The sequence below is a fragment of the Schistocerca piceifrons genome, chromosome 9, assembly GCF_021461385.2.
Source record: "Schistocerca piceifrons isolate TAMUIC-IGC-003096 chromosome 9, iqSchPice1.1, whole genome shotgun sequence".
NCBI classification, from domain to species: domain Eukaryota; kingdom Metazoa; phylum Arthropoda; class Insecta; order Orthoptera; family Acrididae; genus Schistocerca; species Schistocerca piceifrons.
Genome location: NC_060146.1, coordinates 179,276,468 through 179,420,646, shown reverse-complemented (window position 1 = coordinate 179,420,646; position 144,179 = coordinate 179,276,468). Strand labels below are relative to the sequence as shown.

General features: G+C 43.6%; 2 protein-coding genes across 2 annotated transcripts; both read left to right on the top strand.

Annotated features, from left to right (window-relative positions):
* The first annotated feature begins 2,831 nt into the window (after window positions 1–2,831).
* On the top strand, window positions 2,832–30,071 carry LOC124717225. The gene is made up of 6 exons (XM_047244016.1): window positions 2,832–2,907; window positions 17,021–17,144; window positions 20,632–20,866; window positions 21,180–21,265; window positions 23,248–23,401; window positions 29,839–30,071. Exons 2-6 carry the CDS (start codon window positions 17,067–17,069, stop codon window positions 29,931–29,933), a joined length of 648 nt encoding a protein of 215 aa, XP_047099972.1. The 5' UTR covers window positions 2,832–2,907; window positions 17,021–17,066; the 3' UTR covers window positions 29,934–30,071.
* Window positions 30,072–62,334: 32,263 nt separating this feature from the next.
* LOC124716931 lies at window positions 62,335–122,327 on the top strand. The gene is made up of 6 exons (XM_047243509.1): window positions 62,335–62,499; window positions 94,103–94,199; window positions 99,530–99,671; window positions 108,694–108,779; window positions 111,329–111,482; window positions 118,558–122,327. Exons 2-6 carry the CDS (start codon window positions 94,122–94,124, stop codon window positions 118,764–118,766), a joined length of 669 nt encoding a protein of 222 aa, XP_047099465.1. The 5' UTR covers window positions 62,335–62,499; window positions 94,103–94,121; the 3' UTR covers window positions 118,767–122,327.
* The last annotated feature ends 21,852 nt before the right edge of the window (window positions 122,328–144,179 follow it).

Here is a 144,179-nt window from a genome sequence, read left to right as displayed (position 1 = left end):
TCGCTTGTTTGAGTTGGAGAAAGAGGTTTGGTGGACGGACAACACCTTCTGGGGTGGATAGCACCGAAACAGTGATCGCGTACATGGCTGCAATATGATGAATCAGTCAAATGAACGTAGAGTCAGCAGCAGTTTCATGACTATGACAGATGAGTTTAAATGTAGAGCTCATGAATCACTTTTGGACTGTAGTTTGGAAATCATCCACAACTCCGCAAAACGCTCCCAGTTTGCTTATGTTTTACATCTACATCTACATGATTACTCTGCAATTCACATTTAAGTACTTGGCAGAGGGTTCATTGAACCACAATCATACTACCCCTCTACCATTCCACTCGCGAACAGCGCGCGGGAAAAACGAACACCTAAACCTCTCTGTTCGAGCTCTGATTTCTCTTATTTTATTTTGATGATCATTCCTACCTATGTAGGCTGAGCTCAACAAAATATGTTCGCATTCGGAAGAGAAAGTTGGTGACTGAAATTTCGTAAATAGATCTCGCCGCAACGAAAAACGTCTTTGCTTTAATGACTTCCATCCCAACTCGCGTATCGTATCTGCCACACTCTCTCCCCTATTACGTGATAACACAAAACGAGCTGCCCCTTTTTGCACCCTTTCGATGTCCTCCGTCAATCCCACCTGGTAAGGATCCCACACCGCGCAGCAATATTCTAGCAGAGGACGAACGAGTGTAGTGTAAGCTGTCTCTTTAGTGGACTTGTTGCATCTTCTAAGTGTCCTGCCAATGAAATGCAACCTTTGGCTCGCCTTCCCCACAATATTATCTATGTGGTCTTTCCCACTGAAGTTGTTCGTAATTTTAACACCCAGGTACTTAGTTGAATTGACAGCCTTGAGAATTGTACTATTTATCGAGTAATCGAATTCCAACGGATTTCTTTTGGAATTCATGTGGATCACCTCACACTTTTCGTTATTTAGCGTCAACTGCCACCTGCCACACCATGCAGCAATCTTTTCTAAATCGCTTTGCAACTGATACTGGTCTTCGGATGACCTTACTAGACGGTAAATTACAGCATCATCTGCGAACAACCTAAGAGAACTGCTCAGATTGTCACCCAGGTCATTTATATAGATCAGGAACAGCAGAGGTCCCAGGACGCTTCCCTGGGGAACACCTGATATCACTTCAGTTTTTCTCGATGATTTGCCGTCTATTACTACGAACTGCGACCTTCCTGACAGGAAATCACGAATCCAGTCGCACAACTGAGACGATACTCCATAGGCCCGCAGCTCTCTTTTATTTAAATTCATCCAGTGTTTGTGAGATGTCATGGTGGCCACAGTAACAATATGATTTACATTGTGCGATGACTACTTTTCTGCGAGAGGCCGTGGATCAGAGCATCTTAATGTCAATTTAGGACCTGACACAGACCTCAAAGTCATGGCAGGAAAACAAAATGTATGGCTGTGTACAAAGCATGTTAGAAAACAATGCTTCAAACAACGACACAGGGTCACAGGGAGCATCTCTTGCGACTTGCAGTATAGTCTGTGGGATATGGTCATCCTCCTACAGTACGGGTGATGAAACCTTAAACTGCCCTCTGCAATGGATCAAAAGCTGTATATTTAATAGGACTGTTCCGCATCGGCAGCGGTAGCAGTTTGACAGGTAAATTCGATGACAGATGGTGTGTCCCATTATGAATGCTATTCTGGGACCCTTCGCAACAACTCTCCGTGCCAGACCCACATCATAGCTATGCATCAATGCGCCAGCAACGGCACCTATATCGGATGAAGTTAGTGGAGCTTTCACAGTTCGTAATTTTTCTCTGTTGGATGGTGCAGAATAACGATGATAGCATGCTGGGGAGATAGATGTGAATGGGCGTGGATCTGCTTCGGATTGCAGTACATGTATCTAGTTTGGAGAAGCACTACAATGCGTGTATTTTCACCGAATGGCCAAAACACAGTACTTCCGCAGAAGGTGCTGGATATGGCTTTCTCTGACTTCTGCAGTTACTTCTGTAAAATATCTCGGAGCATGCATGCCGAACGATTTGAAGTGGAATGATCATATAAAATTAATTGTTGGTATGGCGGATGCTAGGTTCAGATTCATAGGGAGAGCCCTTAGAAAATGTAGTCCATCGACAAAGGAGGTGGCTTTCAAAACACTCGTTCGACCTATACTTGAGTATTGCTCATCAGTGTGGGATCCGTACCAGGTCGGGTTGTCAGGATAGATAGAGAAGATCCAAAGAAGAGCGGCGCGTTTCGTCACAGGGTTATCTGGTAAGCGTGATAGCGTTACGGAGATGTTTAGCAAACTCAAGTGGCAGTCTCTGCAAGACAGGCGCTCTGCATCGCGGTGTAGCTTGCTGTCCAGGTCTCGAGAGGGTGCGTTCCTGGATGAGGTATCGAATATATTGCTTCCCCCTACTTATACCTCCCGAGGAGATCACTAATGTAAAATTAGAGAGATTAGAGCGCGCACGGAGGCTTTCCAGCAGTCGTTCTTCCCGCGAACCATACGCGACTGGAACAGAAAAGGGAAGTAATGACAGTGGCACGTAAAGTGCCCTCCGCCACACACTGTTGGGTGGCTTGCGGAGTATAAATGTAGATGTAGAAAGAGAGCGAGGGTAGTAGCTGCGGCGGTACAGGCACAGTAGCAGAGAGACAGGCGGTCTGACGTGCTCTGTCAGCTGATCACACGGCTCGTCCGCCACGTGCGGGTTATCATCTCTTCCCCCTCCACCCCCTCAATTTAGCTCTCCCCTCCCCCTAACCAGCGCCCCCCACCTCACGGTGCAGGAGACAGTGCTAGGAGCGGGACCAGACAGTCGCCTTCTGACCTCTGGGGCAGCGCTAGGGCCTCGACAAGCACCACATAGAACGCTATCTCCTCCCCTCACCTGGTAAGTGCCAGTCTACATTTTCTACTTCTCTTTCTAGATCATCAGTCTTTCAACTGGTGCTATACGGTTGTCCACCTATTCCTCGCCCGCCGGAGTGGCCGAGCGGTTCTACGCCCTTCAGTCTGGAACCGCGCGGCCGCTACGGTCGCAGTTTCGAATCCAGTCTCGGGCAAGTTATTTAGGTTTAAGTAGTTCTAATTTCTAGGGGACTGATGACCTCAGATGTTAAGTCCCATAGTGCTCAGAGCCATTTGAACCATTTTTGAACCAATTCCTCTCCTGTGCTTACCTCTTCATCTCAGAAAAACACTTGCAGCCAACGACTTCAGTTATTTGTTTGGATGCAGTGCGCTCTCTACCGTCTCCTACAGCTTCTAGCTTCAGTAGAATGGAAATTAATGCCTGATGTCTTAGCACACGGCCCATCATCCTCTCGCTTCTTATTTACTAAGCAAAATCGCCGAACAGCCGTATGTTTTGAAAAGTTATTTAGTTTAGACAACCAGTTCCGGCACCTCATTAATGCCATCTTCAGGCCCCAATGCACTCCGTATATAGACAATCAGATATATCGATACTTACATAACTGGTGGCATCAGTATGTGGATTCCGTGAATTCGTGTTTGGAGTATTTAGTTCGACCTTGCCGCAGTGGCTACACCAGTTGCCATGAGATCACCGAAGTTAAGCGCTATCGGGTGTGGTCGGCACTTGGATGTGTGACCATGCCGTCATGCGCTGTTGCCATTTTTCGGGGTGCACTCAGCCTCGTGATGCCAATTGAGAAGCTACTCGACCGAATAGTAGCGGCTTGGGTCAAGAAAACCATCATAACGACCGGGAGAGCGGTGTGCTGACCACACGCCCCTCCAATCCGCATCCTCCACTGAAGATGACACGGCGGTCGAATGATCCCGATGGGCCACTTATGGCCTGTAGACGGAGTGGTGAGTATTTAGTCCGAAGATTCGACAGTATTTTTTGCGAGTTCTTGTCAAGTTTTCCAGGTAAACGCCCCAATAACGAATTCACGGAATCCTGATATTGATGGCTCCAGTTATGCGACTACAGACATATCTGATCATCTGTACATGGAGTCCCTAGGTGTTTGAAGATGTCAGTAATGAGATGCCGAAACTGGTTGTCTAAATGAAACAATTCCTCAAAACATACGGCTGTTTGGTAATTTCCTTGGTGAAGATTTGACTGGCTGCTGTCCCGGTGCCTACATCCACAATGGATCAACAGGGATGTCCCTTCTTTTTGCCAGTGGTTTCCATCTCTTGTCCTGTTCGTCGATTCTTTTAGGAACCTCCCCAGTTCCTACACTCCTGGAAATGGAAAAAAGAACACATTGACACCGGTGTGTCAGATCCACCATACTTGCTCCGGACACTGCGAGAGGGCTGTACAAGCAATGATCACACGCACGGCACAGCGGACACACCAGGAACCACGGTGTTGGCCGTCGAATGGCGCTAGCTGCGCAGCATTTGTGCACCGCCGCCGTCAGTGTCAGCCAGTTTGCCGTGGCATACGGAGCTCCATCGCAGTCTTTAACACTGGTAGCATGCCGCGACAGCGTGGACGTGAACCGTATGTGCAGTTGACGGACTTTGAGCGAGGGCGTATAGTGGGCATGCGGGAGGCCGGGTGGACGTACCGCCGAATTGCTCAACACGTGGGGCGTGAGGTCTCCACAGTACATCGATGTTGTCGCCAGTGGTCGGCGGAAGGTGCACGTGCCCGTCGACCTGGGACCGGACCGCAGCGATGCACGGATGCACGCCAAGACCGTAGGATCCTACGCAGTGCCGTAGGGGACCGCACCGCCACTTCCCAGCAAATTAGGGACACTGTTGCTCCTGGGGTATCGGCGAGGACCATTCGCAACCGTCTCCATGAAGCTGGGCTACGGTCCCGCACACCGTTAGGCCGTCTTCCGCTCACGCCCCAACATCGTGCAGCCCGCCTCCAGTGGTGTCGCGACAGGCGTGAATGGAGGGACGAATGGAGACGTGTCGTCTTCAGCGATGAGAGTCGCTTCTGCCTTGGTGCCAATGATGGTCGTATGCGTGTTTGGCGCCGTGCAGGTGAGCGCCACAATCAGGACCGCATACGACCGAGGCACACAGGGCCAACACCCGGCATCATGGTGTGGGGAGCGATCTCCTACACTGGCCGTACACCACTGGTGATCGTCGAGGGGACACTGAATAGTGCACGGTACATCCAAACCGTCATCGAACCCATCGTTCTACCATTCCTAGACCGGCAAGGGAACTTGCTGTTCCAATAGGACAATGCACGTCTGCATGTATCCCGTGCCACCCAACGTGCTCTAGAAGGTGTAAGTCAACTACCCTGGCCAGCAAGATCTCCGGATCTGTCCCCCATTGAGCATGTTTGGGACTGGATGAAGCGTCGTCTCACGCGGTCTGCACGTCCAGCACGAACGCTGGTCCAACTGAGGCGCCAGGTGGAAATGGCATGGCAAGCCATTCCACAGGACTACATCCAGCATCTCTACGATCGTCTCCATGGGAGAATAGCAGCCTGCATTGCTGCAAAAGGTGGATATACACTGTACTAGTGCCGACATTGTGCATGCTCTGTTGCCTGTGTCTATGTGCCTGTGGTTCTGTCAGTGTGATCATGTGATGTATCTGACCCCAGGAATGTGTCAATAAAGTTTCCCCTTCCTGGGACAATGAATTCACGGTGTTCTTATTTCAATTTCCAGGAGTGTATTTCACCTACGTAACCAGAATACCGCGATTGTTGACTAATCTCGCACCACTGTGCAAGTGCTTGAGGTGGAGGCAGCTCGTGATATATTCCCTGAATATTTAATCGTAATTACATGTACAGTTGATTTCGAACCCACTGATGCAAGGCCGACCATACCAAGGGCGGCCGCCCTCGTCACGCTCTTATCCCTCAGGGAAAGAAAAAAGTATACTGCAGTTAGGCGTTCTGGTTTCAAAAAATTAATTTAAAAACTGGTACTGTGCAGGTTTTCAACGAGTCGGAATTGTAACTTTTTTCTGGCTACTCCCAAAATATTTAAAATGCGCCATGCCCCCACATCCACCTAGCCTTTAAAACTACCGCGTGGACGCCCTTCCACTGATGATTATCATCCACGCATACTGCCAAACAAACGCAAATCTGTGCTTCATAATACTCAATTAAATCAAAGCTGGCTAATTGGAAGGGAAATTATGTTTGAGTACGATCTATACAGGAAACATATTCTCTTCAAAGCTTGTCTCTAAGGATCCAAACCTCGAAATGACATTTGGTAATAATTTAACTTCTAGCAAATGATTTTCCCCTGGACATTCTTTGGGCTCTATAAAATACAACCAGATGAAGCCAAATTATAGCACGGAACGGTAAGTATAAATTGCCATTCGTATATTTGGACAACGCTTGTGACTGTTTCTATTGCATTCACCAAACACTCTTCGTGTCAAAGGCATAAATGTGGCAGGAAGAGAACCCCCTGCCACCGAAAGTAGCTGCTCTCACCGAGGCAGCTTGTTGCAGTAACTTCACAGCCTCGTCACAGGTACAACTCAGGCCTAGCCTTATCTCAGTTGCACATGACTGCTAGGTAGCTTCATGCTCTTCCAGGCGTGAGCGTGCTCCGTATCTTCTGGGGAACAGAGCACTTTCGATGAAATCTCTTATTAATATCTCATTGAAAAGCAGGCATTAATTCAAGCAATGTCTGAGACCACATCCGCCAGTGCCTCCACTAACACCCCATCAAGACAGCAAGGATTTCAGAACTGAAAGAGAAATCGGGCCAGAAGCTTTCATGCATCTGAGCTGGGAAAACCAAGACGGAACACACGTTAACAGAACACGCCAGAACCACATTTCACTTCCTAATGTCACTGCGATGTTTGCCCCTAGTGGAGGTAGACCTACATTTTTGCTGTTGTTATTGTAACCTTGAGCCTTCTGAATCTGCATACCATATTCGTCGTTTCGTCTCCCTCTACGATTTCCACCCCCCCCCCCCCCCCGCCCCCTACTTCCCTCCATCCCTCCAGTACTAAATTTGTAATCCCTTAATGTTTCAGAATGTGTCCTACCAACTGACCCCTTCTTCTAGTCACGTTGTGCCACAATTTCTTTTCTCACCACTTCTATTCAGTACTTCCTCATTAGTTAAGCGATCTATCCATTCAGCATTCTTCTGCAGCACGACATTTGAAAAGGTCCTATTCTGTTCTCGTCTAAACTGTTTATCTTCCAGGTTTCAATTCCATAAATGGCTACACTCCAGATAAATACCTTGAGAAATACTTCCTAAGACTTAAATCTAAATTCGATATTAACAAATTTCTGCTCTTCAGATAGGCTTTCGTTGCCCTTGGCAGTCTACATTTTATATCCCCTCTACTTTGACCATCATCAGTTATTTTGTTGCCCAGATCTAATTCCCTCAACATCGTCTGACTTAAGTAAACTACATGCCATTATCCTTGTTTTGCTTTTCTTTATATTTCTCTTATGTCGCCCTTTCAAGTCAATGTCGATTCAATTCAGATTCTCTCCCAAGTCCTTTCCTCTCTCTGACAGAATTCCGATGTTATCGTCAAACCTCAGTTTTTATTTATTCTCCATGAACGCTAATTGCTACTCCACATTTTTCCCTGGATTCTTTTACTGCTTGTTCAACATACGGATCGAATAACATCGGGGAGACACTAAAACCCTGTCTCATTCTATTCTCAACCACTGTTTTCCTTTCAAGCACGTCGCTTAATGTATTTGCAGTTTAGTTTCTGTACAAGTTGTAAATAGCTTTTCTTTCCCTGTATTTTACCCCTGCTGGCTTCAGAATTTCGAAGAGAGTATTCCAGTCAATATTGTCAAAAGCTTTCTCTAAGTCTATAAATGCTATAAACGTAGGTTTGCCTTTCCTTAACCTATCTTCTAAGAGAAATCGTGGAGTAAGTATTGCCTCGTGTGTTCAAATATTTCTCTGGAACCCAAAAACTGTTCTTTCCCGAAGTTGGCTTCTGCCAGTTTTTCCATTCTTCTGTAAAGAGTTCTTGTTGGTATTTTACCAAAAAAAAAAAAAACAATGGTTCAAATGGCTCTGAGTACTATGGGACTTAACATCTGAGGTCATCAGTCCCCTAGAACTTAGAACTACTTAAACCTAACTAACCTAAGGACATTACACACATCCATGCCGGGGCAGGATTCGAACCTGCGACCGTAGCGGTCGCGCGGTTCCAGACTGAAGCGCCTAGAACCTCTCGGCCACACTGGCCGGCGGTATTTTACAACAGTGACTTATAAAACTGGTAGTTCGGTAATATTCACAAGTGTCAGCACCTGCTTCCTTTGGAATTGGAGTTATTGCAATAACTTTAGAGAGTGTCTTTACAAATCTGATTGGAAATAAATTTTAATAAGCAGAAAAAGAAGAGAGAATAACAAATGTATGGAAATGGAAGCAGAAAAAATTATCACTATGTGTCTTTGAAAGAGTTGATGAGTTATTGTATCATATTTGTAACAAGTTAAGGCAACTAGTGGATTGGCAGCAAATTTAATAGAAGAGGGAAATTGGTCTGAAATGGCTGTAGCACATCATAGTGCAGGTCATTAAAATGGCAACACCATGAAGGTAACATTAAAAAGATTAAAAAAGTTTCAATTTGTTTCTTTGTTGTTACTTTATGACACAAAACAGCTGAGGCCATACGTGCCCGTGTCGTAACATAAAAGGTCACTTACCGAATGAATTTGAAGTCGATAATACTAGGAACCTTGTCCGACTGGAGTAGGGTGATAATTAAAATCCCTCACTTGCCTTTTGAGGAGTTTGTTCAAACGGTTGAAAATTAAATTTCCTTCACTGTATCACTACGACGAATAGAAAGTAAAACGCGATCTACAGTTCGTGCTCTAGCTGCTAAAATATGTGATAATTGAAAAATCAAACAGAGATTAAAACGTAAACGGTTATAAAATCGGCATTGGGTCAGAAAATGGTCCACTGTCAATGGTTGGTTGCAGTAAGAACAGAGTGGAGAAGGGTCTCCACTTATCAAATGTTGGTAGCTGAAGCGACAGTACTCAACACGCAGTCTAGCTAAAAGTACCACCTACTGGAGACGAGAGGGACGAGGGAAGCCGTCCGAGCCTTTGGGAGGTGGTTAATTCCCCAGAATTTGTTCCCATATGGAAAAAGCTAATAGCCATGGGAGACTGGAACGCCGTTGGAGGGGAAGGAGTAGAACAAAAGTTGACAGGAGGCTATGGACTTGGGACAAGGAACGAGAGAGGGAAAAGACTAATTGAGTTCTGTAATAAATTTCAGCTAATAATAGCGAATATTCTGTTCAAGAATCACAATACCAGGAGGTATACTTGGAAAAGGCATGGTGATACGGGGAGATTTAAGTTATATTACATCATCGTCAGAGATTCCGAAATCAGATACTGCACTGTAAGGCGTACCAAGGAGCAGATATAGACTTGGATCACAATGTAGTAGTGATGAAGATTAGGCAAAGAAGTGGAATACGGAAGTACCAAGGAATGACGAGATACGCTTAAAGTTCCCTACGGTTGTAGGTACAGCAGTAAAGAATAGCTCAATAGGCAGTACAGTTGAAGAGGAACGGACATCTATAAAAGGGGCAGTCAGAAAAGTTGGAAAGAAAAACGTAGGTACAAAGAAGGTAACTACGAAGAAACCATGGGTAACAAAAAATGGTTCAAATGGCTCTGAGCACTCTGGGACTTAACTTCTGAGGTCATCAGTCCCCTAGCACTTAGAAGTACTTAAACCTAACTAACCTAAGGACATCACACACATCCATGCCTGAGGCAGGATTCGCACCTGCGACCGTAGCGGTCACGCGGTTCCTAACTGAAGCGCCTAGAACCACTCGGCCACACCGGCCGGCCATGGGTAAGAAAAGAAAAATTTCACCTGGTGGATGAAAGAAGGAAATACAAAAACATTGAGGGAAATTCAGGAATACAGAAACATAAGTCACTGAGGAATGAAATAAACAGGGAGTGCAGTGGAGCTAAGACGAAATGGCTACATGAAAAATGCGAAGAAATCGAAAAAAAAATTGTCGGAAAGACTAACTCAGCACATAAGGAAGTCAAAACAAGCTTCGGTGAATTTAAAAGCAAGGGTGGTAACATTAATTCCACTGTTAAATGCAGAAGAAAGAGTCGATCGGTGGAAAAGATCACTGAAGGCCTCTATGAGAGGAGGGATTTGTCTGATCTGATAGAAGAAGAAACAGGAGTTAACTGAAAAGAGAGAGAGGTCCAGTATTAGGACATAAGATTAAATAAGGCAGAAGGGATAGATAACATCCCATCAGAATTTCTAAAATCATTGGGGGGGGGGGGGGGGATGGCAACAAAACTACTATTCAAATTGGTGTGTAGAATGCATGAGTCTGGCGACATACAATCTCACTTTCGAAAAAATACTATCCACACAATTTCGAAGATGACAAGAGCTGACAAGTGCGAGAATTATCGCACAATCAGCTTAATGGCTCATGCAAGATAGTTACTTCCAAGAATAATATACAGAAGAATGGAAAAGAAAATTGAGGACGTGTTAGATAACGATCAGTTTGGCTTTAGGAAAGGTAAGGGCATGAGAGAGGCAATTCTGACGTTGTGGTTGATATTGGAAGCAAGACTAACGAAAACTCAAGACACGTTCATAGGCTTTGTAGATCTGGAAAAAAATGTTCGACAATGTAAAATGATGCAAGATATTCGAAACAATGAGAAAAGTGGGGTAAGCTATATGCAGAGACGTGTAATGTATAATATGTACTAGAAGTTGTGCATGTGTAGAAGTTGTGCACAGAATCGGAGAGGAAAGGAATATGTGGAAAACACTGACAAGGAAAAGGTACAGGATGATAGGACATCTGTTAAGACTTGAGGGAATGACCTACATGGTACTAGAGGGTGCTGTAGAGGGCAAGAATTGTAGAGGGAAACAGGGATTAGAATACATCTAGCAGATAATTGACGACATAGGTTGCAAGTGCTGCTCTGAGATGAAGAGGTTGGCACAGGAGAGGAATTCGTGGCGGGCCGCATCAAACCAGTCTTGAAGACTGATGACAAAGAAAAAGAGACCAGTGTTCATGCCAGAGGAACAGAGTGTTCCTGCGTGCGGCAACACAGAGATCATCTGCTGAGGGAAGAGAACAGCTAAAAGGTGTAGGTAGTCGGTCTGCAGCCTTGGCAGCAGCATCGTTAGCTTCATTCCCCGACACTTCGACCTGATCTGGCACCCACATGAACACCACGTTGGCTCAATCATTAGCCAACGAATGAACATCCTAAAAAATAGCACATCCTCACTCACCAGTCATTACAAAAGGGGGCTCTGATACTGAGCTGAAGTGGCATGCAATGACGTGCCCATGTCTGTGATCCAAACTCTGTTCGACTCGATGCTCAGCTGGCTTGGAACCGTAAGAGGTGGCATATCCTTGTACTAAATACTGTACCTGTGCAAGCACTAATCGCCTGCAAATTTAGTTACATATTCTTCCTATTACACTGAAGAGCCAAAGAAACTGGTACACTGGCCTAATATCGTGGAGGGACGCCGCGAGCACGCAGAAGTGCCGCAACACGACATGGCATGGATTCGACTAATGTCTGAAGTAGTACTGGAGGGAACTGACACCATGAATCCTGCGGGACTGTCCATAAATCCGTAAGAGGGCATGGGGATGGAGGTCTCTTCCGAATAGCACGTTGCAAGGCATGCTCAATAGCAGGCCGGAGTAGCCGAGCTGTTCTAGGCGCTACAGTCTGGAGCCGCGCGACCGCTATGGCCGCAGGTTCGAATCCTGCCTCGGGCATGGATGTGTGTGATGTCCTTAGGTTAGTTAGGTTTAAGTAGTTCTAAGTTCTAGGGGACTGATGACCTCAGCAGTTATGTCCCATAGTGCTCAGAGCCATTTAAACCATATGCTCAATAATGTCCATGTCTGGTGAGTCTGGTGGCCAGGGGAAGTGTTTAAACTCAAAACAGTGTTCCTGGAGCCACTCTGTAGCAATTCTGAACGTGTGGGGCGTCGCACTGTCCTGCTCAAACTGTTCAAGTCCGTCAGAATGCACGATGGACATGAATGAATGCACGTGATCAGACAGGATGATTATGTACGTGTCATCTGTCAGAGTCGTACCTAGACGTGTCAGAGGTCCCATATCACTCCAACTGGACACGCCCTACGCCACTACAGAGCCTCCACCAGCTTGAACTGTCCCCTGATGACATGACAGGGTCCATGGATTCATGCGGTTGTCTCCATACACGTACACGTCCATGCGCTCGATATCATTTGAAACGAGACTCGTCCGACCAGGCAACACGTTTGCAGTCATCGACATACCAATGTCGGTGTTGAAGGGTCCAGGCGAGGCGTAAAGCTTTGTGTCGTGCAGTCATCAAGCGTTCATTGGTGGACCTTTGGCTCCGAAAGCCCAAATCGTTGGTGTTACGTTGAATGGTTCGCACGCTGTTGATGGCCCAGCAGTGAAATCTGCAGCAATTTGCGGAAGGGTTGCACTTCAGTCGTCGTAGGTCTCGTTCTTGAAGAATCTTTTTTCGGCTGCAGCATGTCAGGGATCTGATGTTTTACCGGATACCTGATATTCACGGTACAGTCGTGAAATGGTCGTATGGGAAAATCCCCTCTTCACCGTCACCTCGGAGATGCTGTGTCCCATCGCTCGGGCGTGGAATATAACACCACATTCACACTCACTTAAATCTTGATAACCTGCCATTGTAACAGCAGTAACATATCTAACAACTGCACCAGGATCTTGTTATATAGGCGTTGCCGACCGCAGTTCCGTATTCTACCTGTTTACATACATCTATATTTGAATACACATGGGTATACCAGTTTCTTTGGCGCTTCAGTGTTCAGTTTTTCACGCAATAAGCAAATTTTTTCTATTTGCTATCCTACCTGTTGCTGCAACTGTAACTGTACAGATTGTGTAAGCCAGGGGTGCTCAACCCGTCGATCGCGATCGATCAGTAGATCGCCATGGCTTTATGAATCGATCTTTCGAAACCGGTGTCCGAAATACGTCTTTGGAAAACAGCTTTTTTTTTTTTTTTTTACATTGCGGTATTTGTGGCTGGTACAGCAAATCTGAGAACACTGTCCCAGCTGTTTTGTCTCCATGTGCGTTTCATCGCCTTTAACGCTCTTGCCAGTAACAGAGTAACAGCCTTTCCTCCGCCACGATGATGGTGTTACACACAACTGCAACTTGGCGACGGGTTATGACTGGGCGTTACGATGAGCGGGGTGAACAGGCTTCGCCTCCAATTGGCGACACAAACTCTGTTTCCGAGCTTCAACAAAGCAACAATTTGCATGACGCCAGTAATGACCAGTTAGATACTCAGAGTGCTGTTCGTATGGACAAGAGTGGAATATTCCTCACAACTGTATGATTTCAGGTGGTTGTTACAGCTGGCATTTGTCACTGATATGACACAAGCTAAATAAGGTAAACAAAAGAATTCACGAAAAAAGCAAACTATCGACCATCTATAAAATCTTTCGTGCAAAAACTTGAGCTTCGGCTAGCATAGTTACAGAAATTAAGTGTGAAACACTTCCCTAAAATACAGACAGACCTGTCGGATCGGCAAACATAATTGGACCTAGAAGCTGCAAAGAAGTATGTAGCCAATCTCACAGCGCTGAAGTCTGAGTCTGGAAGCCAATTCTCAGATTTCATGGGAATGTAATCTGTTCTGGCTTTCATGGCTCAACCTTTCCAAAAAGTGGATATGGAACACAATTGAGGTACACTTAGTACTCTCTTACCTTATCGTGGGCTTAAACTAGAAGAAGTAATTTGAAAGTAAAACGACATCTCCTTAAAGTCACAATTCAACGAAGATCAACATTTAGAAATTAGTGACTGTAAAAACCTACCCTAACATTATAAAAGTGGTATCACATTTTTCATCGTTTTTTGGATCTAATTATCCATGTGCGGCATTGTTTCCAACGATGAAAATAGCGAAACATAACTGTAGAAATAAACTAACTGAGCCTCATCTTGCAGACTAAGGTTGGCTAGTGACAAATGATGCTTAAACCTTTATGCACTTTTAAGTCAGTGGATCTCTAAAATGACAACTGTTCCTCAAGCTTAGAAAGGTTGAGCTCCCTGGTATAGACTGAATACACCAGACTGAATGCAGTGGATAGACTAAACAGTTTGAATGCATTGTAGAGACTGAAAAGACTTAATAGACTGAATAGATTAAATGGATGGAGTGGACCAACTCGATTGAATAGACTAAATAGATTGATAGACTAAATAGACTGAATAGACTAAATAGACTGAATAGATTATATACATGGAATATAATATATATATTGAATAGACTGGATAGATTGAATAGACTGGATACATTGAGTAGCTAAATAGACTGAATGGACTGCTGAATGGATTTAATAGATTGAAAAAGCGTAACAGAGTGAAAACATCTTGTAGTACACATGGTTCAACAGCAAATTCCCCACTGCTCTACAGTTGATACTGCTTGGCAAATTATAGGTGTAGAACATGGTTTATTTATTTTATTTTATTTACACGTCAAGTTCTGTAGGACCAAATTGAGGAGCAAATCTCCAAGGTCATGGAAGGAATCAGTACATGAAATTACAACATAAAAGTAATAACAGATAAAAATAAATGTTTATGAACCCGAAAAACGTCAGTCCATAAGTTTAAGTAAACGCAGTCAACAATACAACAAGAATCAGCTTGATTTTTCAAGGAACTCCTCGACAGAATAGAAGGAGTGACCCGCGAGGAAACCCTTCAGTTTCGATTTGAAAGCGCGTGGATTACTGCTAAGATTTTTTTTAAATTCGAGTGGAGCATTATAATGCACAGCTTTCTGCACAAGAGTTAAGAAAGTCCCATCGAAATGCAGGTTTGATTGCTGCCGAGTATTAACTGAGTGAAAGCTGCTTCTTTTAGAATCGGAAGAGTTACCCCAAAATATACACTCCTGGAAATGGAAAAAAGAACACATTGACACCGGTGTGTCAGATCCATCATACTTGCTCCGGACACTGCGAGAGGGCTGTACAAGCAATGATCACACGCACGGCACAGCGGACACACCAGGAACCGCGGTGTTGGCCGTCGAATGGCGCTAGCTGCGCAGCATTTGTGCACCGCCGCCGTCAGTGTCAGCCAGTTTGCCGTGGCATACGGAGCTCCATCGCACTCTTTTAACACTGGTAGCATGCCGCGACAGCGTGGACGTGAACCGTATGTGCAGTTGACGGACTTTGAGCGAGGGCGTATAGTGGGCATGCGGGAGGCCGGGTGGACGTACCGCCGAATTGCTCAACACGTGGGGCGTGAGGTCTCCACAGTACATCGATGTTGTCGCCAGTGGTCGGCGGAAGGTGCACGTGCCCGTCGACCTGGGACCGGACCGCAGCGACGCACGGATGCACGCCAAGACCGTAGGACCCTACGCAGTGCCGTAGGGGACCGCACCGCCACTTCCCAGCAAATTAGGGACACTGTTGCTCCTGGGGTATCGGCGAGGACCATTCGCAACCGTCTCCATGAAGCTGGGCTACGGTCCCGCACACCGTTAGGCCGTCTTCCGCTCACGCCCCAACATCGTGCAGCCCGCCTCCAGTGGTGTCGCGACAGGCGTGAGTGGAGGGACGAATGGAGACGTGTCGTCTTCAGCGATGAGAGTCGCTTCTGCCTTGGTGCCAATGATGGTCGTATGCGTGTTTGGCGCCGCGCAGGTGAGCGCCACAATCAGGACTGCATACGACCGAGGCACATAGGGCCAACACCCGGCGTCATGGTGTGGGGAGCGATCTCCTACACTGGCCGTACACCACTGGTGATCGTCGAGGGGACACTGAATAGTGCACGGTACATCCAAACCGTCATCGAACCCATCGTTCTACCATTCCTAGACCGGCAAGGGAACTTGCTGTTCCAACAGGACAATGCACGTCCGCATGTATCCCGTGCCACCCAACGTGCTCTAGAAGGTGTAAGTCAACTACCCTGGCCAGCAAGATCTCCGGATCTGTCCCCCATTGAGCATGTTTGGGACTGGATGAAGCGTCGTCTCACGCGGTCTGCACGTCCAGCACGAACGCTGGTCCAACTGAGGCGCCAGGTGGAAATGGCATGGCAAGCCGTTCCACAGGACTACATCCAGCATCTCTACGATCGTCTCCATGGGAGAATAGCAGCCTGCATTGCTGCGAAAGGTGGATATACACTGTACTAGTGCCGACATTGTGCATGCTCTGTTGCCTGTGTCTATGTGCCTGTGGTTCTGTCAGTGTGATCATGTGATGTATCTGACCCCAGGAATGTGTCAATAAAGTTTCCCCTTCCTGGGACAATGAATTCACGGTGTTCTAATTTCAATTTCCAGGAGTGTAATACCACACGACATAAGCGAATGAAAATAAGCAAAGTAGACTAATTTTCGTGTCGAATGATCACTTACTTGCGATACCGTTCGAATAGTAAAAATGGCAACATTAAGTCTCTCAAGAAGATCCTGAACGTGGGCTTTCCATGACAGTTTACTATCTATGTGACCTAGAAATTGGAACTGTTCAGCTTCATTAATCATATTCTGTGAAATTAAAACGTCAGGTTTTGTTGAATTGTGTGTTATAAACTGTAAAAACTGAGTCTTACTGTGATTTGGCGTTAGTTTATTTTCTACACGCCATGAACTGCGGTCATGTACTGCACTGTTTGAAACCGAGCCAATGTTGGACACAACATCCTTTACTTCCAAGCTAGTGTCATCGGCAAAACAGAAATAATTTAGAGTTATCTGTAATACTAGAGGGCATATCATTTATATAAATAAGAAACAGAAGTGGCCCCAACACGGATCCCTGGGGCACCCCCCATTTGACTATACTCCACTCTGATCCTAGTCATTCTCAACATTGTGAATAATGACCTTTTGCTGTCTGTAAATGTGATAGCCAGTTCATTGGTACAGAAGGGTATGCTTGAGCAGGTGCAGGTGCCGGTGCCGCGCTGGTAGTGGTGCAGTGGTAGCCACCATGGTGGTGATGCTCAAGCAATGCTGCTGCGGCTGCACACCTCGGACTGGCGCCCTCATCATCGCCGTGGTGTTCGCGGTGAGTACCGGCAGCTGATGTGGCTCATCACCAAAGAAGAGACCAAAATGGAGGTAGCGTTGTGGCTCTACAGTGCAGTTCACAGCATGATACATGTGACTCAGGGTCATATGGTATTTTATATTGTATCAATTTCTAGGAACGCTTTCAGCTCATCATTGGTCTCTCTTCTGATAGTCCAGCTGAGAATATTCCTGCTGTTAGTTTCAGAACACGAGTGTGTATCTATCCTCTGAGACACCACAGTAGGCAACTAAAGCTATACTGAGGAGATGAATGCTCTTATTGGTCACTTGCCAATATAAACTATCCGATCAAAAGTATTCAGACACCTATCAGTGAAAATTCATATGAGCTGTGTTCATCCTGCACCTTTGTGAGACTCAAACTAGGCTCAGGGCACTTCCAGTGATGTGTCCCTGAACGTCTGTGGAGTACTAGCAGCCCGTTCTTCCTTAAGAGCCGAAGCTGAGAAGATGGTCATGTTGGATGCTGGAATCTGGAACGAAGTCGAAGTCCTAGCTCATCCTAAAGGTGTCGCATTGGGCTCAGGTCGTGACTTCAGGCAGACCGGCCGACCAACCCATAACAACCATTGCTGCACAGCTGCTCTAGCGTTTTATTAAGCACTATAAGGTGATGACACTCTAACCACGAAAAACAACTCTATATCGTAACACCACCATCTTTGTGCTTCACTGTGGCTCTTCGCATAATGGGAGGTAACGTTCTCTAGGCATTCGTAAAGCCCCAACCCTCCATCGGATTGCGATGTCATCATTCAGTCTCCAAAACATTCGTTTCCAGTCATCCACTGTCCAGTGGGGTCACTCTTGGAACCACCTGAAGAGTCACTTAGCAATGACTAAAGAAACAGTGTGGCTTAGAGAAGCTGATCGATCACTGCACACCACTCTTGTTCACTCCTTATGCACAGTCATTGTGCTAGATGGACTGTTGGTAGTGCTTTGGAAGTCACGAACTCTTAGTTCTACTGATTTCATGCGATTTATTGCAAGAAACCTCCACAATGCTCAACATTTCCTGCCTATCAATGCATGAGGTCTGCTCAGTTTCTGTTTAGCTGTGGTTGCTCCTTCTCGTCCCCACCTCACAGTCGACATGGACAGTTTTAAAATGGGTTGAAATGTCGTTGATGGATTTGTTACTCAGGTGACATCTAATGACTAGTCTACCTTCGAGGTCAATGATCTCTTCTGACCGACACTTTCTGCTGTTACGTCTTCTCTGCTGACAACAATGTGCCCCTGGCTCGTTTTATAATTGTGGGTCTGCCTCTCGTGACATCTGATCATCACCTCCAAATTACGTAGGGCTGTCCAGATGCTGCTGACTCGATGGTGTAAATGTAGAGTCTTCTACTGCAAGGGAGAGGATGTTGTTAAGGGTGGCCGGAATCCTCTTTCTACGACACAAATGCATGAATGCATTAATAAGGGTCTTTATTTATATGAAAGATTACTCAACTGGAATAGAGTCCATGTTCTGTGGTACAAGCTCCTCAGTAATGGTCCTCTTGCAGACAATATCGGTAATGCTGCTATGACAAACTTTAGTCTCATTATAGTCACTAATCTGTTCCCTATGAACTGTCATAGCTTGTGATGTGAACTGAACCCGCTCTGTGAATGGACTGACTGATGCCAAACTTGAAGAGTGAGTCAGTGTGGCCCTCTAGTCAGCGGCGGCGGTCTAAATACCTCCTGCTGGGAGGGCGTTGGCGGCATGTTGCTTGTCGGTGTGTCTCTGACCTTTCTCATAGCCTGTGATGTGAACTGAGCCCGCTCTGTGAATGGACTGACAGATGCCAAACTTGAAGAGTGAGTCAGTGAGGCCCTCTGGTCAGCGGCGGCGGTCTAAATACCTTCTGATGAGAGGACGTTGGCGGCGTGTTGCTTGTCGGTGTGTCTCTGACCTCTCTCGTGATAGGTGCACTTGAACCAATGCTTACTCATCAATCTTCCCTTCATCTTTGCTGACCAGTGTGCTGGTGACGGCTTATGGCAGCACAGTAAGTACAAACCCAGCAGACATGCATGAATACTGTGTACACCATCTGCAGCTTCGGTGATGGCCTCAGTTTGGCGTGAAGGAGCAGCCACAAGTTCCTTCAAATATGTCATACCACGATGGAGCCTCTCATTGATTTTCAGCTCCTGTAGAGCTATTAATCTGCGACCATGTTTATTAATAGATTTCACCTGCTGAAACTAACAGTCCTAGACATTTTCTGAGGGGACAGGACTGAATGGTTAAATGGGCCAGTTGAGTGGAGATAGGGTGCTAGATTGTTCACCAAAGCAGGAACTATGTGTGCAGCCCTGTGTACATGGCTGTTGCCTTCTTGGAAGAGGGAAGTGTCTGTAGCACAGTCATTATGAAGTCACATCCAGGTTCAAGTTTATGGCCACTTGATTGAGTGGGTCGTGTCATGGTTCCAGAACCATCCTGGATCATAGAGCTATCCCTGGTGTGAACTGCACCCTCCACCCACTGATGGTTAAATGCATCATTGAGGTATCAGTGCACATGACAATTTGGATCGTTCTAGAACACACAAAATCGCGACTTATTGCGCACCTTCAGGTCACTATTGTCCGGCTTCAGTTTCTTTTGGCCTTCTTTGTATGCCACTATTAGTAGTGGGATTTTGCGAAGAATCCGATTCCAAATGTCCATTGCATGCAGTTCCCTTTGTAATATTCACTCGGAAATTAGTTGAAATGGACCTCAATTGACTGACAACAGCGATTCACATCGCACATGCATCACCGAAAGATGATGAAAAACTCCTGTCTGGTTTGAGTCCAATAGTCACTAAAGGTTATCAGTTAGGATCTCTTTATAGCCGTTGTTCTTACGCCATGTTACATGGCTGCGAATGTTACATTATTTCTTGTTAATGCATTGGACAGTCCGTTTCGATATACCATCAAATCTGTAAATTTCATCTGCAGTGCGTTCATGGTCACTTCTAAACATGATAGCTCCTCTCTGCCTTTCTGCAAAATCTCCACGTTGACCTCTGTTACTGCACTGATTCCATACAACCGACTGGCGCACACACACACACACACACACACACACACACACACACACACACACACAGAATTTCACTGACATAGCTTATATAGACGTGAGTGGTCATATGACCATCTGCACCTTCTATAAACCCTCAACATCGCTCCAAAGCGACCACTGTGCTCTTTTGTGTATGTGACTAATATAATGTTTGGTGAGCTTACTTCCGCAACACCATCAGGCATAGAAATACAGTATTAAGCACTTTCCTTCCAAAATGTCCATAGACACATTCTGTATCAGAGGTGAAATTATACCACCCAAACGGTTCAAAACACTTTTTATAAAATAAAAACTAAGTGGAGGTTAACACAAGCACATGTAGAACATTATTCGTGCCTGTGGACGAACCCCCTGTTGGAGCCGCATTGTCTTTTTGGTGCAGATCGTGTCCGCGCTGTTGGTGGTGATGTTCTCACTGGGTGCAGTGGTCAGCTCAGAGCAGCACTCCCAGCTGGTGCAGGAACAACGCGAGAGGGACAGGGAGGCTCTGGAGCACCAGGTCACCACCACCACCACCACCACCACCACCACCACTACTATACACCCTGCAGATGACGTCGACGACTACAGTGAGGCGCAGCAATTGTCACTGGCCTCCAGGATCACCGTCCTGATGTGTAAGTTCATTTTGGGGCACTAACATGTCTGTGCTACTATGGATTCTCTACAGTTCAGATATCAGCAACTACCAGCTTGTAATACGACTGTGTGTGACACACACACTCGTCTGTCATTTGGTCATGTTGTTGTTGTGGTCTTCAGCGCTACGATTGGTTTGATACGGGTCTTTACGCTAGTCTGTCTTGTTCAACTGCCTTGATATCTGCTTAACGTCTACAACCCACCTCGCTGCCTCGGGATCACGCGTCAGCTGGCTCGCTTGCGGCAGTGCACACACAGTAAGCGGAACCTCTGCTGGTCTTGTTCCAGTCTGGAAGTGCCTGACCGTGCTCATCACGCTGGCCGAGGCGCTGGATTTCCTGCTAAGCGTGCTGCTCATGTTCGCTGCAGACAAGGTAGGGCACCCGCACGTATCTGCCAGCACAGCTCATTCCGATTCGACGCGTAGCCTCACAGAGAGCCAGTTACTGACTACCCCTTATGGAGTTGCCATTTTATGGACAGTGTGATACAACATCGTAAGCAATTATCGAAGCGAAGTAGACCGTGACACATAGCAACAAACTTGAACCTAACAAAAAATTTCTATCATGTGAATTTTACTTTTTTCTCACACTTTGGACGTATTTGTGACAACATTACAGTATTATTCGGTGATTCCGTTGATACCATACAATACTTCGGAAATTTTGTTTTGCTGTTCCAGTAGAAACTCCATATTTCTAATGTTGAAACCTATTCGATTCATCATCCCATGTTTTGCAACCATGAATTGCGAGTCTATAGCAAATGAAGACCATAATAGGGTAGTAAGTTCCATATCGATCAACACATTTGAATAATTCCAAAATTGTGTCACATATGAACAAAGGAAGCTGTTTCGTGATTTTAAATTCAATTAAATCCCTATTTGGAAAGTAATGTTTCTTCCACAGACGCTGGAGGGAAAAAGTTCACGATTTACACAAACAACTGTAATATATTATTAATATTACTGAAATATAAGTATGAATATTAAATCATACATAATTTAGAAATATTACAGACTTGCAAATTCTGGGAGCAGTTTCAGATCAGCGCGAAAATTCCTTTACGATGAAACACAAATTATAAGTAATTTTAAATTTTGTAAAACTTTCACTTACTTTATATTGCTAAGATCAGAGGCTTTTGAGGCTATAACAGTGAACTCATCTATGGTTGCCCCCAAATTAATGTATATTTAAACTAATTTAACACAAATCAGAAAACCTCTTTTAAGTTAATACTAATATAATTGAAAACAGAACAAGCCTTCCGGAAGCTTATTTCAATTATTAAATACATTTTAATACATGTGTTTGCAATATTATATCCCTGAAACTGGTGGGAAGAGGGATTAATTTTAAAACATTTTCTGCAGACACCACGAGTAATTGAGAGTGAGCTCATCTCATTGGTCACATACACCTGCAGTACGACCAATTTTTTTTAAAGGTCAACCGAATGCAGGTTGGAAACAGTGCACAGACACATCAGATGTCCGTCATGAACGACTTCTGTGAGTTGTTCACAACATACATTCTGAGCTAAGAGGACATGTTTTGATTTATCACTGTTTATATTTCGACACGCAAGTCGCCGAAGTGGCGTCAACTCGAATGACTTGGACCAGACGAACTGTCTAACCGACACGAAAGTCGCCGAAGTAGCGTCAACTAGAATGATTTGCACCAGACGAACTGTCTAACCGACACGAAAGTCGCTGAAGTAGCGTCAACTCGAATGACTTGCACCAGACGAACTGTCTAACCGACACGAAAGTCGCTGAAGTAGCGTCAACTCGAATGACTTGCACCAGATGAACTGTCTAACCGACACGAAAGTCGCTGAAGTAGCGTCAACTCGAATGACTTGCACCAGACGAACTGTCTAACCGACACGAAAGTCGCTGAAGTAGCGTCAACTCGAATGACTTGCACCAGACGAACTGTCTAACCGAGACGAAAGTCGCTGAAGTAGCGTCAACTCGAATGACTTGCACCAGACGAACTGCTAACTGACGGGATGTCCTAACCACATGGCATTTCCATTTCCACTGTTTATATTGCACACAGCTGAAAAACCTGACTGCATGAGCGAGCTTTGGGACCAGAAACCTGGACTGCAGCCAACAGATTCATTGCATAACGTTGAAGAAATCCACAAGCAGGCTACGTGGAGTACAGTATTTGTGCTATACTAAGTGACGTCTCAATCTTTTCTTTATTGACCCTAGGCTTAGGTAATTATTGAATCCTTTTCTTTTAGCCCTGACACAATTTAATTCCCTCCCACTCCAGAGGTACTTATCGTCGTTTCAGAGTTTGTGTGTGTGTGTGTGTCGGCTTGTCCACAGAACTCCGCCCGCCACGTTCGCCTGTGGCTGCTGGGTTTCTGCGCAGTCTGCTGCTGCCGCACGCTGATGCTGCTCATCCTCAACGGAGTCATCTTCTACGCCAAACCCATATCGCTGGCCGTCTTCGTATTGGGCGTCGTCACAATTTTAACAGGTATTTTTTTCGGTCATCAGTCTTCTGACTGATCTTCTGTCACCCGCCACGACTTCCTCCCCTGTCCAAAACTCTTTATCTCAGAGTACCACTTACACCGAAGTCCTCAACTATTTGTTCAACATGCCATCTCCGTCTTCCCCTACAGCTTTTGCCCTCTACAGCTCCGTCTAGTACCACAGAACTTAGTGCCTTACATCTTAAGACACGACTATCCCATCCCCACTTCTTTTTAGTCATCTCTATATATTCCTTTCCTCCCCCATGTTATGGGAAACCTCTAATTACTTGCCAGTGATCTTATTTTTCATCCATCTTTAGCATCAAACCTCAAAAACTTCGATTGTCTTAATGAAATGCTCCACCTTCTTGTTTAGTTTCCAGCCCATAGCTCACTTTAATGCAATGTTGGTCTCCAAAGTGTACATTTTCAGAAATTTAAATCCCAACACTTTTGTTAAACTTTACTGTGACTATTAATAATATCGAATGAAGCAACAAGTATACTGTGGCACGACGTCTCAGGCCACAAGTGGCCCATCGGGACCATCCGACCGCCGTGTCACCCTCAGATGAGGATGTGGATAGGAGGGGCGTGTGGTCAGCACACCACTCTCCAAGTCGTTATGATCGTTTTCTGTGACCGTAGCCGCTACTATTTGATCGACGAGCTCTTTAATTGGCATCACGAGGCTGAGTGCACCCCGAAAAATGTCAACAGCGCATGGTGGTCCGGATGGTCACCCATCCAGCTGCCGGCCACGCCCGACAGCGCTTAACTTCGGTGATTTGATGGGAAACGGTGTATCCGCTGTCGCAAGGCCGCTGCCAACAAGTTTTCTGTAACCTGTCGTTATTTATTTATTTGCACAACGCGTTTCAGAGGTTTAAACTTCCACATCAAGCGGTATGTGTGGGTCAATAAGGCACTCCAATTATACAAACACCAAAGAAAACAAACCGAGTCCATTCTAAATGACAACATTTACAAAAATATCGTATCTCTCTCTCTCTCTAACACACACACACACACACACACACACACACACACACACACACACACACACACACACACAAATTGCTCTCATCCTCACGTTCGTACTTCCCAAGAATGGCATTCAGTTACTGGCAATGGATTCTAAATGAACAACCAACTGGCCTGACTCTCGAAACCCAACAGATCCACCCACACACCAACAGCTTTTACCCCCCGTCAGTTTGAAAGAATACATATCTGTTTATATTACCAATAATGTACCTATCTACATAAATTATTTCATATCATAATAAATCATTTTCTTTAACCTTTACTTGAACATAGCATGTAACAGAAGTGATCTTAACAACCCACAGCTGTGTCAGAACCAAATACTATGCTCTCCTTATGTAACTCCTTTCATCCTCACTTTCTGAATTCCTAAATTCAAATCCCTACCCCCCCCCCCCCCCCCAAACACACACACACTCGTACCCGCACATGCTACAAATGCAATACACTAGTGTAAGGGGCGATCAAAATGTTTATATTTGAGGGCGTTGCTGCAGTATATATCAAACGTAGCGCGACTCCAATGCGGGTATATAAGCACCGTCATGTAGGCAAGGCACTATCATAGAACTGTGTCCTTCCGACATGCGTGTGGTAAATGCAGAAACGTGAACTATGTCGACGTTTTACCAAATGGGTCCATACAAGACCAATGTGCTGCTTTTCCTTTCTTGGTTGCTGAAGGACAAACACTGGGAGACGTCCATCAGGGAGTGAAGAATGTGGATGGGACAGGATATGTTTCGAAAACCACTGTTTAGGAATCGTGCGACAGTGAGTGCTGGTGCTTCGTGATAGCGCACGTCACCATATTGCAAATGCCGTAATGCAGAAGTTACGCACAGCCAAGTGAGACTCCTGAGCACCCGCCCTATGATCCTGATATCTATTCATGTCCTGATGGTGGGCTCCATATGGTTACCAAGTTGTGCAGCGGCCGTAAACCATAAAATTACCAAATAAGCAGCAACCAGTCGCAAAAATCATGTTGTCTTTATTTACTTTTGCAAATCGATTTCAACTGATTAACAGCCATCATCGGTGCTTTCAACGTATATGTTCCCTGAGTATTCATGTGATTATCACCCTTTCAGTTTCTTAAAAAAGGCCTTTAAGGGTCGATGATTGCTGTTGGACGAGTATTTGCAGCAGGTACTTACAGATTACTTCACACAATAGGATACTCCGTTTTAAGAAAACGGGTATATTCAACTTGGCAATGGCCTTGCCGCAATGGATACGCCGGTTCCTGACAGATCACCGAAGTTAAGCGCTGTCGGGCGTGGTCGGCACTTGGATGGGTGACCACCCGGGTCGCCATGCGCTGTTGCCATTTGTCGGGGTGCACTCAGCCTCATGATGCCAACTGAGGAGATACTCGAGCGAATAGTAGCGGCTCCGGTCAGAGAAAACCATCATAATGACTGGGAGAGCGGTGTGTTGACCACATGCCCCTCCTATCCGCATCCTCAACTGAGGATGACATGGCGGTCGGATGGTCCCACTGGGCCACTTGTGGCCTGAAGACGGAGTGCTTTATATTCAACCTGCTGCATCGGTGGGATGACTGCCTCAATGATCACGGCGATTTTGCCTGATTCACGTACCAGTTTTGGACTCTACGGTCTTTGAATGGAAAGTAAAGCACTATTTGTGCATAATTTTTGCCACTTTTCTCAACATATTGATTATACTTTTTGTGTCTAATATGTGATCCAGATTACTTAAATGTGAACAACATATTAAGAATGTAAAGTTGTGAAAAAAGTATCTGTGTCACCAGGAGATATTTACACATACGCTTCTGTCCACCTACACAACCAAAAATCTCTTTTGAGATTTCCGCTGAAGCAGTGGTTTCTTTAGCTATACATTATTTGCACGTAATAGATTCAAGATGCCATGTTTGCTTCGTTCAGTGTTAATAAAATGTGGTGGTGCATGTGATGCAACACGACAGGGAAAGTAGCCTGTGATCACGCGAGGTACATTTATACACTACTGGCCATTAAAATTGCTACACCAAGAGGAAACTGTTCAAAGTGCCGTCAATGCGAACAACAAGAGACCGAGACGTGTAACATCATGATGCTGTAAATAGAACCTGGATTCACCCGAAAAAATGACGTTTTGCCGTTCGTGCACCCAGGTTCGTCGTTGAGTACACCATCGCAGGCGCTCCTGTCTGTGATGCAGCGTCAAGGGTAACTGCAGCCATGGTCTCCGAGCTGATAGTCCATGCTGCTGAAAACGTCGTCGAACTGTTCGTGCAGATGGTTGTTGTCTTGCAAACGTACCCATTTGTTGGCACAGGGATCGAGACGTGGCTGCACGATGCGTTACAACCATGCGGATAAGATGCCTGTCATCCCGACTGCTAGTGACACGCGGCCGTTGCGATCCAGCACGGCGTTCCGTATTACCCTCCTGAACCCACCGATTCCATATTCTGCTAACGGTCATGGGATCTTGACCAACGCGAGCAGCAATGTCGCGATACGATAAACCGCAATCGCGACAGGCTACAATCCGACCTTTATCAAAGTCGGAAACGTGATAGTACGCATTTCTCCTCCTTACACGAGGCATCACAACAACGTTTCACCACGCAAAGCCAGTCAACTGCTGTTTGCGTATGAGAAATCGGTTGGAAACTTTCCTCATGTCAACACGTTGTAGGTGTCGCGACCGGCGCCAACCTTGTGTGAATTCTCTGAAAAGCTAAACATTTGCATATCACAGCATCACTTTCCTGTCGGTTAAATTTCGCGTCTGTAGCACGTCATCTTCGTGGTGTGGCAAATTTTAATGGCCAGTAGTGTATTTACTTTTATTTTACTTTGACATTTGTATTTTCGTTCAGGATTGCACTCAGACCTCTCCATAAAACTATGAACCATGTGCTGACATGTTTTTTTCTCTACAAGACTCTGCGATAGGTTACTCCCAATTCGTGTCACAATACATACATATCACATTAATGCACCTGATAGTAAGGACCGAAAACTCCGAAATGCCCAGTGGAAATAAATCAATGGTTACTATTAACAGTTAGGTTTCATTTTGTTGTCAGAAGTTTATACCTCAGGCACATGTTCGATCCTAGTAGTCATCATCTACTACCGGGCCCACAATTCTGATGCTAAGTTTATTTCCAATTTCATTTCTATTCTTCACTACTACTTTCATGTTTCTTGGTGTAGTCTAACAAAGGGAGGCCGCCAATTGTGAAATTCATATTCGATTCATACTGCGCATAATAAAAGCTCATGGCCAGAGCTGTAATGTGGCAAAGCACCAAGATGCACTTCTCAGCCGTTGTCGAGAAAATCGACCGTTAAAAGAAACCGTTGCGTTGAAATACTCTCTACGATAAATAATTTTCTACAGCGTCGTGGCGCAGCGGTAAGCGCTCGGGTTCGTAATCCGAAAGTCGCTGGATCGAATCTCTCGCCATGCATTTTTTTATTATTAGCTTCTTGTAATTCAAATATATATAACTATTAATGAATTGCTTATGCATGTTGTTGAAGGCGGATCGCTCTCCAATTGTACCGCCTCCATTTTTCCGTTTTTTTAGCAGGGTGTACCAAAGCTCTCCCGTCCGCACAGATTTTCGACGATGTTATAAGTTGCGCTAGGGACCGCATCTACCTTCTTTCGAAGTAAGCAGGCAACTACGCTGTTATGCGGCGGCTCGTTTCGGCCCATTCAACATCTGTCCTTCAAGTGTAACGAGCGAGTAACGGAGTTTATATTTCACACCTGCCGCAGCAAATTTGTGTTCGTGGGGTCTCTATTCTAATTCGAACGTTTGACTTACGCTATACGTATTCGTTTCGGAATACCGTTTCTGCGTCTTCCGTTAACTATACATAGTTAACATTATGAAGACAATTAATAACATTTGTGAAATACAACTTTGTTTGCGGAAAACATAATGATGTTCGAGGTCGCCAGTTTTTCCACGACAAACGACTTTCAACAACTTATTATATGCATAATTGTTGCAACTGATTGCCGGGAATTATATGTATATATATATATATATATATATATATATATATATATATATATTTGAATTACAAAAAACAACTACTAAACAAAAAGGGTTGCATGGCGCGAGATTCGATCCGGCGACCTTCGGACTACGAACCCGAGCGCTTACCGCTGCGCCACGACGCTGAAGTAAATTATTAATCGTAGAGAGTATTTCACCGCAACGGTTTCTTTTAACTGTCGATTTTCTCGACAACGGCTGAGAAGTGCATCTTGGTGCTTTGCCACATTACACCTCTGGCCATGAGGTTTTATTATGCGCAGTATAAATCGAATCTGAATTTCACAATAGGCGGCCTCCCCTTGTAAGTTCATATCGTGTATTCACTAGACTGCCTTTCCCTCGTCGTTTTCCACCTGCCAATCACTTCTCTACACCTTCCACCTGCCTCATGCATCTCCTCCTAATCTCCTCTCCCTGTCCATCCCCCTCCTCCCACTTGATCTCTCCATCCATCTAAACCTGACCCCAGCCATGCTCATCGGCATGTGTAGACCCTGTAATACAGTTCAATAAGATAGGCCAATGCTAGTCCCACGACATACTTGTCATGCAGGGCAAGTGACACATGTGGGCTTGAAAAAGATTTATTTGTGCCAGTTGTATAGGTTGGCATGTGAAGCAGGTTGATTAAGTAGGCTGATACTACAGCAAAACACATCTGTCACTGCACAGCAGCCTGAATGTTGGGGCCTGGAAAACCTTATGTGCAGTCCATCCTGCAAAGCAGATCGGTTTGGCAAGCCAATACTGTTCCCACACAACGTGCATGTCATGCAGGGTAGCCTACACGCCAGAGGCTATAAAAGCCACATTTTTGCCCCCTGTCTTTGCTCATATTGGAGTTAGGAGGCTTTAAACCTATCGGTGTTCACACTTTTGATGCACTTTCTGTTGAAATTAGGTTGAAATTGATCCACAGATTTTGGAGGAGGTCCAGATATACACACATACACACTACTTTATACATATAACAGGTGAGGCACTAAGCTATGGTCTTGCAGTGAGGGACAGCAATTGCAAGTGTGGCACCTGATAGTCTCGGGGAAAATTTAATTATGTTGGCAATCATTGTTTAAAACAAATAAAAAGCTTTCTTTTAAGGCATTTTTACCTGACTACAGAGGGGTGGAAGAGGATCCCACCACATTTTACCAAATCTCACCAAGGGGAGAGGGGTACCCAAATTTAGAAAAAAAAACAAATCTCACATAATTAATGGACATTTGGACATCACCCAACTTATTTCGCATATACTATGTACTCTATCACTGTTCAGTTAAACATTTGTCGCCTAGAGTAACACAGTGTGTGTTGTGTGTGTTGCAGTGGGCAGCGCCTACAGCTTGCTGGTGGTGTTCAGCTACCACCGCCAGCTGGTGGGCACAGCTATAGCCAGAAGGATCTCCCAGCAGGAGGACTGACCAGCAGCTCCCGTGGACCCATCACACACTGGGCTCCACAGTTGTCAGGAGTCTCATGAGAAGACATTCATCTTTATGCAAGTGCAAACTCTGTATATATAAACTTTTAATAAAAGTACTGAAGATGATTCTAGTCAACAGGCGAGTGTTACATTTGATATTATTTCAATGATGCCTGATGACCCCTGTAATTCATTCTCGCCAAATCTAAAACACTATTTTGAAAGTGTCTGTGCAGGGAAATTAATAGTCAGTCACCTATAAACGAAAGGAATGTAACCTATATGTTTCTGCTGAAAGCACAATTTCACCCCTTTTCCCAAATTAGTTTCAGCTTACCTGTGCCATCATCATTGCTGGGATGTTCCTGTATCCAATTTTTTATTTGAAAGTCCAGACATCGTCAGACAAGGAGACACAATGCTTTGCGTCATTTATTACAAATTTTAATGCTTTTAATGGCAATGTAATTAACAACAATTACATTATAACATGTTTCGGTAGACTAGTAGTCCTCGTCTTATTTATGGAAACAAAACTGCCCTTGCATTTATGTAAAATCCCCTTAAAATTAAAAAAAAGACATAAATTTTTATAAAAAGTATTGAAACATTAAAAATAGTAGTACTCCTTCCCTGCTTACCCTATAATTATACGCCTGACTGCACAATGGTCAGGTGTTACTACTTTAAAATCTTAATTTATACGCCAAAAATGGTGGTCTGACCAGCCATATGATACTGACAATCAACGGTTAGTAAAACTGCTATAGTGGTTAACACAGTTTTTAGATACGAATTACAGTGTAGAAATGGTAGCTTTTTAGAATTTTTATTGTTTTAATACTTTTAAAATATTAGTTTTCAAATTGTTTGGAGGTTGTTACATGAACTCAGATTAGTTTTTCGTAGATCTGAGGACGAAAAATTTATAATTCATTATGTTTCATTTGGTTGTGGGAAACTGCTGTAGCCTTTGAAGGTTTCTGTCGGTGTTTCTCCCTTCCTACATGCAAATAGTGAACTTTTTTATCATTGGCACGTGACCCTGTTATACACTAGGTTCAAATCATGCAATGTTTACGTTCTTACTAAACACATGGTAGCAGTCTACGTGTGAAGAATCTCCCGTTTCAGCATAAAATTCTAAAGACAGTGAAATATACTGCGAATTCACACGAAATCTACCACTGGTACTCACCAACACGAAAAGACAGCGAAAACTCCAAAGTCAGAAGCGAACTTACCTGAAATACACAAAAATGCAGTTAATTTTTATGTTAAAACTTACGATGGAGTTTCAAATGCTACCAGGTAAAAGTAGGAATAATTTACAAACAGAAATGATAGTATAAGGTTCCTGTGGTACGCCCCCCCCCCCTCTCTCTCAATCTGTCTGTCTCTATGTTCCCACTATCCACCCTTTTTCTCCCCCTCCGCTCTCTTTATTAATAAATCATTAACTACACTCGATCATCGTTGTTTCTTGCACAACTGTATTCCTGCATGCAAGGAAAGATAGTATCGACTATGAAGGATTATTGTCACTGCCACCTTCCCATAGCACAAACTATAGATACCTCACCTTCTGTCCCACACGATACCATAAGACGACACGATTCTCTCTACGATCGGTTTGAGGCCGCGTGGGGCCGCAATCCACAACTATACTCATTTTTAACGTATTATTTTAATTCCATACAAAACAGAGTTTCAAGGTGAACATATGTACAGATAAACAAGGGAAACTGATTGTAGTCGAATTGAATCTGGTAATGAAGAAAACATCAGATGAGGAAACGAGGCAGTAAAAGTAGTTGACGAATTTTTCTGTTTGAGCAGTTAGAGTAGAAAAATAACTGATGATAGCAGAAGTAGGGAGGCTATAAACCACCGACTGCCAACAGCACGAAAAATTTATGAAAAACAGAAATATGTTACCATAAAATATGAATTAAGTATTAGGACGGCATTTCTGGAGGTATTTGTTTTGAGTGTTTTTCTACAGAAGTGAAAAGTGGTCTATAAGCGGTTCTGATGGTTCAAATGGCTCTGAGCACTATGGGACTCAACTGCTGAGGTCATTAGTCCCCTAGAACTTAGAACTAGTTAAACCTAATTAACCTAAGGACATCACAAACATCCATGCCCGAGGCAGGATTCGAACCTGCGACCGTAGCGGTCTTGCGGTTTCAGACTGCAGCGCCTTTAACCGCACGGCCACTTCGGCCGGCAGCGGTTCTGACAAGAAGAGAATAGACCCTTTTGAATTGTGGTGCTGCAGAATAATGGTGGATATTAGATAGGAAGATCTCGTAGCTAATGAGGAAAAAAAGAAATTCATTGTAAAACTTACATAAAGAATAGATACATTGAGAGCACACACCCTACGAAATCAAGAAAAAATCAATTTCTCAAAAGAGGAATACGTGCGGTCTTAAAATAGTGCAGGAATACGAAAGAATGAATACAATAAGTAGCTTCAAACGGATTTAGGTTGCAGTAATTATTTGAAGATAAACAGGATGATGATTTTTGGGGCGCTCAGCTACGCGGTTATCAGCGCCCGTACAAATTCCCAATCTTTGCTCAGTCCACTTTCATTAATGAGGCTGAAATAATGACAGCACAAACACCCAGTCACCTCGAGGCAGGTGAAAAAGATGAACAGAATAGACTAGTGTGCAGAACTGTACCAGAACAGTCTTCCGACTTCAGCAGCAACAGCAACAGCAGCAGCAGCAGCAACAACAACAAAAGTGAACGTCTAACAAAATTTTATCTCAATGATTAGGAAAAGGATAGATAGTTACGCACCATAGAGATGAAACACTGAGTTGCAGACAGACATGACTAAAAGTCTATTACATACTTGAGTTATCGGTGAAAGCCTTCTTCAGCAAGCAAAAAACACCCACACCCACACACACCTACACAAGAATGCATCCTCACACACATAACCACTACCTCCAGCTGCTCCAGAGTGGCCGGACGTAGTTCTAATGTGTGCATGGTGTTTGTGTTTGTGTGTGTGTGTGTGTGTGTGTGTGTGTCTTTTGCTTACTGAAGAAGACCTTGACCGAAAGCTCAAGTGTGTAATAGTCTTTTAGTCATGGCTGTCTGCAAATCAGTGTGTCATCTCTATGGTGGGTAACTATCTATCCTTTCCATACCTTTTGACATTTCAACTTGGACTGTCCAATGTTTAAAACTTTCTCCCACTTATTTAAGCCTCATAAATGCTACGCAACTTGGTTTTGAAACCATTTTCTGACAAAATATCAAAATTATCTCAAACTACCCTCCACACTTGACTTACCAGCTCCATTCACATATGAACGAAAAATCACAGTTAACGAATGAAAGGTTTCTCCATCGCAAACTTGAAACAAAAGTTTCTGAAGCAGTACCTACTGTGGCCCTGCATACATTGAAATTGTCGAAGTGACACTTGTTTTCATTCGGTGGTAAGAGTACTTTAAACAATATTTCACATTTTTATCAATGGTCGAGAAGAATTGGAACCTTCCTGTCGTTGCAGTCGTCAATTTGTGCAAGACTGTCTCGAAATTGATTTTTTTATTTTACTTCATGTTAAAACGTACAATGCATCGTATTACAAACTTAACAAGTGTAGGACTCTGGATTCGACATAAATTTCGCAACACGCTCCACATTTCTGTGTCACAGTAAATCAGCGCGACAAGCCGTTAGGTGCGATGACAATCAGCAAACTAGTTTTGGGAGAGCTTTGTTGACACTAGAAAACAATTAACATCTGTCGACATTACTGAGGCGTAAGTATGTAGCAACAGGCAGCTGACCATAGCACAAGAGAAAATTTAGATAAAACTCCGGCACCAATGCGTACTAAGAGTTGTTTAACAAAATACAAATATACGCTCAAAATATATGCAATTTTATGTCAATGACCATCACGTCCAGTGATTTAAAAATACTGTAGAATCAATCGCAGAAAAACTTAACAAGTGTTAATATACTTCAGATTGTCTGGATTAGTGCAAACCCAAAATTTTATGGATAGTCGTAAAACACGGGTAATTCAAAATACATTACTGGCCATTAAAATTGCTACACCGAGAAGAAATGCAGACAAATATAATAGAACTGACATGTGATTACATTTTCACGCAATTTGGGAGCATAGATCCTGAGAAATCAGTAGCCAGAACAACCACCTCTGGCCGTAATAACGGCCTTGATACGCCTGGGCATTGAGTCAAACAGAGCTTTGATGGCGTGTACAGGTACAGCCGCCCATGCAGCTTCAACACGATACCACAGTTCATCAAGAGTAGTGACGGGTTTGTTGTGACGAACCATTTGCTCGGCTACCATTGACCAGACGTTTTGAATTGGTGAGGGATCTGGAGAATGTGCTAGCCAGGGCAGCAGTAGAACATTTTCTGTATCCAGAAAGGCCCGTACAGGACCTGCAACATGCGGTCGAGCATTATCCTGCTGAAATGTAGGGTTTCGCAGGGAACGAGTGAAGGGTAGAGCCACGGGTAGTAACACATCTGAAATGTAACGTCCACAGTTCAAAGTGCCGTCAATGCGAACAAGAGGTGACCGAGACGTGTAACCAATGGCACCCCATACCATCACGCCGGGTGATACGCCAGTATGGCGATGACGAATACACGATTCCAATGTGCGTTCACCGCGATGTCGCCAAACACGGGTGCGACCATCATGATGCTGTAAACAGAACCTGGATTCATCCGAAAAAATGACGTTTTGCCATTCGTCGTTGAGTACATCAGCGCAGGAGCTCCTGTCTGTGATGCAGCGTCAAGGGTAACCACAGCCATGGTCTCCAAGCTGATAGTCCATGCTGCTGAAAACGTCGTCGAACTGTTTGTGCAGATGGTTGTTGTCTTGCAAACGTCCCCATCTGTTGACTCAGGGATCGAGACATGGTTGCACGATCCGTTACAGCCGTGTGGATAAGATGCCTGTCATCTCGACTGCTAGTGATACGAGGCCGTTGGGATCCAGCACGGCGTTCCGTATTACCCTCCTGAACCCACCGATTCCATATTCTGCTAACAGTCATGGAATCTCGACCAACGCGAGCAGCAATGTCGCGATACGATAAACCGCAATCGCGATAGGCTACAATCCGACCTTTATCAAAGTCGGAAACGCGATGGTACGCATTTCTTCTCCTTACACGAGGCATCAGAACAACGTTTCACCAGGCAACGCCGGTCAACTGCTGTTTGTGTATGAGAAATCGGTTGGAAACTTTCCTCGTGTCAGCACGTTGTAGGTGTCACCACCAGCGCCAATCTTGTGTGAATGCTCTGAAAAGCTAATTATTCGCATATCACAGCATCTTCTTCCTGTCGGTTAAATTTCGCATCTGTGGCATGTCATTTTCGTGGTGTAGCAATTTTAATGGCCAGTAGTGTACATATATTGCTAATATTTGCAACCGATTTTCCTTAGTTACTCCTTCAATTATGTTTGTCACTTGGATAAGTAAGATGACGTCTTTTAAAAAAGAATGTTTATCACGTGGATGAGTAAAATTTTGCTTTTACAACAGAATACTTATTTCCTTTTTAACTAAACATGTTATGTGTAGTATGATGTATAAATGTGATCCTACTACCAGTAGTAGTAGTAGTAGTAGTCATTCATCCATAGATCTCTTTTACAAGGATATTGGACTCGTCCTCGTATTGCAATTTAAGAACAGCAAAAATAAAGTAACTCATATATACAGGCATTTACATACTCACAGGTCTAGTTTAGCAAGGATGGGGGCAGCAAGTTGTCCGTGGCCTTGTAGCAGGATCCATCCCGGAATTTGAAAGAAGTAATTTACAGGAACTGTGTAAAACCTCAGTCAACATGGCTGGAGGAAGATTGGAGCCTCCCCAACACAAGTCTATTTAGTTTAAAACACTGCTGCCTCATTCGGTTTACCCCTAGTGTACAACACAGTTAGACAAACAAGCACCACCTGGTCCAGGTTTAACAGAGTAAATAGGAGACGCCAGAGAACTGCTGCGCGACCTAACGCCTGGCTGCGAAACAGGACTCCTCCTGGATACAAGAAGCCGATTAGTTAGTGCCTTATACTCACCAACGAGTGTTTGCTCAGCAGTCACCAGAATGGCACAAACAACAGTTAGCTGATACGCTACCTTGAACCAATCATCTAATAGAGCAATGGTTCCTAAACTTTCTTAGACCATTACCTCTGAATGCAATCAAACACTAGCTAACACACCCGCCCTATCCCCACACCCTACCTGCCATCTGTTCCTCCCGTCCTCCTCTTATATCATCACCAACTGCAGCGCCTAAATAAACTATAGAATGAAAGTCTTTTCTTGGACCACTTTTATTTTTTAAATGATGACAGATGAATGATGTTTAGTTTGCGCGCACTTATGTGTTGTGTGTGTTAGAATGAATGACGAAGGAATTCCTAACCCATCGCAAGTGCTACCTACAACTCTTTCTTAGAAAAGAATGTTAACTATCCGCAGACACAGGGTAGACACTTGTTACAAAAGATGCTTCCACTGGATTACTCCTCTCCATTGCGGCACTTGCTTAACCAGCACACTGAAGCCCCACATAAAATTAACCAAGTTCAGACGCGTACAATATACTTACTGTTCGTAAATTACTTCACTGCTACTCTCCTTACTTCGGAACTGGCAGAAATTGGACTTCAGGCTGTTACCGCCTTCCGTCTAACCAGTCTAATAATAATAATAATAATAATAATAATAATAATAATAATAAAACTGTGAACAGCACTATATTAGCACTTACGTAGTTATTGCTGTGTCGTGCTGTCAATTAATTGATATATCTGTTTCGAAGCGAGTAATGAAGCTATTTCTGGACTACTGCAGGTACTGTCTACAACTTGGAGAAGACATTTTCTTGAGATACGTAGCATTTGTTGCGTATAAGGCGCACTTTCATCATCAGCCATGTACGGGACAAAGCACAGCGTATGTATGTAGTGGGTGGACAATGTGAGGAACCTGTAACCTCCACCGCATTGATTATACAAGTTAAGAAGAAGTAATTATTGGTAACTTATATAATCTATATTAGAGTGTTACAAGACTGTGATAACAGTAATGATTCTTTGAATATAATTTAGTTTCGTGACAAACAGAATCGAATTGTTCAGTTTTTACAGCTCAAAAACTTTCTTTTTATCCTTAGCGTGTAATTACCCCCAGGTTGGAAACCACTGTAATAGAGTTACCATACCGTCAACCACCTCTCCATAACAACGTCTTCAAGATGTGCAGTGACACCTCAGATATGTGACGTAGGTAGCCATCAGATAACCTAAAATACAGTATGTAAAGGAAGACATTCACCAGTATACAGCAGTGAAACGCCCTGATGAGGATCGCAGCAAGTCGGTCGAAACGTCGGAAGTTTAACTGTTTTAGTGGCTTATAGTGACCCGGTTCGATACCCAGAAAATGATTTATCCAAAATGACAACGGCTATGGAAGCCTACGAACCTATACCAAAGATGTAGGATGTTAATAACATTCGTTTTACTTGAAAGGTTTTGAGAGTTTTCGCATAAAAAATCCAGAGGCGTTACTTGCCTTGTACAAGCGCATTGTGTAGTAAATTGAAACAAAATTGGTGCATGCAATTGTGTATGCAGTATGTTTTTGAAAGTCGCGTGTAGGGATGGTAGATTATGTCACAGGGAAGAAATTTCGTCAGAAACAAAATGTTCGCTGGCCCTCAGACGGCGCGATCTCACCGAACTAGCAGTGTCTACTATCCCAGTAAACTGATGGAGTAATTCCTACAAGAAAACCTTGAGAATGAGTGTCTCTTAGCGGATGAAGACATTTTAGAAGCGGATCAAGAATTTTAATTTCGCTGGGCCTAGCCATTTCATACGAAGCACTCACTCCGTCTTCAGGCCACGAGTGGCCTACCGGGACCATCCGACCGCCGTGTCATCCTCAGTAGCGGATAGGAGGAGCGTGGCGTCAGCACACCGCTCTCCCGGTCGTTACGATGGTATTCTTGACCGAGGCCGCTACTATTCGGTCGAGTAGCTCCTCAATTGGCATCACGAGGCTGAGTGCACCCCGAAAAATGGCAACAGCGCATGGCGGCCTGGATGGTCACCCATCCAAGTGCCGACCACGCCCGACAGCGCTTAACTTCGGTGATCTCACGGGAATCGGTGTATCCACTGCGGCAAGGCCGTTGTCCATTTCATACGAAGCAGATGACTGAATTGTAGGCATATGCACGCCGCAGTGTGCCTACGGCTGCAGCCTCTCGGGGGCATAACCAATACGAAATGACGTCTAGCGTCTCCAGGAAGCGTCAGCGAACTTTTTGTCCCTAATATATGTTCCCCAGACGTGATCTATCATCCCCAGACGTTTCATTCAAAGATTTTGAAACGCACCGCAATACAAAAATTACATACTCTTGAATTTTTGTGAGTCAGGCTCTCGCGATGCACCCAGTCTCTTCTGTAATGTCACCCATCGCGGTTTGGAGTGCATTTCCGTGACACCGACAGCGATTTCGTGACGCGATTACATTGGTATTCGCATTGACCTGCGACAGCTGGCGTATTCTGAGTGGCCATAGCGTGGCGCTGGCCTGCTGCCACAGACAGAACCCTTTCAGGCTGTGTGGCGCTCGCCAATTGAGCTCATCACGGCGGAGTGGCCAGTGAAGGCGGCTGGAGACAGACACAGTGACTCAAGTTCTCTCAACTTAAGCACACAACCTGTCCACTTCATCTCTGCGTGTAATACAACTGGAAGACTTCCACACAATGTGGGGCGGCGGGTTAAATAATCTCCTACGCCGTCGTTTACAAGAGTCTGAAAACTAATTTTGTGGCCAGTGTAACAACCACGAGATAAATTTTAGCTACAGTGTGGCGAGAGGAAATTATGTCTCTAACAGTTATAAACATTATCTATTCGACATATGAAAAAACACTGAAAACGATGATAATTATTAATTATTTATATAATATTTTATGATGTAATTGGACATATCGATGTGTATCATACAAAGACAATGATAATTGTAAGTTCCTTTTATGATCTGCGTTTGTCTTCCTTTTGTTTTTACCTTTTGTTGGTTGGCTTTTGTAGGTTGCGGACGCAAGACGCATACCAAACTGAGGTCTGTTATGAAATTGTAAATATTTGTTAATTATTACCCGAGAATAGAGTTCATTATTATTATAAATATGAGTGAATAATTATTTGTAACTTTAATTCCTCTCTCAGTAAGCATTATCTGTGTTAATTATTTCTTTCCGCTGCAAGGAGCGCAGCCATTGATGATAGCGATTTGTATCGCGTTTTTTGTCCGTGTTTTCCTTAGAAAGAAATCACATGTTTGCTTGATGAAGTCTAAATAGTGCACAATACGAAAGTAAAGTTTAATAAGCAATTCCAATACTTATCCTATTTTCTCTAACAATAGAAAGTCTTTGTCAATTGTCTGCCGACATCTTAACAATTAGCGGCAAATTCAAATTACGCAACTTTGCAGAAATAAATGCCGAAGGTAATAAAAATATGTAAAAATAAATGTGCACCGGTGGTCCCGAACTCATTTTAATGAAAATAATTCGAATGAGATTGGTTCTTTAAAAACAGTGCTCATAGCACGATCCATATAACAAACTTTTCTAGCTGATGTATGGAGCCGAATTTAATTACGCACGAGTTGCGTAGAATATTGTTTCAGGTAACATACGTCAGTGTTGTGCGCGGCTGATATTCGGTGGTTTTAATGATCATTTTGCTGAAGATAACTGTTTCCATCATAATCAATAGTTGTATAGAATCTGTTGTATGAACTGTGATTTAGTGACACTTACACAACTTACAGACAACACTTTAACACAAAGTTAACTTCGAGTTCTTTAGCAGCTTGACCAAATTTTTAGCCGGGAGAAAAATTATTTTGTGATTAGTCACTGTAATGAAATAACCTTACCACTTTCATTTACAAATTAGTTAAATACCAAACCACTGGATAACACAGCGAACGCCACACCAGCCAGAAAGCGGTGGAGAAGATACTGACCATAATTCCACTCTGCAAGTGCACATTATTCTTGTCCTCACTTGAACAAAATGTTCCTACAATCTATTTAATCAGCGGGATTAGGAATATGACTATAAATAAAAGTTATGAGTTCTAACTGCTTAATATATTCAGTAAAAGTTCACAAACACAAACATAATACACCGAAGTGCCAAAGAAACTGGTATAGTCATGCGTATTCAAATACCGAGATATGTAAAAATGTAGAATACTGCGCTGCGGTCGGCGACGCCTATATGAGACAAGTGTCTGGCGCAGTTGTTAGATCGGTTACTGCTGCTACAACGGAAGATTATCAAGATTTAACAGAGTCTTAAGGTGCGGTTATAGTCGGCGCTCGGGCGATGGGACACACCATCTCTGAAGTAGCCGTGAAGTAGAGGTTTTCCCGTACGACCATTTCATGAGTGTACTATGAATGTCAGGAATCTGGTAAAACATCAAATTTCCGACATCACTGTGGCCGGAAAAAGATCCTTCAAGAACGGGACCAACGACGAGTGAAGAGAATCGTTCAACGTGACAGAAGTGCAACCCTTTCGCAAATAACTGCAACTTTCAATGCTGGGCCATCAACAAGTTCAAAAACTATGATACTTAACATGTGAGGTCATCAGTCCCCTGGAACTTAGAACTACCTACACCTAACTAACCTAAGGACATCACACACATCCATGCCCGAGGCAGGATTCCAACCTGTGACCACAGCAGCAGCGCGGTTCCGGATGAAGCGCCTAGAACCGCTCGACCACAGCGGCCGGCAAACAAAGAGAAGTCGTAGGGTCCCAGATTCCCTCACACTTTCGTTTGTGCTTCTTCCCCTATCAATGCTATCAACATTACCCCTAATCCTATGATTAACTATTTCTTTTATGCAGTGCATCAAAACTTAGAAGCATAGTTTTCGTACAACGCAACTGTAGTCCACGCGAAAAATATTGCCCTGTCTAAGATACTGCAAGAATGCGGACGGAAGTAAACAGATCATAATCCTTGCTGGTCAGTGTCTTTTTGTACAAACAAAATTGCTGTTGTAGTTGAGTTGCAGACCTGGAATAATGTCGGTGAGGCACCGCTGGGTGGCGTGTATTAATGGTAAAGGAGATTATGTTGAAAATTAAAAGTTCTTTGTAAAAATTAGTCCCTATTCACAGTGCCAAGTTCCGAAGTTTTGAGAGCACCCCAGTGTGTATCCGCTGTACTGGTGAGCGACCAGGGCTCGCGCCTGCCGCTAGAAGCCACGTCGATGTGACGGGGTCAAGTGCCGGGAGGTGGTAATGACGGGTGTCTGACGGTGGCACGCCTCCTGTAATGAGGGCGGAAACGATCGACAGGCAGCGTGAGGCACCGTCCAGGTCCACGTCATTAGCGCTGACGACGGCTGCCGCGTTTAATGGCCGGCCTCCGTGACCCTCTATCTAGACGATCCAGTCAACAGCGACCACCAACCATGAAACTTCCTGCCAGATTAAAACTGTGTGCCGGAACGAGACTCGAACTCGAACTCGAAGGTAGGAGACGAGGTACTGGCAGAAGTAAAGCTGTGAAGACGGGGCGTGAGTCGTGCTTGGGTAGCTCAGATGTGGAGCACTTGCCCGCGAAATGCAAAGGTCCCGTGTTCGAGTCTCGGTCCGGTACGCAATTTTAATCTGCCAGGAAGTTTCATATCAGCGCACACTCCGCTGCAGAGTGGAAATCTCATTCTGACCACCAACCATGTTCGACATCAACGTGCAGTAACCACTCACAGGTGGCAGCGCTAGCAGTGAAGGGTATACAAAGTTTGTCGGGGAGGGAGGACGCGGAAAACAGTGCAGTCGTTGTCGTAATGCGGAAACGGAGCGATTTATCCGACGCGCAAAAGGATGTGATCATTGGTTTTCGGGCTATGGCTGGAAGCATTTCCGAAACGGCTTCTCTTATAAACTGAAGTGTACCGTGCATGGAAAATGGTGCTATCCGAAAACGGTGATGGGGATACTGAGATGTACAACGGGCTATAGATAATAGTGGAGAACGACGGCTGCGGGCTAGTAGACGCGTAAAATGGAAATGCCCTGTGGCTAGCATCTCCCGTCGGGTAGACCGTTCGCCTGGTGCAAGTGTTTCGAGTTGACGCCACTTTGGCGACTTGCGTGCCGATGGGGATGAAATTATGATGATAAGGACAACACAACACCCAGTCCCTGAGCGGAGAAAATCTCCGACCCAGCCGGGAATCCAACCCGGGCCGTTAGGTATGACATTCCGTCGCGCTGACCACTCAACTGCCAGGGGCGGGCAGTAGACGGGTAACTGTTGAACAATTGACCACCCAGGTGAACCAAGGGGCCACCAACAGTGTCTCCTCAACGACCATTCAGCGAACCTTGCTGCGTATGAGCTTCCGCAGCAAGCACTTTGCTCGTGCACCGATGTTAAAACACTTGGGCCAGACACAAAGTAACGCCTCCTGTTTTTTCTTTGCTTCATTAAGTTTATAATGTAGGGAAGTTATGAATTTTCTGCACTTCCTTAAAACTTCTACAGACAATTTTATTCCACAGCTACAGACGGGGACCCCCGTCGTTCTGTCTGTCCACGGGGCCCCAACTTAAGCTGAAACCGAAGTAGGCACTGATTATGTATATAGACATAATCATCCCCTCCCAATATCAATAGCAGACGTTACAAAATCTATCTATGGAGAGCTAGCAAACATTTCCCTGCTAAATACATGCACAAATCCCAAGGAACGTTCCAATAACTGTGTGTGGGAACGTACTTAAAATAGTATTTGTGGGCCTCAAAACCCTAGAAACTGGTGTCACGAAAGCAGCGTTGCGTTTCAGTGATCAATCAGCCAGTAGGATGAAGGTTTTCTGTGATGTGAGCATGGAACATGGGGTAAACAAGAAGAATGCGCTTCTGTTAACGGACCAGCTGAAGGTACAGCAGGCCGAGAAAAGTGCCGCACAAATGGCGAAAAAATAGGCCAGAATTCAAAAAAGGGCTTCCAGGCATAAACTGGAGGATAAAAAAACTCGCAACCATGATAGCTACGCCGGGAACGTTTTAACTTTGAATGTAGATTGAAAAGATTGTATCAAGAACGTTAAATGCACTTTTCTGTATGTCCATCTTGTTAGAGATGGTTGCTGGACTCGGCTGTTCGATACACAATGTCAAATTAAACACTTTCCAGCGGTCAAGTTACCAACCTTATTTTATTTCGCAACGAGTTCAGTCGGCAGGTTATGTTGAAGTGATCGCTAAAGCAAAAATCTACTTATACCAATATTGCTGGCCCCTTTTTTGATCACAACCCAGGTAGAATCTCCCTGCACATCGGTCAGGGGCCTGAAGATGGCATAGTAAAACGCTGAAACTGGTTGCCAAATAAAATAAAGTTGTAAACTAGACGGCTGGATGGTATTTCATTTGACATCCTTAAATGCATTTTTGCCTAAACTATGAAATTTTTAGCTTTGGGTGTAACTTCCTCTGAAACTAATACATTTACGTGAATGAAAGTTGGTACAGAAACTGATTTCTCCACTTTCATTAATATGTACTAGAATTATGGCAATCACATAAAAGATGTGGCAAACATGTATATATTACTCGTATTTTTTTGAAGTGCCACAGTTTTTTGCAAATTTGTACTTCACTTGACAACTTATCCGCAGAAGGTGCTTTGTCGATATGAAATCTCGAAAACAATTACGCTGTTATACCTACGGTAACTTAATCTCATGATCATAAATAATGGATCAAAACAACAAACATAAATCAATGATATAATAATGAAGTTTATTTATTCTTCATGTAACCCCAACAAAGCAATATCATTGAATATAGAAAGACCAACAAAAATCTATATAAAAGTAAAATGGTGTTATGATCTGAACAAATAGTTTTTGAGAAACGTGTACCAATGTAACTGCGGTCATCCGTAGGAAAAACGTTCACGACCAGGTACCCTTAAGGTCCACCTTCGTAAACCAGGTTTCCATCACATGCCTAAGTTGTGGAGGCGGCGCAAGACTGGAACGCTTACGGAGCCAAAAATCTCCTTGCGTGACTAGATGGAGACCTGGCGCATAGCGGCTGCGTGGCACCATGTGGACAAAATATATAGAAGGGCCAAAGAAACTGGTACACCTGCCTAATATCGAGTAGTGCCCTCAAGAGCATGCGGAAGTGCCGAAACACAACGTGGCATGGACTCGACTAATGTCTAAGTAGTTTTGAAGGAACTGACACCACGAATCCTACAGGACTGTCCATAAATATGTAAGAGTATGACGGGGTGGAGATCTCTGCTGAACAGCACGTTGGAAGGCATGTCTAGGGAGTTTGGTGGCAACCGAAAGTGTTTAAAATGAGAAGAGTGTTCCTGGAGCCACTCTGTAGCAATTATGGACGTGTAGGTTGTCGCATTGTTCTGCTGGAATTTCCCAAGTGCGTCGGAATGCACAATGGATATGAATGGATGCAGGTGATCACACAGGTTGCTTAAGTAGGTATCACCCTGTCAGAGTCGTATCTAGACATATCAGGGTTCCCATACCACTCCAACTGCAAACGCCCCACACCATTACAGGACCTCAACCAAGTTGAAAAATGGTTCAAATGGCTCTGAGCACTATGCGACTTAACTTCTGAGGTCATCAGTCGCCTAGAACTTAGAACTAATTAAACCTAACTAACCTAAGAACATCACACACATCCATGCCCGAGGCAGGATTCGAACCTGCGACCGCAGCGGTCACGCGGTTCCAGACTGAAGCGCCTTTAACCGCACGGCCACACCGGCCGGCCTCAACCAACTTGAACAATCCACTGCTGACATGCAGGATCCATGGATTCATGAGGTTGTCTCCATAACCATACAAGTCCAAACAATTTGAAACGAGACTCGTTCGACCAGGTAACATATTTCAGTCAGCTACAGTCCAATCTCGGTGCTGAGGGCCAGGGGTAAGGCTTTATGTCGTGCAGTCACCAAGGGTACACGACTGGCTTCGTATCCGAAAGCCCATATCGATAATGTTTCGTTGAATGGTTCGCACGCCGACTCTTGTTGATAGCCCCGCATTGAAATCTGCAGCAATCTGCGGAAGGGTTGCACTTGCGTCACGTTGAACGATTCACTTCAGTCGTCGTAGGCTCCGTTCTTTCCGGCCGCAGCGATGTCGGAGATTTGATGTTTTACCAGATTCCTGTTATTCACGGTACACTCTTGAAATGGTCATACGGGAAAATCCGTACTTTATCGCCACCTCGGAGATTCTGCGTCTCTTCGTTCGTGCGCCCACTATAACACCACATTCCAACTCACTTAAATATTGATAACCTGCCATTGTAGCAGTAGTAACTGATCTAACAACTGCGCCAGACACTTGTTGTCTTACATAGGCGTTGCCGACCGCAGTTCCGTATTCTGCTTGTTTACGTATCTCTGTATTTGAAGACGCATGCCTGAACCAGTTTCTTTGGCGCTTCGGTGTTTGTTCCTCACAGTTTTTATTTTCAGTAAAAAGTTGCTTTTTAACAGTTTACTTCACGTTATGACTCGCCGTCGTATAAGAAATTCCCTTCGATATTCCGAAATCAGTACGGGAAACAGACACGAGATGCTCAGATGAGGAAAGGTCACCAGATGATGTCGCCTATTGAGATCTGCTGCACCCATCCCCTCCAGACTGCCACTGGCGATAAATTTTTGCAGGCGGCTTGGTTCAAGGTCTACCGGCCACGAGGAGTGGGAGAATCGCAAGAAGAGACACCCAGTTAGAAAACAGTGTGACGTCAGCGGCTGCTCTGAGCTCACGCGGGAAGAGCACGAGGTCAGCAGGCACCGCCGCTAGTCTGCTATAACAGCTGTACGACTCCTCTTGGTGGGCCACACAAAACGGCCGTGGCGTGCCCACCCTAGTAAAACTGGCATGAAGTACATTGCTTAGCACCATTAAAGGATCACTTTTCGGAGCCCCCGTAATTGTGTCTCACTGCGACGAGTAAGTTTGAAATTTGGCTCAAAGTTGCCTACAAGTTCCGTCTGTAATGGTACAAAAGCGTGGGGCCATTCGATGTCACACTTTGGCTCGGGGATGCTTCAGATAGCAAGGTGTCGACATACACTATGTGATCAAAAGTATACGGACACCTGGCGACATACACTATGTGATCAAAAGTATACGGACACCTGGCTGAAAATGATTTACAATTTCGTGGCGCCTTCCTCAGTAATGCTGCAATTCAGTATGGTGTCGGCCCACTCTTATGGCAGTCCATTCTTGATGCTGGAAGGTTTCTTGGGGAATGGCAGCCCATTCTTCACGGAGTGCTGCACTGAGGAGAGGTATCGATGTCGGTCGGTGAGGCCTGGCACGAAGCTGCCGTTCCAAAACATCCCAAAGGCGTTCTATAAGATTCAGGTCAGGACTCTGTGCAGGCCAGTCCATTACAGGGATGTTATTGTCGTTTAACCACTCCGCCACAGGCCGTGCATTATGAACAGGTGCTCGATCGTGTTGAAAGATGAAGTCGCCATCCCCGAACTGCTCCTCAACAGTGGGAAGCAATAAGATACTTAAAACATCAATGTAGGCCTGTGCTGTGATAGTGCCACGCAAAACAACAAGGGGCGCAAGGCCCCTTCATGAAAAACAAGATCACACCAGAACACCACCGCCTCCAAATTTTACTGTTGGCATTACACACGCTGGCAGATGACGTTCACCGGGCATTCGCCATACCCACACCCTGCCATCGGATCGCCACATTGTGTACCTTGACTCGTGACTCCACACAACGTTTTTCCACAGTTGAATCGTCTGATGTTTACGCTCCTTACACCAAGCTAATCAGCATTTACCGGTGCGATACGTCGCTTATGAGCAGGCGTTCGACCACGAAATCCAAGTTTTCTCACCTTCCACCTAACTGTCACAGCAATTGCAGTGGATTCTGATGCAGTTTGGAATTCCTGTGTGATGGTCTGGGTAGATATCTGCCTGTTACACATTACTACCGTCTTCAATGTCGGCGGTCTCTGTCAGTCAACAGACGAGGTCGGCCTGTACGCTTTTATGCCGTACGTGTCCCTTCACGTTTCCACTTCACTATCACATCAGAAGGAGTGGACCTAGGGATATTTAGGAGTGTGGAAATCTCGCGTACAGATGTACGATACAGGTGACATCCAATCACCTGATCGCGTTCGTGACTTCCTCAGAGCGCCCTATTCTGCTCTCTCACGATGCATAATGACTACTGAGGTCGCTGGCATAGAGTATCGGGCAGTAGGTGGCAGCACAATGCACCTAATATGAAAAACATATGATTTATTGGTTTTCCGGATACTTTTGATCACATAGTGTATGTGGAAGAAAAGGCCACAGCTGAGAAGTTCATAGGAAGTCTTACGTGGGCTAATGATGTCACATTGGCACCAAATTTCACCACAGTTCTCCCCAATGGCACTGTCGACGTGTCACGTGATGAAAAGGTCGTCACAGCCCCTATTACCCACATTTTACCCCTTCTTTTGAAGCCTCTGAGATGCAGGTCACTACCATGACGACCGCGTTGAAATCAAATGGTTCAAATGGCTCTGAGCACTATGGGACTTAACATCTAAGGTCATCAGTCCCCTAGAACTTAGAACTACTTAAACATAACTAACCTAAGGACAGCACACACATCCATGCCCGAGGCAGACTGTAGCCCCTAGAACCACTCGGCCACACCGACCGGCCGTTGAAATCACTCGGATTTATTACGGATGGGAGAGGAAAACATTTCAAACAGGGGCATGTGTGTGTGTGTGTGTGTGTGTGTGTGTGTGTGTGTGTGTGTGTGTGTGTTGTCCTTAAATTAAGTAGTATGTAAGCTTAAGGACCGATGACCGCAGCAGTTTTGTCCCACAGGAACTTTACAAAAATTTTACAAATGTAGCCACACAAACTTGTTTTAGGAATACCAAAACTTGATTTTTCAATTTTAAAGTCTCATTATCATGGACATCTAAAAATTTCCAAAGTTTCCACCCCAATTTTAGGGCCATAAATATTAATACTGGATTTGATACTTTAACGTACGCTAGTTAGATTATCAGAACGCTTTAAGCTGAGTTTCAGTTCATTTTACGCAGTAGAACTAGCTTTATAACAACATTTTATTTAGCTACATTCAGCCTCTTTGGGCTGAATACGATGATTAGAGTAATTTTTGGACCAGTTTAACTATCTATTTCCTTATGCGTTAGTGCTCGGTAATAGCAGGTACTCAGTCGGCGGATACGTAGAAATAACGCCAATTAATTTCGTTAATAGAGGATTTGGAGGATATTTAATAACGCAGTATGATGCAAAGAATGACTAGATTTTCTACATACCGTTAAAAACCAAATTACAGCGATAAAAACCCATTGTACATAAGGACATTAATTTATAATGTATAGGAAATTGTTATGAATATGTGAATCCTTGTTACGGGGGTGATTTTCGCTTGATTGCCCCACTGAATTGCGTTATCAGTATCATTTCGTAAAATAACGAACAGAGCCGGCAATTAGTCGCGCTTCTGATCACTTCTGCTGTCTGCTAGAGCTGACACCATTTACTCATTTAGCAAAAACGGAAAGAGATATCAACTAAAACTGCATAAATTATATTCTGAAACATATCCGCTGCAAAAAGCGGAGAAATTTATGAAATCGTTAAAAACAAACTGAAATTTAGGAGCAAATAATAACTATTTTACTGTAAATGTAACTCTTGAGTGAATCAAAGAAAATAAATAATTAACATATCCGAGAAGACATCAGAGTATTATTGTACGCGCATATTAGAAAGAGAATAATTTTTTTTATTGTCTGTCCCGTTTGTTCTTGGTCTAATATTTTAGCAATGGATGAAAAAACACACAACATTGGTGTAAAATTGTTTCATTTTTGTTATTCTACCAACCCGTTTTCGAATATTGCGCCTTCATCAGTTACAAAAATAAGGTTCAGTGACTTTTGAATTTCTGTGGGATCAAAAATTTTAAACTGCAGTCTCTATAGAGTATTTCAGTTGGTTTCTGAAAATGACCACTTTTATACTTAAATGTAGGACTAAACTCAGGTTACAGAAATTTTCCGATACGAAAATTAAGCTGAACAGTGTGTAGGGAATTTCGGTGAAATGTTCTAAGCAGCTGACTGAACAAGACCTTAACAGGTCCAATACTGCTAACAGATAAAACGTTACAACTGATACTGAACAGATAAGTGAAACTACTCTAGCTATACGAAATAACGTTTTTTAACTGGGAAGTTGAACTACCGAAATAAAAAAAAATGGAAATTATTGAACATTTGTCTCGCTGCCCAAGCTTAATACTGAATGATCAGGTATGGCACCATTACATGCCACTTTTAACTGCAGATACTGCTAGTAACTACATCGAGACAACTTTGTAAATTATCCCTCCTACTCATAAGCCCAAATATTCAGTTCTTTCAGCTACTGTATTTTCACTAGCCCTCCTAAAAAAATTTACTTTATATAATTATACGTGTTTCCTTCCCTATTTAGTCTCACTTGTAATTTTTTTACCTGTTATTGATATTGGAGCTACTAAGGATTACCTTCCTCACTCAACTCCTTGGAATATCTAACCAAACTCCACTACATTGTATTCAACTTACTTTTCCTCGCAGAAAAATTGTTGTAATATGTTGTGTAGTTCATTATTTAGTGTGTTGAATATTGTACCTACGCTCAGTAATTTTACATCACATTTTACTGAAATAATTCCTCTCGCTTTAGTCCTGAATCCAACATTAACAACTGTCATTTTGGGAAACCAGCTGATATTTTCTGTACTTGCACTAATTTGAAATCTTTGCGCACACAAAAATTTAACATGCACACATATTTATCTGTGTACCTGTCAGTGGCATAGCAGTCGAAAACTAGTTTGTAAAATTGCAGATAGAGCAGAATATTACACCAGTGTCATGTGTTCTTCATTCATAAGAACAAATTCTCTTTCGACATCCAGTGATTGAATTTCTTTGTTTGTTTATTTACATTATTGGTTCCGAGTCATTCAATGTCATTATCAAATGTTACGTGGGATGACCTGGAACTAAACAAAGCGCACACGAAAGTGCATTTTCTGTATGTTCCAACCATTTATAAGAATCCATGTATTAAACTGAACTGCAGCGCTACAAACACTTTTGCACACTATTTAGAGCTAACTACAGGTTGGAGATAATACACCATGTTGGAGGTACGGCAGTAAAACGGCAGCCAATTAGCGAGAAGCAGACCAAAGTTCGTATATTTCATGCTCAGCTATTATCCGCTGCACTAAAGAGCGCAGTTACTGGTTAAATTAGTTCGATGCAGTTTGTTTCAGTCGAACAGTCAAAGATTGGAAAACTTTAAATCTCTATCTACAGCTGGTAACCTCAGACCCAATTTTCCTGCGATATTTACGGGTAAAGCTTGATTACTAGAATAAATTACGCAGTAAGTACCGTTCTACCATTAATTTGTTGATAATGTCAACTGCCCTACACAAACAGCACTGCACTGAGGTAGCGGATACGTGGTGATGCGTGTTTAATACAAAATTACGGACCACATGTTGTACTGGTTGCTGGTGTTCTGAGAGCACGAACGAACTTTTATTTCGTATGTTCTATTGGACGCATTGCATGTGATTCGTAGCTAAAAAAAATCAAAATATGTGGAACACCAAGAAGGGAATTGACTGCGCGAAATATGAGTGAGGATTAAAGCTATTGTCGTGTTAGTAGGACTGTAGCCCAGCGGTAACGATTATTTGGAAGGTATTGTGCGCGAAGCGTTAGTACATGGAAGCGAAATTTTGCTTCCGGAACTACAAACAAAATTTGGGATAATCGTGAATTATGTAAACGGTCATGCATTTATTTACTTCCATCAAAAGTTCCCCAGGACTAGTTTCGAAAAACTGAAAACCAGTGTGTTTATCGGTTCACAATGAGAGAAGTTTTTAAACAGTTGAAATTTGTGCCATGCGACAAGAAGCAAATGGGTTGGCAACTCCATAAGAAGTTTTCGAACTGTTTTCTGAGAGTTAATTGCAGTAAATATCAATTTAAAGCGATATTGACTGTTTATCGATGGTGAGCATTTCAAAAATACGAAAATGTTTTTCACAGACCGATACCAGTCACAAGTTTTCACTAATTTACTTTATTTATTTAATATTGAAACTTGTTCCGAGTTAAAAACCTAAACTTCGCACTAGAGTGTCAGTACAAGGCAAAATAAACAAAAGTTTTTATTTACAGTCTTGGCAAGTGCTGTGGCTATCTTTATTGGTATCAAATGGCTGTCTCAACTAACCGCAATACTTAAACCCACTGGTAGTGGAAAAATGGTGCGGAACTCCCGAAGGAAATACTTATGAGAGCTTATGGTAAAAACTATAACGTCTATAACAAAAACTGGATGTCCATACACACTAAAAGCAGGGACTGTAAGAGAGTTATCAAGCTTGAAGGCTTATATGCTAGCGAAACGCTTACGCTCCACAGAGAACGTGATCTGGGAGATATCGTAAAAGGACAACGCAAAATTCTAACAAAGATATTCGGTCACCAAGGAACAGAAGATGGATACGAACTACAATCCCGAAAAACAACCGAAAAATTATCGAAACTCGCCGCAGATATAAGATAAAGGAGGTCGAAATTTTATGGGCATATTCACAGAATTCTAATAACTAAACTGCGACACACACAGAACAACTCAGAACCGTGCCCGGGGACAGAGAGTTAAAACACGACTTAGAAAAGGCTCACACAAGTCATTTTTAACAGAAACTCATACAGACAAAACATCAGCAAATGGTAAGTACTACAACACAATGAAGTCAGCACTAGACCAGGGCCAAAGTGGACTGAAGAAACTAAAAGAATCTACGGAGAAAACATGTTAGCTCCTTGGAAACAAGAAAAGCAGCGTTGTAATGTGTGGCTCTACAGAAAGATGTGTGCACACTGGATAGCTATTGCAAAGGTGCAGAAATGAATCGGGGAAAATAGACAATTATTGCCCAGCTTGGTTAAATGAAGGTTGACAAGACACATGTTGAGGCATCAGGGACTACATAATTTCGTAATGGAGTAGATTGTGGGGGATAAAAGTTATAGAGAGGGACCAATGTTCAACTAAATACGCAGGTTCAGGTGGAGGTAGGTGACAGTAGACATGCAGAGATGAAGAGGCTACCACAGGAAGGAAGATGTATCAAACAATTTTCGTAAGAAAGACTAAAATAACAACAACAGCGCACGTCTTCAAAATTTGTGGTACGTATGAAAATCAACGTGGTGTTAACGCCCCTCGTTGTATGCTGCCCAACAGACTTTCCTGTGTTGCGGAGCTGCATAACGCACAGGCGTCCCATGTGCACCCGGTATTACACGTCTGTCCAGTGCATTTTTTCTACAATTTATTTTTAAATAAACACTTTATTTCAATATTTAGCAATTTATCTAATTTCGCCCCTTATGCGTTACCAATCTACACACAATAACAATTGTTATGCTTATGGTATGTTATATTCCACATATTGAGTGTTAGGATTCGCACATGTCATTCTCTACATTATCTGAAGCAAATCTGAAACAGACGCTATAATAACTTGAGAAACGTAAGAAAGTCGCTGTGGTATACGCACCCTTGTTACTACACTGATGAGCCAAAACATTATGAGTATTACCCATCGCGAGATTGAATGGCTCCTGGTGGTGTTGCGGGCAAGTGAAGCAGTAAGAAAAGAATGGAAGCGGAAGAGAAAAAATGGCTATGAGCACTATGGGACTCAACTGCTGTGGTCATCAGTCCCCTAGAACTTAGAACTACTGAAACCTAACTAACCTAAGGACATCACATCCATGCCCGAGGCAGGGTTCGAACCTGCGACCGTAGCGGCTCCGGACTCGAGCGCCTAGAACCGCACGGCCACCGCGGCCGGCTAGCGGAAGAGAAGCATGAGCAGTCATTATAGCGAAGAAACGGGCTGCAAATGCGGAAATCCACTGATATAAGCGGTTTTGGCAAAGGGTACTCTCTGAGACGGACATGCTGGTCGCCTGTTGGCGTACTACTGTCATGAGTACCTGCGGAAAGTGATTGATGGATGGTGAAATAATGAGTAGGCCGTATGGTGCTGGACGACCACGTCTCGTCACAAGACGAATTACCGGCTGTGTAATCCAGGATAGGGAGCGATCTGTGGCAGATTTGACGACAGAGCACAATGTTAAATAAAATGTAAATGTCGTGTGGCTAGGGCCTCCCGTCGGGTAGACTGTTCGCCGGATGCAAGTCTGTCGATTTGACGCCACTTCGGCGACTTGCGCGTCGATGGGGACGAAATGATGATGATGATTAGGACAACACAACACCCAGTCCCTGAGCGGAGAAAATCTCCCACCCAGGCGGGAATCGAACCCGGGCCCTTAGGACTGACATTCTTTTGGGTCATTGGTGCACGTGGCCCAACATACTTTACTGTGATGGGCTACGTAACACACTGGCGTCACTGTGCGCCAACGCCGCGATGTTAGAACATCGGATATGATTGGTATCCACTGGTGGATATGAAAGTATAACAGCACAAAGAAATTACATCAACGGAATGCATGGGGCAGAGCAAATTGCTGATAATTACACAACAAACGAATAAAATTTCAAACCGATAACGGCAAGTAATTTCAACATCAGTACCTGAAGAAGTCATGAAATACGAGCTTCTATAAGTCATAATATCTTTTCTAAGAAGAATCCGAAACTTTTATGGCCTATTTTCTCTAGAAGATGCTGGTTGTGAGCAGTGGGCTCATGCGGAAACTTGTAGGCAGGTAGCATCTCAGAAACTCACCGGGCATCACCACGAACTCAGACGCAGCCTCCAACAACAGCTGATTCGAATTTTGCGCTGCAGTCAGAGGATCTGGCTAGTGACAGAAGCACAGAGCTCTTACATTACTCTTGAATCTTCAACGTACTGTGAGTAACATCTTCATTGTTTATTGCAGGTGACACCTACATACTTTATTTTGCTCCACAGGGATATTATAGCACGATTGTCGGACATATCTCATCGCATCAATGAAATCATTATGATCATCGTCATCTTTAAGGTTCAGGACTGTGGGCTGTTCCTTTTTTAAGTCAATTTCTCCTCCCACCCGGTTAAGTGCATTCCCACATTCCGTCGACGTTTTGGCTTATATTATAGCAAGATCTGTGGTCTATTGGTAACTTCTTTGTCTTGGTTCCCACAACTATTGATTCATAATTCTAAATAATCCTAAAATAAAGTTAAAAAATTATGACTTCGAGCTTCTTACATTCGAAATAAAAAAATTAAAAAATGAATCAGCTGGCAATTTTTTTATTTAGTAACCTCGATTACAGAAGGGAGCGAAGGTTTCGTGCAACTTGTACGGAAACCAGACTGCAGACATTAAGGCCTAAGGACATGAAGGGGAGGCAGTGATTGTTCAAGCCTGTACATTGACCCACCAGTAATGGAAAAAAAAGGAAAAATCTGGAAAGGATATTAAAGACCGGAAGAAGAAATAAAAACTAGGGGATTTGCAGTGAAATTGCAATAAGAGAATAGGGGCGTTATAAATGTGGTGATACAGAAAATGCTGAAGATCAGACGGGTAGATGGAGTAATAAATGAGGAGGTAGTGTATCGAATTGAGGGAAAAAGAAATTTATGGGACCAATTGACTAAAAGAAGAGGTCGTTAGAAATGCGACTTCCTGAGGCATCTAGAAGTGGTAGAGGGAGTCCAAGGCGCGACTACATAAATTAGTTTCAAACAGGTGTGGCTTACAGTAGTAATTGGCAAATGAAGAGGCTGGGACAGGATAGAATAGCCCGGAAAAGTGCTTCAAACCAATCTTCGGACTGAAGACCAGAATAAATGTAAATTAAAAGTTGTTTTATAAGACATATTGAAAATGAAAGCTCTAAAATTAGCTGCAGTAACGTAATATATTTAATACTTTACACGAAAAGTAAGAAGAATGAGTTTCTGCTATTGGCTTATCTACGAGACAGCTTGCACTAGTTGGCATTAAGGTATTTTGTATTTTCTTGTTTGAACTGTTGTATTTCACATTTTGTAAACATTCTCTGCAGAATGGGAACAATAATCAAGTAAAAATGACGTTAGTCTTTTACTAAAAGATTATAATTATCAAATAATTTTTATCTTATGTGGAGAACTATTGTACATTTAATCGCACTTTTAGTAATGAAACTTTTATAAATACCTTGTTGACTGGACATGGTCCATTACTTTTTGCCTTATACCATGTTCATGGATATTGAAATTTATATCTATGTATGCTACGGACAGAAAAACGTGACTAACCTATGGACAAAGCAGGAAATATGCGTTTAAAATTTTGCGCCTGTCCATTTCGTAAACAGTGTGATTTGCGAGCGATTTGCACCAGACAACTGCCACTAAAGTGCGAAATTATCGTGTATGCCACGTTGGGGCACACTTACCGTCTGCACAAGTCACGTCGTTTCTCAGCGTTCTGCAACACGCTGAACTCGGCACGCTCAACGTTGGCGTTCGAAACCACAATCCTTGTGCTGACAGCTTAGACAGCGTTCACATTCGCACCGACAGCGGTCGTCAGACACCGTCACCAAAAGTTGCCCGATAACATCGGCCGACAGCTTGGTCACTGTGCCTCCGATCTCATTCGTCAGTTTTTGACGAGATCGAGGAGGTATGGTTAGGTCAGAATGTATCTTATGCATGTAGTAGGTTTTGTTTTAATCCCCAAGGACGGAATGGATGCCTCTGTGCCTCGAAACGAGTGCTGCAGTGTGGCTTTCCCTGTTAGAAGATACATGCAAACGAGCCGTATCTGTCTCGAAACGAACGTAGCGAATACTGCACACTCTACCTTCAGTTACTGCAAGTACCAGACAAGTTTAGGAATATATCACATGAAGCGAAAAACACCATGCCACAAAAGTTCAAAACACTTTGTGATGCCACTTTTCTTCTCTCACCAACGATTAGCGTCAGAAGAAACTAACAGGCCACAATCGATGTTCTACAGATTTATACGCGTGTACTACGAAAATACGATGTTTCAGTGACACACTGCACTAACGATCTTTCCAAAACACGTTGTTTAGAGTGTGGTTTACTATGCTACAGTGGCAGGATGTGCCACTTTAGTCTGTAGAATTTTTCCTAATGATGTTATGAGCACATAATGGTTCATTTACGTGGTGAAACTACATGTCTATGTTATATGATGCATGGATAAAATTTGTGCTTAAGGAAACAAGTATTGTCCAATTAGTGGCAGGTAAATTTGTGGTTTCACAGCAGCTCACTTTATTCTAAAAATGGTGCAAATTAATGCAATACTGGCAGGATATTCAGATAATCAGATTCTAGTACACTTCACTGCTTTCTAAACACTTACCTTGTGTATTTGAGAAAGGAATGTAACAATATTCCTGGGGGCAGTATTATTTCAGTTTGAGTGTTGCTTCAATAAGGAAACTCAACAATACTACAGTGTCTCTTAGTTTACTTACACAGCTTCAAAAATCGGAATTTGGAAATTTGTGCTAAGGTCTTAAGGGACCAAGCTGCTAAGGTCATCGGTCCCAAAGCTTACACACGACTTAATCTAACTTAAACTAACTTACGCTAAGGGCAACACACACACACACACCCATGCCCGAGGGAGGACTTGAACCTCCGACGGGAGGGGTCAAAATTCGGTATAGAAGAAACTAAACATTTCGTAGTACACGTATTTAGGGTGCAAGAGTGAAAAAATTAGATTTTAAATTAGTATTTAGAGCATCCTAAATAACATCTAACATATCACACAAAAACATAGAAACTATACTTTTCAGAAGGTGGTATAGGCCTAATTATTAGAAAGACGTAATCGTCCGATGTCAAATATCAAAGTGTCACTTCTGGTCATACTTGAACCAGAAATGCGTATTTAATGTGAGAACTGGATTATTTAATAGATCTCTACAAATAGGAACCTAAACGAATTTTTTATGAATTTATTTAACGTTGTGCAGGGATATGTCAATTATCCTTCAATGACTCTCTTTCAGTATACGTGTGAAAGATAAACAGAGTTTAGTGTAAGACACTCTGAACATCTAACAAACTGGAAAGTCGAAACAAACACGTGCACCATACTTGCAAACCACTCCACGTAACAGAATCACCACACCACTGCCATAAAAACACCGCAAGTAAGCAGTTATAATAATTTGTAGACAGGTGATGTCCACCCACCACAACCCAAGAAGATCCACAACAGCAACTTTAAGCAAAAGATAATCTATCCTTGTCACTTGAAAAAATTATTTTTTAAGGTTATAGTCCACACCTAAAATTTCTGATAAGGATTTTGCTCATTTGCGGATTCCAATAAACTTGCGATTTCAGTCCACAGATTCCGAATTGCATACCGGTCATGTTTTTTATTCTCAGTATGCCACCTTCAGCTAAACTTGTCAGTTCTTCACAGTTCATGTTTCGTGTCGTGTCGGCCATTATGACCGAAAAAAAAAAATTGATTTGAAATCCACCAGTTGTCGTCCGAATACATTGTGACCGCATACGTAGTGACGTACTGATTTTAATCGATCGGCCGTCTTCAGCCGATGTCAGTCTTCGGCGAAATCCACCGATATTGGTGCCACTTGACCGCAGCCGTAAAGCCGTCGGCACACGGACCGTGCATCCAAATGTTGAGTGTTGAGCGTGGCGAGTTCCTGACGTCATAGCGTGGAACAGCACGTTCGGGAGTCTTTCCGAACGTACAGAGCAATATCTGGCATGTCAGATATTCTGAGCGTGTGTCTGAGCGTTGACCAATGAGATGGCACAACGCCACCTACGTCACACGCACGCCATCTCCCTCCAACACACAGCTTTGAGGCGCCATATTCGCATTCAGTTCAAGCCTATACGTATATATGCCGTTTCTGAGGGCCAGCAAATTGACAATCACTAAAAAACCCATTGTTAACTGTATGATTCGTTGCACTAAAATAATGAGAAGTCATATTCGTGGCAAAAGAATTATTGTAACTTGCGTATTATGAGAGTATGTCGTTTGAAGGTAGCGACACACTAAGGATCAACCAAAAATCCATTGTTCTCGGTACAATTTGTTATAATTAAATTTCATATAGTAACATAGCTACGATTAAAGCATTTATCATGTAGTAACGGGTTAGATTTGGTCATTCATAAACTGTTATCACTTTAACAATAAATAAATAAAGCTTAGTAAGTAGCGTCAATGATCGACGACCAGCTGGGTGGTAAAACTATGGTTCGTGTCTCGCGAAGACTCAAAATATTTTTTTTCCCAACATTCGCGTATTTAATAGGTTCTGATGCTTTATTATTAGTTAAATGTAAATACGCTCCTGGAAATTGAAATAAGAACACCGTGAATTCATTGTCCCAGGAAGGGGAAACTTTATTGACACATTCCTGGGGTCAGATACATCACATGATCACACTGACAGAACCACAGGCACATAGACACAGGCAACAGAGCATGCACAATGTCGGCACTAGTACAGTGTATATCCACCTTTCGCAGCAATGCAGGCTGCTATTCTCCCATGGAGACGATCGTAGAGATGCTGGATGTAGTCCTGTGGAACGGTTTGCCATGCCATTTCCACCTGGCGCCTCAGTTGGACCAGCGCTCGTGCTGGATGAGCAGACCGCGTGAGACGACGCTTCATCCAGTCCCAAACATGCTCAATGGGGGACAGATCCGGAGATCTTGCTGGCCAGGGTAGTTGACTTACACCTTCTAGAGCACGTTGGGTGGCACGGGATACATGCGGACGTGCATTGTCCTGTTGGAACAGCAAGTTCCCTTGCCGGTCTAGGAATGGTAGAACGATGGGTTCGATGACGGTTTGGATGTACCGTCCACTATTCAGTGTCCCCTCGACGATCACCAGTGGTGTACGGCCAGTGTAGGAGATCGCTCCCCACACCATGATGCCGGGTGTTGGCCCTGTCTGCCTCGGTCGTATGCAGTCCTGATTGTGGCGCTCACCTGCACGGCGCCAAACACGCATACGACCATCACTGGCACCAAGGCAGAAGCGACTCTCATCGCTGAAGACGACACGTCTCCATTCGTCCCTCCATTCACGCCTGTCGCGACACCACTGGAGGCGGGCTGCACGATGTTGGGGCGTGAGCGGAAGACGGCCTAACGGTGTGCGGGACCGTAGCCCAGCTTCATGGAGGCGGTTGCGAATGGTCCTCGCCGATACCCCAGGAGCAACAGTGTCCCTAATTTGCTGGGAAGTGGCGGTGCGGTCCCCTACGGCACTGCGTAGGATCCTACGGTCTTGGCGTGCATCCGTGCGTCGCTGCGGTCCGGTCCCAGGTCGACGGGCATGTGCACCTTCCGCCGACCACTGGCGACAACATCGATGTACTGTGGAGACCTCACGCCCCACGTGTTGAGCAATTCGGCGGTACGTCCACCCGGCCTCCCGCATGCCCATTATACGCCCTCGCTCAAAGTGCGTCAACTGCACATACGGTTCACGTCCACGCTGTCGCGGCATGCTACCAGTGTTAAAGACTGCGATGGAGCTCCGTATGCCACGGCAAACTGGCTGACACTGACGGCGGCGGTGCACAAATGCTGCGCAGCTAGCGCCATTCGACGACCAACACCGCGGTTCCTGGTGTGTCCGCTGTGCCGTGCGTGTGATCATTGCTTGTACAGCCCTCTCGCAGTGTCCGGAGCAAGTATGGTGGGTCTGACACACCGGTGTCAATGTGTTCTTTTTTCCATTTCGAGGAGTGTATATACTACATATTTGATGTAACGTAAATATAAGTTCACTTTTTTACGAGGAGTGAGTTTTTCGATTGGTTTAATCAACAGGACAGCTTACGATACTTGTATAAAGATATTTTGTTCCTTTTTTCTTTGAGTTTTGCCGGCCGGAGTGGCCGAGCGGTTCTAGGCGCTACAGTCTGGAACCGCGTGACCGCTACGGTCGCAGGTTCGAATCCTGCCTCGGGCATGGATGTGTGTGATGTCCTTAGGTTAGTTAGGTTTAAGTAGTTCTAAGTTCTAGGGGACTGATGACATCAGAAGTTAAGTCCCATAGTGCTCAGAGCCATTTTTGAACCTTTGAGTTTCGTAATTCACATCTTTTAAAGATTCTGCAACTGGGTAGGAACAGTGATCAAGTAAGAATGACCTTAGGGTTTCACCAAAGTGTGGGAAAGATAAAATAATGTTTATCTTATGTGGAGAACTATTGTAAATTTCTGTCAGACTGTTTGTAATGGAACTTTTATAAGCATGTGTCCCTGTTGATTGTAGCTGGTACTTTCCTTTTTGTCTTAAAACATGTACATCGATATTGAAGTTTTAGTGTATATTACATATAGAACAACGCGATTAGGAATGAAAAATCGAGGAAACGTGCGTTTTAATAGGGCTAACATGGGAATTTTACGCGCGCCCGTTGAGTAAACAGTAGACTTGGCCACTGTTTCTGTGTTTAGATACAGTGTATCGATACGTGGAACTGTTTCAGTGTTTCGGAACGGCTGTGGTTCACTGTTTCGAAACAGTGGTTTTTCATTCCGCCCCTGTCTCGGATAACCGGACCAAATTCGATCTTGAGCCAGGCACAGAAACTGTATCGATGTTTCAAAATAAGGCTGTTTCAGTCCACCTGTGCTTGGAACGGACTGATTGTATCGAAACAGTGATGTTTCATTCCGCTCTGTGTCGGACGAGATTCGGGCTCGGCACAGGTACTGAAACACAACATACTGCTTCATGAAACACTTTCAAGAGTGTCGAAATCTTTTTGGCAAGCAATATCATGAAGCTTAAGATATCCGAAAATAAAGCTTCGTTTCTAGCTGACTGTCCTATTTCGAAATGGCGTAACATCTGCTTTATAAACACTAACCAAACAATAAAACAACGCATACTATTCACATTCAAAATAATGAATATGTGAAAATCATTCAGTTAAATTACATTTTTTTAATAACATACGCTTCTCTGTTCATGTACAGTAATCATATTAAGAAACGCAAGTAAGCCTGGAACACTTTGAATAAGAAAAGGGGTAGAGTGACAGTTATTAGACATATACATAAATTTGATGTAGGTATAATTGCAAGCAATCTGTTTGACATATCACTGATAGTGTAATGGTGAACGGGAAGGGCTGGGAAGCATAGCGAATTTATAGTAACGGTTCGAAACACCTTGAAAGACAAAATTTTTTCTGTTATATTTCGTTATTTATTCGAATTATTTGTCGTTATTTGTGAGTCTATAGTCACTGTGGCTATTATCCACAAGGATTCCCTTGTGTGCATGGAAATTAGCAGGATGGGTATATTACCCATACTAACGGAATGTGGGAATCCCAGTAGCTGCTACTGAGTAGCATATCCGTTGTTTCTGCAGTTTGCTCCCATCTCCAGTTCCGTTCGTGGTGGTTCTTCTGTCTTCAGCTATGGCTGTCCTCAGCCAATTGAAAAGTATGAAAGTCACACGACGCGAAAGCAGCGCATTTGCTGCAGGAAATACAAAACTGCCAAGGCGCCTAAGTGGTAGTTTCATACTGTCTGCGATATGATTATCGCCCTCACACCTCATTTGTGTTTATATGGACACACTTATACAGTAGACATTCAAGATGATAAAACGCGTAGGTTCATTAGGTTACAAAACACAAACTGTTTCACTGTTTCTAAACAGCGTATCGAAACATTACATTGTACTGTTTCATTTGTTTCGAAACAGTTACGTGTTTCAGTTTGCCCATCTCTAGTAAACAGTGTGATTTACGAACAGTAACATCCCACAACTGCCGTTGGAGTGCGTCGCAATCGCGTGTACCACGTTGGGGCACACGTACCGTATGCACAAGTCGCAGCGTTTCTGAGCGTTCAGCAGCACGTTGAACTCGGCACGCTCAACGTTGACGTTCGACAGCACGGTCCGTGTGCCGATGCCTTAAGGATGTCCTCGGCAGAGACGGTTTCGTTGACGGCTGGTGCTGCCACCAGCGCCTCGCCCGGCCGCTCTGGTAACTACTACGGAGCGGAGCTAGTGCCTTCGCGGCGCGCACGTTGGCAGTCCTGCCTCACCTCATCGCCAGCGTGGAACAGTGTCCAGTGTGGGGGAGAAAGGGGGTGGGGATGACCGACACTCCGGTCGACCTGGCCCGCAGCCAGTCTAGCCAGTGTAGTGTCGCGAGGAACGCACATTCCAGCGCGTTGCGGGAACCCACCGACTGTAGCAACAAGTAGCGGAAAGAACGCGCGAGAGACAACAGGTGGGTGACGTCATCACCACTCGCTACCGTGATTGGTTCTGGCAGTCAGCTGACCTCGTTACGAGGCTGCCGTTATCATTATGTTAGAGCTCCTACAGCCCGCACGCTTTTACTTGCTTCTCTCGCTTCCATAACGTGATTAAAGTGCAGTTTTTTTGTGCGCTGGTAGTCAAATTTAACTCTGCAATCCACTGCGAAATGCATAGCACAGGGCACTTCCCATCGTACCATTTATTAGAGCTACTTTCCGTTCCAAGTGCGTACGGAGCGAGGGAAGAATGATTCCATAAGGCAGGATTTCCCAGACTTTCTGTCACTGCGTACTAGTTGACATTGTGAAAAATTATGCCTACCTGTTTAGCTTGTTCACTTTTTAACGAAGCCTGAGGTGCGGGTTCCTTCCTTTGCAATTTTAAAACTAGCATGGTATAAGGCTTCTATAACGTTAGTCTCAAACAACATCAAAATTGCTCACTGCTTTCTGCAACGAGTTTCAAATTCCGTCCTGGGACGGGCGCTGGTGCTTGCAAACAACATTTAAGCTCTCATACACTGTGATATTCTGTTGCCTCCGATGAAAAGTTTCCGAACAGTATAAATTTTTAGCCGACATCTTGCTAGGTTATGTGAGGATGAGTTACCGGTGTAGCATTTTCATTCTATTCTGTGGTGCTTGTTTTTATTTCGGCACAAAAACTACTTATAAACGGAAAAAGGACGTCTTGAAGGTGAGTTGTTATACAAATGTGTTGTCGAATTCTTACCTGGGACGTTGCAAATGGACTTATCTTTTGTGAGAATAGGAAAACTGCCTTTGGGTACTGTTCGTACAACAAGAAAGAAGAAGAAGAAAACAGAAGCTGCTCTGCTAGTGAAATGCGACAAAATAGTTTTGGTCATTGGCCAGATTATGGCGCAAAACGGAAGATGTAGACTTTTGGCTCGGCGATGGTAGATTGTAAAATTCAGAAAATGTGATACTGTTCCGTGTTTTGTAGCGAAAAGGAATTCTTTTAAGACATTTCACATGCCACAGTGCAAAGTGCAGCCATTTTTTCATCCGCAGGAACAACACTATAGTACTTACATTGCAGTACCCATGCGCCTCTTGTGGGCAATGATACAGGTAACATACTGTATTTTGAAACAATGTATACAGAAGTCCTCACATGACGATAGTTATATACATATAATTTAAGTAACTTAACACTTTTTCTTCACAATAGTTCTGCGTGTGCAAAATAAAGGGTTGAAGGCTTCATGTTTTGATTTTAAAGCGTTTCTAAGCATACAACGCACTGGAGAATTCGATTATCACTGCTTTCTCTGTTGGCATTTACCATAAAGCAAAACTCAGTAACTTTCATCATAACTATGGTTAGGTGTTGATTTAAGTTTCTTAACTGCATCCTTGGAGGTAGGAGTAGCTTCCTGGCTTAAAAACTGCTATGTCATTAACTTAAAACACAACCAGATATAAGTGAGACAGTAAAGTTGAACTTCACATCACAGTTATAATAGTCCAGAATCAGCTTGCTGTAATACGCACAGTCCGGTTCAGACGCAAGCTTTCTTCGTATCACGATGCCATTAATTTTATGGTACAGCCACGAAAGCGGCAACAACAACAATTAACCTTTCACTATTTAATGAGTACAGCAACGCCACAGGTTGGTGCAAGGCGTAAGGTGGCAGTACCTGCAAAGCGGAACGAAAATTTTAGAATAACCAACGACAACACCCTACCAAAATATCGTCAAGGTCAAAACAAGATGACTCATTCCCGGCCAAGGCAGCGACGACAAACGCAAGGATGGTACAATCAGGCCTTTCCGTTAGGGACGGAAAGAACCTACTGGTTAAAACCGATTCCAGAATTTGTTCTGAATAACCGGTATTTTTCGGTATTTGCTTGGTCTCGGTTGTAATTGGCGTTTTCATTTTTTACTAAAAGCTGGATAAAATACCGAAATCTCAATTTAGCAGCAGTGTAAAAATTTTTAGTTTTTAAATAAACCTTTTTTTAATGAACGAGAAATTTTTATTCGTAAAATGTGCATTGTATTGAAATATTGCGTCGTTGTAGAAAATGGGAAACGCTATCAATACCTATTTTAATAACAATGCCGACATAAACGAGTAATAAACAGATGGCATAAGAACTGGTACAGCATTGCTGAGACGACAATGTGCCTTTTACCATGTGACATGGCCTGTTGGATAGTATGCCTGTATCTGCTGTATTCAAGACTTTCCCAGGTGGTCTACATGGCAGTGGCCAAACATCAGTTTTCTTACAGAATGGCCCCGTCCCTAGTCTGGAAATACTTTACAAAGAGTGGAATCAATGCAGTACTATGCTCCATTTGCTTTAAAAGATTAAGCAAACTTGTGACACAATATAAGGAGAAAACTTGAAAACTTAACAATTCGTTCATAGTTTACAATAAAAATAGAAAACAGGTGACCTGCTAAATGCGCCTACATATTAACCTGCCTTTATCTGCTTGTAGCCCTTGAAAACGGACAAATTAACATGGAAAATATACAGGTTGTTTCAGAAGTGATGGTCAATATTCAGAGAAATGGCAGGAATGCTTATTCGAAACAAAAAAGTCAAGTAAACATGAGCTCCGTATACATTAAGAACTATAAGGAATTCTTGATCTTCGATACTGTGAAACAAATGTCTTCTATTGTAAGCTCTTTGCTTTCCATATTTTGCGAAGTGGAAGTATGGACCAAAACAAGACAAAAATGTCCGATAAAGATGTGCTTTAAAATGCATACCTTAAAAGTTATTAGAAGAGTTGTCTTTCAAAGTAGCGAAGTTGAACAAGTGATCACAGCTCTTAAGGTATGCATTTTAAAGCACGGGTTAAATGCACGTTTTTTTTCTTGTTTTGGACCATACTCCTACTTCCCAAAATATGGAAAGCAAAGAGCTTGCAATAGAAGAGATTTGTTTCGCCCGAAGGTTAAGAATTCCTCATAGCTCTTAAGGTATGAGTTTTAGAGTCCATGTTAACTTGACTTTTTTGTTTCGAATGATCATTCCTGTTGTATCCCTGAATATTGACCATCACTTCTGAAACACCCTGTAGTTCAACTATAGATTCACCCATTAGCACTGACTGTTCATTCTTTCCAAATAGTGTTACATGATTTTGAGCATAGTTTTAAAAAATTAGAATCAATAGCAGAATACTGGCGTTTTTTTCTGGTGATCAACCAGTTACCACTTTCCGAGAAGACCAGCGAACTGTGCGCGGGCTGATTTTCTTTTATTTCCCTATTTAATTCAATATTTACATTCTGTGTCTTGAAACTGACAGAGTCAAAATTTTCCAGCCTTCGTTCGATTTCTACATAAATTACTGGAAATAATAGGAATAAAAAAACCGAAAATCGATTATTTCAGAAACCGGTTATTGTGAGCAGTTTCAACAGTCCGATTACAACAGTTAAAAACCGATATAATAGAGAACCGGTTGTTTCAGCGTAACCGTCATCCCTGCTTCCTATGTCCTGCATACAGTCCGAACAAAACATTCTTCTGTAAATACATTTCCGTTAACATTTTCACAGACGCTACTTTTATCAATCAGTCTTCCCAGCGTCTTGTTACTTTGAAAATAAAGTGACGAGAAAGAATAATTTTTCTTATATCTGTACCTGTTTTACTCGCTTATACGTGTACAACCGGAAAAGTCCTTTGTGTAGAAGGGGCACGTGTACCACCGACTGGAAACCCCTGCCATAAGGCATCCGCATGCGCTTTGCTAGTCTAATCTTATCTTGGCAGTTCCTACTGTAGTGATATGTATCGGCTCGTGGTATATTCATGAGCCCTGAAACACAACTCGTTCTCGAAAGTGTGCAAGTAGGCTTGCATGAGATAGCTGAAGTAAATCTTCAAGTGCTTGCTAGCTCTTCTGCGAGAAAAACAGACCTGTGTCAATTCGTGTCTCCCTCATTTGTATATGTTCTATAACACCTGTTAGCTGGATTTGGAATGGTTCTCTTCCTACGATTGCCATTTCAACACAATAGAGAACTCATTTGATCTCAAGTCAAACGATATATTGCTACAAAGAACAAAAAATTTACGGTGAATGAAGTCGACTGCCTTTTGAAGGACGGAACTGAAAGGGTGACACCAGAATGGTGACAGACAGAGGTGAAACATGTGATACAGGAAACATGGAATGATGGAGGTGTATTAAAACAGGGCGTCCAAGAATTTACATCTATCACTATGAGCGGCGATACCCATTAGTTTCACTGACTACCTCTCAACTTAGCTCTGTTTTTGGATTGTGTGAGTAGTGTATAGCACATAGGGTATTTAAAAGAACCTTTTATCCATATTAAATCTTAAGTTTGTCAATTTATTTCGATCAATTTCTCTTTCCTGTTGTGAGACTAAGGAATACTTTTTAGCCAGCTGACATCACGTGCTTATGGTTAAACACCGTTTTAAATGCCGGGCGTTGTGGCCGAGCGGTTCTAGGCGCTTCAGTGCGGAACCCCGCGCCTGCTACGGTCGCAGGTTCGAATCCTGCCTCCGGCATGGATGTGTGTGATGTCCTTAGCTTAGTTAAGTTCAAGTAGTTCTAAGTCTAGGGGACTGATGACCTCAGATGTTAAGTCCCATAGTCCTTAGAACCATTTGAAAACCTTTTCAAATATATTTCATTTTATGTAGACAGCAAATGCCACATCTTTGGAACTTAAATGTCAGGTGCTAACTAGCTTAAAACAGAGTTTGGAGCCATTGCTAGAGTGGGTCACGCGAGTGTTTCGTAAGGACTCTTATTTCTAGACTGATTACATTTCCCTAGTATTCCACCAACGCCCCGAAATTTGCCATTTCCTTTACCAATGACTGAGTCTGTGTGATCATTTCATTTTATATCCCTACAAACTGTTACACTCAGGTTTTGGTATGACCGGTCTAAAAAAAAAAAAAAAAAAAAAAAAAAAAAAAAAAAGTTCAAATGTGTGTGAAATCTTATGAGACTTAACTGCTTAGGTTATCAGTCACTAAGCTTACACACTACTTAACCTAAATTATCCTAAGGACAAACACACACACCCATGCCCGAGGGAGGAATCAAACCTCAGCCGGGACCAGCCGCTCAGCCCATGACTGCAACGCCACAGACCGCTCGACTAATCCCGCGCGGCGCCTAATTCTAATAATGATACACTTCTCTTGGTATCATTTCTGAAGTGCATTATTTTACCATTCTGCTCATTAAAGGCAAGATCCCATTCTTTACACTACTATGAAATTTTATCAAGATCCAACTGTACTTCATTACATATAACAGCATCATTTGAAGAAGATATATTAATATTGTCAGTTTGCTCATTAATGTATAAAACACGAAGCACAGTAAACTGAATTATTTTCTCCACGTCGCGTTTCCAGGGCTTTAGCCCCGAGCTTTGACTGCACAGTCTCTCCACTTTACTGATACGTAGATAATGCTGTATTCTCTACGATCTTTTTATTTTTTTGTTGCATTATATTGTATAAAAACCACCGACAACTGTTACTGTATATGACAACTTATTGTGCGCATTAACTGAATTGACATTACCCGTCAATTGACTGGAATACTCTCTTTCAAATTCTAAAGGTGGCAGGGGTAAAATACAGGGAGCGAAAGGCTATTTACAATTTGTACAGAAACCAGATGGCAGTTATAAGAGTCGAGGGACATGAAAGGGAAGCAGTGGTTGGGAAGGGAGTAAGACAGGGTTGTAGCCTCTCCCCGATGTTGTTCAATCTGTATATTGAGCAAGCAGTAAAGGAAACAAAAGAAAAATTCGGAGTAGGTATTAAAATTCATAGAGAAGAAATAAAAACTTTGAGGTTCGCCGATGACATTGTAATTCTGTCAGAGACAGCAAAGGACTTGGAAGAGCAGTTGAATGGAATGGACAGTGTCTTGAAAGGAGGATATAAGATGAACATCAACAAAAGCAAAACAAGGATAATGGAATGTAGTCTAATTAAGTCGGGCGATGCTGAGGGAATTAGATTAGGAAATGAGGCACTTAAAGTAGTAAAGGAGTTTTCCTATTTGGGGAGCAAAATAACTGATGATGGTCGAAGTAGAGAGGATATAAAATGTAGGCTGGCAATGGCAAGGAAAGCGTTTCTGAAGAAGAGAAATTTGTTAACATCCAGTATTGATTTAAGTGTCAGGAAGTCATTTCTGAAAGTATTCGTATGGAGTGTAGCCATGTATGGAAGTGAAAAATGGACGATAAATAGTTTGGACAAGAAGAGAATAGAAGCTTTCGAAATGTGGAGCTACAGAAGAATGCTGAAGATTAGATGGGTATATCACATAACTAATGAGGAAGTATTGAATAGGATTGGGGAGAAGAGAAGTTTGTGGGACAACTTGACCAGAAGAAGGGATCGGTTGGTAGGACATGTTCTGAGGCATCAAGAGATCACCATTTAGTATTGGAGGGCAGCGTGGAGGGTAAAAATCGTAGAGGGAGACTAAGAGATGAATACACTAAACAGATTCAGAAGGATGTAGGTTCCAGTAGGTACTGGGAGATGAAGAAGCTTGCACAGGATAGAGTAGCATGGAGAGCTGCATCAAACCAGTCTCAGGACTGAAGACCACAACAACAACAACAACAACCCGTCAATTGTAAGAGTGTCAAGCAAACCAGTTTTCTTCCACTAATATTGTTTATTAGTAAACAGTTTTCCATCGAATACTCTCCCAGTGGCGTGATAATCAGAAAATGTTAGGCCGTAAACAAATATATGTGTAACAAAGCGCTGTTTGTTTGTCTTTAACCATTACATATGAAAAGTTTCTATCTGCAAGCGACGGAAGGAACAGTTAAAATGAGTTATTTGCTTAAAACGCACCGCAGAAACGTTGTCCATCTCACAGAAGGCAAGGAAACGCTGTTCGACAGTCAGAAGTTTACTTCGTAGGTTAACACAGACGAAGCACTTATTTCTGTAGTATATTATCGGTAGTTCATCAGTACATCTATGGTGAGATACAACGTAGAGAACCTATCTAACACTTTTAAAAAATGCAGCGAGTAAAGTGTGATGGCTATAATGTCAGTGATCTCTAAATGCAGCTTCTAATGTAGTTCATATGAATAATGTGTTACCCATTGTACAACAGTTTGAATTTTTCTTACGTGCGATATTAAATTACTGGTTATTCTACAGTGTATTTGAGAAACTCTTGGTAAGATTGCTGTAGTATACGTAGTGATGTGACAGAGCTTCTCAATACCACCAGCTATCTGTTACAAAGGGATGTGTAAAACGTCGAGTGAAATCTAACTGCATACCATAGAGAGTCCGTCACGTAAGACAACACCCCTTTCATATTATGATCGCTTCCAGATATCGAAAAGAGGTTTTTGGCAAATGATAAAGTGACTTAACTCTCATATCGATAGTGCTAATGAAGCAAGTATGACTCTTTAAATAGAATGATGCATCTTTTTAACGGCATCCGCAAGCGCATGAAAATCGACTACAGGGATATAATGCTTGGGAATGTTGACGTTGAAATTGTTTGCGTAACAATCCGAGAAATAATCTAAAACTTAAAAGCAAGCCTGTCACTACATAAAGTATTCGGAGGACCTTATTTCGAAAGTCTTATAGAATTTTGCTGGTTTGGTCTCCATCGCTTGGGAGGCTACACATCATTTGTCCTACATGTGCTCTTTACCGACGAGAACGTTTAGGAACTACAATAATGTAAATTTACGGGACATATTCTACTGGGAAGCTGGAAGTCCACGCTGACTTCGTCGGGTTCAGCAACAACCTTAAATGCGTAAACCTATGCTGCGGCATCGTAGAAAATACCAGTGCCGGACCTTACTTCATCCCATTGATGTTAAATGGAAATACGAACAGTCTAACAGTCTATCTGTTCTTCTAGAAGAGGTGTCACTGAATAAACGACAGAGTATGTGGTTCGAACACGACCGCTCCACAGCTCACTCTTCCTCCCTTGCAACGCAAATACTGAGTGAAAAGTTTCCTGACCGTTCTGTAGGACGTAATGCTGCAAAATAATAGCTCACCAGTCTCTTGATTTGACTGCTGTAGAGTGCTTTCAATGGGGAGCACTGAAAGATGTAGTTCATAATGAGCCGCTACTAAGCCGAACGATATACGCCATCGAAACGTCGCATTACGCAACGGCATATCATCCGATGTAAGTTCATCTAATCATCGAACGGTGATGGCAAACGTGTCTTGAAGTTGACGGTAAACAATTTGATCGCATGCTTAAGTAAAGTGTCAAACGAAGTTTAGTTAAGGAAACTACAATGAAGAGCCAAAGAAACTGGTACACCTGCCTAACATCGTGTAGGGCCCCCGGCAGCACGCAGAAGTGTCGCAACGTGACGTGGCATGGACTCGACTAGTGTCTGAAGTAGTGCTGGAGGGAACTGACACCAAGAATCCTGCAGGGCTGTCCATAAATCTGTTCGAATGCAAGGAGGTGGAGATCTCTTCTGAACAGCACGTTGCAAGGCATCTCAGAAATGCTCAATAATGTTCATGCCTGGGGAGTTTGGTGTACAGCGGAAGTGTTTAAACTGGGAAGAGTGTTCCTGTAGCCACTCTGCAGCAATTCTAGACGTGTGCGGTGTCGCATTGTCCTGCCAGAATTGTCTAAGTCCGTCGGAATGCTCAATAGACATGAATGGATGCAGGTCATCAGAATGCTTCCATACATGTCACCTGTCAGAGTCATGTCAAGAGGTATCTGAGATCCCAAATCACTCCAACTGCACACGCCCCACACCATTACAGAGCCTCCACCAGCTTCAACAGTCCCCTGCTGACGTGCAGTGTCCATGGATTCATGAGATTGCCTCCATACCAGTACACGTCCATCTGCTCGATACAATTTGAAACGAGACTGTATGACCACGCAACATGTTTCCAGTCATCAACAGTCCAATGTCGGTGTTGACGGGCCAAGACGAGGCGTAAGGCTTTGTGTCGTGCAGTCATCAAGGGTACACGAGTAGACCTTCAGCCCGAAAGCCCATATCTATTATGTTTCGTTTAATGGTTCGCACACTGACACTTGTTGATGGCCCAACACTGAAATCTGCAGCAATTTGCGGAAGGGTCGAACTTCTGTTACAATGAACGATTCTCTTCATAGTTGGTCCCGTTCTTTCAAGGATCTTTTCCCAGCCGCAGCGATGTCGAGATTTGATGTTTTACCGGATTCGTGATATTCACTGTACACAAGCGAAATGATCGTACGGGAATCCCCACTTCATCGCTACCTCGAAGAAGCTGTGTCCCATCGTTCGTGCGCCGATTACAACTCCACGTTCAAACTCACTTAAATCTGGATAACCTGTCAATGTAGAAGCAGTAACCGATCTAACAACTGCGACAGGCACTTGTCGCCTTACAATATGTGATAAAAAATATCCGGACGCATGGCTGAAAAGACTTCCAAGTTCGTGGCTCCCTCCATTGGTACTGCTAGAATTCAGTATGGTGTTAGCCCATCCTTAGCCTTGATGACAGCTTCCAACCTCGCAGGTATACGTTCAATAAGGTGCTGGAAGGTTTGTTGGGGAATGGCAGCCCGTTCTTCACGGAGTGCTGCACTGAGGAGAGGTATCAATGTCGGTCGGTTGAGGCCTGGCACGAAGTCAGCGTTCCAAAACATCCCAGAGGTGTTCTATAGGATTCAGGTCAGGACTCTGTGCAGGCCAGTCCATTACGGTGATGTTAATGTCGTGTGACCACTCCACCGCAGGCCGTGCATTATGAACAGGTGCTCGATCGTGTTGAAAGATGCAATCGTCATCCCCGAACTGCTCCTCAACAGTGGTAAGCAATAAGGTACTTAATACATCAATGTAGGCCTGTGTTGTGATAGTGCCACGCAAAACAAGGAGGAGTGCAAGCCACCTCCATGAAAAACACGACCACACTATAACACCACCGCCTCCGAATTTTACTGTCGGCACTTCACACTCTGGCAGATGACGTTCACCGGGCATTCGCCATACCCACACCCTACCATCGGATCGCCACTTTGTGCACCGTGATTCGTCACTCCACACATCTTTTTCCATCGTCAATCGTCCGATGCTTACGCTCCTTACACCAAGCGAGGGGTCGTTTGTCATTTACCGGCGTGATGTGTGGCATATGCACCGCCACTCGACCATGAAATCCAAATTTTCCCACCTCCCGCCTAACTGTCGTAGGATTTGCAGTGGATCCTGATGCAGTTTGGAATTCCTGTGTGATGGTCTGGATACATGTCTGCCTATTACACATTACGACCCTCTTTAACTGTCGGCGGTCCCTTTCAGTTAACAGACGAGTTCGGCCTGTACGCTTTTGTGCTGTATTTGTCCCTTCACGTTTGCCCTTCACTATCACATAGGAAACAGTGGACATATGGATGTTTAGGAGAGTGGAAATCTCGCATACAGAGGTATGACTCAAGTGACATCCAGTCACCTGACCAGTTCCAAGTCCGTGAGTTCCGCGGAGGGCCCCATCCTGCTCTCTCACGATGTCTAATGACTACTGAGGTCGCTGATGTGGAGTGCCTGGCAGTAGGTGGCAGCACAATGCACCTAATGAGAAAAACGTATGTTTTTGGGGGTGTCCGGATACTTTTGATCACATAGTGTATATAGGCGTTGCTGACCGCAGCGGCGTTTCGTGCCTGTTTACATATCTCCGTATTTGAATACGCATTCCTATACCATTTTCACTGACGCGTCTGTGAATTTACTTTCTTATTACAGTATGTTCAAATGTATGTGAATTCCTATGGGACCAAACTGCTGATGTTATGGGTCCCTAGCCGGCCGGGGTGGCCGAGCGGTTCTAGGCGCTACAGTCTGGAGCCGCGCGACCGCTATGGTCGCAGGTTCGAATCCTGCCTCGGGCATGGATGTGTGTGATGTCCTTACGTTAGTTAGGTTTAAGTAGTTCTAAGTTCTAGGGGACTGATGACCTCAGAAGTTAAGTCCCATAGTGCTCAGAGCCATTTGAACCGTTTTTTCATGGGTCTCTAGACGTACACACTACTTAAACTAACTTTAACAAATGGTTCAAATGGCTCTGAGCACTTTGGGACTTAACATCTGAGGTCATCAGTCCCCTAGGACTTAGAACTACTTAAACCTAACAAACCTAAGGACATGACACACATCCATGCCCGAGGCAGGATTCGAACCTGTGACAGTAGCAGTCGCGCGGTTCCGGACTGAAGCGCCTAGAACCGCTCGGCCACCGCGGCCGGCTACGAGTATCTCGAAACAGGCGAAGCTGGACGAATGATCACGTGCTACTGTCGTGAGCATCTACTGAAAGACGTCGGACAGTGAAAATACACGAAGCGCTGAATGGTCGAACGCCGACGACTCTTCATACAACGTGGGGTTCGGAGCTCGTTTATTCTGTAAAGCAGAAGAGATGGTGATCCGTGGCATTTCTACTGAAAGAGTACAATGCTGGTTATCGTACATCGTTGGACATAGAGTTCCGCAGTAGACCACCCCTACGTCTTCACTTGTTGACCCAACGACATCGCCAATTACGATTGCAGTGGGCACGGGACCAACCGGATTCGACGGCCGATCAAAAGGAAATGTGTCGGCTCTTCGGGTGAATCGTATTTTAGCCACACCGGGTCGATGGCCATGTGCACAAACTCCGTCATCAAGGTGAACGGCGGCTCGAAACGTGTAGCGCGCTACGGACGCAGACCGGTGGGAGCAGTATTAAGCTGTGGGGGACATTCACCTGCGCTTGCATGGGACCCGTGGCAGTAATCGAAGACACGCTGACAGCTGCGAACCACCTGCACTGCTTGATGTCTTCCCCGACGGTGTTGTCATCTTTCAGCAGTGTAATTGTCCGTATTTGTATGGAGCGTAGCCATGTATGCAAGTGAAACATGGACGGTAAATAGTTTAGACAAGAAGAGAATAGAAGATTTCGAAATGTGGTGCTACACGAGAGCGCTGAAGATTAGATGGGTAAATCACATAACTAATGAGGAGGTATTGAATAGAATTGGGGAGAAGAGGAGTAGTGGCACAAGAAGGGACCGGTTGGTAGGACATGCACTGAGGCATCGAGGGATCACAAATTTAGTACTGGAAGGCAGCTTTAGGGTAAAAATCGTAGAGGGAGACCAAGAGATGAATACACTAAGCAGATTCAGAAGGATGTAGGCTGCAGTAGGTACTAGGAGATGAAGAACTGAGTAGGATCGAGAGCTGCATCAGACCAGTCTCAGGACTGAAGACCACAACAACAACAACAATTCCAGAATGAGATTTTCACTCTGCAGCGGAGTGTGCGCTGATATGAAACTTCCTGGCAGATTAAAACTGTGTGCCCGACCGAGACTCGAACTCGGGACCTTTGCCCTTCGCGGGCAAGTGCTCTACCATCTGAGCTACCGAAGCACGACTCACGCCCGGTACTCACAGCTTTACTTCTGCCAGTAGCTCAGTTGGTAGAGCACTTGCCCGCGAAAGGCAAAGGTCCCGAGTTCGAGTCTCGGTCGGGCACACAGTTTTAATCGGCCAGGAAGCTTCATATCAGCGCACACTCCGCTGCAGAGTGAAAATCTAATTCTGGAAACATCCCCCAGGCTGTGGCTAAGCCATGTCTCCGCTATATCCTTTCTTTCAGGAGTGCTAGTTCTGCAAGGTTCGCGGGAGAGCTTCTGTAAAGTTTGGAAGGTAGGAGACGAGATACTGGCAGAAGTAAAGCTGTGAGTACCGGGCGTCAGTCGTGCTTCGGTAGCCCAGATGGTAGAGCACTTCCTCGCGAAACGCAAAGGTCCCGAGTTCGAGTCTCGGTCGGGCACACAGTTTTAATCCGCCAGGAAGTTTCAACAACAACTGTCCGTATCTCGGAGCCAGAACCATTCAACAGTGGTTTGATGAAAATTATAGTGAACGCACGTTGATGTCTCAGCGACCAATTTCTCCTCATGTAAATCCTATGGAATCCATCGGGGTCGCTGTCGGGCGCCATCACAGCGTTCGCAAATCAGCGTCCCGTTGTCTGTACGAATTACATGACCTGTGTTGAGGTATCTAATGCCGCATACCTCCAAAAACCTACCAGCAAACTGTGGGATCCCTGATACGGAGAATCAGTGATGTATTTCGTTCCAAAGACGGACAAACAAGGTCTGAAGCAGGTAGTCGTAATGTTTTGGTGTATCAGTGTATAAGGTTACTTATAATCCGTCTTGATTGCAAATTTTTTTTTTTATTCATATGACCGGTTTCGGTTCATCCAGAACGATCTTCAGATCTGATATTTCATTTACAGGAGTAACATGTGAAAGTTGCTGGATTTGGACGGGTTACTCCTGTAACTGTAATATCAGATCTGAAGATGGTTCTGAATGAACCGAAACCGGTCATATGAATAAAAAAAAATTTGCAATCAAGACGGATTATAAGTGACATTGTACAGTCACTGATTGCTGCTATCCCATCAGACATTATGTCTGTTTTTGCAAAATTAGTATATAAGGACGGAGCCACGCATGAGAGCTCTGCTTGGCGGTGTTTACGCCGCAATAGCTGACTCTGGCCATATTGGATTCCAATTTTACTATATTTTTCGGATTCTTTCCCAAAGGGCTTCAGCCTTATCATTAACAAGCATTATATCACTGTACTCGTTTTGTCTATCGCTTTCTGAGGCTATCAGAAAATCATACTTGCTTCAACATATCGATCGACACGAGAGTTAAGACTGTCACATGCCGAAGTACATGACCGTTACCGTACAATAATTTGCGGAAGAGCTCGTTACGATGCCTGGAACCGCTCAGGAAATGAAGGGGGTGTTACATCCAGTGACGCCTGTGGGCTGAGGATGAAAGGTTGGCCGGTCGGTACCGTTGGGCCTTCCAAGGCGTTGTCGGACGGAGTTAAATTTTTTTAGTTGAGTCTTAGGTCACTTACCCTGTATAATTAATATCTTTGCTTGATAGCACAAACGAAATCAGTGGATAGGGAAATACTTTTGTCTGTGTTTGGCGTACATCTTCTCCTGTAATGGGTTACAAGAAGATCACAAATAACATTATTGTAACTGATGTTCACCTCCAATCGTCAATAATAGTAACTGCTCGTCAAATATTTGTAGTTATGCTGCGCAACAAAAACGCAGTGTAAGTCGCAGACAGGGCACTTTTTCGGCGTTGTCCACATGCCAGTAAACAAGACTTTTCGCCGGAAGACGAGAGAACGAGGCCCTCAGAATCGAGGTGGGGTTCATATCGATGCAGGTTTCGGTAGTTAGAAATGGAGAGGCTTGCACAGGTCGTGACAGCGTGGAGGGCTTCATCAAATCAGCATACGTTCGCCAGACATCCCTTTGGCCACGGGTGTCCACCTTTGAGCATACCTGGGACGATAATTTTTGGGAAGAAAAGGACCAGTGAAAGAAGAGCGTTGAGTGTGAGAGTTCATATCGAAAACATTGAATTTATCGTAACTTTACTTAAAAAGGAATTTTATGAATTTTTTTAACCAATCGTGAGACGCTCACTCCTTGCGCCGCATTGAAACTTGCCTTTGGGCTGCGCGCGGCCCTCCGACAGCGGGTTGGACACCCCTGGTTTAGGCATTACTGCTCCACCTGCTTAGGGGCTCGCCAGCTTACTGAAATATCCTGTCAGACATACAGGCTGGTACACGCAACGCGGCGACGCCTGTGCTGGAAAGTGGGACGAGGCCTTCGTCACGTGACACCACTCGCAGGGAATTCACCCAGCATCGCTTATACATAAACCACTCCAGCAAAGTCGCGGCATCTGTAGCTGATATCGCAATCGCATTTATTATTGAAAAAGAAGCAACGTCCTTCTTGTAAGTGTCCACATTACGCTTCCTAATGGCAGGGCGGATATCGGAATTATTTTGTATACTTGCATACGTTATCTACAACTTGTACAGAAAACAATCTTTAACATTTTGAAAATGGAAGCAGTCAGTAACTGTAGAATTATGGATACAATGAGAATCATACATCCAACCAGTTGCACGTCAAATGTTTATTCAGACCTTTACCTAGGTTTCGATAGAGATAAACCTGTCTTCCTCGAGTGATGTGATAACACTTGTTACGAACTGTATAAAAAGAGAAATGAACTCATAAGGCTTAGTCAGCAGTTCAATGATCCATATAAATGTTATCGCATAGCCATACGGCTTAGTCAACAGTAAAAACGATCCATATAAAATGTCAGGCAGATGTGCATCATACACACAGACAGACAACTAACAGGACAGAAGGGACAAACCAGCAGCAAACTTATGCCCATGTGGCTCTCACATTAGAGGCACCTGGCATGCTAATAAAATTGCTATAAAATAACATTACAAAGACAGTAACATAACAAAAATTATAAAAAAGTAAGAAACATAAACCTATGCAAATGGTGAAGAAAACTACGACGGACGTTGAAGTAAGACAAGACGAACTGCGTCTTTGAGAAAGATAGCATATAGAAGCAGCGTGGTAAACCCGATACAGCTGCTATGTCAATTTAGGGGCTTTATATTTAATTATCAATCACAGCCTAAAAACAGAATCTTTTTCGATGGTTTTCCGCTTAAATTGACGTATCAGCTGTATCGAGTTTTCCGCGCTGCTTCGAGACATTATTTTACTCAAAGACGCAATCTGTCATTATCTTACTTTAATGTGCGTCGTAGTTTTGTTCACCATTTGCATAGGCTTATATGTTTCTTATAATTTTTGTTATGTTGCTTCTTTTTGTAATGTTATTTCAAATGAATTTTTTAATACGTCACTCGTCTTTCGTGGTTGGCACCGTTTCTTACGTGGGTGTCACCTGGGCGTAAGTTTTCTGCTGGTTTGTCCCTTCTGTCCTGTTAGCTGTCTGTTCGTGCTTTTATGTACGTCTGCCTTACATTTTACATGGATAATTTTTGCTATTAACTAAGCTTTATGCTTATCCCATATGATTTATAGGGATCATTTCGCTGTTGACTAAGTCTTATAATTTTGTTTATGTTTGTACACGATATGTGACGCGTATATAATTTTCGATGTTTCTTTTTGCTGCACTTGTGACCTACTTGTATTCGTTGCAGTATGTTCCATTTTTAGGTGTTATTACTTCTTACAAGGAAGTTATAAACCTATCTGTCAAAACCTAGGCAAAGGTTGAATAAAGTTTTGACGTGGATCTCGTTAACTGTATCATTCCAACTGTATCCAGAAAACAGTTTGCATCGGTAAGAATCGACGGTCACGAAAGGAAAGCACTAGTTGAGAAGGGAGTGAGAGAGTTCTAGCCTGTGCCAGATATTATTAAATATGTAAATTGAACAAGCAGCAAAGGAAACCAAAGGAAAAACTGGAAACCGTAGTTCAGGAAGAAGAAAAATAAAATTTTGCGGTTTGTCAATGACGCTGTAACCACACGCCGAAGGACTTGAAAGAGCAGTTGAACGGAATTTGCTTCCCTCTGCGTTAAGCCGTCGGCACACGACCGTGCAGCCGAGCGTTGAGCGTGCCGAGTTTCTGACGTCATAGCGTGGAATAGCACGTTCGTAAGTCTTTCCGAACGTACAGAGGAAGATCTAGCATGTCAGATATTCTGAGCGTGCGTGTGAGCATTGACCAATGAGATGGCACAGCGCCACTTACGTCGCACGCACGCCGTCTTCCTTCAGTACAGAGTTGTGAGGTGCCATATTGGCATTCATTTCGAGCCTATATATGCCGTTTCTGAGCACAATCAAATTGAGAATCGCCGGAAAACCCGTTGTTAACTGTGTGATTTGTTCCAATAAAATAATGAGAAACATCATATTCTTGGCCAAAGAATTATTGTAACTTGCATATTATGAGAGTAAGGTATTTGAAGGCAGCGAGACACTGAAGATCCACCCAAAACGCATTGTTCTTGGTACAATTTGTTGTGATTAAATTTCAAAAAATGGTTCATATGGCTCTAAGCACTATGGGACTTAACCTCTGAGGTCATCAGTCCCCTATAACTTAGAACTACTTGAACCTAACTAACCTAAGGACATCACGCACATCCATGCCCGAGGCAGGATTCGAACCTGCGACCGTAGCGGTCGCGCGGTTCCAGACTGTAGCGCCTAGAACCGCTCGGCCACACCGGCCGGCAAATTTCAATTAGTAACATGTCTACGATTAAGGTTTTCATGAAGGTGTAACACATTATAATGAGATACAATGACTGTGTTGTTGGTTTAGCGTAGCGTAATGTGTAGCGTAATTGTTCTGTATTGAGATGTTTTTGTAGGGACAATGGTGCACGTCCTCCAATTTTTTTTCATAAAATTTCCCTTTTTATTAGGTTCTGATACTTTATTATTAGTTTAATATAAGTATACTATAATATTTGATGATATGTAAATATGAGTTAACCTTTTTTTGAGGGGTAACTTTGTTCGATTGGCTTAATCTACAGGACAGATTGCACTACTTGTATAAAGATATTTTACTCCTTTTTCTTTTACGCTTCGTAATTCACATGTTGCAAAGATTCTGCTACTGTGTAGGAACAGTGAGCAAGTAAGACTGTCCTTGGGGTTTTACTAAAATGTGGGAATGATGAAAAAATGTTTATCTTATGTGGAGAAGTATTGCAAAATTGTATCGCACTGTTTGTAATGGAACTTTTATAAGCCTGTGTCCTTATTGATTGGACATGGTACTTTCCTTTTCGTGGACGATGGAGGAAATGTGCGTTTTAATAGAGCTAGCGTGAGAATTTTACGCGCTCCCTTCCATAAACAGTATGGTTTACGAATTGTAAACATCCCGCAACTGCCGCTAGAGTGCATTGTGATCGCGTATACCACGTGGGCGCTCACGTACCGTATGCACGAGTCGCATCGTTCCTGAGTGTTCAGCAGCACGTTGAACTTAGCACGCTCAACGTAGACGTTCGACAGCACGGCCCATGTGCCGACGGCGTAAAGCTCTGTTAAAACGCACATTTCCTCCATTGTACATATGCTAGTCACGTTATTCTATAAGTAACACACACAAATAAACACTTCAATATCCGTGTACATATTTTAAGAGGAAAAGGAAAGTACCATGTCCAATCAGTAAGCACACAGGCATATAAAAGTTCCATTACAAACAGTGCGATACAAATTTGCAATAGTTCTCCACATAACATAAACATTATTTTATCATTCCCACATTTTAGTAAAACTCCTAGACCATTCTTACTTGATCACCGTTCCTACCCAGTAGCAGAATCTTTGCATCATGTGAATTACGAAACGTAAAAGAAAAAGGAGTAAAATTGCTTTATACAAGTAGCGCAAGTTCTCCTATAGATTAAGCCAATCGAACAGATTCACTCAATATATTTACATAACATCAAATATTACAGTATGTACTTATGTTAAATTAATAATAAAGCATCAGAACCTATTAAAAACGCGAATGTTAGGAAAAAAATTTGAACGTGGCGAGACGCGAACCTTCGAACTATCAAGCGTTTTGACGCCAATGTGTGACGCTAGTCACTACGCTTTTTTTTTAACTCATTTTTTTCTATTTTTCCTTGACTTTGTTCTTGGCGGGCGTCTGATGACACTCGTTCAGGTTGTTCGTTGATCCGTTCACTCAGTTTTTTTTTTTTTATTACAGAGGGTAGCTAAACTCTCTGACCGAACACGCTGACCTACCGTGCCGGCATCTCCGTCAGAGGTGAAACTGACTTACACGTTATACACTACACCAACTGCACAGTACTCTACGCTAACCCAACAACGAATCTTCTTTAGCCAATTCTAGCCTGTTGCCACTTGCTAAAAGCTTTAATCGTAGCTATGTTACCAATTGAAATTAAATTATAACTAATTGTACCAAGAACAATTATTTTATTGCAACGAATCACACAGTTAACAACGGGTTTTCGAGTGATTCTCAATTTGCTGGTACTCAGAAACGGCATGTGTACGTATAGGCTTGAAATGAATGCCAATATGTCGGCTCACAGCTCTGTGCTGAAGGGAGATGGCGTGATGTGACGTAGGTGGTGTTGTACCATCTGAGTGTTCAACGCTCTCACACGCACGCTCAGAATATCTGACATGCCAGATACTGCTATGCACATTCGGAAAGACTCCCGAACGTGCTATTCCACGCCATGACGTCAGAAACCCGGCACGCTCAACGTTCGGATGCACGGCCCGTGTGCCGACGGCTTAACGCAGAGGGAAGCAAATTCGTAAGTAGTGGTGGCTGACGTCATGCGCTTGTGTCGCCCGCTCCGTGTCGGCCTGTATGTGTGACGTCAGCTGTGCGTGACAGTACAGGATTTGCCTCGCGTGTGGCTCACGCTCACGGGTCTTGTGTATTGACGAGGTTGTTCCTTCGCGTGCTGGGCTAACTCTAGCGGCGCGTCACCGCCTCGTGGGCAAGCCGCCATTCCCCCCCTCCCCCTTCCCCCTCACCACACACGGGCTGCCAACTGCTCCCTCAGACGTCACCTCCGTCAACTTGAAAACTACTCTGGAATGACTGGAAGGTTAACCGGCGGCGGGCGTGCTCCTAATTGGAACACTGCGCAGCAGCGCCTACAGTGCTACCTACTGCCACACTGCCCTGTAGTGAAGTCTGAAATACTTAGCTGGCGATCAATAGCAGGAAACCTAAGACATGAAAAGCGGCCGAGAGCGAGCAGATATTGTCCTACATCTACATCTACGTCATTACTCAGCTATTCACAATACACTGCCTGGCACAGGGTTGAATGAACCACCTTCAAGCTGTCCCCCTACCGTTCTACTCTCGGACGGCGCGCGGGAAAAACGAGCAGTTAAATTTTTCTGTGCGAGCCCTGATTTCTCTTATTTTAACATCAACAAAAGCAAAACGAGGATAATGGAATGTAGTCAAATTAAATCGGGTGATGCTGAGGGAATTAGATTAGGAAATGAGACACTTAAAGTAGTAAAGGAGTTTTGCTATTTAGGGAGTAAAATAACCGATGATGGTCGAAGTAGAGAGGATATAAAATGTAGACTGGCAATGGCAAGGAAAGCGTTTCTCAAGAAGAGAAATTTGTTAACATCGAGTATAGATTTAGGTGTCAGGAAGTCGTTTCTGAAAATATTTGTATGGACTGTAGCTATGTATGGAAGTGAGACATGGACGATAACTAGTTTGGACAAGAAGAGAATAGAAGCTTTCGAAATGTGGTGCTACAGAAGAATTCTGAAGATAAGGTGGGTAGATCACGTAACTAATGAGGAGGTATTGAATAGGATTGGGGAGAAGAGAAGTTTGTGGCACAACTTGACTAGAAGAAGGGACCGGTTGGTAGGACATGTTCTGAGGCATCAAGGGATCACCAATTCAGTATTGGAGGGCAGCGTGGATGGTAAAAATCTTAGAGGGAGACCAAGAGATGAATACACTAAGCAGATTCAGAAGGATGTAGGTTGCAGTAGTTACTGTGAGATGAAGAAGCTTGCACAGAATAGAGTAGCATGGAGAGCTGCATCAAACCAGTCTCAGGACTGAAGACCACAACAACAACATCGTGATCATCATTTCTCCCTATGTAGGTGGGTGCCAACAGAATGTTTTCGCAATCAGAGGAGAACACTGGTGATTTAGATTTCATGAGAAGATCCCGTCCCAACTAAAAACGTCTTTGTTTTAATGATTGCCACTCCAATTCACGTATCGTGTCTGTGGCACTATCTCCCCTATGTCGCGATAATACAAAACTAGCATCCTGGTTTGAACTTTTCCCATGTCATCCGTCAATCCCACTTGATGCTGATCCCATACCGCACAGCAATACTCCAGAATAGGGCGGACAAGCCTGTTGTAAGCAATCTCTTTGGTAGATCTGTTGCACCTTCTAATTGATCTGCCAATGAATCGCAGTCTTTGGTTTGCTCTACCCACATCCTTCCAATTTAGGTTATTTGTAATTGTAATCCCTAAGTATTTAGTTGAATTCAGGTTTGTGTGACTTGCCGCGTAATCCAAATTTAGCGGATATCATTTAGTACTCATGTGAATAACTACACACTTTTCTTTATTCAGGGTCAGTTGCCACTTTTTGCGCCATAAAAATATCTTATCAAAATCATTTTGCAACTCGTTCTGGTCATCTGATGACATTACGAGACGGTCATCCGCAAACAATCAAATAGGGCTACTCAGATTGTCTCCTGTGTCGTTAATATAGATCAGGAACAATAGAGGGCCTATAACACTTCTTTAGGGAACGCCGGATATTACTTCTGTTTTGCTCGATGACTTTCCGTCTATTATTACGAACTGTGACCTTTCTGACCGAAAGTCGCACAAATGAGGCGCTATTCCATAGGCACACAGTTTGGTTAGAAGACGCTTGTGAGGAACGGTGTCGAAAGCCTTCTGGAAATCTAAAAATATGGAATCAATTTGACACCTCCTGTCGATAGCACTTATTACTTCATGAGTATAAAGAGGTAGTGGTATTTCACAAGAACGATGTCTTCTGAATCCGTGCAGATTGGGTGTCAATAAATCGTTTTCTTCGAGGTAATTCATAATGTTCGAACACAGTATATGTTCCAAAACCCTACTGCACATCGACGTTAGTGATATGGGTCTCTAATTCTGCGGATTACTCCTATTTCCGTTCACTTTCCGCATTGATAAACTTGTTTTGGAGCGTTTCTTAGCAGTGTATTTTATACCCTAATCGTCTAATTACATTCGAATATACAGGGTGATTCACGAAGATATGCAAATATCTTAGTATGTTATTCTTCAAGTAAAACTAAAGAAAAAAGTTGATATAAACATAGGTCCGCAGGTGTTTAGTTAATGCCTAATAAAAGATTTTGCCTGAAATTTAGCAACTTCGCTAATATGAAGCCATCGCAAAACTGTACGAGGTTAAAGTAAAGGACGATTTCGATTTATTTTGTTGTTGTTGGTCTGGTGAATGTAATAAAACATGTCCCAGACGTGTCTGATACCTATCCTACTCTCGTGGATGCATGCAAAAATTTCAGTACATACCCTGGCTGCCTTCGCCAAGCAGTCTTGTCGCAAACGCTGGTACATACGTGAAGAAGCTTACCTGCAAGAGACAAAAAAAATCGTTAAATATGAAATCCGGTCTTTTACAGTTACAGGATAAATACTTCAAATTCCGTTGTAACATACAGTGCCAAGATTTCTAGAACTCTCTATTCCCAAATTTCATACATAAGAGATTAGGCAACTTTACACTGTAACTCAGGATTTAGTTCTCAATTCCGAATAATCTGTCGTTACTATCAATTAAAACTTGAACTGCTAACGTTTCAAGAGAATATTTAGAGTCAAACGCACTTAAAATGACGATCACTTTAAGATTTGAACACATCACGATAGGCGCCTTTCCGAAGAGCAAGCTGCCTTCTTTAGAGTACCAAAATCAACAGAAGTTGCACACTGGTTCATAAAAACTAAATCCCGAGTTCCCGGGTTCGATTGCCGGCGGGGTCAGGGATTTTCTCTGCCTCGTGATGACTGGGTGTTGTGTGATGTCCTTAGGTTAGTTAGGTTTAAGTAGTTCTAAGTCTAGGGGACTGATGACCGTAGATGTTAAGTCCCATAGTGCTCAGAGCCAAAAAAAACTAAATGGACTAAGTTGCCATGCCAGTTTTCCTGTCAGAAAACATCTCCGAAGTAAACATACAGTATATCGCTGTAGCATCCTTGGCCATATGTGTGTGCGTGTGTGTGTGTGTGTGTGTGTGTGTGTGTGTGTGTGTGTGTGTGTGTGTGTGTGGAAAGGGGGAGGGGAGATGAAAACTGGAGAGGAAGAAAAATATGCATCCACGATATTCCACAAGCGCGCAATTTGATTATAAGCTGCTTGTGAGGTACGATGTCAAGAGCCTTCTGGATAGCACTCAGCACTTTGTGTGAGTATAGAGTTAGTTGTGTTTCGCAAGTTTTCCAAATTCGTGTTGACTGTGTGTCACTGGACCGTTCTCTTCGAGGTAATTCATAATTAAAATAATTGAAAAGCCACTATCGCTTCAATATATGACCGGTTTCAGCACTGAAGGTGCCATCACCGGATCTGAAACGTGGATTAACATTTCAGATTCGATGATGGCACCTTCAGAGTGCTGAAACCGGTCATCTAGTAAACGATATTGAAGCGATCGTGGCTTTTCAATTATTATAAAAACAGAGTGATCGCCCCACGACACATCATGTGTTCACTGCAAAGTAATTCATAATGTTCGAACACAATGTATGTTTCAAAATCCTGCTGCATATCGACGTTAACGATGTGGAAATCTAATTTAGTATTTAGTGGATTACTCCTATTGCCTTCTGTGAATATTGGTGTGACCTGTGCGACTTACCCAAATGTTCAAATGTGTGTGAAATTTTATGGAACTTAACTGCTAAAGTCATCAGTCCCTAAGCTTACATACTACTTAACCTAAATTATCCTAAGGACACACACACACACACACACACACACACACACACATGCCCGAGGGAGGACTCGAACTTCCGCCGGGATCAGCCGCACAGTCCATGACTGCAGCGCCCCTAGACCGCTCGGCTAATCCCGCGCGGCCGCGACCTACCCGTCCTTGTACACTCCTGGAAATTGAAATAAGAACACCGTGAATTCATTGTCCCAGGAAGGGGAAACTTTATTGACACATTCCTGGGGTCAGATACATCACATGATCACACTGACAGAACCACAGGCACATAGACACAGGCAACAGAGCATGCACTATGTCGGCACTAGTACAGTGTATATCCACCTTTCGCAGCAATGCAGGCTGCTATTCTCCCATGGAGACGATCGTAGAGATGCTGGATGTAGTCCTGTGGAACGGCTTGCCATGCCATTTCCACCTGGCGCCTCAGTTGGACCAGCGTTCGTGCTGGACGTGCAGACCGCGTGAGACGACGCTTCATCCAGTCCCAAACATGCTCAATGGGGGACAGATCCGGAGATCTTGCTGGCCAGGGTAGTTGACTTACACCTTCTAGAGCACGTTGGGTGGCACGGGATACATGCGGACGTGCATTGTCCTGTTGGAACAGCAAGTTCCCTTGCCGGTCTAGGAATGGTAGAACGATGGGTTCGATGACGGTTTGGATGTACCGTGCACTATTCAGTGTCCCCTCGACGATCACCAGTGGTGTACGGCCAGTGTAGGAGATCGCTCCCCACACCATGATGCCGGGTGTTGGCCCTGTGTGCCTCGGTCGTATGCAGTCCTGATTGTGGCGCTCACCTGCACGGCGCCAAACACGCATACGACCATCATTGGCACCAAGGCAGAAGCGACTCTCATCGCTGAAGACGACACGTCTCCATTCGTCCCTCCATTCACGCCTGTCGCGACACCACTGGAGGCGGGCTGCACGATGTTGGGGCGTGAGCGGAAGACGGCGTAACGGTGTGCGGGACCGTAGCCCAGCTTCATGGAGACGGTTGCGAATGGTCCTCGCCGATACCCCAGGAGCAACAGTGTCCCTAATTTGCTGGGAAGTGGCGGTGCGGTCCCCTACGGCACTGCGTAGGATCCTACGGTCTTGGTGTGCATCCGTGCGTCGCTGCGGTCCGGTCCCAGGTCGACGGGCACGTGCACCTTCCGCCGACCATTGGCGACAACATCGATGTACTGTGGAGACCTCACGCCCCACGTGTTCAGCAATTCGGCGGTACGTCCACCCGGCCTCCCGCATGCCCACTATACGCCCTCGCTCAAAGTCCGTCAACTGCACATACGGTTCACGTCCACGCTGTCGCGGCATGCTACCAGTGTTAAAGACTGCGATGGAGCTCCGTATGCCACGGCAAACTGGCTGACACTGACGGCGGCGGTGCACAAATGCTGCGCAGCTAGCGCCATTCGACGGCCAACACCGCGGTTCCTGGTGTGTCCGCTGTGCCGTGCGTGTGATCATTGCTTGTACAGCCCTCTCGCAGTGTCCAGAGCAAGTATGGTGGGTCTGACACACCGGTGTCAATGTGTTCTTTTTTCCATTTCCAGGAGTGTATATGGATATTTCGTCGAGTGAATAGTTCTACATCATTATTAAATATGGAGCTATTGCACCAGCATGCTCTGAAAGGAACCACATTGGTATACAGTCTAGACCAGAGGTTTTGCTTTTATTGATTTAAGTTGCTTCACTACTCCGAGTATATCTGCTTCTAAATTATTCATGTTGGCAGCTGATATTGATTCGAATTATGGAATATTTACTTCGTCTTCTTTGCTAAGGGAATTTCAGAAGGCCGTGTTTAGTAAGTCTGCTTTAGCAACATTGTCATAGTATTCCCACTACTACCGCGTAGAAAAGTCATTGATTGTGTCCTGCCGCTGGAATGCTTTACATACGACCAAAATCTCTTTGGACTTTCTGTGGTATGTTCACTACGGAGACAGTGAGCAAAAATAAAAAAAAGGCTATTTCATCTATTTTATTTGTAAACCGATTTCAAGTTTTTGTTCGACAATTCTTGTAATGACGCGTGTTCTGAACTTGGTTGCTCTCTCTTCCTCGACGTGTCAGTTTCAATGTGATCACCTTTTAAGGTGATTATGTGTACAGAGGGAAATCTTGACTTACAATTATTAATTTACAGGCGCTACCTCGCATTACATCAAGCAATTGTAAATTCTTGCACTAAGAGTTCACATTACAAGTAGAAATGGTGTTTAATTTTGTTTCATTTTAAGTGTAAAACATTAGCATCTGTACACTAATATAAATGTACTATTTGTAGCTATGGTAATTTAAAGGTGTTTTCGCCGCAAGTCAAATCACAAGTAAAGGCCAGCAAACAATAATTGTTGACACATGATGTGTTACTCCCCAAAATTTTATCATATGGCTAGAAACTGGCGTTTTTATTTCGACAATTTCTAGATAAGTTATAAGAAACGTCAACTTTGTCGGATTCAAACGAGTTCTAAAACGTATTTCTCAACTGTAGAGAGGAATCTTGATGCGGCTGACAGTAGTGTTAATGTGACGACTGACGGCTAAGCCTAATGACAGCTGTGGTTCAACGGAGAACTGATGTGAAGGTCGCCCGACTGCATTCAGGTTTCCTGCTTTCCTTCGAAACCCTCTTAGTCAGTGACTAAGTCCTATAGTTGAGTCATGCCTATGCGGAAATTTTACGGACTCTGCATGAATGACGTGTCAAGTTGATCAGTACTCCCCTGTGTTAACGTCCGGCATAAACACAGTAAGTTTGGTTTGGTTGTTTGGCGAAGGAGACCAGACAGCGAGGTCATCGGTCTCATCGGATTAGGGAAGGACGGCGAAGGAAGTCGGCCGTGCCCTTTCAAAGGAACCATCCCGGCATTTGCCTGCAGCGATATAGGCAAATCACGGAAAACTTAAATCCGGATGGCCGGACGCGGGATTGAACCGTCGTCCTCCCGAATGCGAGCCCAGTGTGCTAACCACTGCGCCACCCCGCTCGGTAAACACAGTAAGTATATAAACCAATAACACTCCAGTGTTACTAAAAACGGGGCCCTCCCAGCAGCTCAAAAAATGGTTCAAATGACTCTAAGCACTATGGGACTTAACATCTGAGGTCATCAGTCCCCTAGACTTAGAATTACTTAAACATAACTAGCCTAAGGACATCACACACATCATGCCCGAGGCAGGATTCGAACCTGCGACCGTAGCAGCAGCGCAGTTCCGGACTGAAGTGCCTAGAACCGCTCTGCCACCGCGGCCGACCTCCCTGCAGCTAATGGAGTAAATAATGCCATGTTACTGCCTGGCTGCTACAAAAATAAAAACTGGACATTTTTTTTCTTCTAGAGATTGCGTTCACAGCATCCCAGCAATTATATTCTGTAACAATATCCGCATCTCTTATGCTGTGGCCATGGTGTCGATTCAGCAATGAATGGTAATAAGGAGCATAGAAAAAAAGAATAATTAAAAATAATGGGTTTCGTTGAAAATATATTCAAGGAGTTAGGAGCTCTAACTGCAAAGTCCGAGTACACATTAAGCACACAAAGAAAAATAATAACAATTGTGATATTAGATGAGCAAAATATTGTCTCTGAGCTTCTCTTCTAAATGAAGTTAGCGAAGTTTTCGTTCGGGTTTTGGGTGCCACCATGTGTGCATTTCTTTAATAAATTGTAATTAATCGCACCATAAGTGGACTAACAGCCTTCTGTGCGCTACAGATGTCTTCTCTGATGGCAGGAAATAATAAAATAACGCAAATAAGGACGGAGACACCGAGCGAGGTGGCGCAGTGGTTGGCACACTGGACCCGCATTCGGGGGGACGACGGTTCAATCCCGCGTCCGGCCAACCTGATTTAGGTTTTCCGTGATTTCCCTAAATGGGTCCAGGTAAATGCCGGGATGGTTCCTTTGAAAGGGCACCGCCGACTTCCTTCCCGTCTTTCCCTAATCCGATGAAACCGATGACCTCGCTGTTTGGTCTCTTCCGCCAAACAATCCAAACCAATCCAAATCCAAGGGCGGAGTCGTGTAGAAAATAGGTCGTGCCACAAAATAGCTTTTACTTAATTTGTAGCTCGATTTAACTCTGAAAATTGGAGACAATATTTCTAACATGCTTCACAACAATCTAGTGGCACAAAACTAACATTTTTGGCGAATTTTACAAACGTCTCTCTTTGAGAAGCCGCAACAATGTTCACTGTACAGACTCTCCATGGCGCTCTAGACATCGACGCACTGCCCGTGGGGATTCTCGTCGTGCTGCAAGCATGCTCATATCCTGAAACTTCCTGTGAGATTAAACCTATATGGGAGATCAGTACTCGAATCCAGGATCTCTTCCTTTCACAGGTAAGTGCTCAAACAACTGAGCTAGCTAAGCATGACCCGTCCTCACTGTTTCACCTTCGCCAGTACGTCACGTACCAACCAAAGTTCTCGTGCGCAACCTGCGACAGTAGCACTCCTCCAAGAAAGGTCCTGGGTTTGAGTCCCTGTCTGGCACACAGCTTAAATCTTCCGGGAAGTCTCACGTCAGCGCACACTTCGCTGCAGAGTCAAAATTCATACTGCAAAGCACATTGCCTAACTCAGAGTACGTGCGTGACTGTACCAGCCTGTATGCCCGAGCAAACATCTCACTTCTTGGGCGCTAGTCTAATGTAGCTGCTGAGATCCTGTATGGTGTGGGTACGGCCTTCCTGAACACTTCATCCCACTTTCATCTACATCTACATCTACATCTACATCCATGCTCCGCAAGCCACCTGATGGTGTGTGGCGGAGGGTACCTTGAGTACCTCTATCGGTTGTCCCTTCTATTCCAGTCTCGTATTGTTCTATCTCAATACGCAAAGAAGTGGGATACGGAAGTACTAAGGAATGACGAGATACGTTTGGAGTTCTCTAACGCTATAGATACAGCAATAAGGAATAGCGCAGTAGGCAGTACAGTTGAAGAGGAATGGACATCTCTAAAAAGGGTCATCACAGAAGTTGGGAAGGAAAACATGGGTACAAAGAAGGTAGATGCGAAGAAACCATGGGTAACAGAAGAAATACTTCAGTTGATTGATGAAAGGAGGAAGTACAAACATGTTCCGGGAAAATCAGGAATACAGAAATACAAGTCGCTGAGGAATGAAATAAATAGGAAGTGCAGGGAAGCTAAGACGAAATGGCTGCAGGAAAAATGTGAAGACATCAGAAAGATATGAATGTCAAAAGGACAGACTCAGCATACAGGAAAGTCAAAACAACCTTTGGTGACATTAAAAGCAACGGTGGTAACATTAAGAATGCAACGGGAATTCCACTGTTAAATGCAGAGGAGAGAGCAGATAGGTGGAAATAATACATTGAAAGCCTCTATCAGGGTGAAGATTTGTCTGATGTGATAGAAGAAGAAACAGGAGTCGATTTAGAAGAGATAGGGGATCCAGTATTAGAATCGGAATTTAAAAGAGCTTTGGAGGACTTACGGTCAAATAAGGCAGAAGGGATAGATAACATTCCATCAGAATTTCTAAAATCATTGGGGGAAGTGGCAACAAAACGTCTATTCACGTTGGTGTGTAGAATATATGAGTCTGGCGACATACCATCCGACTTTCGGAAAAGCATCATCCTCACAATTCCGAAGACGGCAAGAGCTGACAAGTGCGAGAATTATCGCACAATCAGCTTAACAGCTCATGCATCGAAGCTGCTTACAAGAATAATATACAGAGGGATGGAAAAGAAAATTGAGAATGCGCTAGGTGACGATCAGTTTGGCTTTAGGAAAAGTAAAGGGACGAGAGAGGCAATTCTGACGTTACGGCTAATAATGGAAGCAAGGCTAAAGAAAAATCAAGACACTTTCATAGGATTTGTCGACCTGGAAAAAGCGTTCGACAGTATAAAATGGTGCAAGCTGTTCGAGATTCTGAAAAAGTAGGGGTAAGCTATAGGGAGAGACGGGTCATATACAATATGTACAACAACCAAGAGGGAATAATAAGAGTGGACGATCAAGAACGAAGTGCTCGTATTAAGAAGGGTGTAAGACAAGGCTGTAGCCTTTCGCCCCTACTCTTCAATCTGTACATCGAGGAAGCAATGATGGAAATAAAAGAAAGGTTCAGGAGTGGAATTAAAATACAAGGTGAAAGGATATCAATGATACGATTCGCTGATGACATTGCTATCCTGAGTGAAAGTGAAGAAGAATTAAATGATCTGCTGAACGGAATGAACAGTCTAATGAGTACACAGTATGGTTTGAGAGTAAATCGGAGAAAGACGAAGGTAATGAGAAGTAGTAGAAATGAGAACAGCGAGAAACTTAACATCAGGATTGATGGTCACGAAGCCAATGAAGTTAAGGAATTCTGCTACCTAGGCAGTAAAATAACCAATGACGGACGGAGCAAGGAGGACATCAAAAGCAGACTCGCTATGGCAAAAAAGGCATTTCTGGCCAAGAGAAGTCTGCTAATATCAAATACCGGCCTTAATTTGAGGAAGAAATTTCTGAGGATGTACGTCTGGAGTACAGCATTGTATGGTAGTGACTGTGGAAAAACTGGAACAGAAGAGAATCGAAGCACTTGAGATGTGTTGCTGTAGACGAATGTTGAAAATTAGGTGGACTGATAAGGTAAGAAATGAGGAGTTTCTACGCAGAATCGGAGAGGAAAGGAATATGTGGAAAACAATGATAAGGAGAAGGGACAGGATGATAGGCACCTGCTAAGACATGAGGGAATGACTTCCATGGTACTAGAGGGAGCTGTAGAGGGCAAAAACTGTAGAGGAAGACAGAGATTGGAATACGTCAAGCAAATAATTGAAGACGTAGGTTGCAAGTGCAACTCTGAGATGAAGAGGTTAGCACACGAAAGGAATTCGTGGCGGGCCGCATCAAACCAGTCAGTAGACTGATGACCAAAAAAAAATTGTTCGTGGAAAGAAGGATTGCCGGTATGCCTCTGTGTGGGTTCTAATCTCTCTGATTTTATCCTCATGGTCACTTCACGAGATATACGTAGGAGGGAGCAATATACTGCTTGAATCCTCGGTGAAGGTATGTTCTCGAAACTTCAACAAAAGCCCGTACCGAGCTACTGAGTGTCTCTCCTGCAGAGTCTTCCACTGGAGTTTATCTATCATCTCCGTAACGCTTTCGCGATTACTAAATGATCCTGTAACGAAGCGCGCTGCTCTCCGTTGGATCTTCTCTATCTCTTCTATCAACCCTATCTGGTACGGATCCCACACTGCTGAGCAGTATTCAAGCAGTGGGCGAAAAAGAGTACTGTAACCTACTTCCTTTGTTTCGGGATTGCATTTCCTTAGGAGTCTTCCAATGAATCTCAGTCTGGCATCTGCTTTACCGACGATCAACTTTATATGATCATTCCATTTTAATCACTCCTAATGCGTACTCCCAGATAATTTATGGAATTAACTGCTTCCAGTTGCTGACCTGCTATATTGTAGCTAAATGAAAAGGGATCTTTCTTTCTATGTAGTATTCGCAGCACATTACGCTTGTCTACAGCGAGATTCTATTGCCATTCCCTGGACCATGCGTCAATTCGCTGCGGATCCTCCTGCATTTCAGTACAATTTTCCCGTTGTTACAACCTCTCGATACACCACATCATCATCCGCAAAAAGCCTCAGTGAACTTCCGATGTCATCCACAAGGTAATTTATGTATATTGTGAATAGCAGCGGTCCTACGACACTCCCCTGCGGCACACCTGAAATCATTCTTACTTCGGAAGACTTCTCTCCATTGAGAATGACATGCTGCGTTCTGTTATCTAGGAACTCTTCAATCCAATCACACAATTGGTCTGATAGTCCATATGCTCTTACTTTGTTCATTAAACGACTGTATCGAACACTTTGACGTTTGTTGCAAGTTGTCTTCATGGTGCTGTAATTTTGACACATAGCATTGTAGATGTAAAATGATCTGTGATTGAGTAAACCACTGACTGACTTTTTTCTCTTTTGGCAGGGTGTGAGAGGGCGGAAGCATGTGCTGCAGAGTGGGGAAATGCTGCTTCTGCATCGACCTGCGAGTGGGCATCATCACCATCGCCTGTATCTGGCTGGTGAGTAGCTGGTACCAGGATACTGCTGTTGGTGAAACTCACTGACTTCACCATAGATACTCTCCACTCCCGCACTGCAAACAGGCCACAGCAACATTTTCCATACCGAGAGGGGAACTTGCGTGTAACTATACACATTCACGAAGGAAGAAACGCAGGGACACAAATAGATAAAGCTTCCTCATCCATAGTGAACATTTAAAAAACCTACATTTACAGATTAGGTAAAGTTAGAAAAATACTTTTGACACTGGTGATTGACAATCACTATTCGTAATTCCAGTTTTATCGTCAACAGGAAGGTTAACGCCAACTAGAGAAACCAGACTGCAGTTACAAGGTTTGAAGGACATAGACTGGAGTGTGATAGCGCTGTAGCTCATTACTCGTGTTGTCCACTCTAAACAATGAGGAAACAGTAAGAGAAAGTAAAGAAAAATTTGGAAGAAGTTTAAAGTTCAGAGACAAAAAAAACAGAAGTTTAAGCCTTGCAGCTAATGGCGCAGTTCGGTCAGACACGCAAAATACTTTGAAGAAAAACTGAATGGATTCAACTGTGTTTCGAAAAGACGTTAGAAGGAGAACATGAACAAGAGTAAAACGAGGGTGATTAAGTTTAGTCGAATTATGTCAAGTGATGCTGACAGAATTAGATTAGCAAATAAGGAGATTAAAGTACTAGATATTTAATATCTAGTTGAGAAAAACACCGATGAAGGCAGAAGTAGAGATATACAATTCAAACTGGCAACAGCAAGAAAATCTTTCCTGTACAAGAGGATCGAATATGAATTTAGATGCGACAAAATTTCTTCTCAGACAATTTGTCCAAAATGTGTGTGAAATGAGAACTATAGACATATTGACAAGAAGGGGCCACAAACATCTGAAATATGGCACTGCAGAGGACTTCTGAAGACTGAATAGGTAGGTAAGGATAACTAATGAAGAAATACAACATGGAATTGGCGAGAAAAGAAATTTATGGCACAGCCTGACTAAAAGAGGAAAACGGTTCCTAGGATGCATCATGCAGCAGTTGGGTAATGGATGAACGGACCAGGGGTAAAAAATAGAGGGGAACGAAAGCCTGGGTACTGGAATCAAGATCAAATGGGTGTTTGGGTATAGTAAGTAGGTTCGAATGTCTGTAGGTTGCAGTAGTTATCCAGGGACTCAGAGGCTTGTGCAGGTCTGATTAGTATGGAGAGCTGCATCAAGACGGTTTTCTGGCTGAAGGCGACAACATCTTTAGACTGCTCCTCTGAAGGTGTAGGTGTCATTTTCAACAGAGAGCTACAAACTGTGAAACAATACACAAAGAACTTAACCTTACTCATCGTCATCCCCGATGTTATTCAATCTGTATACTGAGCAAGCAGTAAAGGAAACAAAAGAAAAAATTTGGAGTAGGAATTAAAATCCATGGAGAAGAAATAAAAACATAGACGTTTGCCGATGTCATTGTAATTCTGTCGGAGACAGCTTTTGTGTTTCTGCTGGCTAACGTTCTCCAACAGTGATGGCAATTTATCATTCAGAAAATTGTGATACACAGCTTCTGTTAACCTGCTCAAATCATCAACAGTTCCTGCCCACACATAATGAAGTGATACTGATGCTTCACCTCCGTGACTCGTCAACAATGGGCATCTACCTACATGTGTTTAGTGTCAGAAGGCGTGCTGAAACGGAGGTGCTTTTTAAGTTTCGGATGAAAATAGAATGGGGCCGAGTCGGGACTGTATGGAGGAGAATCGATGTCAGTGAAACCAAGGCGGGAGACGGTAGCATATGTCACAATGCTCATGTGTGATCTGGCATTGTTATACCGAAGAAGAGGGTGATCCATGTGTGGCCGAAATCTTCGACTTCAAAATCTGATTACAGCATGCTGTTTATCACGCACCAGGATGGTTCAAATGGCTCTGGGCACTATGGGACTTAACTTCTGAGGTCATCAGTCCCCTAGAACTTAGAACTACTTAAACTTAATTAACCTAAGGACATCACACACATCCATGCCCGAGGCAGGATTCCAACCTGCGACCGTAGCGGTCGCGCGGTTCCAGACTGTAGCACCTAGAACAGCTCGGCCACTCCGATCGGCCACGCAACAGGACAGTTACTTTACGCACTGCTATGTTACACCGTACAATCCACAGCAGAGGGCTGCATATATGTAGACACAAATAATTAATATGTAGAATGTTAACAATATTTGTTCTAAAAAAGCTTTAAGCATTTTCATATAACATATTCAGAGGCACTGTTTTTCAGCACGCCCTCATGGTAACTTACTTTGCCATGTCTTGTGACAGCATACATCACTGTATACTACGCACTGATAGTTTCAACTAAAACAGAACATATCTCAAGAAGTATTGGTTTCCGACAATATGTGACAGTTTATGTAAACAATCTGTATTTAAGTGGATTGTTTATAGATTCACTGCTCTGTTGAATACTATTTATGTGGTATGTAACACATGTACAGGGTTATTACAAATGATTGAAGCAATTTCACAGCTCTACAATAACTTTATTATTTGAAATATTTTCACAATGCTTTGCACACACATACAAAAACTCAAAAAGTTTTTTTAGGCATTCACAGATGTTCGATATGTGCCCCTTTAGTGATTCGGCAGACATCAAGCCGATAATCAAGTTCCTCCCACACTCGGTGCAGCATGTCCCCATCAATGAGTTCGAAAGCATCGTTGATGCGAGCTCGCAGTTCTGGCACGTTTCTTGGTAGAGGAGGTTTAAACACTGAATCTTTCGCATAACCTCACAGAAAGAAATCACATGGGGTTAAGTCGGGAGAGCGTGGAGGCCATGACATGAATTGCTGATCATGATCTCCACCACGACCGATCCATCGGTTTTCCAATCTCCTGTTTAAGAAATGCCGAACATCATGATGGAAGTGCGGTGGAGCACCATCCTGTTGAAAGGTGAAGTCGGCGCTGTCGGTCTCCAGTTGTGGCATGAGCCAATTTTCCAGCATGTCCAGATACACGTGTCCTGTAACTTTTTTTTCGCAGAATAAAAACGGGCCGTAAACTTTAAACCGTGAGATTGCACAAAACACGTTAACTTTTGGTGAATTGCGAATTTGCTGCACGAATGCGTGAGGATTCTCTACCGCCGAGATTCGCACACTGTGTCTGTTCACTTCACCATTAAGAAAAAATGTTGCTTCATCGCTGAAAACAAGTTTCGCACTGAACGCATCCTCTTCCATGAGCTGTTGCAACCGTGCCGAAAATTCAAAGCGTTTGACTTTGTCATCGGGTGTCAGGGCTTGTAGCAATTGTAAACGGTAAGGATTCTGCTTTAGCCTTTTCCGTGAGATTTTCCAAACCGTCGGCTGTGGTACGTTTAGCTCCCTGCTTGCTTTATTCGTCGACTTCCGCGGGCTACGCGTGAAACTTGCCCGCACGCGTTCAACCGTTTCTTCGCTCACTGCAAGCCGACCCGTTGATTTCCCCTTACAGAGGCATCCAGGAGCTTTAAACTGCGCATACCAACGCCGAATGGAGTTCGCAGTTGGTGGATCTTTGTTGAACTTCGTCCTGAAGTGTCGTTGCACTGTTATGACTGACTGATGTGAGTGCATTTCAAGCACGACATACGCTTTCTCGGCTCCTGTCGCCATTTTGTCTCACTGCGCTCTCGAGCGCTTTGGCGGCAGAAACCTGAAGTGCGGCTTCAGCCGAACAAAACTTTATGAGTTTTTCTATGTATCTGTAGTGTGTCGTGACCATATGTCAATGAATGGAGCTACAGTGAATTTATGAAATCGCTTCAATCATTTGTAATAGCCCTGTACAGTACTCAGAGTATGAAGCAAAGATTCCAATGGATGGAGCATCCTGTCAATCTTTCTGTCACTTTGCGGCAGCTTTCGGTAATTAAATAAATTGCAGTGAACACAAAGTGTGATCAGTTTGTTGTATAAATATTTTATTTCTGCGACAATGATTTTATATCAGCTGGGCCGGCCGGACTGGCCGTGCGGTTCTAGGCGCTACAGTCTGGAGCCGCGTGACCGCTACGGTCGTAGGTTCGAATCCTGCCTCAGGCATGGATGTGTTTGATGTCCTTAGACTAGTTAGGTTTAAGTAGTTCTAAGTTCTAGGGGACTGATGACCTCAGAAGTTAAGTCCCATAATGCTCAAAGCCATTTGAACCATATCAGCTGGTCTGCCTCATGTATCGTTATATCCAAATGATTTATGCATGTTAAGCTACATTCAGGTATGTGGTGCTGTACTAATAGTAATGTATATAGTGTACCTCATGTAAGCCCTCTCTCAGACCTGTCATGTTATATCTTCACAGATCCGATGATGGCACCTTTGGTGTGTTGAAACCGATCATCTAGTAAACAGTGTGTAAGCGATCTAGGCTTTTGAATAATTTATACAACTACGTAACTGACTTTTGTTACTGCTAAAGAAACGTGACTGAAGCAAACATAACGTGCTGCTGGTACGACTGAAACAAGGTGGACGTGTGACTGTGTGGTAAATGAGGAAGATCTCATTGTTGCCATTCTGCAGATATCAACAGTGCATACACCACCTCCATGACATCGTAGCCAGTATAGTAGCACTCTCTCTGGAATGCTTATTAATAGTGCCTAACCACTGCTATGTATGAACAGGGCATGGAAGGCTACCATGACACTGACCATGCAGGGCCATTAGGTCAGGATATTGCTCTCCCAGTATTTGTTAGTTCTCATGACCTGAAGCCGCTAGTACTTGGTCAAATAGCTCTTCAATTGGCATCACAAAACTGGATGCACTTTGGTAGATAAACAGTGTATTGTGGCCCAGATGGTCATCCATCCAAGTGCCAACCACATCCGACAGTTCTTAAGTTTGGTGATCCGATGGGAACCAGTGTATCCACCGCAGCATGGCCATTGTCAACCAAAACTATAATTATCATTATTTCGATCATTTGAAATGCAAAAGTAGACGAAAATCGTGATACTGAGGCTGTCCTTAAAATTTTAGCCACAAACTAATATTGTTTTGGATATTTACAAATACAGTCAAGGCTATATGATGGTTCAGGATTTTAACTGCAAAGTCAACATTACTTCAGATATCCATGTCGTTGCAGATCTCTAACTATAGTGTGTTTCTTAATGTGACCTCGACTTCTGTGCTTACAGTTACTGAACCGTGTGTGTGTTTGTGTGTGTGTGTGTGTGAGTTTGAGAGAGAGAGAGAGAGAGAGAGAGAGAGAGAGAGAGAGAGAGAGAGAGAGAGAGAGAGACTTGCAGATGATGCTGTGTTGTCCTTTTCCAGCTTGGAGATGCCCTCTTGCTAGTGTGGACATCACATCTGGCATACGTCTTGAATGCAGCTATGGAGGAGCTGCGATTGGAGGATATCGAGGATGCAGATCCTGAGTCCAGCGGCAGAGTTGTGGCTGCCATGATCCTAGCAGGTGGGACCCCATACAAGCATGCATGTGCAAGCACACTTAGTCAGGTTGCTCTCCTGCATCTATAATGTGATGTCCCCTCCACCCCAACCTCCCTAACATGGGATGGTAACCTGGTGATAGGTCAGCAAAATGCGCTGGCTAGGCCAACAGTCGAATATCCTCTGTATCGAGATAGGTCAGGACAGCATGAACAACATCTGACCATCCATCGTCTTGTTGAAAGATAATATTTGGACTTCGTCAAGATAGGGGACAGCCACCAGCTTTACTAACAAGGGAACCTCCCCATCGCACCCCCCTCAGATTTAGTTATAAGTTGGCACAGTGGATATGCCTTGAAAAACTGAACACAGATCAATTGAGAAAACAGGAAGAAGTTGTGTGGAACTATGAAAAAATTAGCAAAATAAACAAACTGAGTAGTTTATGGCAACATAGGCAACATCAAGGACGCTGGAACCGCAGGAGCGTCGTGGTCTCGTGGTAACGTGAGCAGCTGCGGAACGAAAGGTCCTTGGTTCAAATCTTCCATCGAGTGAAAATTTTAATTTTTTATTTTCAGTTCATGTGACGAACTCTTATGCTTTCATCACTTTTTTGGGAGTGATTATCACATCCACAAGAAAACCTAAATCGGGCAAGGTAGAAGAATCTTTTTACCCATTCGCCAAGTGTACAAGTTAGGTGGGTCGACAACATATTCCTGTCATGTGACGCACATGCCGTCACCAGTGTCGTATAGATTATATCAGACGTGTTTTCCTGTGGAGGAATCGGTTGACCTATGACATTGCGATCAAATGTTTTCGGTTCCGATTGGAGAGGCACGTCCTTTCGTCTACTAATCGCACGGTTTTGCGATGCGGTCGCAAAACACAGACACTAAACTTATTACAGTGAACAGAGACGTCAATGAACGAACGGACAGATAATAACTATGCAAAAATAAAGAAAGTAAAGTTTTCACTCGTGGGAAGACTTGAACCAAGGACCTCTCTTTCCGCAGCTGCTCACTCTACCACGGGACCACGGCGCTCCTTAGCTGACGTTGTCCTTGCTGTTGCCTATGTAGCCTATGAACTACTCAGTTTGTATATTTTGCTTATTTTTTCACAGTTCCACACAACTTCTTCCTGTTTTCTCAATTGACCTGTGTTCAGTTTATCAAGGCCTATCCACTGTGCCAAGTTATAACTAAATCTGAGGGGGGTGCGATGGGGAGGTTCCCTTGTAAGTACAGCTGTAGTCCACATTACTAACTATGCACGTCAGAGTTAATCGTGTTGTGTATAAAGGTCATCCCATACTGTCTCACCAAATGTTGGGGCTGTACAGTGGTGGTGATGAATGCCATTTGGACTTATTCCTTCTTCTTGAAGTAACCGCACACGGATATGACCATCGTGCTTTAGCGTACCCACAACCGATATTCTTGTGGAAAGAGGACTCCAGAGTCGAGTGTTGTTGTTGTTGTTGTTGGGCGCACCCACAGACATGCAGTAATAGACTGGCAATACTGTATACCAGGGGCAGCCAAGAACTCAGCTCGTTGGCCGTACACTGGTACGAGTAGCGGGAAACTGCGAATGTGTCGCATTTAAATTACAAAAAAGTCGGACTGCGTGCGACTTTGTTTTGTATTTCGCATTTCTCAACAATACAGATCACATAAAAAAAATTTTTCGGTATTATTTAATTATTTGTGATCTGCTGAAGACGTAATTGTTATCAAGTACAAGTTGTTGGCTTACGGACGACACGAACAATTTTGCAGATGTTTGCACTGACGTTGTCATATAATCGTGTATTATTTAGTTTCGTAATTCAAAGAGGCCTTTTACACACATACGTTGATCGGAATGTTACAGCGCTTTTGTAACCTCTTTATGAAAAAGTGGAAACTCTACCTGAGGAAGACTATGCAGACGTCCTGGACAATTTCAGCGTAAAACGATTTTTCTTACAACTGGAATTACAATGGAGATCGGTTACTTGCCGGGAGGCCATATGTAAGATTGAGGTGACTGAAATGCTAATCATTTCTGCAGGACATACCAATGTACATGTAGTGTGAATATGAAGTTCTATCTTTAGTCGTTCATATTGTTCTGGTTTTTTTTCTGAACATTAGTGTAATAATAATAAAAATAATAATAGTAATAACAGTAATAATAAGTCAAACTTTATTTCGATGTGAAGGACACATATTTCGGTGCGTGTATCCACAACTCCGCTGCTGCCGCTCGCGCACAATTTTCGCCGAGACTGCAATGGAGTGACCCGCGATTCCGACCCGCGGTTTCGACTATCGTATCGAGCGGCCGCACCAGGCGCGTGGGGCTCAGTCAGGGGGAGCTAGTCCCATGGGAACGCAGTTACACTACCGTTGTTTTTGTTGTTGTTGTTGTGTCCCGTCCAAAGGCTGATTTAGTGCCGGATCCTAGCCGGCCGCGGTGGTCTAGCGGTTCTAGGCGCGCAGTCCGGAACCGCGCGACTGCTACGGTCGCAGATTCGAATCCTGCCTCGGGCATGGATGTGTGTGATGTCCTTAGGTTAGTTCGGTTTAAGTAGTTCTAAGTTCTAGGGGACTGATGACCACAGATGTTAAGTCCCATAGTGCTCAGAGCCATTTGAACCATTTTTAGTGCCGGATCCCCACTCTAGTCTATCCTGGGAAAACCTCGTCATCTCTGATTAATTACTGCAACCTCCGTATTGTATTCATCCCCTGGTCTTCCTCTCTTCCTCTACAATCCCCCCCCCCCCTATTCCCACACAAACTTCCCTCCATCACTAGAATGTGTCCTATCAAATACTCCCTTCTTTTAACCAAGTTGTACAACTAAATTTTTCTTTTCTCCTCAACGCGGTTTATTGCCTCAGTTGTGCAACCAAATTTTTCTTTTTTCCTCAACGGATTTACTGCCTCCTCATTACTTACTCCATTGACCGACCTAATATTCAGCAGTCTTCGTAGCACTGAACTTCAAAACCACATATTCTGTTCCTGTATGAACTGTTCGTCACACACATTGAAATTCTGGACAAGGCTTCAGAAGAGACTTACTAAGAGTTAAATTTATTTTTTGCCTTCTCATTTCCAGAAACAGTACCGCCAGCCTGCATTTTATACCCTCTCTACTTCGGCCAGTGTCAATTATTTGGCAGCTCAGAAAGCATAACTCGTCTAACTTTTTACTGTCTCATTTCCGAATCTAATTCGTTCAGAATCGCCTGATTTCATGAGAATCCTTGTCATTGCCCTTGCTTTAATTTACTTGTTATTTATCTTATAAACTCTTTTCAAGGCGCGATCTATTCCACTCAGCTGTACATCCAAGTCCAGAATTGCTAAGAGGGACCTTCAACAAGTAATGCAACACATTTTTCTTCTCGACCTATTTCAGTTGAAAAATCTGGAAGCTATTATGGGACATTTCGGAACAGTCCCGCTTCAGCCTCTATAGTTTCATGAAGGTTGAATAGGTGGCGGCGTTATACGTAGCTTTCAAAACAGTGGTCTACGGAGAACATACAGTGAACAAAAGTAAGTTGAGTCGTTGGGCAAGGCGTTTATCACGATCACAACAAGGTTGTGCTGGCTAACCTGTCCGATCTCCCGCGTGCTGGCCAGTTGCACACAGCTGCGACTCCTGCTATGTTGTAGCGTGCGGACACTCTCATTGGAGGTGATGAATGGATCAGATCAAACACCTCGTCTTTGTTGGTAATGCTGATGCACTCGTCCATCAGTTGGGGTACTCAAAGGTGTGTTCCCACTGGATTCTTTACCACCTCATGAAAGATGCACTCCACAGGAGGCAGTATTTGGATGATGGGGATGTTACTGGTGCGGCAAGACGTTCGCTCCTCCCTCCAACGCCGATCAGTAGAGTGGTACCATGTGGGCATAGGCATATAGGCCCTCTCAGTAAGGTGGTGTAAGGCCGTCGCACTGAACGGAGATTATATTGAGAAATAGGATTTTGTAGCCAAAAGAGTGGGTAATACTGTAGTGTATTAAAGTACTGAATAAAACTAACCTGCTTTCAGAAAAAATACGCGTTTCATTACTTACTGAACGCCCCTTCTGTATTATTTACGGACCTCCAAATGTTTATTTCCTCTCTCTTCCTGAATTTTTCCTCGCTTTCTTTTGCTGCTTGCTCGGTGTACAGAATGAATATCATGGAAGTCAGGCTCAGTTCTGTAATCTAGTTGCATTAACCACTAATTTAACAACTCTCTCTTTATTTTCTCTTATGTACCTTCTGAATTTTAAATAGCTAATCCGTGCTTTACGACAGAAAAATTGCAGCCTATACTGTAGAGATGTGATTGAGAAGGCGCGAAACATCAGTGAGCTAGCCCAGTGGTTAAGGTACCTTCCTCACGCTGCGAAGGACTGGTTGTTCAAAAAATGGCTCTGAGCACTATGCGACTTAACTTCTGAGGTCATCAGTCGCCTAGAACTTAGAACTAATTAAACCTAACTAACCCAAGGGCATCACACACATCCATGCCCGAGGCGGATTCGAACCTGCGACCGTAGCGGTCACGCGGTTCCAGACTGAAGCGCCTTTAACCGCACGGCCACACCGGCCGGCCACTGGTTGTTCAAATCCACATTAAATCGTACAAATGAAGGTATTCATCCCTTAATCATGCCAGGCGAACACCAAAATTGTTCTTTCGAACGTGTCACGTTCGGTTTCCTTGCCCTTCCTTCTCTAATCCGAGATATTCTTTCCTGCTACTTCGCTCGCCTTTGCAACTTCGCCGGCCTCGTTGGTTGAGCGGTTCTAGGCGCTTCAGTCCGGAACCGCGCGACTGCTATTGTCGCAGGCTCGAATCCTGCCTCGGGGCATGGATGTGTGTGATGTCCTTAGGTTAGTTAGGTTTAAGTAGTTCTAAGTTCTAGGCGACTGATGACCTCAGATGTTAAGTCCCATAGTGCTCAGAGCCATTTGGACCATTTGGTGCAACTTCCGTCTGTGTCAACCATTGTCTCAAGTAATTCGAATTTCCCTTTAAGATTACTGCGCACAACGCACCTGCTACTGATTCATTGTTAGAGTTCCTCATTCCAATATTTTATTCACGTCGCTGTCGTAATACGAAGCTATCTGCTACCTACATCCACATCTATACCGCACAAGAGTACAGCGGAGAATAATTCTAGTATCACTACCAGTGGAGTAAAGCAACTATTCCAGAGTACTATGTAAACCAGTTTCGGAGTATGCTGATGCAGTCGGTCCATTGGTAGCAGTTATAATTACACAACCGCCTACTAGGCGAGGGGAGATCTGCACCTAAGACTGAAAAGGTGCAGAGGTCACCCCAGTATAGAAGAAAGGAAATAAAAGTAATCCACTGAATTATAAACCTGTGTCACTGACATTAGTTTGTCGTGGGATTTTGGAACGTATTAGGTGTTACAACATTATGGAGTTCCCGAAGAATGCAATCTGTTGATACACAATCATGACGAAATTAGGAAATGTCGTTCTTGTGAAACTCAACTGATTCTTTATTCGCCCAAAGTAAGGAGCACTATCGAATAGGAGATCTAAAGTTGCTTCCCTCTTCAAAGATTTTCCCAAGGCTTTTGACACCATCGCAGGCCGCTGTGGCCGATTCAGTCCGGAACCGCGCTGTTGCTATGGTCTCAGGTTCGAATCCTGCCTCGGGCATGGATGTGTGTGCTGTCCTTAGGTTAGTTAGGTTTAAGTAGTTCTAAGTCTAGGGGACTGATGGCCTCAGATGTTAAGTCTCATAGTGCTTAGAGCCATTTTTTTGACACCATCTCTCACAAGTGGCTGTTCTGAATCTACATACACGATTTAAGAGACAATGTGAAACCTTATCAGATTGTTCATAGATGACGGTGTTGTTTACCCTCTAGTAAAGTCATATCCAAACAAACTGCGCAGTTTAGACAAAATACCTCCATGTTGTGAAAAACAATTGATCCTAAGCAATAGGAAGTATTAAGTCCTTAACGTCAGTACTAAAAAAAGTCAGTTAACTTTCTGTTACACGATGAATCGCCCAAATTTAAACTGTTGTACGAGGCGAGTTTTTAAAGTAAGATCCGTTTTGTTGTAGACACTAGTAGTTCACATGCATTCCGAACGAGCGCGTGCGTCGTGTACCGGCATACCTCGGGAACAACTGTGCTCAGTTTCAGCTCTGTATCCAATGTGTACGGTTCTGCTTACAAAATGTTTACGACTATCAACTCACCCGCCGTGTGTGAGGTTCGCTCAATGATAAGGTTTTTGTCAGCAAGGAACCTGTCTGCTGCAGAAATTCATCGACAGATTTGCGAAGTCAACGGTGATACTGTTATGACAGAAAGCAAAGTGCGTAAGTGGGTACGAGAATTCAAAGATGGCTGTGACAACGTCCATGATGAGGACCGCTCCGTTCGCCCTTCTTTGATAACAGACGATTTGGTGGCTTCAGTTAAAGCGAGGATTCGTGAGAACAGGCGCTTCACAATAACAGGTCTCTAGCGAATTTCCTGACTTGTCGAGATCAGTGTTTCTGAACACCAAAAGTTTAGGAAACTGTGCTCCCGAAACTTCTAACAGAGGAACACAAAAACCAAAGATATGAGTATGCAATGAAGTTCTTCACTCGTTATCACGAAGAAGGTGCCGGCTTCTTGAGTCAGATCGTAAATGGGTTTCGCATATCACGCCGGAATCGAAGCATGGAATGGAGACACACACTCTCGCCTGTAAAGGTGAAGGCCAAACAGTCAGCGCAAAGTCATGTCACCGGTGTTTTGGAATAGGCTTGGTGTTTTGTTGGTAGACTTCATGCAACGAGGAACCACTGTCAATGCAGAAGCATACCGCCAAACCCTGAGAAAGTTACGCAGATCGATTCAAAACAAAAGACACAGCACGCTGTCAAAGGGAATTGTCCTTCTCCGTAACAATGCAAGACCTCACACTGCAGGTCAGACTCGCGATTTATTGGACCGTTTTGGCTGGGAAGTTTTGCACCACCCACCCTACAGTCCTGATCTTGCGCCGAGCGATTACCATGTGTTCCTCCTGAACTCTTTGTTATCGGAGCAGGCGCAAGTTCTTATGAAGAGTGGATTTTAAAATTGGTTGAGAGGTATGATACATGTTTCAATAAACTTGGCAACTATGTCGAAAAATAGAATGAAGTATTTACTTTCTGAAAATAAATTTACTTTATTAAAATAACCTTTCGTTGTGTACTTATGTTCAAACGGACCTTACTTAAATAACACGTCTCATAGATTCCAGTATATTTGTAGAGATTACAGTTACAAACAACTTAAGACATTTTAGTCGCCTTTGTCTGTAAAAGTTATTTATTTTTGCTACTGTAATTTTGGGGCCAACGGCTTTCCGCAGTGGTAACACCGGTTCCTGTCAGATCACCGAAGTTAAGCACTCTTGGGCTTGGATAGCATTTGGATTGGTCACCATCCGGGTCTGCCGAGTGGTGTTGGCAAGCGAGGTACACTCAGCCCTTGTGAGCCCAATTTAGGAGCTACTTGACTGAGAGGTAGCGGTACCGGTCACGAAAATTGACAACGGCCAGAAGTGTGGTATGCTGACCACATGGCCCTCTGTATCAGCATCTGGTGATGCCTAAGGTGTGAGAATCTATATCTACATCTACATCCATACTCAGCAAGCCACCTGACGGTGTGTGGCGGAGGGTACCTTGAGTACCTCTATCGGTTCTCCCTTCTATTCCAGTCTCGTATTGTTCGTGGAAAGAAGGATTGTCGGTATGCCGCTGTGTGGGCTCTAATCTCTCTGATTTTATCCTCATGGTCTCTTCGCGAGATATACGTAGGAGGGAGCAATATACTGCTTGACTCTTCGGTGAAGGTATGTTCTCGAAACTTCAACAAAAGCCCGTACCGAACTACTGAGCGTCTCTCCTGCAGAGTCTTCCACTGGAGTTTATCTATCATCTCCGTAACGCTTTCGCAATTACTAAATGATTCTGTAACGAAGCACACTGCTCTCCGTTGGATCTTCTCTATCTCTTCTATCAACCCTAGCTGGCACGGATCCCACACTGCTGAGCAGTATTCAAGCAGTGGGCGAACAAGCGTACTGTAACCTACTTCCTTTGTTTTCGGATTGCATTTCCTTAGGATTCTTCCAATGAATCTCAGTCTGGCATCTGCTTTACCGACGATCAACTTTATATGATCATTCCATTTTAATCACTCCTAATGCGTACTCCCAGATAATTTATGGAATTAACTGCTTCCAGTTGCTGACCTGCTATTTTGTAGCTAAATGATAAGGGATCTATCTTTCTATGTATTCGCAGCACATTACACTTGTCTGCATTGAGATTCAATTGCCATTCCCTGCACCATGCGTCAATTCGCTGCAGATCCTCCTGCATTTCAGTACAATTTTGCATTGTTACAACCTCTCGATACACCACAGCATCATCCGCAAAAAGCCTCAGTGAACTTCCGATGTCATCCACCAGGTCATTTATGTATATTGTGAATAGCAACGGTCCTACGACACTCCCCCGCTGCACACTTGAAATATCACTCTTACTCCGCAAGACTTCTCTGCATTGAGAATGACATGCTGCGTTCTGTTATCTAGGAACTCCTCAATCCAATCACACAATTGGTCTGATAGTCCATATGCTCTTACTTTGTTCATCAAACGGCACGGCGGCTGGTCGGTACCCTTGAGCCTTCACAGACTTTTACTGACTATGTTTGTTTTTTATTGCAATTTCGGCTGTGTGGCAATTATCAAGTGGATAACTGTACTTTGGCAGATGTAAAAATCTTCTGTCATGTATAAATATGTTATGCCTTTTAACATCAACACTTTTAACATGCATAACACCAGCCCAGTAGTTTGTACACTGCATAAACGCCTTGTCTGGCGTTGTAGTTAGCCAGTGTAGCCAACGTGTTTTGCAACCCTGTGCAATTTCTGTGGAGGACTGTGTTGGACAGGAGTGTTTTTTGTGATTGCAGGTGCCTTCTGGATGGCGGTCATAGGTGCTGTTCTCTCCAGTCTGGCTGTTCTCCTCGACATTATGTTGCTGGCAGGCGCCATTAACGTGAGTACTACTACTGTCTTCACACCACTCGTATGGGGCTGCACGTTTATGCGTGAACGCTTCCACTGATTAATGCACATGGTATGTAATCGATCCTTCCATGCCACTAGATAGCGAGAGCTTCAGCTGTAAACTATTATTTTGGACTGTGCTTGTTGTTTTCATACCAATTTTCCCCACAGATATGCTTGTTAGTTTTGTTTTCAAACCAATCAAGAGTCTATTGTGACTTCACCTCCTCAGGTAAATAGGCACAAATATTGGAATAAAATACACCTGCAAGTATATCTTAATGTTGCATCACAGCGTTATATGATGTAGTAAATATAAGAATCTAAGGTTTATATACAATGCCCAACAGGGAAAAGTGAATCACTGACATACATTCCATGAGTGTATGAGCATTGTCCTGCTGTAAAACGGCACCATGCTTTTATCACATAAGAGATAACATATGAGTACGTGGGATGTCTGTGATGTACCATTGTGCCATCTTAGTTTCCTCAGTCACTAACACTGTGACCTGAAGTAATACTATGGTGTGCGTACTGTAAGACCTTCGGAACACACACCATCAGATTATTTGATTTGTCGCTCTAGCGATGTAGGCGAGTGTCAGCAATATGTCTCGTGGTCTTATCGTGGTGTGTTTATCTTCTGCCGTTAGGTCAGACGATAGAAATGCCACTTGCACGCTTTGAGTAGCAGATTGACGGTGACCAACTTTAAACAGAACTTGATTAATTTTCACACACATTTATTAAAATAATAAAAAGCATAGACATTATGTAACTTGATTCTGAATGCTGTTTACAATTGACAATCTGAAGTTCCTTTGGTCTTGGTACGTTAATCTTATTCTCACACATCTCTGATACTTGACAAAAGTGTCTATACATTTATCTTCATGGCTATGTGCAGGAATATGGCAATCTTTTTAGGTGCAGACTGAAACTTGACTATAGACTGGTACAGACTAATGCAGACTGATACAGATAAATGCAGACTAATGCAGACTGACTAATTGGAGGTCTGTACACTTGTTATAATACGTCTCGCGTTCAGGTATCACTGCGCGAGTGTGATCCACGAGGAGAAAAGGTTCTACGTTAGCAGCAATCTCATTGGCTGCGTTACATATTAATACACGGATTGGTGGAAGCAGAATTTGGTCCGTCTCTAAGACAGCGCCATCTCGTAGTGCGGAGATGGATGAGCGCTGCGCCTGCGCTGTTGCGCTTAGCAGGGCACGCTGTAGTGGGAAAGTTGTGTACACGCTGACTACGCGGAACTATGTACACAACAAATACCCGATGGTTTTCCACAGCATGGTGCTGGAAGTAACACATCTGTATCTCTCCGAAACATCGGAAGAATGGGACCTCTCACCAGATCACCACCATACTCACTGACAATGGTTATCTCAGGTGGTAGATAACTACGATTGATTGATGAACACAATGCGATGCCATTCAACAGAAGTCAATGCTTCCCAATCTTGGCACCACTCCAGTCACAGTTGTTTGTGTCGTGGTGTTAATGGCAGCCTACACATGGGACAGTGGTTCCCTACTCTGGCATCTGCTAGTCTCTAGTCAGTCATGTGGGATGGCACAGGCAATTGCAGAGAGTCCATTACTTGTTATGGAATGGGATGCGCAGATGTGAACGGGCTACGATATGTTTGGTGCATAGCATGGTGACCCTCCCTTGTGATGGTCAGATACTGTCAACCAGAACTTTAAACGACAAGTACCGGTAAGCCTGCCCCCACATTTCCATGCAGCCCAACAATAGCTAGGCCACCTGCACATGTGAATGCCTCAGAAATCTGGTCACTGCACGATTTGACCAGCTAGCCAAATGGTGACCCATAATGAGGCCCCCTTTCAAACTATGGCTGATGCTGATAACGCTAATAATTCGATATCAAATGAGTACAAGACTCCTCTTTGTCCTGCACAGTGATAATTCAGCACCTGACACTGTTCACTCAGTTTATATATGCTACCAGGCCTGGCAACAACACTAATGCATTCTGGTGGTCTTTCTACTTGTCACAGGGAATTGCAACTATAATCATTTACATACCTGTCAGTGGCGTGTAAGTTCATGAAGCTACATTGACATTCAATCACATATTCTGTGTGCTTCACTTTTTTTGTCAGGCAGTGTGGGAAGGTTGGCAAGGGAAACAACACTGTACTTATACAGGCGACCACCAGACAGTTTTCCATAGATTTATTGGAAAATTTGACACCTGTTATATATCTATAGCTGAAGGTACAAAGTTTCATCCATATGCCACGTACTTAAATTGTTTCTCATTCTCTGCACTCCTCTGCATGTCCTACACCTTCTACCACGTTCTTCCTTGGTCATTTGTGTATAAAACTTGAATCTAGTTTTGCAATAGAATTAGGCTTCACTTTTTGGTCACCTCATACTCTACCTCTCTTCCATCAGCTAACTTCTACAATATACACTCCTTCCCTCCCACATGCTGCTCACAAAGTAGTTGTACAACACAGATTATGTGCCCCCTGCAGGCTCGGCGCAAGCTGCTCCACGGCTGGATGGTGGCCTACGCGGTGCTGTACGGCGTCTCGCTGGTGATTGGTGGGTTGAGTGTCGCAGTAGTGTTCCTCTACAACAGCTCCTACTATGGTCTCTCCATCACTGCCGGCATGCTGCTGCATGTAGGTGAGTAATATGGCAGCTGCCAGTGGTACAAAGGACCAGCCTACTAACAACACATGGTTTCTTCCAGTGTATGTCAAAGTCCATGAAGGCAACATACAACTTACTGAAAACACCTAACCATCTACATCTGCATCCATTCTCTGCAAACCACTGCGAAGTACTTCCTAGACGGATCTTACAATTTTACCATTTATGAGGCATTTTCATGTCCCATTCACATGTGGAGAGCAGAAAGAGAGAATGGTTAAATGGCTCTGTGTATACTGTAATCAGTGTAATCTGTCCTCTCAATCCGTACAGGAGGGATACGTAGTGGGTTGTAGTATATTCCTGATTCATCACTTAAAGTTAGTTCTTGAAAATCACAGAATAGGCCATAACATAATAGTTTACATCAACATTCAAATGTTCACCAATTCCGTTCACTCAGCACCTATGTAGTACTCTCAAATCAGTAATAAAAACCTGTGACAATTTCCGCTGCCCTTCTTTGTCCTCATTCAGTATACCAAGTTATTCTAAATTGTACAGTTCCTTAACACATGTGCATACCAAAAATCAAGGGCAAAGACATCGTAATCTCCTTCATTGATTTCAAAAAAGCGTATGATTTGATTGATAGAGAATCTCTATTATCAGTCCTGGAAGAAATGGGTTAGGGTAAGAAAAGAACTAATATTATAAAAGCGACCCTTACAAATACATTTTTGAAAGTTAAATTTATGGGCGAATTATCAGAACCCTTTAAAATAAAAACCGGAGTGCAACAGGGAGACGGGCTCTCACCATTGCGGTTCAACTGTGTGCTTGAGAAAATAGTCAGAGAATGGAACACAAGCATTAAGAGTGGTATAAGTCTGGGTTGCAAAAAGATGAACCTTAAAGTAAATTGCATTGCTTTTGCAGGTGATATGGCCCTGTTTGCTGAAACAATGGAAGAAGCATGGGAGCAAATCCTTGAACTAAAGAAACAAGCAGCTAAAATAGGTCTTCACATCTCCTTTGAAAAAACTAAGATATTGACAAACATCAAGCACTCATGTAAATACCTCAAAGTTCAAGAACTAGAAATTGAAATAGTAAAAGAATTCAAATATCTGAAGAATGGACTAGTTGGAATGCTGGGGAAACCAAAGCAATGGAATCCAGAAAAAATAAACTTGAGTTGGCCTTTCAACTAACGAAAAATACATACAACAAAAAATTCCTTTCATGGGGGTCCAAAATTATGCATTACAAGACAGTGATTAAGCCAGAAGCACTGTATGCAGCAGAAACACTAAACATGAATTTCATAGGGCAAATGGAGAAACTTGAGCTAAAGGTAAGATAAATTTTAAGAAAAATCATAGGACCAAAATTTCAAGACAACAAGATTATATACATAAAAAATGAAACTCTCTACAAGAAAACTGGAAAACTTTCAGATACTATGTGAAAAAGGACAATAAATTTTTATGGTCATCTTCTCAGAATGAATTCCAACAGATAACTAAACAAATCTTTGACTTTTTCTGTAACTGCAAAACAAAACCCAACTGGTTTAAAGAAACTGATAAAGACCTAGTAGAATTAAAGATTTCAGAAAATTCACTTATTGATCGAGCAGCTAAATTAACTACTAAAGATGAAAACATAAGGTTCCAAGACAAATCTACACTTAAGTCCAAACCCTTCATCTTGGAAGAAGAGAGGAAAAGAAGATAAGAAAGAATAAAGAAGTACTGGACCCTAAGAAAAGAACAACACACGAAAAAATGATTGATCCAGCATACCCCAAAGAGGGTGAAACGATGGAGAAGACATGAGCAGTAATCTAAGATAGGTCGTACGATTGCTTTGTGAACAATTTCCTTTGTAATGTGGTTGTTTTTCCTTAGTATTTTACAAAAGAACCTAAGTCTGACATCTGCTTTGTCTATGACTCAGCTTAGAGATCGTTCCATTTCATACCCCTACAACTTTGTTATACCGTGCCCTTCGTATGCATTAACCAATTCCAACTGGGACTCACTGATATTGTAGTAATAGGGCATTATGGTTTTTCATTTTATGAAGTGTGCCATTTTCTGCTTCTGAGCATTTAAAGCAAATTGTCAATCTTTGTGCCACTATGAAATCTTATTGAGAAGTGACTGAATATTTAACTTTTTTCAGATAGTACTTCATTATACGTAACTGCATCATCTGTGGATGATTTGAAGTTGCTATTATTATTTTTTGCAAGGTATTTGCCATTGTCATGAACAGTATGGGTCACAACTCACTTCCCTGGGAACACTGGAAGCTACCTTTACATCTATTGATAACTCTTCTTCCAGGATACAGTGCCAACCAAGACGTTCTCACTCGAATCACAAACTCTGCATGATTTACCATACAACTGTACTTCCAATAGTAATTGTATGTATGGTAGTAAATCGAATGCTTTTTGGGAGTCAAGAAATACAGCATCTACCCGATTCACTTGATCAGTGGATTTTGAAATGGGGCTTTCCAGATTTCATGCAAGAAAAATGAGAGTCGGTTTTTGCATGATAGATGTTTTCAGAATGCCTGCTGGGTGACATAGAGTAGAACAGTGGCATGAAATTCTAAGTGTAATGCTGTTAAATGCACCACAGGAACAAAATAAGTACCAGTTTGTAGTACTACACTGTACTATGCTGAGAGACACAGGAAATCATTGTTTCAGTAAATCTGTTATGTTGAGAACTGCTGTGGTGGAATGTAACACAGTATAGTTCCAGTTAAAACAGTGTCAATCAGTCATATCTCTTCCATCTGTCCACCCATGCATGGACTATTAACACATCACATTTACTCAATCATTTTTTATATTTTTGGTAATGGCCAGGTGTTACAAGAGATTATGCCATTATAGCTTGACGGCTTGGCTGACTACAAAAAAAGTGTATTTCTAAAGTAACCTCAAAACTAGTCACATACAAAGAAATATAAATAAATAATAAAACAAAAACTAAGTATAGCTGCAGAATAGCTATTATGAAAAAAAAAAAAAAAAAAAAAAGGAAACCTTTATCAGCTGCACACCCAGAAAGAAAATTTGCTATCAATTCTCATCTGAAGGAATTTTATGCATCTATGAAAGTGATATCCTGGTGGCCTGGTTTATGGACTGATTTACATCTCTCATCAAATATATGTATTGACATTTCAAAAAGTTTCTGTTGTTTATGCCTGGTCTGGTACAGATGAGTCAAAGGGGAAAGCACACATGGTCTCTCTGTGTCTCACCTTAGCAGCAAATTGCACTGCTGTAGTGATTTGATCAATTCAAAGGCACATCTTATTGCATAATGTCAACATCATGTTCTTGCCACAATCTGTGATGACAAAGCACTGATGTCTTCCACTATGCAAGATCAATATTGTAAGAAGGACAGTTGCTAGTCACTATACAGCGGAGATGCTGAGTTGCATACAGGCACTAGAAAAACACTGTTCCAAATAAAGCGTTCAGCCCATAAGGAATTTGTCAAAAATAGATCTCTAAAATAGATCTCTCTCTCTCTCTCTCTCTCTCTCTCTCTCTCTCTCTCTCTCTCACACACACACACACACACACACACACACACACACACACACACACACACACACACACACGCGCGCGCGCGCGCAACTCACACACATTGCCACACATGGCTACAGTTGCCTTAGACTGCAGTTGTGTGTGTGTGTGTGTGTGTGTGTGTGTGTGTGTGCTGTCTTTTTTTGACAAAGGCCTTACATGTGGAAAGTTTTATTAGGGACAGGCTTTTTGTTGTGCCTATCTGTGACTCAGCATCTCTGCTATATGGCAACAACTTTCCTTTTCATAATATTATTACTTTCCACTGTTTGACTATACAAGATCAGGAGCACTCAAAAACAATGTATGTCCCCTGCTAGATATCATATCATGTCACCTTGGAGGATTCCCACTTTCAAAGACATGGCATTGACATTAACCTTTGTGCCCAGAAATGCTGCTATCATTGGTTTCTCATTGAAGCATTAATTTAGAAATGGATGTTGAGCTATTTGTTAAGGGAGTGAAATGGATTACCAAGGTGTGTGAAGTGTTTCTGCTGAACAGGTGCTTGTGATTATATCTTTCATTAAAAGTTCAGTATCTTTTTCATATTCTGAAGGCAGAAAAATATATAAGTAAATCACTGCTGGTATATAAAGTAAGTCAGTGAATTAATAACTTGGCTCAGAATCTGCATTTCTTTCTTTATTTCAGAATAGGAGCTAGTATTTCTGATGGGAAGGTAGAGTGTTTCATGGTTGTTTCTTTTGACTGTCAGATGACTGAATATACTTAGTGAAATAATTTAAAAACATTTCATCATATTCCATCTGTTCCATAAACACTGTGCTGATTGTACCTACATAATTCAGTGGACAAGAAGTGGGTACCACAATAAATACGTCTTTCACTCTCGTTGAAGTATTTCTTAATGTATTACACAAACATATGCAGTGCAGTTACATACACAGTTTCTGTTAAATATGTCTACTGAAACAACAGTGAGCTGCAAGGTAGGAAAATTTGTCTTTTGGGTACAGAGGCAGTTTCTAAAGAAATCAGTGTGACTCATGACAGTCAAAGGAATAGTTGTTGTTCTTTGGTTTGTGTAAAGTGAGACTCACTGCAATTGAAGGCACTACTATTATATCACATAGAGTAGTGTGATAAATGTTAAATATTGTCACACCTGTGTTCTAATGGGATGGTAGCAAGAATACAGAGTAGCTACTCACATGTATGATTTTTCCCAATACTTTGAGTGATAAAACACAATGCAATGTCCTAGATGGTGTTTCATATCGGAGACATAGGTAATGTCAGGAGTGCCCCAGAGAAATGTGACAGTACCACTCTTGTTCTGTATATAAATAAATCATCTGCCATATAACATTGGCAGTAATCTTGGGCTGTTTGCTGATGACAGTGTTGTTTATGGTAAAATGGCCACTGTTGTCTGGGGATTAAATATTAGTTGCACAGAATTTATTTTCCCTTGCTTTAAATGCTGACAAATGTAGGTTATGTGAATATGTAGGAGGCACTTTATTGTGATGTTTGAATCCAGTATAAGTGATATGTGGCTTACCACAATCAGATTAAGTAAACAACTAACAGAGACATTACAAAATAACTTTAAACAAAATGAACACATTAGGTCAATTGTAGGAAGAACAATTGCATTGTTATGGTTTACTGAGAGAGCACTGAGCTAGTGTAGTGAACCTATAAAGCAGACAGTGCGCAGAGAGCTTCTGAGACACCTCTGCACAAGATGACCATGAGGTAAGATTAAACGGAGATGTGGTAAACATTCAGAGGTGTGTTGCAAGATTTGTTGCTGGTCTGTTTGCACGATATGAGAGTGTTATGGAAATGCTCCATGTGTTTGGATGGGAATTCTTGAAGGGAAGATGATGATCTTCATGTGAATGCTATTGAGGAACTTCAGGTAAGCAACATTTGCTTTAGATGCTATACACTGTACTGTAGGTTGCAGATAGGTATGTACACACTGATGTACTTTTCCATTACCAGAGGCAGTTTAATGACCAAGCAATATAAGTAGACACATGGAGCACCAAGAGGAGAACGTACATTTTGTATCCAGGGTGTAGTAAGAGCTGATTCAGGTCGGGAAAGAAAAAGATAATAGAAGCAAAAGTGTTTCAGTAAATGTGTGTCCAAAAACAAACAGTTTACAACATAATTGTGAGTGGGTGGTTGTGAGCTGTAACTGTCTTCCATATGAAGTTTATATAACTGAAATATAAACATTTTGGTTAAGTCCCCATCTAATTGTGCTCAAATTTCACCCAGTGCCTAAATAACAGGATATAGAATGAGATACAGAATACATGTTTACAATTTACTGTACATTCATGTCTGTTAAAGGAGGTGTTACATGTGTTGTTTTCACCTTTGGAGGCAACACTGCACTCATTTCTGCATTTTAAAGACACATGGATCATCTCGTGGACCTTATTTATTTAATCGTATGGCGATTTTATACAATATTCATATGATATAAGACAAGATTAAACCTTAAAGTTCGTGTTTTTCAACCAGTTAATTAAGCTGGGTGTGAGAGTGAACAAGTCGTCGGGAATTCCAGGGTATGAATGAAGTGGACAGCGTTGGACTAGATGTTCAATTGTCTGCTCTTCTTGATTACATTCACACATTGGTGAACTGATCCAGCCCCATTTGTACCTGAAGTACCTACAACAACCATGTCCAGTCCTTAACCTGTTGAGGCGGCACCAAAGGTTCCTTGGTAAGTCAAAACCTTTCAGCTTCTTTGTGGGATCGAGGTGATGGGTTCTTGTTCCCAATATTTTTGTTGACCATTCATGCTTCCAGCTTTCATTTACATCAAAACCATCCACGATGAGTTGTCCTGCAGTAACACTTGCTGGTCTTCTTGATCGCAATCGTTGCTGTGGCGGATGACAGAATTCCTGGTGCAGTGGTAGAGAACATAGACCTTGACATGACTGTACAATTGCTGCTGCACTTTTTTTAACCGTACCACAAGGAGTACTGTAGACTTCTTGTTTGAGATGCCTGGAGTTGCAAAAATCCAGAGGATTGAGGTCAGGTGATCTTGGATGCCTGACACTGAAGGACAGGGTACTGGTCCTGCTTACATATCATTCTAGACCATACTGGCAAATTAGATTTCAAATGTCTTTTTTGGAAACCCATGTTTACTGCAATGTCTTTTGCCATTATCCCATAGTTTCACATGTGTCAGTTTTTGCTATTAATGTATTAACGTTGTGATGTGCCCCATATAAAAAAATAACAAAAAATTTACAGAGAGAAAGCCCACAATCACTAGACTTAGAATTATCAAAGGTCTATCAATAGCCCAAAGAAAGACAACTTGTGTCTGAAGGAGTGGAAGAAGTGTGCCAAATGATACGTGACTTGCAGGGGAAAATGTTTGAACTGGCCCTGTCCCCTACACAGATCTATGCAGACAGCAGCTCTGGAGAATGTAACTGATACAGTCTTCCTATTTCCATGCTGTTGCAGGGCTGATGGTGTACTTCTGGATTGTGGTGCGCAGCTACTACCTGGAACTGGGCCAACAGTATGGCGAGGGCGGACCACGCACCACAGCTGGCAAGGTCTACCGCACAGTGCCCACAGGGGACGTTCTTCCTGCCCACGGGACCTACTGCTATGCGGATGGCATGGCCATGGCACCTACTGCACCACCACGCTACACTAGTGCTCCATAGGAACCACTGTGTCACTCTTGTAAGGGGATCACATCTCTAGGTGACATGCGCTGATCACAAGGCTAAGAGGACCTAATGTCTGTACTGTCATTGTGACAGTCACTCGAAGGGCTGGCCTTCACTGTTTGATGATATGGTGTTATTACCATCCAAGAAAAGGGTGTCAAAGAACCTGCTTTAAATCTGTCTTCACAGTGGTGTAATACTTTTTTTAAATATCTTCAAGTACCTTCGATCCTTTCTTGATCTTCGTCATAAGAGTATTTTATATTATCTTGAGACTACAGGTCCAAAATGTACATAGTGAGTACAACAATATTATTCCACTACATCAACACATATACTGTGCAAGCTACCATATGATCGCTGATAGTGGATAATTTGTGTACTGCTTTTACTTCCCCCTTGGCACAACCTGATTGTTCAAGTGTGTGAGAACAAAATAAAGTAGTAAGTAGACATTTATTTGATTTTATCATGTCATTTTATGAGAGTCGTGCGGGAGGAATCTGTATCTTGCTTCTGGAATATGTTATTGTTGTTGATGTTGTTGCTGTTTCTTCATTCTGAAATTGTGAAGACTGGTATAATGCAACCTACATCCATTTTTACCTACTTCCTCTACAATTTTTGCCCTCCACACTTCCTTCCATTACCATATTTATGATTTCTTGATGCTTTAGTACATGTCCTATCAACTGACCCTTTTTCTTAGTTAAGTTGCTAATGTACATCATGAGACTTGGGTTGTCACAAAATGGTTTCATGGTGAGTAAATGAAGCAATAACGGAATGTGCAGCTCTTTTACAAATCTCCTCTATCTCCCCCCTTAATCTTACTTCTTAAGAGACCACGAGTAACAAGAAACATTCAAAAATTTGTCAGAAGGGGGTATTATACAAGCTTCCTCTTTGGTATACAAATTACGTACTCCGAGCATTCTACCAGTGACAGTCAGTCTCATGAGTGAATTTTATGTGTTTTATGAGGTCTTTCAGTTTTAAATCACTCTGGGTGCATCCCAGTAAATATTTTATGGTTGTGACTGTGTTTTCAGTGATTCATTGCCAATGTAGCAATCTGACAATATTGGGTCTTTCCACTTGTTTGTAATAAGTTACAGTAATTTATGTTGGGGAGCACCCATTAATCCAAGCACGTAGGTTGTATTCAGTTCAGTTATAAAACTGTTCTAGTATTCCACTGGCTAATATCCAACACCTACCAGAAGTCAAGGACGCCAGTTTCAACAAAGATACCAATACTTTCTGTCATTTGGAAATAGTGGCAAGTCATATTTCACAGGATCCTTGTTGATTCATGTAGAGAAAGATTTTGATTGCCAAAAAGATATCTATTCTCAGTTAATATGAAGACTGACCTATGTTAAGTCAGATGGAAGGGATATAGTGAAGTATTGGAACAAGGTGAAATTGCCATTTCTGAGATTCTCTGGAATGTTTGTACAGGGTGTGTGTTCATGTGTCAATGATTTATGTGTACACAGAGGTGTTACAACCATGGTCATCCATGTCAGGCACTAAATGATAATGGTGTAAGTGGGTTCACTAACTGGACGTCCAACAGGTTCCAAGTATTTCCACTATCCAAGGTTGTGACCAGGTTACAGAAACTAGTTTCTCATATCTGGACTGATGTTTGTGTCCAGTGGCTTTTATCTGCTCAGGCAGCATTTTGTCTCATACACAAACTCACTCTTCCAGATTCATCATAATCAGGCAATTTGTGTAATACTGCACCACAACCAGCAGACAGAGTACCTGTCTTAAATTTTTATGTTCCTTTTCAGATGATTCATTGTCCCCATTTTCTGTGAACTGGCCTCTACAACACATTTAATCATTTCTTCACATAAAATGGAGGTGAGGGAACCTCTTTTGACTACAGCCTTCAAACAATGCTCTCTGCTTAACCACACTGTTATACCAACAGCATTTTCGATGAGCCACAATAAGGGGCATAAAGACACTGGAATTTATTCTACACTCTAAAATTCTGACTTCACTCTAAATAAATACAGACAAATTTTGCTGCAGTTCCTTAAACAGATAGTGCCCACATTATTTTTCTCAGCATTGTTCAATGCAGCTACAGCTCTATCCTAACATCTGGCAACATATACATTTATACTCTGCAGCCCACTATGATGTGCATGACAGAGGGGGTTTCTCACTATTATTAGTGTCCCTTGATGCAATGAGACTATTTAAATTATCTTCCTTCATTTTAGCTAGTAACCGCATGCCTGAAAACATATTTCTTCCTCCACAAGTTCACACACTTCAGTTTATATGTGTAACACATTTGTTACATCTTTGTTGATGGCTTTAAATTGCGTAAAGTTCCAGCTGGTTTCTGCTATGAGAAGCCCTTTACATGATATTCCTGTTCCTGTCATTTTTTAGCAACAGTCTACATCTACCATCTTCAAGCTATCTTTGGTGTGTGCTTGAGGGTAGTTTATGTATCACTGTTACTTTCTCCCTTTCCTAATCCAGTCACAAAAAGTTCATGGGACAAACGATTGTTTGTATGCTGCCATGTGGGCTTGAATCTCTCAAGTTTTGCCTCCATGGTCTTTTCATGAGATACATATAAAAAGAACCAACATTTTGGCTGGGTCTTCTAGAAATGTACACTCTCAGTTTTGACAATAAAGCAGACCATGGTGCACAACGCCTGTCTTGGATCGTCTGCCACTGCAGTTAGCTGAGCATCTCCATGATGCTTCTGCACTTACTAAAGCGACCTCTGATGAAAAACACTGCTCTTTGTTGGTTCTCCACAATTTCATCTGTTGAATCCATCTGGTAAGAATCCCAGACTTGTGGATACTCAAATAAAAGTCGAACTTGAATTTTGTGAATTACCTCTTTTGTAGCTGGACTATACTTTGTGAGGAGTCTTCTAATGAATCTCAGGAGGAGAGTTTATATTGTTAGAGGACTTGTTTCACTTTAGTGTAGTAATAATAATAATAATAATAATAATAACCATGTTTGAAATTACTCATACACAGTGTATGTTTCTCACTACAATGTTCACACGGATGATGCTAAGGAATACTGTGTGCTTCATTATAGAAATGATGACAATGTATAGGTGAATGAAAGGAACCGTTAAGAGAAACATTCATAAGCATGAATTACTGAACTGACATTACACAATATGTTAATACCTTTCTGATGAGTTGTATAACCTTTAAGAAAATTTTTCTAATAATATTCATTCAGCTCCATTTTGTTTAGAGTTTGCTTTTATACATAATCGTAACATACCTTTTCCTGTCTAAAGTACAAAAAACAACTGAAGAAACCATAGGTATGTGTTGTCAGTACTTACACACCTTATAATCATCTGGTTTGCTGTAAGCACTTATATTTCTGGGAGCCATGGACTAAAAATTTTTTGTTTGGTGAATAATGTACATTGTTGATGTACCATTACAAAATAGCAGTTTTAAACTGAGGAAGGTGCTGTGATTAATAATTGTGAAGATGACAGTATTTTATTAATAAAAGTTAATGATAAATTACGGACCCTCCTGAGCCTTTTTATTATACTACATTACAACCACTACCTATGTATTGGCTGGAAGCAGCTGGGAGAACATGTTATGATGGGAAAATTTAAGGTACTGCAACAAGAGAAATATGTAGTAATTCCATTTTGAAAGTAGACAAATGCTGGCAGGCATAAATGTTACTGAACCATTAGTTTAATAAATCATGGTTGCAAATACTAATAAGTATTATTTACAGACAAAGGGAAAAATTGGTACAATTCTGCTTTGGGGAAGAGCAGTTTCAGTTCTGGAGAAGTACAGGAACAGACCAGGCAATACTGATCATATGACCTATCTCAGGAGACATGGTAAAGGAAGAAAAACCTTTGTTTACAGCATTTCTGGGTATAGAAAAATATTTTACTGTTGCCTGGAATACACATTTTGAAAGGAGGTCACTCAGATGTGTTTTGGGTTAAGCAGGGTGTTCTGCTTGAGAAATGTTGGTGTCAAAGTAACACAATGAATTTTGAGACATATTGTAATACCTCAACTGAACTGCATTGAGCAATCTAAAACAAAAGTGTGGCAGACTTGGTAAAGGGATTTTTTTGCTTCGTGACATTGTTGGTCCACATACCACCTAACAAATACTAGACAGTGTTACATGACTTGGCTAGCAACAACAAGACCACCGTCCAAATAGCCCTGGTGTAGAGTTAGCTGTGGGCTGTCACCAGGAGTTTATCCAATGGCGGTAAGATTCTGTAACTGCCATTCCTTATGTAACTGATTATATTAACCTGGCAGCATGATGCTCCATGAACTAAATGTAACAGGAAGTACACAAGTATTACTTTATCCCAAGTGATTGATGGTTATACACACAGCATTTTAAAGTAGATTACTTTGATACCCATATGGTAAGTATATTTCATTAATATAATGTAAGTTTATCTTTTGATATTATGAATATAAAGACAGATTCCATCTTCCTGATTCAGTCAGCTGAAAAATGAGGGTACTCAATGAGTCAAGAAATAATACTAGACAATATTCACAAAAAATATTAGTATTCACATGAAAATGACATTAATTTGATACTCAAAATGAAAAATCTGAAAAGAAATCAGACCAACTGAGGAAACTGTGTTGAATATCAATAAGAATAACCTGTACTCATCACTACATCAATATTCCTCAGACTGGAGAAAACTGAAATGGGCTTTAAATAACAGTATGTTTATTCAATTTCGATGTGACCTACAACAGTTTGCCAATGAAACTACACATAGAACATTGTTAAAGGATTTGTTGCACTATTTTCATGCCTTCTTTTGTTTCCAGTGTTAACCTTCATAATTTAAATTGAACAAAATGTCTGTTTAAGGATCAATCTTTTGGGTAGACGAGCAGATTGTAGGAAATCTCCCAAAACCACATCCAAATAGACCACTAGACTTGATTTCAAAGATCCTAGAGCTGAACTAAGGCTGTCCTCTTCTGCCCTCCTCCCCCTCCCTACCCCCTCCAGCTTGTCACTTTGCTGTGTAGCCATGACAAATGGAATGTTGAATTCTTAATTCTATGACAGCACATTGAGCTGACTGAACCCCAACTTTGAGAAGGTCCAAATTCCATGAGAGGACGTCTTGCCAACTGTAATATTTCATGCATTTTTCTCCTTTTCTCTAGCACACATAATTATATATATATATATATATATATATATATATATATATATATATATATATATATATATATATATATATATATAAAAACAAAGATGAGGTGACTTACCGAACGAAAGCGCTGGCAGGTCGATAGACACACAAACATACACGCAAAATTCAAGCCCTGTGCCAAGTCCAGACGGACGGACGGCTGGGGCAAACACCAGGGAGGCGTAGGTGCACAGACCCGGAAGGGAGGCAGAAGAGGGAATGACCTCAGTTCTGACAGCAGGGACTGGACGCAGACAGCTATGGAAAGCCCAGACCGAGGTCGCCGTTCGGGCAGATGGAGGACCATGTCAGGGAAAAGCAGGCAATGATTGGGATGGCCTGGCGAGCAATGCATGTGGACAGTATAGTCGGCGAGCAGTCGATGGTGGCGAAACCGCAGTGGGTGAACCCCGGCATCCACCAGTAGATTATCCACAGGGCTCTTACGGAAAGCGCCAGTTGCAAGCCGAACCCCACAGTGGTGTATGGGGTCCAACAACGTCAACACTGAGGGTGACTCAGACCCATAGGCCAGGCTCCCATAATCAAGCCTGGACTGCACAAGGGCTCTGTACAATCGCAACAGCGTGCAGTGATCTGCACCCGAAGACGTGTGGCTCAGGCAGCGGAGGGCGTTGAGATGCCGCCAGCACTTTTGCTTCAACTAATATGAGGAACCCATGTGAGCCGGGCATCAAAGACGAGTCCTAAGAAGTGGCTAGTGTCCAACACTTCAAGGAGGTGGCCGTTGAGGTAGAGTTCAGGATGAGGGTGGACCGTCCGACGCCTGCAGAAGTGCATAACTCGAGTTTTGGCTGCAGAGAACTGAAAACCGTGAGACAGAGCCCATGATGCTGCTTTGCGAACGGCGACTTGCAGCCTGCATTCGGCGATGCCCATGGTCGTTGAGGTAAATGAGATGCAGAAGTCGTTGGCATACAAGGAAGGAGACACCGACGACCCCACGGCTGCAGCCAGACCATTAATGGCCACGAGAAACCAGGAGACACTCAACACTGAGCCCTGCAGGACCCCATTTTCCTGTATATAAGATGAACTAGAGGCGGCACCGACTTGCACCCGGAAAGAGCGGCGCAATAAAAAGGTTTGAAGAAAAGCCGGGAGCTGACCACAAAGGCCCCATTCATGCAACGTAGCAAGGATGTGATGCCTCCATGTGGTGTCATACGCCTTCCGCAGATCAAAAAATACAGCAACGAGATGCTGACGTCGGGCAAAGGCCGTACGGATAGCAGATTCCAGCCGCACCAAATTGTCCGCAGCAGACCGGCCCCGACGGAAGCCACCCTGGGATGGAGCGAGGAGACCGCGCGACTCAAGGACCCAACACAAACGCCGCCCCACCATACGTTCGAGCAATTTGCACAAAACGTTGGTGAGGTTAATGGGACGATAGCTGTCCGCCGCCAGTGGGTCAGCACCGGGCTTCAAGATGGGGACAATAACACCCTCTCGTCATTGCGACGGGAACACGCCCTTGCTCCAAATGTGGTTAAAGATGGTATGGTGAGGATGTGTCTCTGGCAGTCCCTGGAGAGATGCTTCAGTATCTGCGCGTGGATGCAGTCTGGTCCTGGTGCTGTATCAGGGCAATCGGCGAGGGCAGTGAGGAATTCCCTCTCGCTGAAAGCAGCATTGTATTTTTCAGAACGACGCGTGTGGAATGATAACGGCGTCTGCTCGGCTTGCTCCTTTAGAGAGCGAAAGGCGGGGGGGGGGGGGGGGGGGAGTTGCAGTTGCAGAGCTCATAGCAAAGTGCGCGGCAAGGTGTTCAGGTTCAGCAATGGCGGCAGCGTCCGTGCAAACAGCGCCGTCCAGGGAGATCCCAGGGACACCCATAGGGGTCCGGTATCCATAAATCCGCCGGATCCTGGACCACACGAGCAAGGGAGAGACACGGGAGCCCAAGGATGAGACATACCTCTCCCAGCACTCCTGCTTACGCCATGCAATAAGACGACGGGCCAAGGCACGGAGCCTCTTAAAGGCGATGAGGGTCTCCAGAGACGGGTGCCACCTATGACACTGGAGAGCCCGCCTACTGTCGCGAATAGCCTCAGAAATCTCCGGCGACCACCAGGGTACAGCCTTCCTCCAGGGGAGACCAGAAGAGTGGGGGATGGCAGCCTCGGCCGCAGAAATGATTGCATGGTCAAGGCATGGACCACCTTGCCAATGTCACCCTGAGGGGGAGACGCAATGGTGGCAGCGGAAGTAAAAGCCGGCCAGTCAGCCCTGTTGAGAGCCCAGCAGGGCAGGTGCGCAGAAGAATGACACTGGGACAGTGACAAATAGATGGGAAAATGGTCACTACCACACAGGTCAGGATGCACTCGCCAGTTGAGGGATGGGTCAAGTCCGGGACTGCAAAGAGAGAGATCGATGGCCGAGATCGAGCCATGGGCCACACTGAAATGTGTGAGAGCACCGGTGTTCAAGAGGCTAAGGTCGAGCTGAGCCAACACATGCTCCACGGCACGACCACGGTCATCGGAGACAGTCCCACCCCATAGAGGGTTGCGGGCGTTGAAATCGCCCAGAAGCAGCAGTGGTGGTGGGAGTTGAGCCAGCAGCGCAGCCAAGACATGTCAGGGGAGCTCCCCACCTGGAGGAATGTAAACAGATCAAACAGTAATAGGTGGCGAGAGCTGCCTCTAAAGGCGTCAGAAGGGGTACTGGCGAGCTACAGAGAGAGTGGTGAACAAAGAGGCAAACCCCACCTGACGCTCGTTGACAGGCAGCGCGGTTCTTATAGTATCCCCGATAACCATGAAGGGCGGGGATCCGCATTGCTGGAAACCAAGTTTCCTGCAAAGCAATGCAGAGAACGGGGGAAACACTCAGAAGCATCCAGAGCTCAGGCAGGTGGCGGAAATAACCGCTGCAGTTCCACTGGAGAATGGAAGCAGGAAGGGACTGGGAGGGTGTGAAGGCGACTAAGAGGCAAATGGCGCCTCAGATCCAACTGCCACCACTGGGGGAGAGAGCTGTGTCCATAGGAAAGGCCCCCGAGGGTTCCGTGAGGGCGAGATCCGCGGCAGAGGCGAGGATCTCCACCTCATCCCCGGAGCCATAACTGTTTATAGCAGGCGGTACTGAAACCGCCGGAATGTCCTTCTTCTTGGACATGTTCCGTTCCTTCTTCTTGCGTCTGTCCTTAGGGTTAGAGGGCTGGGAGAGCTTCTCTGAAGGAGCGTCGGAAGCTGACGACGACGCAGAAGCCCTACGACCAGCAGGTGGCGGAACCTTCAGCCACTGGCTGACATCCGGCTGGGTAGGAGAAGAAACGGAGGAAGGGAGAGCCCCGAGGGACCCCTTCCGCGAGAGAGGAACCGGCAGAGGCAACGCCAGCGGAGAGGGAGGGGGAGGGATCGAGCCTCCCGGTTTTGGAGCAGATGTCACCCCCGAAGTAAGCGTGGGAGGAGCGACAGAAGAGAGTTTGCCCCCAACTGCTAAGGGGGCAACAGAGGAAGGCTTGCCCTCAGACACGAGGGGGGCAGACAGAGATGCTCGGCCCTGAGGGCCCACTGAAGGCGGCACAGATGAGGCGACAACCACCGCTCTCGAGGGCGACGATAACGTGGCTGCAGCATAAGATGTTCGAAGGGAAGCAGGATACAACCTGTCATATTTCAGTTTTGCCTCTCCATAAGTAAGCCGGTCCAGGGTCTTAAATTCCATTATCTTCTGCTCCTTATGAAGAACGGGGCAATCCGGCAAGCATGGAGAATGGTGCTCCCCACAGTTGACACATACAGGTGGAGGCGCACATGGAGAATCGGGATGAGAGGGGCGTCCGCAATCTCGACATGTGGCGCTGGATGGGCAACGCAAGGACATATGCCCAAACTTCCAGCACTAGAAGCACCGCATTGGGGGAGGTACATATGGCTTGACATCACAACGGTAAATCATTACCTTGACCTTCTCGGGCAACACATCACCCTCGAAGGCCAAGATAAAGGCACTGGTGGCCACCCTGTTAGTCTTGGGTCCTCTATGTACACGACGGACAAAATGTACACCATGTCGTTCCAAGTTGGCTCTCAGCTCGTCGTCGGATTGTAACAATAGGTCACGATGGTAAATAATCCCCTGGACCATATTTAAGCTAATGCGGGGAGTGACGATAACAGGGACGTCACCCAGATTATCACACAAGAGCAACGCTCGTGACTGGGCTGGGGAGGACGTCTTGAAGATGATGGACTCATTCCTCATTTTAGACAACCCCGCCACTTCCCCAAACTTATCCTCCAGGTGTTCCACAAAAAGCAGAGGCTTCGTCGTAAGAAAGGAGTCACCATCAGTCCTGCTGCAGACAAGGTATTGTGGGACATAAGGCTCCTGCTTGGCACTAGATCGGCGTCCCTCCCACGGCGCAGCCAATGAGGGGAACGACTGAGGGTCATATTGCGCAGCATCAAAGTCAACCCTGCCTCGCCTAGAGACGCTGGTGGCCGTGCGACCACCAGCTTGGTGTGATTTATTGCGCTTCATTGCGCCACATCCGCCCAGATGCCACCTACTCCGAACGAGGGCTCTCCCCAAGGGCGCCACCCAGCCAAAGCAATGGGAACCTGGCCAATATCCCGTTGCCCGGAGTCCCCGTGCCTCAGATAAGATGGGCACATACTCCTTGGCATGCGTGGGGAGGAAACAGCTCTGGCATCTGTAGTGCGATCCCTGCGTGGTCAGGGGGCTACCACAAAGAGGGTACATGTCGACCCCACCACAACGGACTGGCTACTGTGCTAGATTTTGGGTGTTGAAAGGGTCCACAGTTGTTGGGGGCGCTAAGAAGGGGATTGTGCACAAGACGAGAAGGAGGCGACCCAGAAGATGTTGGGTGTAAATCCCGCCACACGACAATAGGTAGTATGCAAGATGGTGGAGCATGATGGACCAATAGAAAAACACCATGTAAGGTGTCCTTCCCCAAATGGCACGCACTAACAACGGAAATTTGGAAAAATGGAGGTCAAACCCAAAGGGGGACCATCACATGAAGGCCGAAACGTTTGAGACTTCTTTTAGTCGCCTCTTACGACAGGCAGGAACCCGCAGGGGGTCACTGCTGAAAATACGAGACTAAAAGTAGTAGACGAGTTTTGGTATTTTGACAGCAAAATAACTGACGGAACCCGAAGTAGAGAGGATATAAAATGTGGGCTGATAACAGCAAGAAAAGCATTTCACGGAAAGGGTAATTATCTAACACCTAACGTCATAGTGGTAGTTTCCTATGAGACCAAACTGCTGAGATCATCGGTCCATCTAACGTAAGTTTAAATGTTAAGAAGTGTTTTCGGGAAGAATTTGAGTGAGCCTTATATCTACATCTGATTCTGCACAGATACTCCGTAAGCCACGAACGGTGCGTGGCGGACGGCACCCTATACCACTAATAGTCATTTCCACATGAAAATGAAATGTTGACGATAAACAGTTCTGAAGCGAAGAGGGTAGAAGCTTTTGATTAGTGTTGGTACAGTGGAATGCTGGATAGGTAGATCGAATGACAGATGAGGTGTTACAAAATCTAACAGCGGAGAAAAAAAATCGGAAAACCTGACTAAAAGAAGTGATCGATTGACAGGACACATTCTGAGACGTCAAAGAATGGAAAGTTTTTGACTGGGAGTGTGGAGTTGGGAGAGTGTAGTAAAAATTATAGAGGGACAGCAAGTAATAAATTCAGGAGAGAAAAGCACAAAAGAGAGAAAAATCAATCATGGAATGACACGGAGGTTTTCTCTTTCACCGATTCTTTTCAACATTTATGTCGATGGCGTCCGGATATCAGATAATTAAATTATATGAACACCCTAATCTAAGTGCTTTACTATTCACAGATGACATGGTAATAATCCATCAAAATGAAGACGATCACCAATACCAGAACACTAGCTGAATTAAATATAATCTAAAAAATTCATTACAAGAGATGCAAGTTATGGCCTTCATGGTAAGTACCCAGTACTGCAGGAAACAGTAGTCAACAACAAATTAAGTGAACAAGTGTCATATTTCAAACATTTGGGCTGCGACACGAGTTGGCTTTGATTATGATACTGACGAAAAGTTGCACAAATTCCAAGACGTACACTATGTGATCAAAAGTATCCGGACACCTGTCTAAAAATGATTTACAATTTCGTGTGGCGCCCTCCATCGCTAATGCTGGAATTCAATATGGTGTTGGCCCACCCTTATCCTTGATGACAGCTTCCACTCTCGCAGGCATACATTCAATCAGGAGCTGGAAGGTTTCGTCGGGAATGGCAGCCCATTTTCCACGGAGTGCTGCCACTGAGGAGAGGTATCGACGTCAGTCGGTGAGGTCTGTCACGAAGTCGGCGTCCCAAAACACCGCAAAGGTGTTCTATAGGATTCAGGTCAGGACTCTGTGCAGGACATTCCGTTACAGGGATGTTATTGTCGTGTAACCACTCCGCCACAGGCCGTGCGTTATGAACAGATGCTCGACCGTGTTGAAAGATTTGCCATCCCCGAATTGCTCTTCAACAGTGGGAAGCTAGAAGGTGCTTAAAAAATCAATGTAGACCTGTGCTGTGATAGTGCCACGTAAAGAAACAAGGGGTGCACCATAACACCACCGCCTCCAAGTTTTACTGTTGTCACTACACACGCTGTCAGATGACGTTCACCGGGCATCTGCCATACCCACACCCTGCCATCAGATCGCCATATCGTGTACCGTGATTCGTCACTCCACACAACGTTTTTCCATTCTTCAATCGTGCAATGTTTACGCTCCTTACACGATGCGAGACGTCGTTTGGCATTCACCGGCGTGATGTGTGGCTTATGAGCAGCCGCTCGACCATGAAATCCAAGTTTTCTCACCTCCCGCCTAACTGTCATAGTACTTGCAGTGGATCCTGATGCAGTTTGGAATTCCCGTGTGAGATGGTCTTGATAGATGTCTGCCTATTACACATTACGACACTTTTAACTGTCGGCGGTCGCTGTCAGTCAACAGACGAGGTCGGCCTGTACGCTTTTGAGCTGTACGTGTCCCTTCACGTTTCCACTTCACCATCATATCGGAAACGGTGGACCTAGGGATGTTTAGGAGTGTGGAAATCTCGCTTGCAGACGTATGACACAAGTGACACCCTATCACCTGATCATGGTCGAAGTACGCGAGTCCAGCGGAGCGCCCCATTCTGTTCTCTCACGATGTCTAATGACTGCTGAGGTCGCCGATATGGAGTACCTGGCAGCACAATGCAGCTAATATGAAAAACGTATGTTTTTGGGGGTGTCCGGATAAATAGTGTATGTACAACAATAAATAGAAAAATTAACTAAAAAACCCGAAACGGGACAAAAATTATATATTTTTTTAAAATTATGACGCTATAATAATAGCTGTTCTACGAAAGCGAGAGTTGGATAAAAGAAGGATGACAGCGAAATACAAGCAGCACAGATAAGATTCTTGACAGTAAAGGGCTGCACAAGAGATTTTCGAGTAAAAAAGAATGAAATGTTCTAAATGAGCAGAATTTACTTGCTATTAAAGAGGAAGTAAATGAATACAGAGATATGTGGAAACAACGTATCGCTGAAAAGAGAGATAAAAAACTAGCAAAGAGTATGCTGAACCACTGCCCAAAAGGAAGAAGAGGGGATAGGCCGATCAACGAAGCGACAGAGAGAAACTTTCTGGAGAGGGAACAGACAAGTCCTTGCGTATCACGGAGAGATGACTACGACGAAGGGAGGCCAAGGCCAGACTACAGAACGTAGTTTGCATTGCAGAAGTTATTTGGAGACTGAGACGCTTGTACAGGGAGACTATCTGGAGAACCGCGTCAAATCAGTCTTCAGCCTTTCTTCCTAAATAGTAAACTGTTCAGTCTTCCGGGAAGTCCGACATAACGCCTTCTTCACACATTAGAGGCACGACCAACGCTTCACCTACAACTGATTAATCTGTAACTCACACTTAAGTCTCTGGCACAGGGTTCAAAGGAAGTCTTTTATACTATTCCACTACTGTTACGCTCTCGAATATCTTTCCGTATGACCTATGATTTATTTCGTCATCATGGTCATATCAGTAGGCGGGAGTCAACAAAATGTTTGGAGGAGAGAGCTGACGATTGAAAAGTCGTGACAAGATCTCACAACAACAACAAAAAAATGCTTGTTTTAATTATTGCCCACGGTAATTCGCTATGATACTCGTGATATTCTCTCTCCTACTTTCTGGTAACAGAAAACGGGCTGCCCTTCTTTGAACTATTTCATCATCCGGTAACCCTATTTTGTTAGGATCCCACACCGCACAACAACAGTCCAGATGAGGACGGACAAATGTTGTGCAAGCAGTATGGCAGTAGCATCTTCTAAGCCCTCTGTCAATAAAACATTCTTTGGTTCACGATCCTCATAGCGTTTCCTATGTCATGGTTCCAACTGAAGTCTTCTTTAATCTTAATCCTTGAGTATTTACTTGAATCGAAGTATTTAAATTTTTGTCATTTAATGGTAATTTTCTTTATCCTCTTGCCGAGCACGTCACACTTTTTACTGTCTAGGGTCAACCGCAAATTTTATCACCTTGCACGTGTCCTGTTGTAGAGGAGTTTTGCTATTTGGGCGGAAAATAAATACCGGCGGCCGTATTAGAGACAAATTTGTTAATCCATACTAATACAGATTATAAATGCAAGGTTCGCAGGAGAGGTTCTGTAAAGTTTGGAAGGTAGGAGACGAGATACTGGCAGAAGTAAAGCTGCGAGTACCGGGCGTGAGTCGTGCTTCGGTAGCTCAGATGGTAGAGCACTTGCCCGCGAAAGGCAAAGGTCCCGAGTTCGAGTCTCGGTCGGGCACACAGTTTTAATCTGCCAGGAAGTTTCATATCAGTGCACACTCCGCTGCAGAGTGAAAATCTCATTCTGGCGAAAGTAACTGTCTGATACACTTTCTCGTCTAAACTGCTCAACCGATTTCGGTGAAATTTGGAAAGAAGATAGCTTGAAAGATAAGGAGGAACATAGACTAGATAGTATGTAGTTCAATATAATCATATTGATTTGACTTCTGAACTTTATCATGTTTTTGAAAATGCCTTTATCGTTTTATATTTTCTACATAATACAATTCAATGTAATAAATACAGTGTTTATACAATCCTCAACGTCATATTAATATCAGTCACAAACCCAGAGTATTTTAGCCATTGTGCGCACACGTCTGTTATACTTTCTGTGAGGTTTGAAGATTGACGGCGATGGCGTGATTATAACGCTGTATAGCAAACAGAGAGACGTCATGCCTTTACTTGCACCAAGTGACCAAACGGCGTCTCCTGGTCAACAAAGCCGTAAGGACGTTTCGTTCCATTTTACTGATATGCCAGCACAGCTGTGGGTAACAACTACCATAAAATGCTCACATAATCCTCTACATGTGTAATCCACATCTCCGTGTAACTGTTATTAGTTGCGGCTGTATCTCTGTTGGTTACGTTTTCACAGTTGCATCGATTTCGAAGAAATTTGGTATGGAGATAGCTTGGACCCTGAAGAAAAACTGAGGCTGTTTAAACCAAAATTCGGTCGCTTGGAGAGTGAAGTAAGGAACATAAAATACTTTTTTAGATAAGTGAACAAGATGCACGTGAAAAATTACTTTATTGTAAAATTTGAAATTTCGGGTTTGCAGCCGGTCGTCGTAAACTTCATTGCACGGTATTTCGGCTGGACAACTGCCAGCCATCTTCAGGTGAGCCGATCAAGGACTGACGAAGACGTCCTTTTTTTTTCCTTTATTGAGTTTCGATTCCCCCTGAAGGGGGCGGGCTGGCAGCAGCTTATTACGCCGCTCTTCAGCCTACAGAATTTGTTTTAAAAAGATGAAGATAATAAAACCATGGACCTTGCCGTTGGTGGGGAGGCTTGCGTGCCTCAGCGATACAAATAGCCGTACCGTAGGTGCAACCACAACGGAGGGGTATCTGTTGAGAGGCCAGACAAACGTGTGGTTCCTGAAGAGGGGCAGCAGCCTTTTCAATAGTTGCAAGGGCAACAGTCTGGATGATTGACTGATCTGGCCTTGTAACAATAACCAAAACGGCCTTGCTGTGCTGGTACTGCGAACGGCTGAAAGCAAGGGGAAACTACAGCCGTAATTTTTCCCGAGGGCATGCAGCTTTACTGTATGATTACATGATGATGGCGTCCTCTTGGGTAAAATATTCCGGAGGTAAAATAGTCCCCCATTCGGATCTCCGGGCGGGGACTACTCAAGAGGATGTCGTTATCAGGAGAAAGAAAACTGGCGTTCTACGGATCGGAGCGTGGAATGTCAGATCCCTTAATCGGGCAGGTAGGTTAGAAAATTTAAAAAGGGAAATGGATAGGTTGAAGTTAGATATAGTGGGAATTAGTGAAGTTCGGTGGCAGGAGGAACAAGACTTCTGGTCAGGTGACTACAGGGTTATAAACACAAAATCAAATAGGGGGAATGCAGGAGTAGGTTTAATAATGAATAGGAAAATAGGAATGCGGGTAAGCTACTACAAACAGCATAGTGAACGCATTATTGTGGCCAAGATAGATACGAAGCCCACACCTACTACAGTAGTACAGGTTTATATGCCAACTAGCTCTGCAGATGACGAAGAAATTGAAGAAATGTATGATGAAATAAAAGAAATTATTCAGATAGTGAAGGGAGACGAAAATTTAATAGTCATGGGTGACTGGAATTCGAGTGTAGGAAAAGGGAGAGAAGGAAACATAGTAGGTGAATATGGATTGGGGGACAGAAATGAAAGAGGAAGCCGCCTGGTAGAATTTTGCACAGAGCACAACATAATCATAACTAACACTTGGTTTAAGAATCATGAAAGAAGGTTGTATACATGGAAGAACTCTGGAGATACTAAAAGGTATCAGATAGATTATATAATGGTAAGACAGAGATTTAGGAACCAGGTTTTAAATTGTAAGACATTTCCAGGGGCAGATGTGGACTCTGACCACAATCTATTGGTTATGACCTGTAGATTAAAAGTGAAGAAACTGCCAAAAGGTGGGAATTTAAGGAGATGGGACCTGGATAAACTAAAAGAACCAGAGGTTGTACAGAGATTCAGGGAGAGCATAAGGGAGCAATTGACAGGAATGGGGGAAATAAATACAGTAGAAGAAGAGTGGGTAGCTTTGAGGGATGAAGTAGTGAAGGCAACAGAGGATCAAGTAGGTAAAATGACGAGGGCTAGTAGAAATCCTTGGGTAACAGAAGAAATATTGAATTTAATTGATGAAAGGAGAAAATATAAAAATGCAGTAAGTGAAACAGGCAAAAAGGAATACAAACGTCTCAAAAATGAGATCGACAGGAAGTGCAAAATGGCTAAGCAGGGATGGCTAGAGGACAAATGTAAGGATGTAGAGGCCTATCTCACTAGGGGTAAGATAGATACCGCCTACAGGAAAATTAAAGAGACCTTCGGAGATAAGAGAACGACTTGTATGAATATCAAGAGCTCAGATGGAAACCCAGTTCTAAGCAAAGAAGGGAAAGCAGAAAGGTGGAAGGAGTATATAGAGGGTCTATACAAGGGCGATGTACTTGAGGACAATATTATGGAAATGGAAGAGGATGTAGATGAAGATGAAATGGGAGATACGATATTGCGTGAAGAGTTTGACAGAGCACTGAAAGACCTGAGTCGAAACAAGGCCCCCGGAGTAGACAATATTCCATTGGAACTACTGACGGCAGTGGGAGAGCCAGTCCTGACAAAACTCTACCATCTGGTGAGCAAGATGTATGAAACAGGCGAAATACCCTCAGACTTCAAGAAGAATATAATAATTCCAATCCCAAAGAAAGCAGGTGTTGACAGATGTGAAAATTACCGAACTATCAGCTTAACATGTCACAGCTGCAAAATACTAACACGAATTCTTTACAGACGAATGGAAAAACTAGTAGAAGCCAACCTCGGGGAAGATCAGTTTGGATTACGTAGAAACACTGGAACACGTGAGGCAATACTGACCTTACGACTTATCTTAGAAGAAAGATTAAGGAAAGGCAAACCTACGTTTCTAGCATTTGTAGACTTAGAGAAAGCTTTTGACAATGTTGACTGGAATACTCTCTTTCAAATTCTAAAGGTGGCAGGGGTAAAATACAGGGAGCGAAAGGCTATTTACAATTTGTACAGAAACCAGATGGCAGTTATAAGAGTCGAGGGACATGAAAGGGAAGCAGTGGTTGGGAAGGGAGTAAGACAGGGTTGTAGCCTCTCCCCGATGTTGTTCAATCTGTATATTGAGCAAGCAGTAAAGGAAACAAAAGAAAAATTCGGAGTAGGTATTAAAATTCATGGAAAAGAAATAAAAACTTTGAGGTTCGCCGATGACATTGTAATTCTGTCAGAGACAGCAAAGGACTTGGAAGAACAGTTGAATGGAATGGACGGTGTCTTGAAAGGAGGATATAAGATGAACATCAACAAAAGCAAAACAAGGATAATGGAATGTAGTCTAATTAAGTCGGGTGATGCTGAGGGAATTAGATTAGGAAATGAGGCACTTAAAGTAGTAAAGGAGTTTTGCTATTTGGGGAGCAAAATAATTGATGATGGTCGAAGTAGAGAGGATATAAAATGTAGGCTGGCAATGGCAAGGAAAGCGTTTCTGAAGAAGAGAAATTTGTTAACATCCAGTATTGATTTAAGTGTCAGGAAGTCATTTCTGAAAGTATTCGTATGGAGTGTAGCCATGTATGGAAGTGAAACATGGACGATGAATAGTTTGGACAAGAAGAGAATAGAAGCTTTCGAAATGTGGTGCTACAGAAGAATGCTGAAGATTAGATGGGTAGATCACATAACTAATGAGGAAGTATTGAATAGGATTGGGGAGAAGAGAAGTTTGTGGCACAACTTGACCAGAAGAAGGGATCGGTTGGTAGGACATGTTCTGAGGCATCAAGGGATCACCAATTTAGTATTGGAGGGCAGCGTGGAGGGTAAAAATCGTAGGGGGAGACCAAGAGATGAATACACTAAGCAGATTCAGAAGGATGTAGGTTGCAGTAGGTACTGGGAGATGAAAAAGCTTGCACAGGATAGAGTAGCACGGAGAGCTGCATCAAGCCAGTCTCAGGACTGAAGACCAACCAACCAATAAAAAATAACAATTGGCGATAAAATCGATGACTTAAAGGTAAAATGGCAGAAAATTCTGGAACTTAAAACATAAAACACAGGGTTGATGATGCTAATAAAATACACAGGAAGCAGAAAAATAATTCACAGACAATTAAAAAACACAGCGACAGTCTGGTTTCTGTTCGCAAGAGATAAAATGCACACCCAGCGACAGCATGATTTCTGTTCGCAACACTGTGGAAAGACGCACAACACTGAACACTCACTTAAACACCGCACTAAAAAGTTGGTACAAATATGACATACAATAGCCAAGAGCAGGTGGGGGGAAACTGGACAGATAACGGGAAAAAAGGGGGGAAGGAGAGGAAAAGTGAAGGGGGGAGGGGGGAAAGGAGCCAATGGAAGATGAGGATCCATAAGAGGGGTGGGGGGTGCTGAGCAGACGTGCCAGGGGGTGGGGAAGGCAGAGGAGGGGAGTACAAAAGGACTCGGGGGGGGGGGGGGGGGACGAAGACGTTCTCCGCTCCAGCTTATATAGTGCGCTGATAGTACTGCCGCGCATGCGTTGCAGTCGCGGAGACAGAAACGCCGCACCGACCAGTGGCAGCGCCCTCGCTGGTGGAACTGCAGTAATCAGCTGCCGTCGGTATTCTCGCTGGCCGCAGCTATCGAAGTCTTCTGGCGTCTTCGTTTCGAGCAAATTCCAGAGATGACGGGAATCCACGCGTTATTCAATTGGTAACCACTGTCACGGTTCATTAGATTTCCCGCAATGCGTATTTCAACGGATTCTTTGATAATGGAGTCCCAAAAAGTTTTTGCAGTGGCCAAAATCGAAGTTTTGTCGTACTCCATTGAATGTCCGTTAGAAATACGTCGATGACACTTTCATAGTGTGGCCCCACGGAGAAGAAAAGTTAATGGAGTTTTTTCATCATCATAACTCCATCCATGAGAATATTCAATTTACTATGGAACTAGAGGAAGATGGCTCCCTTCCATTCCTGAATGTTTTGGTTAAACGGAAGAGTGACGGCACTGTGGGACATTCTGTCTATCGCAAGCCCACTCACATTGATTTGTATTTACATTCTTCAAGTTGCCATCACCCATCCCAGACCATGAGCGTACTCAAAACCCTTGTACACAGGACACACACAGTGTCGGGTGCAGAGAATTTGCCTAAGGAACTGGCACATTTGAGGACGGTGTTCAGAGACAATGGGTACTCGTCCCAGCAAATAAACAGGGCCTTCTCAACTAGAGCCTACGTCTTCACATGTTGACCCAACGACGTCGTCAATTACTATTACAGTGGGCATGGAACCATCGGGATTCGACCGTCGATCAGTGGATACGTGTCCACCCTTCGGGTGAATCACATTTTTGCTATACTAGGTCGACGGTCGTCTCCACAAACGCTTTCATGGAGGTGCATGGGGGCTCGAAATGTGCAGCGCTCCACGGACGCAGCCTGGTGGGAGCAGTATTATGCTACGGGAGACTTACTCCAGCGCTTGCATGGGACCTGTGGTAGTAATCGAAGACACGCTGAAAGTTGCGAACCACCTGCACTCTTAAATGCTTAATGTCTTCCTCGACGCCGATGCCTTCTTCCAGCATATAACTGTCGGTGTCTCGGAGCCAGATGCGTGCTGCAGCGATACGAGTAGCATTATAGTGAACTCATGTTGACCTCTCGGCTACCAAATTCCCCTGACGCAAATCCTATGGAACCCATCTGATTCGCTATTGGACGCACCACTAGCGACCCGTTATTTACGTGAATTGCATCTACATCTTGCATCTGCCGCGGTGGCCGAGCGGTTCTAGGCGCTTCAGTCAGGAACTACGCTGCTACTACGGTCGCAGCTTCGAATCCTGCCTCGGGTATGGACGTGTGTGGCGTTCTTACGTTAGATAGGTTTATGTAGTTGTAAGTCTAGGGGACTGATGACCTCAGATGTTAAGTCCCATAGTGCTCAGAGCCATTTGAACCATTTTCTACATCTGCTTCTATAGAGAGACAGGAAGTGTCGATGACATGCCTCGCTCAGGCCGCCTAAGAGCTACTCTTCCAGTGGATGACGCTACCTACGGATAATGACTCGGAGGAACCCTGACAGCAACGCCACCGTGTTGAATTATGCTTTTCTTGCAGCCGCAGGACGTCGTTATACGACTCAAAACCTGCATGATGCGCGACTTCACTCCCGACGTCCATGGCGAGGTCCACCTTTGCAGCCACGACACCACGCAGCGCGGTACAGATGGGCCCAACAACATGCCGAATGGACCGCTCAGGATTGGCATCACGTTCTCTTCAGCGATGAGAGTCGCTTATGCCTTCGACCAGATAATCGCCGGAGACGTGTTTAGAGGCAACCCGGACGCCTTAGACACACTGTCCAGCGAATGCAGCAAGGTGGAGGTTCCCTGCTGTTTTGGGGATGGCATTACGTTGAGCCGCCGTACGCCGCTGGTGGTCATGGAAGGCGACGTAACGGCTGTACGATAGGTGAACGCCATCCTCCGACCTATAGTGCAACCATATCGGCCGCGTATTGGAAAGGTATTCGTCTTCATGGACGACAATTCGCGCCCCTTTCGTGCACATCTTGTGAACAACTTCCTTCGGGATAATGACATCAAAAATGGCTCTGAGCACTATGGGACTTCACTTCTGAGGTCATCAGTCCCCTAGAACTTAGAACTACTTAAACCTAACTAACCTAAGTACATCACACACATCCATGCTCGAGGCAGGATTCGAATCTGCGACCGCAGTGGTCGCGCGGTTCCATCTGTAGTGCCTAGAACCGCTCGGCCACTCCGGCGATAACGACATCGCTCGGACAGTGTGACCAGCATGTTCTCCAGACATGAACCCTATCGAACATGCTTGAGATAGATTGAAAAGGGCTGTTTAAGGACGACGTGACCCACTAACCACTCTAAGGGATCTACGCCGAATCGCGGTTGAGAAGTGGGACAATCTGGACTAACAGTGCCTTGATGAACATGTGGATACTATGCCACGACGAATACAGGCATGCACAATGCAAGAGGACTTGCTGTTTCGTATTAGAGGTGCCAGTGTGTACAGCAATCTGGACCACCACATCTGAAGTTGTCGCTGTATGGTGGTACAACATGCAATGTGTGGTTTTCATGAGCAATAAAAATGGCGGAAATGGTGTTGAGCTCTATTACAATTTTCTGTACATGTTCCGGAACTCTCGGAACCGAGGTGACGCAAAACTCTTTTTGGTGTGTGTAATGACACATCTCATGCTAATGTCAACATCAAATAATTATTACAATGCAGTGTATTGACACACAGCGTCGACCAACAGCAGGATTCAACTAAGAAATCCGGATTATAGTTCCGTATTAGCTTGTCGCGGGTATTCACCTAAACCACTTTGACTATCCGAGGAGACTTCCAGGAATGGCTCAGATCTCGAGAGAAAACAGTGTCTCGCCCAGCACGGGAATCACTATAACATAGTGCGAGCTCAGGAGAGAGTTGACACCAGGATAAATGGACATTTGGGCCGCTACTGGAAGAATGCTTGGATATCCGGAATGGTAAAGACGAACGCTCGCGCCTAGCGGAAAATCTGGGTTCGCGTCCCGGTATGGCGATCATTTTTATTTGTTCTGAAATAGTCTGAAGATGAGACGGAACAGTAGTCGCAATTTGCGAGTTCATTCTTAATTTAATAATTAAATCTCAGTGCATGTGATATACACAATTCACAGTAGGGACGCCGTAATAGTTTCATTTAAAATCCAGTAAAACGAGAAATAAATTGTGTCACGATGCTTATAAGTTCAAAACGAAGTTATTATGAAAACACTCACGTGATTGCCACGCACTTTCTGATAGCTTACGCTGATTGCAGTTCGATTCGCGAGTGTTTTTACTGATTTGATTTTTATACATTCGAAACTAGGCATAATTTTTATATTTTTGGCCATCAGCCGCCATATATTCTTATAGAAGCCCTTTTGGTATTGCCTTACTCGTACAATTTGTGTGTACGTTTCATGTTTATCTGTTTCTGTTGTTCTCCCCAGGTTCCAAAATGTGTACATCTCTTCAAGATCTTCTTTTTCGGTTTTGGTTCTCGAACATCTCCATACGTGACGTTTCCTTTTAAGTTATCCGCGTATCTTAATCTATAGCAATCACATGATGCATTAAACCTATCAGAAAACGCAGATTCTGTTCACTTTCAGGTATCATCACTGCTGCGCCAGTAATGACAAATAACTATAACAACAGTTCTTTTACTTCTCTCGTCCCCTTTTCAATGTAGAAATAAATATGATTGGTGACCAGAGATGTAAAACTACCATACGCTATCATATGTAAGTGTAGATTACAGCCGGCCGGGGTGGCCGTGCGGTTCTAGGCGCTACAGTCTGGAACCGCGTGACCGCTACGGTCGCAGTTTCGAATCCTGCCTCGGGCATGGATGTGTGTGCTGTCCTTAGGTTAGTTAGGTTTAAGTAGTTCTAAGTTCTAGGAGACTGATGACCTTAGAAGTTAAGTCCCATAGTGCTCAGAGCCATTTGAACCAATTTGTAGATTACAGTAGTTTTCCTAGTAGCCTTGGTTAGTTAAAATCATAACGACAATACCTGTACGTTAAGTGTGTTGCATACCTCTCAGGCGTTACATGATTTGGATGTCTTTGTTCCCATATGCGATCAGTGATTTACTCGGTTCCCTAGAAAGCAAAAACGGTGACCCGTCTGGAATCTGAGAATCTATGAAGGGCCGCGAACCAACGGAACATTTTTGTTCTATATTCTTATCCTCCTGTTTGCCTCTTAAAAATAAGCAGTATTTATAGCAAAATTGAAACTGTCAGTGTTTAGAAAATGCTTAAATGTGTGTGAAATCTTATGGGACTTAACTGCTAAGGACATCAGTCCCTAAGCTTACACACTACTTAACCTAAATTATCCTAAGGACAAACACACACACCCATGCCCGAGGGAGGACTTGAACCTCCGCCGGGACCAGCCGCACAGTCCATGACTCCAGCGCCTTAACCGCTCGGCTAATCCCGCGCGGCTGTCAATGTTTAAAACAGGTATTTTTCGAAAGATGTTAATTTGTAACGTGAAACAAAGGGATGCTGTAGTAAAAATATAAAGCAATACATAGCTATCAGGTAGCGCTAGAAATCGCAGTCTCCTCAAAAAAAAAAAAATACGCAAAGCAAAAATATATCGAACATTGTTTCAATAGTTCACCGAGCTTATATAAAACAGTTTCTGTTATTCATAAAAAAATTAAAAGAAAACGCAAAACAAAAACACCGGGTAATCAATAAGTCAGTATAAATTTGAAAACTTAATAAACCACGCAATAATGTAGATAGAGGGGTAAAAATTGACACACATGCTTGGTATGACATGGGGTTTTATTAGAACAAAAAAAAAAACACCCCATATTGCTAGACCCGTGAAAGATATCTTGCACGCGTCGTTTGGTGATGATCGTGTGCTCGGCCGCCACTTCCGTCATGGTTGGCCTCTCAGGTCCCCAGACCTCAGTTCGTGCGATTATTGGCATTGGGGTTACCTGAAGTCACAAGTGTATCGTGATCGACTGACATCTCTAGGGATGCTGAAAGACAACATCCGACGCCAGTGCCTCACCATAACTCCGGACATGCTTTACAGTGCTGTTCACGACATTATTCCTCGACTACAGCTATTGTTGAGGAATGATGGTGGAAATATTGAGCATTTCCTGTAAAGAACATCTTTGTCTTACTTTGTTATGCTAATTATTGCTATTCTGATCAGATGAAGCGCCATCTGTCGGACATTTTTTGAAATTTTGTATTTTTTTTGTTCTAATAAAACCCCATGTCATTCCAAGCATGTATGTCAATTTGTACCTCTCTATCTACATTATTCCGTGATTTATTCAGTTTTCAAATTTATACTGACTTTTTGATCACCCGGTATATCAAACACTGCTTCAATGCTTGTTCGAGTTAATATAAAATATGTTTGTATCATTCATAAGCAACTTTCGTACTTATCAAAAATAACTGGATATTCTTTTGTTTGATAATGATGAAGTATGTTTTATTGCGTACAGAATAACACAATTAATATATAGTTTTTTTATGTTTACCCATTTGAACTTTACTTGCGTCAAAACTAACTGTTTTGGTTAAATATAAGCGCAGAAGTTGCGTAAACAACTAGTTATTATTACTTATTAAGTTCAATTTGTAATTTTTAGGAGTGACCGAGCGGTTCTAGGCGCTACAGTCTGGAACCGCGCGACCGCTACGGTCGCAGGTTCGAATCCTGCCTCGGGCATGGATGTGTATGATGTCCTTAGGTTGTTTAGGTTTAAGTAGTTCTAAGTTCTAGGGGACTGATGACCTTAGATGTTAAGTCCCATAGTGCTCAGAGCCATTTGAACCATTTTTTTGTATTTTTAAGCACATAAAATACACACCGGACTAACACTGAATGATGTGCGGTACTTACAACGTGCAAAACGAATAAACCTCAAAGGGAAGTCATCGGCTCCCAGTGTCTCTCTCACAAATTTATTTATGTTAATTTCGCTACCATTGTTACAAAAAAAAAAAAATGTTCGAATGTGTGTGAAACCTTATGGGACTTAACTGCTAACGTCATCAGTCCCTGAGCTTACACACTACTTAACCTAAATTATCCTAAGGACACACACACACACACACCCATGCCCGAGGGAGGACTCGAACCTCCGCCGGGACCAGCCGCACAGTCCATGACTGCAGCACATAAGACCTCTCGGCTAATCTCGCGCGGCAGTGTTACAAATATCATGGATAATCCTACCATTTAGTACGTCACTTATGAATTGCAAAGAAACTACGGAACTGTAGTTTTCGTAGAGCGCAACTCTACTTCTGCACGATCAATGAATCTCATTCTGCTAATT

Bases quoted from the DNA above. Each gene is read 5' to 3' on its own strand.
- LOC124717225 (XM_047244016.1), top strand. From the start codon at position 17,067: ATGGTGGTGATGCTCAAGCAATGCTGCTGCGGCTGCACACCTCGGACT. The intron at 17,145-20,631 runs GTGAGTACCGGC...TTTTTGGTGCAG, and splicing joins TCATCGCCGTGGTGTTCGCG to ATCGTGTCCGCGCTGTTGGT. The intron at 23,402-29,838 runs GTATTTTTTTCG...TGTGTGTTGCAG, and splicing joins CGTCGTCACAATTTTAACAG to TGGGCAGCGCCTACAGCTTG.
- LOC124716931 (XM_047243509.1), top strand. From the start codon at position 94,122: ATGTGCTGCAGAGTGGGGAAATGCTGCTTCTGCATCGACCTGCGAGTG. The intron at 99,672-108,693 runs GTGGGACCCCAT...TTGTGATTGCAG, and splicing joins GGCTGCCATGATCCTAGCAG to GTGCCTTCTGGATGGCGGTC. The intron at 111,483-118,557 runs GTGAGTAATATG...ATGCTGTTGCAG, and splicing joins CGGCATGCTGCTGCATGTAG to GGCTGATGGTGTACTTCTGG.